General features: G+C 32.2%; 3 protein-coding genes across 3 annotated transcripts in view; all 3 read left to right on the top strand.

Annotated features, from left to right (window-relative positions):
* LOC127737076 (uncharacterized) overlaps window positions 1–15,658 on the top strand; it is a 17,007-nt gene extending 1,349 nt beyond the window's left edge. Inside the window, exons 1-5 of the mRNA XM_052247609.1 lie at window positions 1–312; window positions 5,418–5,622; window positions 13,302–13,414; window positions 13,735–13,742; window positions 15,340–15,658. The exon at window positions 1–312 is cut by the window's left edge and continues 1,349 nt beyond it. Of these exons, the coding sequence (XP_052103569.1) occupies window positions 1–312; window positions 5,418–5,622; window positions 13,302–13,414; window positions 13,735–13,742; window positions 15,340–15,658 (957 nt within the window). The remainder of the gene's footprint in view (window positions 313–5,417; window positions 5,623–13,301; window positions 13,415–13,734; window positions 13,743–15,339) is intronic.
* A 7,845-nt stretch (window positions 15,659–23,503) lies between these two features.
* Window positions 23,504–99,988, top strand: LOC127738533 (SCO-spondin-like). The gene is made up of 60 exons (XM_052249815.1): window positions 23,504–23,567; window positions 24,365–24,606; window positions 26,169–26,321; window positions 35,273–35,385; window positions 35,749–35,816; window positions 36,595–36,836; window positions 38,072–38,224; window positions 41,632–41,744; window positions 42,110–42,177; window positions 43,027–43,268; window positions 43,671–43,820; window positions 44,212–44,382; window positions 44,994–45,164; window positions 45,731–45,901; window positions 46,580–46,750; window positions 47,199–47,369; window positions 49,041–49,211; window positions 49,811–49,975; window positions 50,513–50,683; window positions 50,924–51,094; window positions 51,404–51,574; window positions 54,313–54,483; window positions 55,153–55,323; window positions 56,246–56,416; window positions 56,923–57,093; window positions 59,694–59,864; window positions 60,135–60,305; window positions 61,522–61,692; window positions 66,513–66,683; window positions 68,422–68,592; window positions 69,060–69,230; window positions 69,718–69,888; window positions 70,321–70,491; window positions 72,980–73,150; window positions 73,575–73,745; window positions 74,485–74,655; window positions 76,163–76,333; window positions 77,115–77,285; window positions 77,853–78,023; window positions 78,783–78,953; window positions 79,528–79,698; window positions 80,483–80,653; window positions 81,232–81,402; window positions 82,185–82,355; window positions 82,930–83,100; window positions 83,885–84,055; window positions 84,627–84,797; window positions 86,673–86,843; window positions 87,427–87,597; window positions 88,457–88,627; window positions 89,397–89,567; window positions 90,008–90,178; window positions 91,057–91,227; window positions 92,061–92,231; window positions 92,573–92,743; window positions 94,462–94,635; window positions 95,026–95,331; window positions 96,463–96,777; window positions 98,143–98,304; window positions 99,798–99,988. The coding sequence occupies exons 4-59, from the start codon at window positions 35,299–35,301 to the stop codon at window positions 98,295–98,297; spliced, it is 9,591 nt and encodes a 3,196-aa protein (XP_052105775.1). The 5' UTR covers window positions 23,504–23,567; window positions 24,365–24,606; window positions 26,169–26,321; window positions 35,273–35,298; the 3' UTR covers window positions 98,298–98,304; window positions 99,798–99,988.
* Window positions 99,989–105,615: 5,627 nt separating this feature from the next.
* On the top strand, window positions 105,616–122,051 carry LOC127738532 (uncharacterized). Its single transcript, XM_052249814.1, has 7 exons — window positions 105,616–105,840; window positions 107,888–108,179; window positions 111,420–111,506; window positions 112,529–112,759; window positions 112,992–113,324; window positions 118,590–118,925; window positions 119,751–122,051. The coding sequence occupies exons 1-7, from the start codon at window positions 105,733–105,735 to the stop codon at window positions 119,897–119,899; spliced, it is 1,536 nt and encodes a 511-aa protein (XP_052105774.1). The 5' UTR covers window positions 105,616–105,732; the 3' UTR covers window positions 119,900–122,051.
* Window positions 122,052–144,179: the final 22,128 nt, after the last annotated feature.

Raw genomic sequence — 144,179 nt, 5'->3', positions numbered from 1 at the left:
CCAGAGAACTATATGATAAATACGAATAGCATTGCAAATAGGCTTGGAACAAATACTTTAACAATCCCATCTGCCGAGCAGATATCACAGGGAGACAAATCAACAATAAGTGAACACAGATATGACAACTTCCCGGGTGTGAGTAAAGCAAAATGGATGGAATTATTGGACAGTTGGAAAATAGGTGGCCGTATGCTAAGGCCAACGCAGAACAGCGCGCGAAGCAGTGTATCTCCAATATCAGACTGTTCAACTGAAGGAAGGTGCAGAATAAATGGAACGTTTACATCTTTAGATAGAGGCTGCTTTAGGGTAGGTCAATTTCTCATATACGTTAACAAAGGCAATTGAGAAGATCTTGTTGCTATTTTGCTACTAGATAAATGTATTAAAGACACACAGCATATCATATAATCATATAACAAGTGATCTTTCGATGGAAAGCCTACACATAATGATTTTTGTTATTTTGTTCAGAAAGCAAGGTTATTTAAAAAAGAAACTGTAATTTCTAAAAACTATTATGAACCTGTGTTCATAGGAATATAACTTTATATATGGAATGCAATATGAAATTATGCAAAGGACAGAACTTTATAATATGCAGTGCATTCCTTTGTAAAAGAGAGGTGGAAGATATCAAAGGGAAATCAAGCTCATAAGTCGAAAACAAACGGACAATTACATGGCGAAAAACGACCAAAAGACAAAAACAGCGGACAATTACATGGCGAAAAACGACCAAAAGACAAAAACAGCGGGCAATTACATGGCGAAAAACGACCAAAAGACAAAAACAGCGGACAATTACATGGCGAAAAACGACCAAAAGACAAATACAGCGGGCAATTACATGGCGAAAAACGACCAAAAGACAAAAACAGCGGGCAATTACATGGCGAAAAACGACCAAAAAGACAAAAACAGCGAACAATCACATGGCGAAAAACGACCAAAAGACAAAAACAGCGGGCAATTACATGGCGAAAAACGACCAAAAGACAAAAACAGCAGGCAATTACATGGCGATAAAACGACCAAAAGACAAACAACATTCTACAAAACACAACATAAAAAACTTAAAACTTTTCTATAAACAAACAGTTGATGAGAAGGGTTGTTACCAATTTCATGATGTATAACTATCATTAAGTCAAAAAACAAAACTAAATACTTTTCTCACGTAAATCACTTTTTTGAAAATTACATCTGGACTGATACTTAACATCTCAATGCTTCAACATGATTACAGTATCAATTCACTTAGGTAACTCTTATCCAGGACAAGGGCTACTTCAAGTGATTTGTAAATATTAGTCAGAATTGAAGTATATTCACTTAAGAATATAATGTAACATTGCACATTTTATATAAAGAATTTTAATGAGAGTAAATAAGTATGTATAGCCTTGCGTAAGAGGTACATGTTAATGTAAACAGACTAAAACATTAAAGGTACCAATGTTACTACGCCAGATGCGCATTTTGACACTGAATGACTCTTCAGTGATAATCGGGACCAAATTATTTGAAAATCCAAAAAAACATAATACAAACGTTGAAGAGCTCCTAAAGGAGCAACCATTTAACTTCAAGAGGGAAAAGGGGGGTTATGGTTTTTTGTCTGAGTCAGAAAATTTTTTCGCGCAAAGAGCGAACATTATTATTTAGTTTTTCAACGCTATCAATCAAATTATTTTTTTCAAAATTTAACTATGGGGAAAATCTGGATTCAGAATATTTTTGTTTTGTTATCTGCTTGACCACAATAACTTTTTTCATCAAATTTGGGATCAAAATATTTTTTTAGGAAAAAAAACCATAACCCCCCCCCCCCCCCCCCCCCCCCCCCCCCCCCCCCCCCCTTTGAAGTGTTAAATGGTCGTCCCCTAAAAACCGAAAAAAAACAAAAACTAAAGCCAAACCCGGACAAGGAACCAGAGCTATGAATGAGGCTGATACATTCCGGACAAGGAACCAGAGCTATGGATGAGGGTGATACATACCTTAATTTGAAATGATTAAGAAATTCAATAATACGGATCAACATATAGTTGGTTTTGTTACATACAATCTTATCAAAATATAGATCTCTGAATTCACCATGGTCATATGTGCACTCGAGTCCCGATAGATCTGAATTTTAATCAGATTGTGTTACATGCGAATATGCAAAATGGTTAATTTGAGTTTTTCGCGAACCGATAAAACAGTTGACGTGTGCGTCTGAATTGAACAATTCAATCTTTTTATCAGTTTGCATCAGAACGACAATCAACCATTCAATCGATTAGTACATAGAAATCGCGTCCTTTTCTGTTCGATCGATCGAGAGGAGGACTCAAGAAAGAAATGTAATCAAGAATTACTGCTTTATACAATAATTCTATGATATTTTATGTTCTAATTTTTGCAACTTAATTTGGGAAACTATACATATATACACAATAGATATTTATATTTTTTTTTCTGTATCGTAGTAATTGTGCATATTTTGATTCATGGTAGGTCATTTATATGACAGATGAGGATTAAAAGTTTATGTACACTTTAACGTGATTTATTACCATAACAAATCAATTTTTTACAGTATTTTTATGTCAACGTGATCACCACTTGCATTTGTAATCATTCGAAAACATATGAATTACCAATAACTCTGGTCAAATATTTTTATCATGCGAATTAAAAGAGCATCGAAAAGATTGGTTCAAGGATTTGACTAGTTCGCCTATCCTAGCGTTTACACCTATAAGTATAATGTAATGATCAATCATCTTTTTCCTCAATCCACATCAATCTTCTTTGAAACTACGCCTAAATTTGCTGAAAGCTGAATGATGTAATTTGTTTCATAATAGTTAATTGATACATGGTATATCGTCCTGAATATGTTTGAAATATTTGCCACTGGACGTTACGTAAACAACAATTAATCTGAAGAAAACTAATTGTTCATATCAATATCACATCAACAAGTTAACGTACTGAATATTATGAAATATTTGCCACTGGACGTTAAACAAATAAATGTCCACAGAACTGTCCAGACTTGTCCACTGTACTCTTATAGGATATAAAGATCATACTTCTTTCTCTATTACTTTCAATTTGCAATGAAAAATTGTGACATGAGAAAGTGCTGCTGTTCCGGTAGCTGTTTGTTACATAGTGTCGGTTTCAAATGGAATTTCCGGAAAATCCGCGAACACAATTCATATGGAAATGTCTGACCCAAAACATGGTTACTAAAATCGAGTCTTGGTATCAATTTCATGGGGGGAAACCATAATATCCGGACGAAAAGTGAGATAACTACATGCAGTTTAGCAACAAGACTTGCAAAGATACTCGATAACCAGGTGGAGAATAAGACTAGAATAGAAATGAATTGGAAAAAGGGAATTTGCAATAACAATTGTTAAAAAGAAATGAAAATAGGACAAGAGATATTATCAATACAAACTAAAGGAATGACAATTTGATGTCTTTTATAAATCAAGATATCACAAATAGTAGCTGTTCTTCTTAAATGTTTTAAAAAAAGACGGCAATGGAACTTGAATTCATTATTTGAGAATATGACTCATCGAAAATATTTTGACTTAATGATTTCAATTACAGCATATGGAAATACTACTAAAATGATAAAAAATAAATGTAAGCTTTTATTCTCAAGTTGATTTTTTTCGCTAATGATAAATGACTGCTCGTGCAATAAGATGATACGATATGTTTTTTTTTATAACTAGCGTTTGACAGACATGCATTCGTTTAATTAAATTTTAAATGCATGAACACACAAATTCCTATCGAAATTAGTAAGTAGATGTTAACATTTTCAGAGAAAAAAACTTGTTTGTTCTTTTTGTAATTCCGGTGATATCAGTGACGAATTGCATTATATTTTGGAATATTAGACAATAAATGAAAGTAGACAAACGCTTTAAAAGCATCATTTTGTAAACAGACTAAAATATTTTAAATTTTAGGATCTTATGAATAGCAACAGTTTTGTGCCGTATACAAAAAAAGTTTATATTTTTCTGACATTAGCTCCATATTTTTTTTTATACTGCAACTTAAATTAATACATTGATAGCTATTTAAATTGTAGCGGAAATTGCAAACTTATTTTCATCCCTAAATGAATCCCTGATTGTGGAAAAGTGATCCATGATGAAATTGACATTGCACAAAATATAGCTTTGTTACTATATGTAGGAAATAAACACAGCTAGTTGCAGTATAACAATTCATATACAATATTAGGTCAATGTCAGAAAAATATAAACGTTTTTGTATGAGGCTGAGAAACTGGGGAAGGGCGAGATTTTACCGAGCCCTTTCCCAGTTTTGTGCCGAATACAAAAAAAGTTTATATTTTTATGACATTGACCTAATATTGTTTTTATACTGCAACTTGAGTTAAAACATTGATAGCTATTTAAATTGTTGCACACATTTCAAACTTATTTTCATCCCTTAATGAACCCCTGATTGTGGAAAAAGTGTTCCATGATGAAATCGACATTGCACAAAGTAAAGCTGTGTTACTATAATTAGGAAATAAACACAACTTGTTGCAGTATAAATACGAATATTATTGAACGCCAAGATTCTCATAGGTAACCATTTTATGTCTCTATAATACATTTGTATCTATACTTTATACGATGTACGTTAATTTATTTGTATATGTCTCTATACCATTGTACTTTGGTTTACGAGAATAAAGATATATATATATTCGTTTAATTAAATTTGAAAAGCATGAATGGATAATGTTTATATAATTGATTTCAAATGTTTTTATATATGAAATAGTTGACTTGAAATCAATTAGTATATGCTATGCATAGTGATAAATGCTAAGATTTACATTTGTCATAATACTGAAAACGTAAGACATGTGAACTTTTCACGAAAAGCCTCGTTAATGACACAACTTGACAGTAATTAACCAAAATATTTGAATTATTCATTAACATGTAAGAGTTTTTATATTTTACAGCAACAGATAAACATTATTCAGCATTTGTGTAAATAATAAAAAGTAAAAAAAATAACCCAGTTGTTATAATAAGATAATAGATAAGAAAAAAATATGTGTTTTTATTTTAATTTATCACGAACGAGTTTCTCCGTAAATTAAAGACATTGTTCATATTAGACTCCCTGAGAAAATAATCTCTACAGTGTTGAATGATTTATTGATTTGTATTATGTTTTCTGCATGTGTTTGTGCAGTACACCACCCCTCAATTATTTAGCTTAGAAGACAGTTTAAGCGAAGCGATATGCGAGAGATTAAATCATTGCCATCTTCAAGATAATGTTTTATATATATATATATGTAAAAATAAATGAAAAAAAGTAAGTAACATTGTTCATTTCTTTATATAATTGAATTTCAGCCTGCAATAAGATATCATGGATCCCACTGGATATCTAGTTTGGGAGGATCATCTACTCGACAGTCGTTTTCAACAATTTCACGTAAATCAGAAAAGAAAAAACACCGCAGAAGAAACATCATTGTCATAATCTTAATAGCATTAGCTTTGCTGGCAGCTTTAGCTATGATTGTTGGCATATCAATATTCTTTACCAAAGAAAAAGGTATGTTCCAATCTTTTATATTTTTCACAGCATTGCCTGATGAATATTCATATATGTAAATGTAGTTTTCCCACCAGATTGATCGGCCATAGTGAATCGTTTGAAGAATGAAGAACTAAATACAAAATTGGTGTCTCATTGGTAGGTTTGAAAATAGATACTGTTTAAGAACTCGAATCTGTATCCGAAATTTGGTTTAATAAATAAAACCTTATAGAATAAAGTACATTTCCCTTTTAAAATGTTGTTTGTTTTTAGTATACCACTGTCTATAGATTAGGCACTAAAACATGCACCAATCGTCATGAGACACATTAAAACAAACCAAAGATCGATTATATTTTCAGATGTTAATTCTTTAGGGGTAAAATTTCTTGAAACTGTCCTCATTTAAAAAATAGACGGAATTCAGTCTTATAGGCAACTAAGTAAACGATGATTGATTGATTGATTGTTGGTTGCTAAATGTTCAGTGGTAAACCTTTCATGCATTTTCAGGACGAGAACAAATTAAGAATAAATACAATATGTAATTCCCGTAATAGAGGCTGGGAATAGGTCGGGGAAAATAGGACTCTCACTGGAAAAACAGGTTTGTTAGATAGGGACAGACATTTTGCCTTGCAACAGGTCAATTACGTACGTCTGAAAGCGTTGTTGCAAGGGTTCTTAGCGTGCAGAGAGCGTGGCACTCTCTCTACACAATGCATCGGTTTTAACATCCCCATTCTGACCGGACGTGGTTGCGTACTTGTATTTCCCACACAGCCAAAACAGACACCCAACTTTGGCAATGGTTTTACTGTCGGTCGGAAGACGACCAATGTTACCATATTTCTATTCCCCATTCACCTTTGGGGTCGACTTACAATGATGGTCGATGATAAATATGTTATAACTGATTGTGGGGTGTTCATGATTATATAACTATAGACATTTCTTAAGACACATGATAGGTAATTCAGGGATAGCTTGAGTATACGTAGTCAACGCATCTGATTCCAATCCACTTGAAGCTTGCGACTCCGACGATTTTTATCACAATATTTATCTATGTAACCCAATCCTACGATATTTGAATGCAAATCGGCACACTGCCTGCCTTCATAGTTAATTGGTATATTAGATAACAAGCTTGTTATTTTGAGTTCTAAAGATAGCGTTACAGTCTGATTTATGAAATTTATGACAGTCACGACTTTGGTATCAATTAAGGTCTGTTTTACTAAAATATTTGGTTATTACTGTTTTGCTTCTAAAAAATAAAATAACAAAAATTCCAAACTCCAAGAAAAATTCAAAACGGAAAGTCCCTTATCAAATGGCAAAATCAAAAGCTCAAGTTTACACGTCAAACAATGGAAAACGACTGTCATATTCCTGACTTGGTACAGACATTTCCTTATGTAGAAAACGGTGGATATACAGAATTATTCAAATACATAACATTTTGAATACATTTTCATGTGTATAATAAATAATTTACGTTTTCATCAATTCTTACCAATTCAAGTACATGTACGTACATTTATATATATATATATTTACTGAAAACATGATGTTATGAATGCACAAATAACACTTTCGTCGACAGTTTGTGTAAATATTATTAGTAGTTTAATATGGATTTGCGAGATAACTGATTGATTGACAATTTTTATCACCAACTATCTTTAATATGCAGAACAATAATTATCCCTTTTGAAATAACCAAGGTCGTGCACTTATATGTAAAAAAAAACGTTTTGATGCTTCTTTGTGATATCAAGGGACAAATTTGATCAAAACACTTACTGGAATGGTAAAGAATTGATACATTATGTTAAGACAATCATACAAAAAATGTTTGAGCGTTTCAACAAGCAATATCTTAGAGCATAAAACAGAAAGCTATATCTAATAGTATCAAAAAGAATGCAATATCTAAAAGTATCAAAAAGAAGGCAATATCTAAGAGTATCAAAAGAAGGCAATATCTAAGAGTATCAAAAAGAAGGCAATATCTAAGAGTATCAAAAAGAAGGCAATATCTAAGATTATTCCATATTGATAGAACTTTAGTAGGTTTTTCTATATGAATGGGATTTTGAATAAATAAGCATTTTCACTTGCGGAAAAAGTATATTCACCGCGCAAAAACGTCGCGTGCTTTTACGTGTATAATAACGATACAATGTTTGACGTTTAGTTGGTTTTGGTAAATAACTATTATTTTATACATATTTTTCTCGCTCGGAACATGGAATAAAACAATTACTGTCTTTTGTTTCGGTAAATATGTGGTTTAATTGACTTTTGAAAAACCTAGTGACATTCACTTCGGCCGTTGGCCTCAGTGAATATCAGTTTTTCAAAAGTCAATAAAACCACACATTTACCTCATCAAAAGACAGTAATTGTATAGTGTCAAAAAAGGCAATATCTAATAGTATCATAAACGAAAAAGATCGTAAACAGAACATCCTAAAATCATCTTGTTAAACTTTATTTGACGTAAGAAATATACTGATATTTATCGTAACATTGTTAATTTTAAATGTTTGCAATCATTAGTTCAAATATGAATATTTTAGTCAGAATATGAAAGTTTAACTTACTTTGCTACTTTTATAGTGTTTTTATTAAAAAAAAAATTGGCGAACTTATGTCGCTGGATTCTAGATTAGTTGACATTGGCACCACATCTTTTTATCTTATTAACTTATCAAATGCTAAAGTATTATATCATATTTTTGTCAATACATTAATTATGCGTATAATTCAAATGCTTGCTGAGGACCGTCAAAGTATTTTATGCCAAATCATTTTATAGATATTTTTAAAGGGTGAACATTTTCAATTCACCAATGAAACGTTTAATCAACATTCAGTTTTTGAGTTTGGTACTTTATTTTTAGTGTTTTGTTTTTAATCAAGACAAGTTGTGAGAGAAACAAGTATATCATTATGTATAGTAGATTTTGATGAATTGAATTCAAAATCAAACACTTTTACTTGTACAATATTTTTAACTTGAAAAGTAGAAGGCGAGTCTAAAACTTAGAAGGTGAGGAGGGCAATTTCCATATTTTTTATTTTTTTTTGTCGTCTCAATTTAACCATGCCGATTGACTATCATGAAGGAAGATATAACATGCATTACAAAAGAGAAAAGACCAAGATGCAATAAAATCCACAAGTCGAAGAAAATCATATTATGGCATAAAATACATCGAAAAGCCAGTCAACTGTCTACAAAACGCTACATTTACATGTATGAAAACTAAAGATTGAAACACATAAACCCCATCTAAAACCGGGGTAAACTCAGCTGCTTTAGCAGGTAAAAAATTACTGCTTCACTAATCTGAAAGTAAATATCTTTTCTGCACCGGGTAAACCTCACAGCAAGATATATTTCATCAAAGAAGAAAAACCAACTAAACTTACATACACCTTTACAATATTAATCTTATTATTCGATAACTTGTAGAATTTATAAATTTTAAACTTTGAAATAATATCTCTAAATATTTTCTACAATCTTTTTTTGGAATACCTGTCGGCGTGGTCATGTCATATCAACTGCTTCAAGCTTAAAACTAAGATTGATAACATTGACGGATTGTAATTTATACTTGCATTAAAACACATGTTTGTAAATCAAAGTAATTGATGTTCTTTTAAAGATGATAAGATGCAGTACTTGACATATAAACAGCACAAATCAGTCAAAAATTATCATAATTCACTTTTATGTTATACCCTAGAGGTTTGTTTCCTTGAAATAATAACTTGAATTATCTATAGGCATGAAATTACAATTTAATTTTTGAAAGAAAAAAGTATCAAACGTGTTTTACTATCAACGATAGAAAATTTTCAAAATGTATCATGCAAAGGCAGTTGAAAGTTTGCGATAAACCTAGATGTAACTCGATAGAGATTGTTTCCCAACATCGGTCAGGTCGGTTATTCACTAACATTTGTTTTGTAATTGTCTGTTAGACAGCTGCTCTCAAAAATATTTCCACGACAAGATATTTATTTGTTTAAGATGGCTCGGACATCTGACGGCCTTCTTAGGACTTGTTGGGGTCATGGGACGTTAGAGCGATGGTGTTCAATACCTTGTGGCCTTCAACAATGTACACTAGCCAACAATATATTTTTGTTTTGAAAAAAAACCATCTGAAATCATTCATACAATGTACAATGTAATGTCTAATAAAGACAAGAAACTGTATCTGTGAAAAAAAATAAATGAACCCCGAGACAGTAAAAGTGAACAAACAGCAGGGAAATGGACATGCTATCATTACTGTTTGGTCATAACGTTTAAATTTTGATCAATGTAGGAATCGTAGATACAACAAAACTCCAACAACAAATACACAGAAGTTGATATCATAGATATACTGGACTTTTTGATCGACAACATATTTGTTGAGTTTGGTGGATTGATATTTCAACTGCCAGTCGGTATTCTAATGGGTACTTAATGTGCACCCCTACTGGGCGGCTTGTTGTTGTACTCATATGAAGCAGAATTTATACAGAACCTTCTTAAATACTGAATGAAAAAGCATCGTGCAAAGTTCTTTAATTTCACTTTCAGAAATATTGAGGATGTCCTGTCACTCAATAACCAACAATTCAGCGAGTGCTTGCATTTTATATATCCCAGTGCACTTGGGATAAAGGATGCAAACAAAATTTTAAGGTCTGCTTCATAACTTGATATGTTTCCTGATATTGACACAAATGGACGTCTTAAGAATAGATACCTAAGACAAACGCGATGATTCAATCTTTCCAATTGTTAGCTTCCCATTTCTCAGCGGTAACATACCCTCTGTCGCATCGTATGGCGATTACATATCTCAATTGGCACGTTAAGCTCGTGTATTTCCACAATATACGGACTTCATTAGCAAAATTGTGATTGTACAAATACTGATCCAAAAGAGTTATGAGGAAGAACAACGCAAATCGGCATTTCATAAGTTTTAAAGGTCGCCATCACGAATTAAATGACCAATGAGACGTGTCTGTGTCTAAACTCAATAGCGACGTGTTTTGGCGGTCTTAGATCTGTGGCGGTAATTTACTGTTGCTTCTAATTTACAAAATTAAAGTAGATTTGTTCAGATTCTTATCTTACTAAATTCTTAAAGCTCAAACAATAACGTTTTCGATATACTGAGATGAAAGATAAGACAAATTCACATCTTAAATTCGATCCTATACCTGTTAGCATTTAATTTATAGAGATTAGATAATGTTAAACGTATAATCTTGAAAAGAGAACAAAATCTTATACAATAAATTATGATTAGTGAACAAACACTTTCTTAAACAACAGCGCTAACATACACATATAAATGTCATTGTGTCCTCTATTAGATCTTATGATGATCAGCAACAAATTAACCAGAGCCTTGACTTATGATTATACAATTTTCATTTTTTCTCATCAGTTTATAACATATGCTTCTCCTCTCTGCGTAGAACGTATCATTTTAAAAATTCAGACCATAGTAAAGTACAAATATAACCATTCTGCCCCCGGATATCTGTAATTGTCAGTTTTCATAAACTATATCAAAACCCATTTGCTCATTTAAAACATGTTGTTATTGTCATTACAAAAATAATGATGAAATGATTTATTTTTTAGAGTTTTTAACTGTTATTTCACATATTTCATACGTTTATGAGGTTAGATAGGCCTAGTTTAAAGAAATTTTCATCACATCATATGGAATAAAAATCGCATGCGATTTGATTGTTTATTTTTAATCCTTAATTGTACGAAACCATATCACCAGAGATAGTTTAATTTTAATTACCGAAAAGCCTAATATTTCACATAACAATATTAAGGGCATACGATACAGAAGTTAATTACGTTGCTAACATAAAATGTTATTTTTTTCGCGACGTCAAACTGCGTCATACTGGGAGGGATGCATTTTACGAGTGATTTGAATCATTATCTTGAAAAAGATTACATGGACCCCTCTTTTTTTTAAATGACAATTGATTTGATTATTTTTTCCAATTTTTATGAAAAGAAATCACCGATGATTTATTTTTAATTAGATAAATATACAGCAACAAATGCCGTTTTTTTTCTCTAAAATCATGAGAATTTAATAAAGACGAATTATTTACAAAGGATTGTTACACAAATAAATAGCCTATTTTTGTAACAAAGATAATCTAAAGCTTTTTACAAAAATCTACATGTGTTTATCTTTTGAAAAAAAAAACTTAAGTATATCTGTCCAAAGGATATACATGTCCGAGAAACCTAAATTTTATGTAAATGTCTCAAATTTCGAGCCAATTTATCTTTAAATTTAGCACATGAAGGTATATTTTTTATTACATATTTGATATGATGCAAATTTTCGTATAAAAATCACCTTGGTATCAAACTGTATCGTATGCCCTTAACGTTTGTATAGCTGCATAGAATTAGCAGATACCAAACAAGGGACACAGACATATCTTCCAGGTTTAAAAAGTGCAAAACGTGCCTAACATTTGATTAAAATGTACATGCGTTACATCTAACCTGTTAAAAAATTAGAACATTTGATTGTTTATCCCTCTGTATTTGTTTTACATTTGATTACGCGTAAATACTAAAAAAATCGTGTATATATACAAACAAGGAGATGAGGTTTGATTGCCAATGAGACAACTTTCCAACAGAGACCAAATGACATATAAGGTAACAACTATAGGTCACCGTACGGCCTTCAACAATGAGCAAACTCTTATCGCATAGTCAGCTTTTTAAGGCCCGACATGATCTAATGTATGTGTGATAGTACTAGCTAGAAACTATATCCCAAGACCTGGTAGTTTTGGTATCACTTAGACTAATGGTAAGTCAAGGATATTTCGTAGGCAGTTGTATTTGCATCGACAGATTTTAGTACCGTGAAAGTACATATGTGTAATATTTAATATGGTTTAATTTACTGATAACAAAATCAATATTTATATAAAAACAAAAGTCAAAGATTTAATAACAGTGTTGAATTGTTAACCTTTTAGAATAAGTTTATTTAAAGGATTTATAAGGTTACCCGGATCGTATCTCAATTTCCGTGCTCGGTTAACAATATCACCGTAACATTTAGAATGTGCTACGTACCGTACGGTAACCTATAGTTGTTAATTTCTATGTCATTTAGTCTCTTGTGGAGAGTTGTCTCATTGGGAATCATACCACACCTTTTTTTTGTATATTCCGTTTGAAATAAGTTTTCTACAGGTACAGCCAAACTTGCAAACCAAATCTTTGTATCTATGGAAGAGTTTAAAATTTTAGGTTTTAAGTAATTTGTGGCAACAAAATCCCTGACTTGATAATATACCGATTACGATCATTGAAATCCAAAACGTCACTACAGACACGGGCATAACGAACGAGTTCAGATGTATAAAGTAGTGATTCAATGTTTTCAAATGCTGACATGGTAAAGATAATACCTTTCGCTTAGAAAAACTCATGACTATTATATGAGGTAAAAGAATTATTTTTACTCACATAAATATACATATATATTGGATCATATGAACTAAATGGCCGAATTAAGGAGAAATTTTTAAGAAACATAGAAAATTAGTTTGTGATAAAATAAGTGTAATAATACAATATCAAATAGATATCTATTTTTCAGCCCTCCTGCGAGCACATATCAGTTTGATAATTGACAACAGAGAGTTCCATGATGCTATGAAGGATACTTCATCGGAAGACTTTCTTTCCATTGCAAAGCCACTATGCAATGAGGCAAGTATATTTTAGTACGATAAAATGTAAAATTTATTTGGAATGAAATGGCTTGAAATATTTTCTATCTTAACAGTAGCATTTTCACAAAACCTCGTTTGATAATGATATGATATTGGGTACAATTCATAGGTCTTAGTCTTAATTTTTCTTCCTCAAATAATCACGAAATACTATACTTTTTTGTGTCAATGATAACATCTGCAGCAGCAACTTAAAAAAAAACCAATGCTTATGAATTTGATAAAGATTATTGTCACCAATCTAACGATTGCATTTTAACACTACAGAAATACTGACAAATTTCTTGTTATTTTCAGATGTACAAGTATTTCCTCACAAGTGAACTGGCTTCACATTTCGTAACGTGCAATGTTATTAAAATGGTGTAAGTACTATTGTATATTTGTTTGTTAAATTCAGGTGGTGAGATTTGTTTTGCTCAATCTACAACAAATGATTTGTAAACGTTATAAGATATGTGAAATAACATTATAAAACAAAACAAAAAAAAAATTATTTTATTATTCTTTTTTAATGGCCTATCAATCTCCATGACAATAACAACATGGTTCAAATAAGCAAAATGGGATTTGTTACAGTTAATTACAAAATTGATAATGATGAATATAGAATAAAGAGATGTGGTATGATGACCAATAAGACAACTATGCAGCATAGCCCAAATGAAGAGCAATTAAGCAACTACATGTCACGCTACGTTCTACAGTAATGAGCAAAACTCATACCATTAGGTCAGCTATAAAAGGCCCCAACATGACAAAACTTGAAACTATTCAAACAAACAAAAACCAACGACCTGATTTATTACAGATCAATAAACGAAAAACAAATATGACAGACAGTAAATAACGACAACCACTAAATTACAGGCTCCTGACTTCGGACAGGCACCCGTAGAATGTGGTGGGGTTAAGCATGCTTTCGGCTATATTTTAGTTCCTTTTTGGTTTGATCAGCTCTTCAACGTTATTATTAGGGTTATGATATCAAACATTTTGGTCTCAAGAATCACCAAGGAAACGTTTATTGTAGAAATGCACATCTGAAGCATTGTATTGGAACCGTTAATATTTTCACTACAGACACGTGCATAGAGAACGATTAGGTACATATAAAATATGAAAAGAGAAGCAAACAATAGGGAACGAAAATTTGAATCTTTTATGCTGTATTTGTTTCGAAATTTCTGGGTGAAAATTAAGTATTCAAATTTGGAAAAAACTATTATTGTTGTTAATATCAAATTTATTTAAAGTAAGTTACCGTTTACCATTGTCGTTGTTTAAATTGCAAGCATGATATCTATTGTTTCGAATTATGTGTTTTATAGCTCCCTTTTTATCTTCACTCTTTTGAAAAACACCAATAATTCCGTCGAGAACACTTAAGCATACACAAAGCTTAGCCTCCTCAATTTTCTAAAGTCTGGGTAAACTTAACTTTCATTAATGGTATAAACGGATATTTTTTTTGTAACGGAAATGTCTGTTTGGATATTCAGAACAAAACAAGATATAATCCATATATTTTCTCCCTGCAATTACTGCCGCCTAACTTTCTCTGTGAGATTGATGTCAAAGGTATCTATCCGTGTAATTGATTTAAAGCTACTTTCTATGTGCTATTGATGTCAAGATACTTTTTTTTCTTATTATTTTGATTGTCCCTTTGTTTGTCTTCTGCTTCTGTTGTACTTGTTAAGAATACTCGATTCGCGTTATCCAAAAAAGCTGATCGAATGAACCCCAAAAGTATGAGATTACAGAAAATGTGAGGTTTCAGGAGTCACTATAATACAAAAATATCGACTGGTACAGACATGAATTTTAAATTTAAAGTTTATATAATAACAAGAGTAAGCTGTATTTGTAGTTTGTACAATGAGAAACATTTCTTTTTAGTGATGTTGATGGTAAAGTTGGAGTTTTCTTTGATCTGGATTTTTTGAAAAACTCACATACTAACAGCGACAAAGCAATAGAGGACATCATTATAAAGAAGTCTGGAAGACTTGTTAAGAACGACAAATTATACCTTGTAATTCGAGATTTTTTAGTTTACGTTAAGAGCATAAAAATGACCCTGGAAACGGTTTATGTTCCTGGACCAGTAGAACTTCCGGATAGACATAAATATCTTACAAGTGAGTTTACTGGTACTGAATATGTATTGATAGAATTCTCACTTATAAAATATACACATATCTTTATTGATATTTGATAAAAATAAAATTATTTTTATTTCAAAATGTCCTGAGGAAATTAGCTGAAATATCAAAAAATGGTCAATCACATACGAAGGATCGTTTGTTTTATGAATTTTAAAATAAGAAAAAAAATACAATACTTTTTAAAAATGACGCCGTAAAAATGTTTGTGCTGAAACTGATCTTTTATTTGATTTCATTTTATTCGTGGTTATAATAAAAAAGAAGATGTGGTATGATTGCCAATGAGACAACTCTAACCAAGAGACCAAATGACACAGAAATTAAAAATACAGTAAAAGAAATAGTACAATAATCATGATAATGGAATATGTAGACAGCTCTCTCACAAGCAAAAAACCCCTAACTGTAAAAATATAAGGGCATACACTACAGTCACGGGGACACATTCTACTGCATCTACACAGCACGAGTAACAAACCCTGCAGTAAATATAAAAAAGAAGATGTGGTATGATTGTTTTATTCGAGTTATGGTCTTTGTTATCTTCTTCCTTTCTTTTAATATCCCTGTTGTAAGCTACCACTTTACTTATTTTTCATAATTAAAAATATTTTAAATCAGAAGTGGAATGGTCAATTTAATTTATTAAGCTTGTTACTCGAACCACACTGTATTATACAGTAATTTCATTCACATAATTTGCGTTTTACCATTTTCGAGTCGGCATTTCCTATAAAGTATGACAAAGCCATAGAAGATGGAGCTGGCATATTTTCATGATCTACGCGATATTAAATCAAAGTAAATTAATCAAGTAAAACGTAAAATTTAATCTGTCCACAGTACATGTACGCTTATTATGTTTACTACTTTAGATCTTGCCCCGAGCTGATATAAAAGTTGTCTTTGTGTTAATTAATTTTGTAAAATGGGAGTGTTTTCAAGATGAACAATAGTAATCAATATACTGGACAATTGATCTGTCAAATTAATTAGCAAGACTATCATTTGAAAAATTGATTAATGATTTCAATGCGTATTTATAACAAATCTATTAAAACTGAAAAAAGGTCCGGTTATCGTTTTTGGTATTCGATATTCGATCCTTTTCACGATAAACCGGTTAACCGATTGACCGTTGACAACACTACTTACTATTCATAATTAAAAATATTTTAAATCAGAAGTGGAATGGTCGACCTGGTCTGAGTGTAGTAGATCCTGCGGTGAAGGTATCCAGAAACGTACTAGAAATTGCACGGAGTTTGATATCCAAAATCATTTATGTGATGGGAATGAATATAACGAACAAGCTTGTCAAAACAACCCTTGTCCAGGTAAAAATAAAATAATAAGCAAATATAATTGGGATATTAAAAGTTATAAATAGAGGAAAGGACAGAAAAGAACACGACCTAAAGAAAAAAGAAAAAAAGCACAAATTAATGTCCATCCAAATTCACAGAGAACTTAAAATTGATAAAAAAAGATCTCCACTAAAACCTGAGGTGATTTTAGATGCTCTGGAAAGATTGATTGATTGGCCATTGGTGTGTTATGTCACTGATGTACATAAAGGCTACATCGGGGCAATGAACATATAATGGGTGATATAAAATCAACATCTTATGAAAATGAAGTGGGATGATGGTGAAGTGATGTAAACTGCTCAAAAAGATTTATGGACAGTTGTTTTTTCGGAGAATTAAGTCACCAAACGAGGATGCTCTTCACAAATGATACTAGTGGGATAGTTTGAGAGGTGGAAGCATGACACTCTCAAACACGGACTAGTGGCTTTGATACATCCCATACAACCATGGTCTACTCTTGCGGGGAAGGGATCGTAACCTCCAGACGAAATAAATCGATATAATTTTAAAATCTTAATGTTCCCCCGGACGCTCGAAAAGATGAGCAGTTTCTGCTCTACGAGTTGCTCCTGTGAAGAACAAAACTGGCGATACATTGTTGTCTTTAAACCCAGAACTAGTAACCATGTTTCTGGCTTCTACAAATTGAATATGTCCGTTGCCAATTGTAACACAGTTATTCGATGGTTAATTACGCTAGTTAGCGAATAATAGACCTTTGCATCTTCTGTGTTGTTGTTTGCTGACTTCCAAAATTTACGATAAGAGTTATTTTCGTTAGGTAGTTTCAAGTAAAGAACAGCTGACTTCCAAGAAAATCGATTTTCTGAAATATTTATACAGAGAGATAGCACGCAATGCTTGTGATAACAGGTACTGCTGCAAAGTTTTATAAAATTATGTACTTTTCGTACAAAAAGACACAAGAGAAATTTGGACTACTGAAAATAGAAATATGCATCATGTAAAGCACAGCTTTGCAAATAGCTACCATTACCGATATCTTCATATTTTTTATTTATTAGTATTTGCACTCGAAGACAACGTTACATACTTAGATAATTTTAAGAACACCCGTCGTCCATACTAGACATTGAAGGAAAACATGACCGAACTATCCTTTATATAAAAATTAGAAGATCTGGTATAATTGCTAATAAGACAATTCCCCACCAGAGACCAAATGACATATATGTCTTTCTATAGATAATGAATTTACCTACAACTAATAAAATGGATGCCTGTCAGGACATTACAACATTACAAAGTTACTGAAAAGTCATAACGTTGTTCATCAATGTTGGGAATCGTAGATACAATTTCCCTGTTTTAAGTAATGGAAAATCATATTTTGTGAAGATCCACACTGATTCGAACAACAAAAATACCAAAGATGATAAAAATTACTAACATTTTGATCAACAACATATTTGATGAGTTTTATGGACTAAAATTTCAACAGGCAGTCAAAATTCCAAAGGATACTTAATGTGCACTTCTATTTGTTGATTGGTTTTGTACTAATGTAAAACATAATTCATACATAGCCTTCTCAAAGAATAAAAAAAAAGCATCTGGGAAAGTTGTTAATTCACTTATATATAATTATATTGATTCTGCCCTGTCACTCAAAAATCCACATATTTCATTGGATGCTTACATATGTTTTTGTCAAATGTCTTAACGTCTTTTCTGTTATATTCGTGTGTTATGGTAAAGATAATTAATCACCCCCTTCATTTATTAGATTTTAGTTTGGTTCTACGAAATTTATACGTTATATTTGGTTTACAGTTTGATTCAGAAGAAACACCGACATAGCTAGATAATACAATTAATTATCTAATTACTACCACAATTTGATATTGATAAGTATTGTAATTAGGGCCCCGCCGAATGGCAGCCGCCCTATAGTGATCAGTCTGTCCGTCCGTCTGTCCGTCCGTCCGTCTGTCCGTCTGTCCGTCCGTCCGTCCGTCCATCCGTCCGTAACAAATCGTGTCTGCTCTATATCTAGAGAACAGTTATGATTTCAAAGTTTATACTTGACATGTATATTAACCAACACCAGAGGGTGTGTCATAATGTATGTTCAACTTCCTAGGTCAAAGGTCAAGGTCAAAAACTTTGGTTTTAGTTAACAACCCCATGTCCTATGGTAAAGATCGTGTCCGCTCTATATCTTGAGAACCGTTATGATTTCAAAGTTTATACTTGATATGTATATTAACCAACACCTGAGGGTGTGTCATATTGTATGCACAACTTCCTAGGTCAAAGGTCAAGGTCAAAAACTTTGGTTTTAGTTGACAACCCCATGTCCTATGGTATAGATCGTGTCCGTTCTATATCTTGAGAACCGTTACGATTTCAAAGTTTATACTTGATATGTATATAAACCAACACCAGAGGGTGTGTCATAATTTATGTACAACTTTCTAGGTCAAAGGTCAAGGTCAAAAACTTTGGTTTCATTTGACAACCCCATGTCCAATGATAAAAGATACAAATTTTTTACCACACATTATTCACAGCGGGCCCACAGAGATGGCTCCCATCTCAATGATGTCTAGTTTTCATTTTTATTAATAAATGTAATGTAAGTATTACAAATCTAATCTTGAATAAATCCTAATCCTATCTTATTTTTGGGAAATATTTTTACAAATTAAAATGTGACGTCACTGTGTGTGTTTTTTTTAGAATTTTAAATGTGCCGTCACTTTGTGCGTTGAGGCTTTGGCTAACTCGGCTGTGTATGTTTATGTGTTGGATTAAGTTGTTTTATGTAATGTATCCGTTTTTTATTGTGTAGTCATTTTATAAAATTTATTGTTTGCAAAATTATAAATTATTCTAAATAATAAGGATGTTCTTGTCCCAGGCAGAAAACCCTGGCCGTGTTAGGCGCAACTTTTTGAAGTTTTGGTCCTCGGTGCTCTTCAGCTTTGTACTTGTTTTGGCTTTCAAACTTTTTTCATCTGAGCGTCACTGGTTGGTCTTGTGTGGACGAGACGCACGTCTGGCGTATTGAATTATAAGCCTAGTACCTTTTGTTAGCTATTATTCGTGTGTTTCTTTGTCCTATATGTTCTCCCATTTATTTTTATTGTGGTCCTGTCATGTGATGTTGTCGTTTTAGTGTTGTGAATGACGTTGCCATAAAAGCGGGAGGTTTGGCATGCCACAAAACCAGGTTCAACCTACCATTTTTTTCTTAAAATGTCCTGTACCAAGTCAGGAAAATGGCCATTGTTATATTATAGTTCGTTTCTGTGTGTGTTACATTTTAATGTTGTGTTTTTTTTTGTGTCGTTGTTCTCCTCTTATATTTGATGCGTTTCCCTCAGTTTTAGTTTGTAACCCGGATTTGTTTTTATCTCTATCGATTTATGAGTTTCGAACAGCGGTATACTACTGTTGCCTTTATTTATATATATATATATCTCAGTGAACTTGGAATTACTACCGAAACTAGAGGCTCTGCTACATATTTTGTTTTTCTACTTTGTATCGATCTGATGAGTTAAGCCTTTTTCTACCGATTTTTATAGTTTGTTTTTATGTTGTGGTGTTACACCACTGTCCCAAGATAGAGGTAGGGTTGAGCGCTCACAATCATATTAAAACCCCGCCAAATTCTTTATATGCCTGTCCCAAGTCAGGAGCGCGTAGTTTAGTGGTCGTCGTTGGTTTATGTCGGTCCTATTTGTTTTTCGTTAACTGTTGTATTATAAATAAGGCCGTTTTTCAATTGAACTGTTTTATATTTATCATGTCGAAGCCTTTTATAGCAGACTATACGGTATGGGTTTATCTCATTGTTAAAGGTCGTACGGTTGCCTATAATTGCTTCCATCCACTTTATTAAAACTTCGGTGGATAGCTGTCTCATTGGCAGTCATACCTCATCTCATTATGTTTATACAACGTAAGTTTTTCAGTCAACATCACAAGTCATCATCAGTATCATACGTTGTGTCTATGTTTGAACTCACTAGGGGAAGGTTTTCGCGATCTTAGATCCTTAGATACCAGAATAGCCGTCTGATCTGTATATCAACCGATTGTTTCTTCTCCCAGTTGAGATATTTGGATAAGATGGTAGGTGAACCTTTCATAGCTGAAGACGATTACCCTGTTGACGCACCCGGTCTCGCTTTTTTTTGAGTTCATGCTTTTCCCTCAGTTTCGGTTTTAACCTTGATTTGTATTTTCCTTATATGATTTGTAAGATTTGAACATCGGTAAAGAGAGGCGAAGGATACTAAAGGGACATTCAAACTCATTAGTCAAAAATAAACTGACAACGCCATGGCTAAAAAAGAAAAGACAAACATACAAACAATAGTACACAAAACAACATAGAAAACCATAGACTGAGCAACACGATCCCGACCAAAAACTGGGGATTATCTCAGGTGCCCCGGAAGGGTAAGCAGATCCTGCTCCACATGTGGTACACGTCGTGTGGTCATGTCAGTACAAACCCGGTGGTATGTCCAACTCTGGGGAAGGGGACGAGATTGTAGTTACTACAAATGGAACATATCCGTCGTCATCTGTGAAATAGGTATTCCATAACGGTCAACTAATTCGTGATGGCGTCCGTAAAATTTACGAAGGGATGATTTCAACTTCATGACTAGGAACTCTTGGTTTATTAGCTTCCTTATGAGCAGCAAGAAAATCATGATAGGAAACACAAGCCCTAGAATATCGTTTCAATTGGGATATATATACTCCGTATGCAGGCGCTGCTGGAATGTTGCTACATAGAAATGGAAAATTCACAATTGAGAAGCTAAATCATCTCTTTTGTCGTGAAGTTTTGTTTTCAACCGACCCTCATTCTCAATGTCTAGATGTAGGTCAAGGTACGAGGCATACTTAACTGTATCCTTTATATCAAGTTCGATACGTTCAATAGTCACCCAATTTTGAATTATATAGTGAGAGAACATCATGTATATAGTGGAAGTCAAATTAAAGGATACTGCTCACTTCTTCTCTGAATTCCTAAGACGTTCCTGTATGAAGTCAGCCTCATATGAATAAAGTAACAAGTCGGCAAGAAGAGGAGCACAGTTTATTCCCATAGGAATGCTGACTGTTTGTTGAAAAACACGTCATCCAAACGTAACACATATGTTGTCAATCAAGAAATCAAGCATCTTGATAATGTCAATTTCAGAGAATTTTTTAATTGAATCGGAGTAAAAACTATTTTACGAAGTCAGACAGGCTTCACTTTTTGTACTTTACAACAGAATAAATTCCCTACATCAAATGGAATAATTTTTCTTGTAAAGATTAAATGCGACTCAATTGCATATTTATCTATTCATATACTGCACAAAAACCGAAGACAAGAGAATCATTGTTTTTTAACCATCAAAATCAATTGATTTCACATACAGATGTATTATTTTTTTGGCCAGACATATCTTTTTGTCAACAGTTAAATATTTATATTTCTTTACCTCAATGTCTCCAGCCAAGTTCATAAAATGTTGCACTGTCGGTCTAGCTTTCATACTGACGTTTTCAAAGTTTTGTCTCCCTAACAGTTCGTACTCTGTTCTGTATACAATATAACACTAATTATATTATTGTTTAGCAACGCTTATAAAGGAATATATCTCCTATCGAAAGTCCTCAAATTATTTTTTTAAATGTTAAAGATGGTCCAGGTATATTTAACATTCCTAAATGTTTCATCCGATTTAAACAAAACGGTTTGAAATATTATTCGCTTTACCTGAATATTTTCAAAGACTTAGGCAAGAAGAGAATCATAGAAGGTCCCAATAGAAGCCTTCACACCTCACAGAGTGGATTCCACAGTTTTGTTGAATGCTGTTATAGTAAAGAATAATACATATTGTTTAGAAAAATAATGATTATTTTTCTGAGAGAAAGAACTGTTTTTACTGACTTAGATATTCATGTATAGTTGCTCACGTGAATTAAAGAAATGATTTAGGTAGATATGTTCACGAAACCTATAAAATAGTGATATTATTAGTTAAGCAATATGATATATAATAATGTTTTTCTATTTTAGCCCTCCTTCGAGCACATATCGGTTTAATGATTGACAACATAGAGTTTCACGATGCTTTGAAGGATAATTCATCTGATGACTTTCATTCTATTGCAAAACCTCTGTGCAATGAGGCAAGCATATTTTAGAACAGATTGATAAGATGTGAAAATTATAATGAGATAGCCAGAATTTTTAGAATCATCTTAGGTCTAGAATTTTTACAAAAACTCGACTAATTTTATTGATCATATAAATAGATCTTAGATAAATCAATTTGGATTTTAAAGAACAAGTTTTAATTTTATAACAAAAAATCATGAAATAATAATGCGTTATATTTTTTACAAAATCAATGATAAGAGCAGCAGGAGCAAAAACATAAAAAAAAATGTTTTTAAAGCGGATACTGATTAGTATTGTCAATCTAACCACATTGCAGATATATTGACAAATGTCTTGTTGTTTTCAGATGTTTAAGTATTTCCTCACAAGTGAACTGGCCTCACATTTCGTTTCGTGTGATGCTATTAATATTGTGTAAGTATTATTGTATTATGATTGCTGAAATCACGTTAATAGTGAGGCTTGTGTTGCTCAATATTTAATTTTGATGGAGTGTTATGTGTCTTTTAATATGAAATAAGGAGATGTGGTATGATTTCAAATAGAGTCAGCATAGTTCAAATGAAGTGGTTTAAACAACTACAGATCACCATACGGTCTGTACAATCGGGCCCATGTAAATATGACAAAACATTGAACGAAAAGAAAATATGACAGACAACAACTTACGCCAAACACTGAATTACAAGCTTTCGATTTGGGGCAGGCGTATACATAATGTGGCGGGGTTAAACAATTTTATGAGCTCTCAACCATAACCTAACCTGGAACAGTAATTTAACAGCACAACATAGAAGTTCAAACTGTAATCAGTTGGAAATGGTTTGACTCACCAGATCGACACGATGCACAAAAACAAAGTAATAAATATATTGTTCATACAGTCTAACGTATCAATCAGAGCACATCTAGTGTAAAAACGTGATATAAAGTCTGAGAAGTGTATGACCTTGTGCAATGCCAAATATACAGCATATAAGATAAAGTTTTCATTAAATTACCAAAACAATTTTCAAATATCTTACTACGGTGTTAGATTTATATTATTGAGCAACAAATCCATTCAAAGGATCAATGAGTTAACATGGATCATACCTAAGTTTACGGGCTCTCTAAAAAACCATTACCATAAAAATTAAGATGTGATATCCCGTTTTTGATAGAATTCTACAGGTACAGCGAAACCAAAAAGTTGAATGTTTTCTTTTCAGTGATGTTGATGGTAAAGTTGAAGTTTTCATTGATCTGGATTTCTTGAAGAACTCACAGACTGACATCGAAAAAACAATAGAGGACATCATTATAAAGAAGTCTGGAAGACTGGTTAAGAACGACAAACTATATCTTTTAATTCAAGGCTTTTTAATTGACGTTAAGAACGAAAAAACAACACTGGAAACGGTTGATGTTCCCGGACCCGTTGTACTTCCAGATAGAGATACATATCTTAAAAGTGAGTTAACTATTAATAAATATGTATTGATAGATTTCACATTTATAATGTATACACATATTTTTTTATTAATATTCGATAAAATCAAATTACTTTTATTTCAAAATGTCATGGGGAAATATTAAAAAATGTTCAACCACATACGACGGATCGTTTGTTTTATGAATTTTAAAATACAAAAAAAAAGATACAATACTTTTGAAAAACATTTTTGTTCTGAAACTGATCTTTTATTTGATTTCATTTTATTCGTGGTAATGTCTATTTTATTCGAGTTATGGTTTTTGTTATCTTCTTCCTTTCGTTTAATATCCCTGTTGTAAGCTACCACTTAACTTATTATTAGTGTTGTCAAATTGAACTGTTTTGACTAACTAATTACTCGGATAATCGTTCGACCAATTAACCGGTTAACCGATAGTTAGATTGATTTTTTAAAGGTCTTTAGTACTCTACAATTGCACGGTTTTAATTTAGAATTGAATGCTTCTTTTTGTAAATTTTGTGGGGTGTAAAAGCTTTGACCGAAGTACATATTCATTATAAAAATGTGCGCACGGTCAACGCCTTTACAACCCTATTAAATTACCAAAAAAGCATTCAATACTTATAATTACATTTTTTTGCTAGGATCATGAAAACACTGTTTCTATCAAGTTTTTCTTTTATTTACCTGTGCACTTTATTGTGGAAGCTCGTGTCGTCATGAATGTTACATTTCACTTTGAAATGAAGGTTAATTTCAGAACGCGAGATTGCAATTAGCCAATCAAAATAACGTATTATAATGAAACATACATGTAATGTAATTATGATAAGATAAATTGAAATTGATGGTTTGACATCATAAGGCTTGACTTTGAGCAGTCCTGATAAAGTCTTATTTTTGATTATCCAATACTACTATATCTACTATGGCATTTGTAATAACTTCAGATTGAGAAGATGAAAATCGTCTTAACCGGTGATTGTTTCATTTTCTCTGGTGTCCCAGAAAAATTATGCTGTGGAGTGTTTCAATTTAAGTTAATTAAGCTTGTTACTCGTACCACACTGTATTATACAGTAATTCCATTCACATAATTTGCGTTTGACCATTTTCGAACCGGCATTTCCTATAAAGTATGACAAAGCCATAGAAGATGGAGCTGGCATATTTTCATGATCTACGCGATATTAATTCAAAGTAAAATAATCAAGTAAAACGTAAAATTTAATCTGTTCACAATACATGAACGCTTATTATGTTTACTACTTTTGAACTTGCCTCGAGCTGATGTAAAAGTTGTCTTTGTGTTAATTAATTTTGTAAAATGGGAGTGTTTTCAAGGTTAACAATAGTAATCTATATACTGGACAATTGATCTGTCAAATTAATTAGCAAGACTATCATTTGAAAAATTGATTAATGATTTCAATACGCATTTATAACAAATCTATTAAAATTGAAACGGTTAGCATTTTTGGTATTCGATATTCGGTCCTTTCGACGGTTAACCGGTTAACCGATTAACCGTTGACAACACTACTTATTATTCATAATTAAAAATATTTTAAATCAGAAGTGGAATGGTCGACCTGGTCTGAGTGTAGTAGATCCTGCGGTGAAGGTATCCAGAAACGTACTAGAAATTGCACGGAGTTTGATATCAAAAATCGTTTATGTGATGGTAATGAATATAACGAACAAGCTTGTCAAAACAACCCTTGTCCAGGTAAAAATTAAAAATAAGCAAATATAATGGGATATTAAAAGTTATAAATAGAGGAAAGGACAGAAAAGAACACGATCTAAAGAAGAAAGACAAAAAGCACAACTTAAAGTCCATCCAAATTTACAGAGAACTTAGAATTATTTAAAAAGATCTCCACTAAAACATAAGGTGATTTTGGATGCTCTGGAAAGATTGATTCATTGGTTATTGGCGTTTTATGCCCCTGATGTACTCAACGGCTACATCGGGACGATGAACATACAATGGGTGATATAAAAACAACATGTTATAAAAATGAAGTTGGATGATGGTGAAGTGATTTAAATTTTGAAATTATTAGAAACTAAGGTTTCAGCTCCCTCAGGCAAAGTTGACTTTAGATGGATTTGGCTATGTTTTAGGTCCTTTTTGTTAATATAGCTCTTTAACTGTTTTCGTTCTTATACATCCTTGGCTATCACGAGTTCCGCTTTGAACGTTCTTGATGAAGGTAAATGCAGGAAAGAACTTCGGACGCATGCAATTTATAACGTGTTGTTTTCATTTTTTTAAACTGCTCAAAAATAAGAATGGACAGTTATGTACTTTTGGAGATATAAGCCACCAAACGAGGATGCTCTTACCAAATGATACTAGTGGGGTAGTTTAAGTAGTAGAAGCACGACACTCTCAAAGATGGACTAGTGGCTTTGATACTCCCACACAACCATGGTCTACTCTTATACTCGATATAATTCAAAAATCTGAATTTTTTCCCGGACGCTCGAAAAGATAAGCAGTTTCTGCTCTACGGTATGCTAATGTCAAGTAAAAAAAAAATGACGATACACTGTTGTCTGTAAACCCAGAACTAGTAACCATGTTTCTGGCTTCTACAAATTGAATATGTCCGTTGTCAACTTTAACACAATTATTCGATAATTGTTAACTATGCTAATTGGTAAACAATAGACCTTCAATGAACCCTTGTATCTTCTAAGTTGTTGTTTGCTGATTTCCAAAATTTACGATAAGGGTTTTTTAGGTTCGGTAGTTTCAAATAAGGGACAAACTTCCAGGAAAATCCATGTTCTGAAATATATCTACAGAGAGATATACACGCAATACTTGTGATAACAGGAACTGTTGCAATGTTATATGAAATTATGTACTTTTCGTACAAAAAGACACAATAGGAATCAGGACTACTGAAAATAAAGATATGCATCATGTAAAGCACGGCTAAGCAAAGAGCCACCATAACGGATGTATTCATATTTTAAGTCATTAGTTTTTGCACACAAAGACACCGTTACATGTACTTAAATTCGGAAATTTTAAAAACACCCGTCGTCCATACTAGACAGTGAAGGAAAACATAACCAAACTATCCTTTATATAAGAATAAGAAGATGTGGTATAATTTCCAAAGAGACAACTCTCCACCAGAGACCAAATGACATTTATGTCTTTCTTTAGATAATGAGTTTACCTACAACTAGTAAACTGGATGCATGACAGGACATGTCAACATAACAACATTACTGCAAAGTCATAACGTTTTTCATCAATGTTGGAATACAAATTCCTTGTTATAAGTAATGAAAAATCATACTTTGTGAAGATCCACACTGATTCGAACAACAAAAACACCAAAGATGATAAAAATGATTAACGTTTTGATCAACAACATATTTGTTGAGTTTTATGGACTAATATTTCAACAGGCAGTCGGTATATATTCCAAAGGGTGCTTATTGTACACTTCTATTTATTGACTGGTTTTGTACTCATAATAAACAGAATTTCGAACAGCGGTATACTACTGTTGCCTTTATTCATACATAGCATTCTCAAAGAATTAAAAAAAAAACGCATTTTGCAAAGTTGTTAATTTCACTTTCATATAATTATATTGATTCTACCCTGTCACTCAACAATCCACATATTCTATTGAGTGCTTGCATATATATATATATATATATATATATATATATAGATTGCCTAACAATGTAATTTTAACACACTATTTAGTATGTAAATATAAGAATGTTTAAAATATTTACAAAATGATGAAAATAAACGCAATATTTCGCTAGACTAACTAGCTTTATCAAGCGTGCATCTATCCAGGTGAAATCGGATGTAGATGATAAGAAAGTTTTGCAGCTCAATGTATATGTTGCACTTGAATTTAGCTGCCTTGAAAATAATACATAATTTGGATGAAGTTCAAGATTTTTACAAAATTGGTAGTTGAAGTTAGCAACGTCCATTGGCCAATATTACAGGATAAAAAGGACGATGCTGTATACTAAATTATTCTTTATCTTTCCTGTATCTTTTCTCATCTTTTTCGTTAAGACCATCAGGTTCTAAAGTGTGGAGTTGGTGGATCCAAAAATTTTCTCTTCTCCTTCTCGCCGTGGTGTCCCAATCGGTGTTGACTTCTATGATTTGGAAGGTAACATTATCAAAAGAATGTTTCGTTGAACGAAGATGTCTTGTGAGAGGACAGTTTTTGTTGGTTTTGTACCATGAACGATGGTTATTGAGCCGAATATTAAATTTGTCCATTGTTTCTCCCACATACTGAATGCCACATGTGTCACATGTTAATATATAAATTGAGTTCTCCGTTTTACAGTTGGAATTTGAGTAGATGGTATAATTTTGTTTAGTAACGGAGCTGATGAAAGAACTGCTTGTATTGGCAGCTTTACAACACAAGCAGTTCCTTCGACCACATTGTTTGTAGCAACCGGGAGATGGAGTAGGCTGCTTTGCTAATACAGATGTCACTAATTTGTCACGGATGTTTTTAGGTCTTCTGAAGGCCATGACTGGTGGTGAGGAAAATACTTTTTTAAGATTTGAATCATTTTCTATAATTTTCCAATGCTTCTGAACAGTGGAAGACACATTTTTAAAATCAGGATGGTAAGTGAGTACAAGGGGTGTTCTATTAGCTGCTTTATTCTTATCTTTGTACTCTAGAAGTTCTTGGCGACTAGTTTTGTTTGCTCTTTCGAAAGCGCTATCAATGATGTTGTTATTGTATCCTCGAACAACTAGATGTTTACGTAGTTGTCCAAGTCTAGCATTTCGCGTATTTTCAGTAGAGCATATTCTCTTGATTCGCAATGCCTGGCTGAATGAGATGCCACGGGAGTAGTGTTTAGGATGGCAACTTTTAGGAGAAAGGAATTGATGTTTGTCCGTTTGTTTGGTATGAAGGTCCGTTATAATGGTTCCGTTCTTGATGTAACTCGTAGTGTCGAGGAAGTTTATTTTCTCCATAGATGATTCATATGTAAATTTTATTGAATGGTGGAAAGAGTTACAGTGTCCTAGAAATTCATTAAGATGTTCTTGTGAATCTGTCCATTTGAAATCAATATCGTCAATGAATCGGAACCATGATAAGGGCTGGTATGGAGCACTAGCCAAGAGGCGTTTTTCAAGTTGGCCCATAAATATGTTGGCATATGACGGGGCCATTTTTGTGCCCATACTAGTACCGTCTATCTGGAGATAATGTTTTTCATTGAAAGAGAAGTTGTTGTTCTCTAGCACTAGTTTCAGAAGTGTAACAAGGCACTCAGTTGGAGGATTTTTTCACTACGAGTGTTCCATACCTCTTCACACGCTGCTATTCCTTCGTCTTGTGGAATGTTGGTATATAAAGAAGACACGTCTATGGATGCAAGTATAGTATTGCTTGGTAAAGGATTGAGGCTTTCCATTTTCTTTAGATAATCAGATGAGAAAAGATACAGGAAAGATAAAGAATAATTTAGTATACAGCATCGTCCTTTTTATCCTGTAATATTGGCCAATGGACGTTGCTAACTCCACTACCAATTTTGTAAAAATCTTGAACTTCATCCAAATTATGTATTATTTTCAAGGCAGCTAAATTCAAGTGCAACATATACATTGAGCTGCAAAACTTTCTTACATCTACATCCGATTTCACCTGGATAGATGCACGCTTGATAAAGCTAGTTAGTCTAGCGAGATATTGCGTTTATTTTCATCATTTTGTAAATATTTTAAACATTCTTATATTTACATACTAAATAGTGTGTTAAAATTACATTGTTAGGCAATCTATAATTTTATTTGTGTAATTGAATTAATCTCTGTACTGATTAATCAACACTCCCATAGATTTGTATGTCATGTGCTGCTATTTATAGGCACTTATATTATTATCTTCAGTAGCACGCATTTCACAAATGTTTGTGTAATCCATTCAAATCTACCGCTATCTTTACAACATGGATAGCGCACTGCATTTCAAGAAATTAAGATCTTTAACTAAAAAGAAACTACAAACTGAACATCATTTATCAAACTTTAAAAATTATATTCAAAGTAGAACTGTACCAAAAGGTTTAAACATCAAAGTGAGTCCCCAGGCACCGGGACATAAATCTAAAAGATTCATGAGCCGTTGGAATGAAATTCTGTTTAACTGTTCAATCCAGCTACTTCAACTGTTACTTTCTTTTACAACCACAAATTACAAACAAATTGTAAATGAAATATCAGATATCATCAACAATAGTAACATTTCACGTGACGATTTACCAATAATTAAACGTCGCCTCGCAGATATTGAAAAAATTGAACTATCCAAACATAAAGAAAAACAAAGGAATAAATTTCAAAGAGATAAAATTCACACTGTCTATTTAAATCAGGATATGAATGATATCAATACAACAAACCATAAGGTCCCTAGAAAAAGAAAATTCAAAAGACGGAAACAAAAAACTGAAAGCAATGTTGTAAATTTGTCATCTAAAGAACTTACACGTGCTGAAGAATCTCTTTTAAGTAAAGGTTTAAACTTCTGTCCTATCCCATCAAATGTAAATAACTTTCAGCTAGACGAGGACTTAGACCAATTCGCTAGATGTTTACGCTTGAAAGATTTTTTTTAAAATAGGGGCAAGAAAAACCTTGAAGAAGCTGGATTAACAGATTCAGATACTGACACCAATGAAGAAGTCACGCCCATCCCAAAATTTAAGAAAAAAAGTTTATGGAAACCACCTAAGAGTAAAAATGATAACTTGGAGTCATTCATTAACTACGTGAGGTCTGATATAAAGTCCTGTATAACAAATACAAGAAATTATAATTTATCCAAGTCAGAACGCATTGCTTTGAAAGCGTTAAAAGATCAAGAGGATATCGTATTAAAACCTGCCGACAAAGGGGGCGCTGTGGTTGTCATGAATAAAACAGATTACATAGCAGAGGGAAATCGCCAACTTTCAAACTCCATTTTTTATAAACAATTAACCACAGATCCAACACTAAATAATATTCGAAGGATCAACACCATCCTTCAAGAGATGTTCGACAAAAAGCATATAGACAATGACACCTTTGATTATCTCCGACCTCTTGAGAACGAAGCAAAGGCCGGAAGATTCTATATGTTGCCTAAAATACATAAAACGGGCAATCCAGGTCGACCAATTGTTTCAGCAAATAGTCATCCAACTGAAAAGATATCAGAATTTGTAGACCATCATCTAAGACCTCATGTGAAAGAACTACCCTCTTACATCCAAGATACGACTGATTATCTAAAGAAAATGGAAAGCCTCAATCCTTTACCAAGCAATACTATACTTGCATCCATGGACGTGTCTTCTTTATATACCAACATTCCACAAGACGAAGGAATAGCAGCGTGTGAAGAGGTATGGAACACTCGTAGTGAAAAAAATCCTCCAACTGAGTGCCTTGTTACACGTCTGAAACTAGTGCTAGAGAACAACAACTTCTCTTTCAATGAAAAACATTATCTCCAGATAGACGGTACTAGTATGGGCACAAAAATGGCCCCGTCATATGCCAACATATTTATGGGCCAACTTGAAAAACGCCTCTTGGCTAGTGCTCCATACCAGCCCTTATCATGGTTCCGATTCATTGACGATACTGATTTCAAATAGACAGATTCACAAGAACATCTTAATGAATCTCTAGGACACTGTAACTCTTTCCACCATTCAATAAAATTTACATATGAATCATCTATGGAGAAAATAAACTTCCTCGACACTACGAGTTACATCAAGAACGGAACCATTATAACGGACCTTCATACCAAACAAACGGACAAACATCAATTCCTTTCTCCTAAAAGTTGCCATCCTAAACACTACTCCCGTGGCATCCCATTCAGCCAGGCATTGCGAATCAAGAGAATATGCTCTACTGAAAATACGCGAAATGCTAGACTTGGACAACTACGTAAACATCTAGTTGTTCGAGGATACAATAACAACATCATTGATAGCGCTTTCGAAAGAGCAAACAAAACTAGTCGCCAAGAACTTCTAGAGTACAAAGATAAGAATAAAGCAGCTAATAGAACACCCCTTGTACTCACTTACCATCCTGATTTTAAAAATGTGTCTTCCACTGTTCAGAAGCATTGGAAAATTATAGAAAATGATTCAAATCTTAAAAAAGTATTTTCCTCACCACCAGTCATGGCCTTCAGAAGACCTAAAAACATCCGTGACAAATTAGTGACATCTGTATTAGCAAAGCAGCCTACTCCATCTCCCGGTTGCTACAAACAATGTGGTCGAAGGAACTGCTTGTGTTGTAAAGCTGCCAATACAAGCAGTTCTTTCATCAGCTCCGTTACTAAACAAAATTATACCATCTACTCAAATTCCAACTGTAAAACGGAGAACTCAATTTATATATTAACATGTGACACATGTGGCATTCAGTATGTGGGAGAAACAATGGACAAATTTAATATTCGGCTCAATAACCATCGTTCATGGTACAAAACCAACAAAAACTGTCCTCTCACAAGACATCTTCGTTCAACGAAACATTCTTTTGATAATGTTACCTTCCAAATCATAGAAGTCAACACCGATTGGGACACCACGGCGAGAAGGAGAAGAGAAAATTTTTGGATCCACCAACTCCACACTTTAGAACCTGATGGTCTTAACGAAAAAGATGAGAAAAGATACAGGAAAGATAAAGAATAATTTAGTATACAGCATCGTCCTTTTTATCCTGTAATATTGGCCAATGGACGTTGCTAACTTCAACTACCAATTTTGTAAAAATCTTGAACTTCATCCAAATTATGTATTATTTTCAAGGCAGCTAAATTCAAGTGCAACATATACATTGAGCTGCAAAACTTTCTTATCATCTACATCCGATTTCACCTGGATAGATGCACGCTTGATAAAGCTAGTTAGTCTAGCGAAATATTGCGTTTATTTTCATCATTTTGTAAATATTTTAAACATTCTTATATTTACATACTAAATAGTGTGTTAAAATTACATTGTTAGGCAATCTATAATTTTATTTGTGTAATTGAATTAATCTCTGTACTGATTAATCCACACTCCCATAGATTTGTATGTCATGTGCTGCTATTTATAGGCACTTATATATATATATATATATATATATCTCAGTGAACTTGAAGTTACTACCGGAACGAGAGCGTCATCTTCATATTTTGATCTCTTAATTGATATTGACACAGATGGAAGACTTCAAACGATATATGACAAAAGTGATGTTTTCACTTTCCAATTGTCAACTTCCCGTTGCTCAGCAGTAACATATTATTATCCTTCATCGTATAGTGTATACCTGTTTCAATTGATACTTTATGCTCGTGCTGGTTTACACAACACGGACTTCATTAAAAGGGTGTGCTCTAAACACAAAAACTGTCCGGACAGAGTTATAAGAAAAACAACTGAAATTGACATAACGTAAGTTTTTCAGTCAACATCACAAATCATCATCGCCATCATGCATTGTGCCTGTGTTTGAACTCACTAGGAAAATGTTTTCGCGGTCTTAGATCCTTATAATTTCAGAATAGCCGTCTGATCCCTATATTAACAGATTGAGTCCTTTTCCCGGTTGTGATATTTGGACAAAGATGGTAGGTGAACCTTTCATAGCAGAAGACGATTACCCTGTTGACGCACCAGGTCTCGGTCTTTTTTGGAGTTCATGCTTTTCCCTCAGTTTCGCTTTTTACCTTGATTTGTTAGATTTGAACATCGGTAAAATGCTATTTACGATGTCAAACAAGCTTCACTTTTTGTAGTTTACAAGAGAATAAATTCACTACATCAAATAGTATACTTTTTCATGTAAAAATTAAATGCGACTCAATTGCATATTTATTTATTCATACACTGCACAAAAACCGAAGACCAGAGATAAATTGTTTTTTAACCATCAAAATCAATTGATTTCACATACAGAATTATTATTTGTTTGGCCAGACATATCTCTTTGTCAACAGTTAAATGTTTTTTTTTACCTCAATGTCACCAGCCAAGTTCCTAAATTGTTACAGTGTCGGTCTAGCTTTTATACGTGACGTTTTCAAACTTGTGTCTCCCTAACAGTTCGTCCTTTTTATCTGTATACAATATATCACTTATTATATTATATTGTTTAGCAACGCTTATAAAGGAATATAACTGGCTTTTGGTTAATGAGAGATATTTCCTATCGAAAGGCGTCAAATTTTATTTTTTAAAATGTTAGAAAAGGTCCAGGTATATTTTACATTCCTTTATGCTTCATCCAATTTAAACAAAATGGTTTGAGATATTATTCGCTTTACCTGAACACTTTTCAAGACTCAGGCAAGAAGAGAATCATATATGGTCCCAATAGAAGCTTCAACAACTCTCTGTGTTGATTCCACAGTTTTATTAAATGCTGTTTTTGTAAAAGGAATACTACATTTTGCTTAGAGAAAATGATGAATATTTTCTGAGATGAAGAATTGTTTATTACTGACATAGATATTCATGTATAGAGGCTCACAATAATTAAAGAAATGATTTAGGTAGATATCTTCACGAAACCTATAAAATAGTGGTATCATTAGTTAAATGATATGATATAAAATATTTTTTCTATTTTAGCCCTCCTTCGAGCCCATATCAGTTTAATGATTGACAACATAGAGTTTCACGATGCTTTAAAGGATAATTCATCTGATGACTTTCAGTCCATTGCAAAACCTTTATGCAATGAGGCAAGCATATTTTAGAACAAATTGATAAGATGTGAAAATTATAATAAGATATCCTGAAGTATATGAATTATCTTAGTTGTAGAATTTTCACAAAAGCTCGACTAATAATGATATCTTTATTGATAATATAAATAGATCTTAGATAAATCAATTCGGATTTTAAAGAACAAGTTTTAATTTTCTTACAAATAATCATGAAATAATAATGCGTTAAAAATTTTTTTAAACATCAATGATAAGAGCAGCAGGAGCAAAAAATAAAAACAAAACAATGATTTTGAAGTTGATACTGATTAGTATCGCCAATCTAACGATTAAATATCAACATTTCAGATATATTGACAAATGTCTTGTTGTTTTCAGATGTATAAGTATTTCCTCACAAGTGAACTGGCCTCACATTTCGTTTCGTGTGATGCTATTAATATTGTGTAAGTATTATTGTATTTTGATTGCTGAAATCACATTGATAGGGAGTTTCGTGTTGCTCAATCTTTTATTTAAGTGGAGTGTTATGTGTTTTTTAATATGAAATAAGGAGATGTGGTATGATTTCCAATGAGTCTGCTTAGTTTAAATGAAGTGGTTTAAACAACTACAGATCACCCTACGGTCTTTACAATTGGGCAGATGTAAATAGGACAAAACATTAAACGAAAAGAAAATATGACAGACAACAACTTACACCAACCACTGAATTACAGGCTTCTGACTTGGGGCAGGCACATATATAATGTGGCGGGGTTAAACCATTTTATGAACGCCCAACCATTACCCTAACCTGAGACAGTAATTTAACAGCACAACATAGAAGTTCAAAATGTAATCAGTTGGAAATGGTTTGACTCACCAGATCTACACGATGCACAAAAACAAGTAATAAATAAATCATGTTCATACAGTGGATTAAGTGTAAAACGTGATATACAGTCTGAGGAGTGCATGACCTTGTGCAATGCCAAATAGACAGCATTTAGTATAAAGTTTTCATTAAATTAACAAAGCAATATTCAAATATCTTACTACGGTGTTAGATTTATATTATTGAACAGCAAATCCATTCAAAGGATCAATAAGTTAACATGGATCATACCTAAGTTTACAGGCTCTCTAATAAAACATTACTATAAAAATGAATATGTGGTATCCCGTTTTTAATAGAATTCTACAGGTACAGCCAAACCTGAAAGTTGAATGTTTAATTTTCAGTGATGTTGATGGTAAAGTTGAAGTTTTCATTGATCTGGATTTCTTGAAGAACTCACAGACTGCCATCGAAAAAACAATAGAGGACATCATTATAAAGAAATCTGGAAGACTGGTTAAGAACGACAAATTATATCTTCGAATTCAAAGCTTTTTAGTTGACGTTAAGAGCGAAAAAACAATACTGGAAACGGTTGATGTTCCCGGACCCGTTGTACTTCCAGATAGAGATACATATCTTAAAAGTGAGTTAACTGGTAATAAATATGTATTGATAGAATTCACACTAATAAAGTATACACATATTTTTATTATTATTCGATAAAAATCAAATTACTTTTATTTCAAAATGTCCAGAGGAAATTAGCTGAAATATCAAAAAATGTTCAACCATATACGACGGATCGTTTGTTTTATGAATTTTTAAATACAAAAAAAATACAATACTTTTGAAAAACATTTTTGTTCTGAAACTGATCTTTTATTTGATTTCATTTTATTCGTGGTATTGTCTATTTTATTCGAGTTACTAGTATGGTTTGTGTTAGCTTCTTCCTTTCTGTTAATATCTAAAGCTACCACTTTACTTGTTATTAGTGTTGTCAAATTGAACTGTTTTGACTAACCGGTAACTTGGATAATCGTTCAACCGATTAACCGGTTAACCGATAGTTAAATTGATGTTTTAAAGGTCTTCAGTACTCAACAATAGCACGGTTTTATAATAAGAAAAATTGAAGTTTATGGTTTGACATTATAAGGCTGGGCTTTGAGCAGTCCTGATAAAGTCTTATTTGATAATCAAATACTACCATATCTACTATGGCATTTGTAATAACTTCAGATTGAGAAGATGAAAATCGTCTTAATATCTTCGGATTAACAATGTCTATAACCGGTGATTGTTTCATTTTCTCTGGTGTCCCAAAAAATTATGCTGTGGAGTGTTTCAATTTAAGTTCATTAAGCTTGTAACTCGTACCACACAGTTTTATACATTAATTCCATTCACATAATTTTGAGTCGGCATTTCCTATAAAGTATGACAAAGCCATAGAAGATGGAGCTGGCATATTTTCATGATCTACGCGATATTAAATCAAAATAAAATAATGAAGTAAATCGTAAAATTTAATCTGTTTACAATACATGTACACTAATTATGTTAACTACTTTAGATCTTGCCTCGAGCTGATGTAAAAGTTGTCTTTGTGTTAATTAATTTTGTAAAATTGGAGTGTTTTCAAGGTTAACAATAGTAATCTATAAACTGGACAATTGATCTGTCAAATTAATTAGCAAGACTATCATTTGAAAAATTGATTAATGATTTCAATACGCATTTATAACAAATCTATTAAAATTGAAACGGTAAGCATTTTTGGTATTCGATATTCGGTCCTTTCGACGGTTAACCGGTTAACCGATTAACCGTTGACAACACTACTTATTATTCGTTATTAAAAATATTTTAAATCAGAAGTGGAATGGTCGACCTGGTCTGAGTGTAGTAGATCCTGCGGTGAAGGTATCCAGAAACGTACTAGAAATTGCACGGAGTTTGATATCCAAAATCATTTATGTGATGGTAATGAATATAAAGAACAAGCTTGTCAAAACAACCCTTGTCCAGGTAAAAATAAAAAATAAGCAAATATAATGGGGATATTAAAAGTTATAAATAGAGAAAAGGACAGAAGAGAACACGACCTAAAGAAGAAAGACAAAAAGCACAAATTAAAGTCCATCCAATTTCACAGAGAACTTAGAATTGTTCAAAAAGATCTCAACTAAAACCTGAAGTGATTTTAGATGCTCTGGAAAGTTTGATTGATTGGTTATGGTGTTTTATGTCCCTGATGTACATAACGGCTACATCGGGACGATGAACATACAGTGGGTGATATAAACAAAATCAGGTGGAACCTGATGTTCAGTGGTTGTCGTTTGTTGATGTGGTTCATAAGTGTTTCTCGTTTCTCGTTTTTTAAATAGATTAGACCGTTGGTTTTCCTGTTTGAATGGTTTTACACTTGTCATTTTGGAGCCCTTTATAGCTTGCTGTTCGGTGTGAGCCAAGGCTCCGTGTTGACCTATAATAGTTTACTTTTACATATTGTGACTTTGATGGAGAGTTGTCTCATTGGCACTCATACCACATCTTCTTATATCTATGTTATAAAAATGTAGTTGGATGATGGTGTAGTGATTTCAATTTTGAAATTATTAGAAACTTAGGTGTCAGCTCCCTCAGGCAAAGTTGACCTTAGATGGATTTGGCTATGTTTTAGGTCCTTTTTGTTAATAAAGCTCTTTAACTGTTTAGGTTCTTATACATCCTTAGCTTTCAAGAGTTCAGCTTTGAGCGTTCTTGGTGAAGGTAAATCCAAGAAAGCGCTTCGGACGCATACAATTTATAACGTGTTGTTTTCATTTTTTAAACTGCTCAAAAATATTAATGGACAGTTATAAACTTTTGGAGAAATAAGCCACCAAACGAGGATGCTCTTAACAAATGATACTAGTGGGGTAGTTTAAGGGGTGGAAGCATGACACTTTCAAAGATGGACTAGTGGCTTTGAAACATCCCACACAACCATACTCTTTCGGGGAAGGGATCGTAACCTCTAGACGGAAAAATTCGATTTAATACAAAAATCTGAATTTTTGCCGGACGCTCGAAAAGATAAGCAGTTTCTGCTCTACGCTTTGCTCACGTCAAGTACAAAACTGACGATACATTGTTGTCTATAAACCCAGAACTAGTAGCCATATTTCTGGCTTCTACAAATTGAATATGTCCGTTGTCAACTGTAACACTGTTATTCGATAAACAATGTTGGTAAACAATAGATCTTCAATGAACCCTTGTATCTTCTAAGTTGTTGTTTGCTGATTTCCAAAATTTACGATAAGGGTTCTTTAGGTTCGGTAGTTTCAAATAAGGGACAAACTTCCAAGAAAATCCATGTTCTGAAATATTTCTACAGAGAGATATACACGCAATAACAGGAACTGCTGCAATGTTAAATGAAATTATGTACTTTCCGTACAAAAAGACAAAATAGGAATTTGGACTACTGAAAAAATAAAAATATGCATCATGTACAGCACGGCTTTGCAAAGAGCCACCATTACCGATGTATTCATATTTTTATTCATTAGAATCGTAGATACAAATTCCTTGTTTTAGGTAATGAAAAATCATACTTTGTGAAAATCCACACTGATTCGAACAACAATAACACAAAAGATGATAAAAATTATTAACATTTTGATCAACAACATATTTGTTGAGTTTTATGGACTTATATTTCAACAGACAGTCGGTATTCCAAAGGGTACTTATTGTACACTTCTATTTATTGACTGGTTTTGTACTCATATAAAACAGAATTCATACATAGCATTCTTAAAGAATAAAAAAAAACGCATTTGGCAAAGTTGTTAATTTCACTTTCATTTAATTATATTGATTCTACCTTGTCACTCAATAATCCACATATTCTATTGAGTGCTTGCATATATATATATATAAATATATCTCAGTGAACTTGAAGATACTACCGAAACGAGAGCGTCAGCTTCATATTTTGAGCTCTTAATTGATATTGACACATATTGAAGACTTTAAACTATATATGACAAACGTGATGTTTTCACTTTCCAATTGTCAACTTCCAATTGCTCAGCAGTAACATACCATTTTCCTTCATCGTATATCGTATACATGTTTCAATTGATAATTTATGATTTACACTACACGGAATTCATTAAAAGGGTATGCTCCAAACACAAAAAACTGTCCGGACAGAGTTATAAGAAAAAACGACTGAAATTGACATATCGTAAGTTTTTCGGTCAACATCACAAATCATCATCGCCATCATACATTGTGTCTGTATTTGAACTCACTAGGAAAATGTTTTCGCGGTCTTAAATCCTTAGATACCAGAATAGCCGTCTGATCTGTATATTTATCGATTGTTTCCTATTCCCAGGTGTGATATTTTGACTAAGATGGTAGGTGAACCTTTCATAGCTGAAGACGATTACCCTGTTGACGCACCAGGTCTCGCTCTTTCTGGAGTTCATGCTATTCCCTCAGTTTCGGTTTTAACCTTGATTTGTATTTTCTTAATATGATTTGTAAGATTTGAACATCTGTAAAATACTATTTACGATGTCAAACAAGCTTCACTTTTTCTAGTTTACAAGAGAATAAATTCACTACATCAAATAGTATACTTTTTCATGTAAAAATTAAATGCGACTCAATTGCATATTTATTTATTCATACACTGCACAAAAACCGAAGACCAGAGATAAATTGTTTTTAACCATCAAAATCGATTGATTTCACATACAGAATTATTATTTGTTTGGCCAGACATATCTCTTTGTCAACAGTTAAATGTTTATTTACCTCAATATCACCAGCCAATTTCCTAAATTGTTACAGTGTCGGTCTAGCTTTTATACGTGACGTTTTCAAATTTTTGTCTCCCTAACAGTTCGTACTTTGTTCTGTATACAATATATCACTTATTATAGTATATTGTTTAGCAACGCTTATAAAGGAATACAACTGGCATTTGGTTGATGAGAGATATTTCCTATCGAAAGGCGTCGAATTTTATTTCCTAAAATGTTAGAAAAGGTCCAGGTATATTTTACGTTCCTTTATGCTTCATCCGATTTGAACAAAATGGTTTGAGATGTCATTTGCTTTACCTGAACAGTTTTCAAAACTCAGGCAAGACGAGAAACCTAGATGGTCCCAACAGAAGCTTCAACACCTCATTGTGTTGATTCCATAGTTTTATTAAATGCTGTTTTTGTAAAAAGAATACTACATTTTGTTTAGAGAAAATGATGAATATTTTCTGAGATAAAGAATTGTTTTTTCTGACATAGATATTCATGTATAGTGGCTCACATGAATTAAAGAAATGATTTAGGTAGATATGTTCACGAAACCTATAAAATAGTGATATAATTAGTGAAATAATATGATATAAAATATTTTTTCTATTTTAGCCCTCCTTCGAGCACATATCAGTTTAATGATTGAGAACATAGAGTTTCACGATGCTTTAAAGGATAATTCCTCTGATGACTTTCAGTCCATTGCAAAACCTTTATGCAATGAGGCAAGTATATTTTAGAACAGATTGATAAGATGTGAACATTATAATGAGATGGCCTGAAGTATTAGAATTATCTTAGTTGTAGAATTTTCACAAAAGCTCGACTAATAATGATATCTTTATTGATAATATAAATAGATCTTAGATAAATCAATTCGGATTTTAAAGAACAAGTTTTGATTTTATTACAAATAATCATGAAATAATAATGCGTTATAATTGTTTTAACATCAATGATATGAGCAGCATGCGCAGGAGCAAAAAATAAAAAAAGCAATGATTTTGAAGCTGATTCTTATTAGTATCGCCAATCTAACGATTAAATATCAACATTGCAGATATATTGACAAATGCCTTGTTGATTTCAGATGTATAAGTATTTCCTCACAAGTGAACTGGCCTCACATTTCGTTTCGTGTGATGCTATTAATATTGTGTAAGTATAATTGTATTTTGATTGCTGAAATCACATTGATAGGGAGTTTCGTGTTGCTCAATCTTTTATTTAAGTGGAGTGTTATGTGTTTTTTAATATGAAATAAGGAGATGTGGTATGATTTCTAATAAGTCAGCATAGTTCAAATGAAGTGGTTTAAACAACTACATATCACCCTACGGTCTTTACAATTGGGCAGATGTAAATATGAAAAAACATTAAACGAAAAAACAATATGACAGACAACAACTTACGCCAACTACTGAATTACAGGATTCTGACTTGGGGCAGGCACATATACAATGAGGCGGGGTTAAACCATTTATGAGCTCTCAGCCATTACCCTAACATGGGACAGTAATTTAACAACACACCAAGGAAGTTCCTACTGTAATTAGTTTAAAATGGTTTGTCTCATCAGATCGGTAGGATGCACAAAAACAATAACGTAAAGACAAAAGGTACAAAGTACATACCTAAGAGTACTCGCAGTAACTGAAACAAGTTCAAATCCAATGACAAAGAATCGGTACACATCCAGTGGATTAAGTGCACAAACGTTATATACAGTATGAGAAGTGCATGACCTTGAGCAATGCCAAATAGACAGCATGAAGAATAAAGATTTAATTAGATTACCAAAAACAATATTCAAATATCTTAATATCTTAATATGGTGTTAAATTAATATAATTGAACACGAATCCATTCAAAGGATCAATGAGTTTACATGGATCATAAGTTTACGCTCTCTCAACATATTTCCATAAAAATTAGGATGTGGTTACTCGTTTTTAATAGAATTCTACAGGTACAGCCAAACCTGAAAGTTGAATGTTTAATTTTCAGTGATGTTGATGGTAAAGTTGAAGTTTTCATTGATCTGGATTTCTTGAAGAACTCACAGACTGACATCGAAAAAACAATAGAGGACATCATTATAAAGAAGTCTGGAAGACTGGTTAAGAACGACAAACTATATCTTTTAATTCAAGGCTTTTTAGTTGACGTTAAGAGCAAAAAAACAACACTGGAAACGGTTGATGTTCCCGGAACTGTTGAACTTCCAGATAGAGATACTTATCTTACAGGTGAGTTAACTGGTAAAAAAATATGTTGATAAATTCACACATATACGAATATATAAGTATATCCATAACTATCAATATTCGATAAAAAGTTAAAAAATATTGCAAAATATCCTAAGGAAATTAGCTGGAGCTTTTAAGAAAATACAAAGTATAAGAGTAAACAGAAATAGTCAATCGCATATTTTTTTAGCCATTGCAGTATAACAATAAGATGTAGTCTGATTGTCAATGAGATAACTATCCACCAGAGACAAAATGACGTAGACATTAGCGACTTCACTGTCATTTCAAGTTATGGTTTTTGTTTGTCCTCTTTGTATATTTGTCCCTGTTTTTAATACCATTGTAAGCTGCCACTTAGCGTAGAATCTATAATTTAAAATCAAATATAATTCTTATTAGAAGTGGAATGGTCAACCTGGTCAGAGTGCAGTGAATCCTGTGGTGAAGGTATCCAGAAACGTTTAAGATACTGCTCGGATTTTGATATGCAACATCAGTTATGTGATAGGAATAAAGACGAACAAATTTGTCAGCACAACCCTTGTCCAGGTTTGCTTTATTCTTATCAATTATCTTACACTAAAAGATATCGAGTTGAACAAACTGATTTTAAATGTAAAAAATAAAGGGTAATTGTGACTATGAATTACCTCTTGCAACAAATTTATGAACGAAAAGATCAATATGAATACAATGAAAATGACATAGGGTATACGCCAAGGAGAGAGACCCCAACAAAATAATTACCAGAAAGACATCATCGTGTTTTACGTTTAAGTGTTCAAACATGTACGTTAAAAAAGGACTTTAATTAGAGTTGAAGTATGTATTGACACTATACTATACAAGATCAATTCCCTTTGAATATTGATTACTTGAAAACAAAATAAAAAAGCTAAAATAAAACTCCAATGTTAACTATTGCTATACATTGTTACAGTTGAGGGGAAATGGGCAGAGTGGAATAACTGGGAGAAATGCAGCATATCTTGTGGCAAGGGAGTTAAGACAAGGAGACGGGAATGTAACAATCCGTCTCCATCCTTTGGTGGTCAGAATTGCATTGGTGTCAACATTGATAACGAGAACTGCCAAGAGAGAGATTGTCCCAGTAAAGTACACTTCATTTATAATGAGAAGTTCATAATTTTACAACAAATGAATGTGGCAGACATTCTTGATTTGCAATATTTTGATAGTTATGCGAAAGCATTTTGTTAATAGTTTAAAATACTTTTATCGAGAAGTAAACTGATTACTGATAATTATCTTCAACGCAAAAACATCAAATGAACGTTCAATTAAATGATTGTTCATGGATATAAATATGTATTTGTCTGACATATTTGTTTTTTAGATACTTTTATTGATAGAAAATCAAAATTTAGATACTACAAAAACATTTTGAATAAAAACATATATTTAAATTTGAACTTTTCTTCTGCTCATTATACGATGCCAAGATCAGAAAACACTATATTGTTAATATATCCATGTTAAAATGCCCAACAGAATTCCACAAATTAAGATAACTTTACAGACATAGACAGTAGCAATACTAAGATCATCACCATATGCAGTACAAACATTAATGAAAAAGTTAGTATATGCTCCGGAAGGGTCAGTGTTTCGGTTTAAGAAATTGAAGAAAGCATAACAAAAACGCTAAAAACCAAGGTAAATTCAAAACGGAGAAGTCATTTGTTTAATTATCATTTTCAGTTAATGGTATGTGGTCTGAATGGAGCCCATGGAATGACTGTTCTGGTAGTTGTGGCGGAGGTAGGAAAGAAAGATCTAGATCTTGTTCAAATCCAAGACCTAAATATGGTGGACGGGCATGTGTCGGTGACAAAATTTCATCAAGCATATGTAATGACAAACCTTGTCCAGGTAACATTCAACATTCTGTCATATATTTGTCAGGGCTTTTCCAGAATTAATTGTATGGGGGTTGGAAGGCACTTTTATTAAAATTTGATGGGTGGTGGTTATTTAAGAAAGATTGAATGAACATTTAAAGGAAATATCCAATTAAAAATTTATGCATGGTGGGGTCAAATAAAAAATGCCTTCCGACCGCCCCCCACCCCATACATTTATTTTTGGAAGAGCCCTCAGAATAACGTTTGTGGAAAATTACAAAATATATTCAAGTTTTAGTATTATAACAAACTATGCCATTTCATATGTCGAAACTCCTATTACATCCTTTATTTAAAAAAAAAAGATATAATGTAATTTAACGAACAAGAGCAATGGCATGCATGGGCATGATTTAAAGTGAAGGGATACAAATCATGACGTCGGTATGTATCCATGTATAATTGCAATAGATGACACTTTTTCAAAAGATGATTCTATAAAATCTATTTCTAATTCAGAAATAAATGTTCATTTGCATTCTATATATTTCAAATGGAAGTATTTTTTCTCATCGATTAAGTCAACTATTTCAGTAGATGGAAGTTGGTCAGAATGGAATGTGTGGACTGATTGTTCCTTATCTTGTGATGGTGGAATCAAGACAAGATTAAGAACATGTTCTAACCCAGAGCCTAAGTTTGGAGGAAAGGGATGCAATGGCAATGAAGAGGAATCGAATAAATGTGGAGTCGAATTTTGTCCAGGTATCTAAGTGATTAAAAGTGACTGTGTATGTTATTTGTAGGAGAATGTTTTGGATTCATTCATAAAGAAAAAAAACCTCTCTATAAATGGCGTGCGTTCGAAGAGCCTTTATGAATTAACCTGAATCAGGAACGTTCATACTCAATCATTTGTTACCTAGGGATGTAAAAATACGTAGTAACGTTAGGAACTATTTTACCAAAAGGGACATAACAGATCTAGATTAGCCGATTTGATCTAAATTCAACTCTGCCAGAGGTAGTTGGAACCATAGGTTCTTATACCACATATTTTTTTTCAACGGGTAATTTTAGAAAATATAATTATAAATCGTGTTAGTACTAAACACTGACTACTAACTGATGATATCCTCGGGGACCTATAGCCCAACAGCAGTCCTATCGAAGTAATGCTAGTAAATGACGAAAATAACATTAAATAAATTTTGTGCGTCAGAAGCGCTTTTCGAGATTAACCATGAGCGAAGAAGATAACACTCTGTTAGTGAAACTCTATTTGATAGAGTTAAAAATAACAAATTTCTAAATTTTACTAAAAATCATGATCAGAATGAGGAGATGGACAACTAAAATTCTTTTAAGGCATTTGAATGCAGCAAAGCCGTACATAAAATGTAACATATTTTACATTCATGCTTAAATAATTTGTTAATTTAGTTGATGGTGGGTGGACAGAATGGACCGCATGGTCGGGATGCTCCGTGTCATGTGGAATAGGGACAGAGGACAGAATGAGAATATGTTCTGGCCCTGAACCGAAGTATGGTGGACTAAATTGTACTGGGAATAATTTTGATTACAAAACCTGTGACAGTATTCCTTGTCCTAGTAAGTTTCATATAGGGTTTTTTAGGAATGGATGATATGGTCATTATCCACATTCATTTCAAGACAATTCCTAAGAAACTATAATACGCAATATAATGCTGTGATATAAAAATAATAATGAGATGAACTAGTAAGAACAAATTATACAAAAAAACTAATATCAATTTATCTACATTTTACTGGAAGAGAATATAGAATTTGATATCAGGTGAATGGTGATAATAGAGAAAATCTTTTGGCTGGTACTTTCTCAGATATACTTATATCTTAACGATGAATACAATCATAGTGTTGAAAATTATTGAATTCTAACTAAGGTTTACACGTAACAATGTTATTCCATTTGAAATGTTTGTTTTGTATATACCAGTCTATCTTTTTAAACAAATTCATTTTACAAAGACGATGAGCAATTGACTCTCTAATTACTTTTTTTTAAATTTATTAGTACATGGGGAATGGTCAATATGGAATGAATGGACAGGTTGTTCAGTAACATGTGGTAGTGGAATAAAAGAGAGACAAAGACCCTGTAATAACCCACAGCCTAAGTTCGGCGGAAAAGATTGTTCTGGTGATCGTATAGATCACAAGGAGTGTAATGGAAAGAGTTGCCCAGGTTAGTAGTTGTATGTATGAAAAGGGAGTATTTTATTCTCAAATGAGCTATAATAAAGACAGAGGACAGTTAAATTACTATCTACTCATTCTATGCATGTTTTTCATCTTATGGTGTACTGTAGTTTACTAAGTAATTAAATTCTTTGAAAATTGATGCTCAATCTCTGGTCCTTTCGTTTGCAGTGTTTACGCGTTGCCTCTGGTTTCAATTAAAGACATTAGTCGAAGTATTGTATATCTCATTTGTAATACCCTACATTTTGTGTGGTCTGCAACAAATGTTGCAGAATTCGAGACATAGGGAGGCCAATTTGTAAACGGCGTAAACTATTTTTATAAAGCTTTATATTTCAGAAGGTAAAATACCTGAATATGTCAAAACTTGTATACAGCTACATTATGTGACTAAGTTTCTGTCCGCCATATATTCGTTGTCCTTGGTCTAATTTCTTTAATGGTTCAGCGTAGTTTTTTCATCACTTAATTTTATCATTTATATTGAGTGATAGTAAAAATGAATTTAGTAAGCTTGTTTGTAGAATAGGGTTCACCTCATTAAACAGTGATACAGTTTTTATTTTCTGTATCTTATATGATTTAAGCAGTAAGTGGACTATATTTGGTGTATGGAATTATTGTAAGATATTTACATTAATATTCGTCTGCTGGGGTCATCTGACTTTGAACTAATTTTCGTGGCTTATTTGTAAAAGCTGAATTAATGAGGTTAGAGTCACTTCGAAAATATTTTAAACAATAAGTCAACTATATTTGGAAGTTGTATGTGTCTGTCTAGAAGGGCTTGACGTACCTTGACCTTCGTTTTCATGGTTGGGAAAGGTAAAGCTTCGTGGTAAAATTGTTTCTCAACTGTTGTAAGCAATAGGTAAACGATATGTAATTAATTTAATGATTGTAATGTGTAAAATTCCAAATGCCAGGGCTAATCTTACCTTGACCTTTTTCATGGATCCTTAAATTATTCTGTTAAGTTTATGTGACACCGAAGTAGAACTGTTATCTTTCAACAAGTAATGCAAGCAGGTGATACATTTCAGCGTCAGCACTCTTGTGATGATTTGATACGACGCTATATTTTCCTCCGCAATATTTGCTAATTGGCCTTGCTATTTTTCCAATGTCATTGTTCTGCTTTTTGGTTTAATTTTCTATCTTATAATGTTTATGTGTTAAGCTTGTTATATAATGTTTGTGTCTTGTCCTCAGTATACGTTTTTTTTGTGTATTTCTCTTCCATCAGTTGTTTTGGTGCTCTTCAATGATTCCCTTTAAGTATCAGATTTGTTGTTGTTCTAGTTGATGGAGGATGAGGAGCATTGAGTACTTGGACATCATGTTCTGTAACATGTGGGATGGGAATCCAGGAGCTAAATGGATCATGTTCTAACCCTACACCTTGCTTTGGTTGCAATGAATGTTTTTGGGACGATATTAGTTTTCAGATATGTAACACAAAAGGTTAAAAACCATACAATAAAACGCCTATAGAATGTCCATATTTCTTTAGCAAAGTACAACAAAACCAAAATATAGTACACCTATTCATAGAAACATTTCACTATATTTTGCATAAAAAGCGTATAAGCATAGTATGATATGTGCATTGCACTAATTAAACATAGACAATGAATAACTTGTATGACCGTAGTTGATGGACAATGGTCAGGATGGAGTGGCTGGACAGATTGCTCATTGACTTGTGGAGGTGGAAAAACAGAAAGAAATAGGACATGTAATGATCCGAAGCCACAAAATGGAGGCTCGAATTGCACTGAAAATGACTATGAAGTGAAGGATTGTAACTTCATTTCCTGTCCAAGTATGTATAATTGAACTGTTCAAAATTAGTGTAAAATAGTTTTTAAAGACATAGGCAAGTCGTAGAAAAATCTATATATCTATATTAATTTTTACTACAAGTATATAAGTAGTAATTGATTTGGACTACAAGCAAAAAAGATAAGCATTGATATAGGTTATGACTATAAGCATATTGGACAATTATTGCTTTTGAATATGATGATTATAAATATATAATAAACATCATAACTATATTTCACTGAAAATATTATGGTTCATGATGTTTGGTCAGCCTGGAATTCATGGGATAAGTGTTAGTCACTTGTGGAGGTGGATTATAGGATTGAAACAGCACTATTTGTGCTATAATTTCAAATAATATCAAACGTTTGTCATTTAATTAGCTAGATTAAGAATTTCTACATTTTCTAAATATGAAAAAGAACTTTCCACATGTCATTTAAAAAATTTACAACTTACTGAATTGAAAGATTTTGTCTTTTTCATTACTTTTCAACCATGTACAAACCATGTAATGGATATTAGAAGGACAACATTGTAGTTGTTACATAATTATCAAGGGAATATGTAAATATATGTAAAACGTATGTGTTTAAGTTGATGGCGAATGGACAAATTGGTCAGAATGGAGTACCTGTAGCCAGCTATGTGGAGGTGGAGTTATGTTCAGAAACAGGACATGTACCGAACCTAGATATAATGGAGATAACTGCAGAGGAAATAATACCGAATTTCAGAAATGTGCTCAAATTCCATGTTCTGGTAAATATTCAGAAACAGCAACCAAGGAATATTGTTTTCAAAGTCATTGTATTTTCTAAAGTTATGTTTGCAATATTAAAATAAAGTGTTTGGTTAGAGGGTACAGTTCTGGATTCGTGTGAAATTTCCGCTCACACCAATTCTTTTTACATCTTTCACTATTCCCCATTGCACCACATACCATCATTCTATACACCTTTCTACATTAAAGCATACACCATGTAAAATTTCACATATTACAACTAATTCAGAAAAGATTTACAATGAAAGATATCAATATCGATAAAAAAATAACGAAAGATTTAACCCTAAACACCGTTTCTTACATATATAAATACACCTTTACCCATTACACGATGTCCAATTGAACCATATGTCATTCCTCCCTAGAACTATTTGCCTTTAGACAATACAAGCTTTTACATATCACGTGAAAGCAAACAAACATCCTATAGATATATGTCAAACTAATTTTCATTCTTTTATCTTAAAGCAATAAATAGTAAGTGTTTGAACTTGTAATGATATATGTTGTAGTTAATGGGCAATGGTCAGAATGGAATAAATGGTCTGAATGTACAATTTCCTGTGGCAGAGGTTATAGATTAAGAAATAGGTCATGTACTGAACCCTCACCACAATTTGGTGGAGAACTTTGCCATGGCAATGAAACTGAAACAGATATTTGCAATATAAACGATTGTCCAGGTATGTTATTTTCCATTATGTTATGTAACGGTTATAATTGTACAGATAGTTATGATAATGCCAAGAATGGAAATTGAAGTGAAAAAGCAAATAAACTGCTTTCAAAACTTACAATCAATTGAAGCTTTAAGTTTGTTTTATGTTGTTTGCGGTGAGAAAATTTTGAATTATCTGTTCATATGGAAAGAGCGACTGTATAGGAAATGTAATCATTTTGGAATGTTTTGTTTCTTTCTACAGTAGATGGGAATTGGTCATCCTGGGGTAATTGGCAAGAGTGTAGTACAACATGCGGTGGTGGAACTAAAACCAGAAATAGAACATGCACAGATCCCGTACCACATTTTGGTGGAGAATGTTGCAATGGGAATAATACTGAAGCTGCGATGTGCAATAATATATTATGTCCAAGTAAGACTGCAATATATTTTAGCTGCATATGTAAACTAAAGACAGATAAATGTCAGAGATTGTATGCACTATCGTTAAATCAAATATAAGTAATGATATTAAGAAGCCGTCAAAGTTTTTGATTATTACGCCACAATCGTTTGTAGTTTACACAATAACCAAAAGAGGCGCTCGAATAAAGAAATGGAATTCTTATATTCTTTAAATTTATATTTTAAATAATTCTACGTATTACGAAATAACTTTAAAAAATTGCTCATTAACAGAGCCATGTCTATATTTCATTTGATTAATTTTGGATGTTTTCAGTTGATGGAAATTGGTCCGTCTGGAGTAAATGGCAGGTGTGTAGTGTATCTTGTGGTGGGGGAAATCAAACTAGGAATAGAACATGTAACAACCCGAAGCCACAACTTGGAGGAGAATATTGTGATGGAAATGATTCTGAAGATATTGCGTGTAACAAAATGGCTTGTCCAAGTAAGAATTGATAATATTGAGGGAATAGGTGTATGTACGAATTACTTATTGTTTAAAAAAAATTCGAAAAAAAATTCGAATTTTTTTTGGCTGTATATTTCTATCGTATGCGACAGAGATAAAAGAAAAAAAACAAGTTAAAATCATATATTTAGAAGTTTTAATATGGCGTATACAGTTGGATGCATACCAAGCATTACATAAAGTAAACGCACGTTAACGTCGCGTGCACATATTTCGTTAGCTAACTTCAAATTTCACGTTTACTAGTAAACGCGTGTTTACTATAATTACGTTAACGCGGTCAAAATGGAAATTTCTAATGTCTACCCAAGTTAATGCGCATTTACTCTGTGTCCGTTTAGTCAGTAGTAAACGGGCGTTTACTTCAGATTTCACAAGGTTTTTTTTTGCGTGCACTTAAAAGTAAACGGGCGTTTACCACATATTTCACAAATGTATTTTTACGTGCACTTGAAAGTAAACGCGCGTTTACTTTTCGCTTTCATTAATTGTGTAAATTATAAAATAAACTTCATGTTCTTTTGTACATCTTTTTTATTTTGTTAACATGACTTTTATCTTAATATTTTACGTATATGTGTTTAGATCCGTAACAATTCAAAAACACATTTGATTCGAAATATTAACTTTTACTAATTGCAAAAAATCAGTTCCAATAACTTTAAATACGGATTTTGTAAATTTTCTTTGTCACGTGATATGTTAGGTCATTGTATCCAGGATACAATAACAGTCTGCGATAACGCGCGTTTACTACAGTCAGTAAACGTGCGTTTACTTTTTACAAAAATAGAAAACGCGCCTTATTTCATGTTGACGCGGAAGTAAACGCGAAAGTAAACGGCCGTTTTCTCTTTACAAAATTAGAAGAGGCGCCGTTTTCGCGTTAACGCGGAGGTAAACGCGAAAGTAAACGCCCGTTTACTTTTTATGTCTACTGAAACTTCGGAGTTAACGCAGAGTTAACGCGGCGTTTACATGAAGTGCACGGGAGTAAACGCCGCGTTAACTTTTTCCGCCTGTCTACATGTAATGCTTGGTCTGCACCCAACTGTAAGTTCATGAATGTACATGCACTTAACAAATCACAAAAATATTACACAATGTTTTTCCACATCAAAGTCACAGTTTGGCCTTTCACATAGAACAAAGGTTAATATCTAACTGAACAGCAGCTCCCATTTCCGTTAAGAGAGGAATTAATTACTTGATTCGATAATGCAAAACTTGCACATTGAACCATGACACAGATGCGGTATAATATAAAAAGATAAAACTAATGGGCTAAGGAATATTGTGTTATTTTCACTTTTCTTGTACTTGTTTGATATCGCTGCTGGTGAATTGTTAGTCCCAAGGGTATCACAAGGTCAATAATCAGTGTTTCGGTACTGACATGATTTGTAACATTTTGTTTTTTTTTATTTTTCGTTGATAAATTTTGAATTCATTAAGAAAGCTATGTTCCATAATCCTCAGATGACCTTAGATGAATTTAGCTATCTAAAAGTCTCTTTTGGTCAGAAAGCTACGCGTTTATTTAGACATTTATATAGCCTTTGCTTTAATGTTGGGGATCTGAACGTTCCTGATAAAGTAAATCCAGAAAACCACTTCGGATGCAAAAATTGGAAGTAAATTTAAGGCAAAGTGAAAGTAATTGTGCGATAATTTGTGTTTTGATGAAATTATGGATTCATTTATATCTCTGACAGGAAGATGCATCTGAATACCGAACAAAATGATATATGAAGTATTTCTAATCCCAGAGATGCAATGAATTAACATTTGTTGGAAAAAGTTATAAATATGTAGAAGAGACGTAAAAATCGGCGATTTTTCATCCGTTTAATGTATTTTTTCACTTTAAAATTCACAAGTGTTTCCTTAAACATCCGTCCAGAGAATGTTGATTGAAAATTATATTTTTATTGCTGTAAGCATTTCCGTTGGAATGATATGAAAATATTTAAAGATCACCGGATTAATATTTTTTTAGAAGAAATCAGTAAGTCCTCATGGTTAGAGTAAACAAAGGGTCAAAACGATAACAAAATCTCATCTTGTCATGTTTTTTTTTCATACATCACTCATGCTTAAATGGTCAAGACAGCCAAACCGAATCCGGTGAACCTCTAAAGTTTTGTATAGTAAATGTGGAAATATTTAAAGCAATGAAATATAAATTTTTAATCAAAATTCTGTGGAAGTGCAGATTATCGAGAAATCAACACTTAAAATATGTATTTTTTCCAGCATTTTTCATGCATTCTATACATTTATAGACCTTTTTTTACAAATTTTAATCGACTCTATCTTTGGAAATATAAATGGTATATATATATATATATATATGTTCGATATTCAGATGCAATTAAACGAGTTATAAAGTATACAAAATTTCATCAAAATCCTACATATCACACATTTACCTATTTTTGACCTTATGTTATTACTTAACTTACTCTTTTACATGAAAGTATAGAGAAAATTGGATATTTTGTATTAGTTGATAATATTTTCAAGAGTATACAGTGTAAGTTACAATTTGAAAACATTGTACTTAACGGTGCTTTACCAAAAAATATCTCTTCTTTAACGATACCAAATAATTAAATGTCTATAAAATGTATAAAGATAGACAGGGAGGCAGGAAATAGAACTAAATTCATTGGCTCTATGTCCATAACGTCTGTTGTTTTGTATTTTGCAAGTTGATGGTATTTGGTCTAACTGGAATGAATGGACAGCCTGTAGTTTATCTTGTGGAAGTGGTACACAGTCACGGAATAGAACATGCAACGATCCTGAACCACAGTACGGCGGCACCTACTGTTCAGGAAATAATACCGAAGAGCAGAGATGTAAAGAAGATCCCTGTCCAAGTATGAAGTACATATTACAATGTTTTGAAATAATCCTTTAAATAGGCTTTATTTGCACATTAAAACATTAACTGTGTTTGACATCTTTGTTTCCAAATTCTGTAAAACGGTTAACAGAAAAACAATTCTGAAGTATCATTTTAATGAAATGTTTATATTCGTTCAGTATATGGTTGTAAATATAAATAAGAAGATGTGGTATGAGTGCTAATGAGTAAGACCTTTTCGGGTGAGCTATGTATGTTTTTTGTTTTCTTACCTTGTTTTGTGTCTTATTAAACAATATATGAGAATTAAACATTAGTAAACGACTGTTGCCTAATTTTATACTAATGTTGTTCTTTAAAAAATGCAAGTAATTATAGAAAAAAAGTATTTTTTAAAGTTCAGTAGATTCAACAAGTCAATAGTGCAATGAACCATTCCTTTTAGGACAATATAACAATTATTTCTTTTTTTGAATTCTACATTAAGAAGTTATTTAGCAATAAGCAGTATGACAATTTCCTTGAAGGTATATTTTAGAATTAGTTTTTATTAGAATTTTAAAATAAATATATCTCATTCCATACAGAAAAAGACTGTTCTGCTTTGATAAAAAAAAATCCCCGTCAGTTTTTTCTTTTGCTGTATTGTTTAATTACTTTGGAAAATACATTGAAATTGTAGTTGATGGTAATTGGTCAGATTGGAGTACCTGGGGTATATGTACTGTTTCGTGTGGTGATGGAAGTAAAACTAGAGATAGAACGTGTACTAATCCGATACCACAGAATGGTGGTCTTGATTGTACGGGAAACGAAACAGATATAGGATTTTGTAATTACAGTTCATGTGCAAGTAAGAAGGACGTAGTTATTTATTTTTACTTCAAGTTAAATTCAGTAATTAAGACTATAAACTAGCAATTGTTCCTTTTCATTGGTTTTCGATGTTTACAGTTCATAAACCAAAAGGAAATCTTCAGGCACGAAAGATTTAGAATGTGCCACACTGAAAGATATGAATGACGTAAAATATTGTCAGTCAGTAATATGAATATACGTCAGTAACATAAATATACATCAAAACGGTAATTTGTAGGTACCAGTTTGAGACTATGTAACCAGGTTCGTTTGTATATTTCAATTAATTAGGTTTTGCTTGAATGCTATCATGGAGCATTTTTGGTGCTTGTTTGTGATTTTTTCCTTCGATGATATTTTTCATAAACAAAAGTATTGTTTCGTAGACTAAATCGAAATAAATCATTCGATTTATCATGTGTTGTTTCTGATCAACTTGTTATGGAAGTGGAAAAAGTGGGAGCTGCTTTAAAATAGACCTTATCGCTATTTAGAAATCTGCGACGCTTGACCCGAGAATCTGCGCAACTTGAACTATTGACGTCTGCAACATCACTTTTCCACTGTGGCGTCAAATATTTTCGATTGTCACGTCAAAAATTTACAGGAACCTTTGTGATATACAGTAATGGCGGACAAATAGCGATAAGGTGTATAAGAACTTTGAATTTGTTATCTAATGAAGTTAAATCTCGATATAGGATAACAATGATACAAATTGGAGAGTTATATATTTTCTGTAGATAGCTATATTAATACAATATGAACACTTTTTTAAGCCGGTTTTGATCAAGTGAATTTTACATTTACTGTCCCGTATTGGAGTCACTTATTTGTTAACAGTATCATTAATAAAAATATATATACGATTCTAATTTGTAAACACTAAACAACACAGTTCTGCTTTTTTAATTCAGTAAATGGTAACTGGACTGAGTGGTCTGACTGGAGTGAATGCAGTGTATCATGTGGAGGAGGAATTCAAGAAAAATATAGAAACTGCTCTAATCCCGTACCTGAGTTTGGAGGCGAGGACTGTTTTGGCAATAATACAGAAATAAGCTTCTGTAATAGTAACTACTGTCCAAGTAAGTCTGTATTAAGTTTAAGTTCACTGCATACAATGGATTTAAAAGAAATTAATCAAAATCGTTTTATCATATAAGTGTATGAAAACTGTATCTAAAAACATCATACAATTTGTAATAAACTTTGAGATACTGTCGTGTGTTAAATGTTTATATTGAACAAAAGCGATATATAAAATAACATATGGTGAATTTAAAAATATTCATCGTTGGGTTTTATGATAGGATGCAATATATTGTAAATGGTTTTGATAAGTTACTACATGATAAAAGATAATACTAGTAATGAAAACAAAAACTTAAAGTTTTTTATATGTGACAAACTTTCATAATGTTGATTATATTAACATAAAACACATATTTCTGATTATTTTTATTCATCTTTTATCTCAATTTTGTGTTCTGTTCTCAAGCAACTTCATCAAAATCATTATTTTTTTTTGTCATGAATTCTGAAACACAAGAGTGTAATTGTTATGATAGGCTTAAGTTTAAATACATTTCAGTCAATGGTAACTGGACAGATTGGTCAGTATGGAGCACCTGCAGCCACTCTTGTGGAGAAGGTTTTCAATCTAGAAACAGAACATGTTCGAACCCAGTACCTCAGTTTGGTGGAAATGAATGTCTCGGTAATGGCACCGAAGATGTTATGTGTAACGAACACCATTGCCCAGGTAACAAACATATACCATGTGTTTGCATGCTCAATTAAGAAAAGTCTGAAGCTTACAATCAGTTTATTGTTGTCCGATTATTTGTTTTGTCATGATTTTCACTTCACTTGTCTTCTTAAAATATAAATTAATTTCTCTAATTCTGACATCATCTTCCCTCTGAATTTCTTAATGTGACGTCACGAAAAAAGGCGACCATGCCTGATGACATTCCATAGGAAGAACATATCAATGGAAAAGAAGGATTAAATTTGCCTGCATATCGTCTCAAAATCATCAGAGAAAGAGATTCATCCCCCAAATCTCGTTTAATAAGATATTTCTCTTGACAGTTAAATTTTAAATATCTAAAATGCTAGGCGAGCCTCGCGTTCTAAATTTGACAATATAACTGTCTCGAGTGGAAAAAACATCACACTCGATGCAGTGGTAGAATCTACACAAATCACCTAACAAATATAGATTTATTTCGTCTTCAAGTCATTGTTCCACTACTAAATTGTCTATTCTACTTACTAGTACACTTGGTACAATCAAAAACCTGATAATAAATTGTTCAAATAAGGCCTTTGAAAATAGTGGAATTAACTACTTTTGGAGTGTCAAAACTCGTTGGAAGTACTAGATAAATTGCATGTATATATTGGTGATTTTGAATCTGTTCAAAGTTTTGATTTGTCTACCCTATAAACCACTTTGCCTCATATTCTTATTAAGAAAAAATTCACACACCTAATTAAATGGGCATTTAAAAAGTCGGAATGCGAATACATATGTTCAAACTCTTTTAGGTCATTTTTTAGAAGCAACAAACAAAAGAGCTATGTCAATTGGACATGCTTTGATACTATTTCTCCCCTTGAATTTTTACTTGATAACATTTTTGTTCGCTTTGGAGATTCCGTATATCGTCAAGTTATCGGAATTCCAATGGGGACTAACTGTGCACCACTTATTGCGGACCTGTTTTTGTATTGTTATGAGTTACAATTTATGACTAAAATCAGCAAAGACCCATCGAAACAACATCTGATACAAAAATTTAACAATACGTTTAGATATTTGGATGATATATTGGCTCTCAATAATGACAAGTTCAGTATGTATACTAAAGACATTTATCCTGTTGAACTTACTTTAAATAAAGCTAATACTTACAATGACCACTGTCCTTTCCTCGATCTTGATATCTATATCATTAACGGGAAGCTTAATACAAAAATTTATGTTAAAAGAGATGATTTTTCATTTCCTATCGTTAATTATCCATTTTTAGATGGTGACGTTCCCTTGTCACCATCTTATGGTGTTTATATATCTCAACTTGTACGATTCGCTCGTGTATGTAACAACGTATCAGATTTTAGCGAGAGAAATTTATATATTACTGAAAAATTATTACACCAGGGTTTTCGATATCATAAACTAATCAAAACATTTACTAAATTTTATCATCGGTATAAGGACATCATTCGTAAATATAACTCAACATGCAGACATCTTATACGTTCGGGTATTTCACATCCAATCTTTTATGGTAATATTCTTTACAAAGTACAAAAATGTCAGTATTCACCTCAAAAGCTAACAAAACCTTTAAACAGACTTATTAAGAAGGGATATAGTTACGATACTGTTGTCAGGTCATTAAAGATTGCATATTTTGGCTTTAATATTGATTCACTTATAGGGTCTTTGCATCGGAATTAAACATATTTATTCTAAAACCAGTTGTTGGCATGACACGGGTTATGTTATTCTCATATATTTTATGACGGTATAATACTAAACCCCTAACAGGAGGGATTGTGCCTGATATTCATATGATGAAGACATAATCTTTCAATCAGTTTAATTGATGTCTGGAGCTGGCATGTCAGTAACTGCTAGTAGTCTGTTGTTATTTATGTATTATTGTCATTTTGTTTATTTTCTTTTGTTTCCTATTCTGACATCGGACTCGGACTTCTCTTAAACTGAGTTTTACTGTGCGTACTGTTGTACGTTTGTTTTTTCTACATTGGCTAGAGGTATAGGGGGAGGGTTGAGATCTCAAAAAACCTGTTTAACCCCGCCGCATTTTTGCGCCTGTCCCAAGTCAGGAGCCTCTGGCCTTTATTAGTCTTGTATCATTTTTAATTTTAGTTTCTTGTGTATAATTTGGAGTTTAGTATGACGTCCGTTATCACTGAACTAGTATACAAATGTGTTTAGGGGCCAGCTGAAGGACGCTTCCGGGTGCGGGAGTTTCTCGCTGCATTGAAGACCCATTGGTGGCCTTCGGCTGTTGTCTGCTCTATGGTCGGGTTGTTGTCTCTTTGACACATTCCCCATTTCCATTCTCAATTTTACTATATATAAATGATTGATAAATAATATCTATTTCAAACAACAGAAAGTTGTACCAATACAATTTGATAAATTCACAGTATTTAGATAAAAACAAACATATGATAAAGTAATGATGTTCATATAAAGATGTTATTATATAAGCATTTGCATGAAATTTTAAAAGTGCATACAAAACCTTCTGGAAATGCATTATAACAATACGCTTTATTTCTTTAATTCTTAAAGTTCTTAAACATTAAATCATTTAGTGGATGGCAACTGGACAAAATGGTCAGAATGGGACAATTGTACACAGTCCTGTGGTGGTGGTGTTCGGTCAAGACTAAGAATCTGTTCAGATCCTGAACCAAGCTTTGGAGGAGAAAATTGTCTAGGAAACAGTACAGAAAGAAATATTTGTAATGACCATAATTGCCCAGGTAACAATAATAATAAATTATAAGATAACACATTTTGAACTGAACGGTAATCTACTAAAGAATAAAAAAAGGTAACAATGTTAGAAGATGTATGATTTAGGATCGCATGACCTGAAAAAGAGGGGCGAAAGATACAAAAGGGAAATTCAACAATTGCAAAAGTGTTGATACTGACAGTCATAGCAAAGAATATATCTCAGATTGTGAAAATACATTATCGGCACATTTTAGCATCTGTTGGTTAGTCTATAATCATGATCATGCTTGCAGTTGATGGCAATTGGACTGATTGGTCTGAATGGGGCAGTTGCAGTGATACTTGTGGAAGTGGTCTTAAGCTTCGATATAGAAATTGTTCAAATCCTGAACCTCAGTTTGGTGGAATTGACTGTGTGGGTAACAAAACAGAAATCGATTCCTGCAACGACCAATATTGCCCAGGTTATATATATATACATAACTTATAGCTTCCTTTGTACAGAAACTAAACGGTCGTCAAAAGCAGACGTAAACAATCTTCTGCAGCATTTATATTCGTTTGGAGCAAATGCTGCTGTTTCGGTTAGGTTTGTCAATTGTCAAGACTTCTACAAACGTAAGAGTTCTGAGGTTTGAGGTTGAAGTTCTAATAAATAAAAATATTTTGATACATATTTCAATGTTTTCACGCTTTATTCTGAAATAATGAATTAATCAAGTATTTACTCTTTCAAAAGAGGTAGGTTCAATTTCCTTAAACTTATTTCACAGCGTGGCAAGTTTGAAAAACTCCTTTTAATGTTTATTCACAAGTCACAGAATCATAGAAACATAAGTGTACTTTAATGATTATTTACATTTAACCAAATCATAAATGCCACACAATGGTTCTTAAGTGCTATTTTGACAAGTTTGGGTAAATTTTTGATTGTATCCAAATATTTAAAGTCTTTCATATACAAATATAAACAAATTTATAGATAAATAAATTGCAATGTGAAGCGCTAGATAACTTTTTGATTGTATTGAAATATGTAATATGTTGATAATTGCTTTTAAAGTATACTATATACACTCTTTCATATTCGAATTCCAATCAGTTTGAACTAGTTTCTAATTTTGACCCTGTTTGTGGAACAAATACAGCTACATCTTTATGAAAAACAAATAAAGGAACAATTTTTGAATCCTTTATCCAATCAAATACTTAGATAATTATGTAGCCCAATGATTTGTTCTAATGATATTATAGAATCAAAAGGAGGACATTTTCGAAGCTAAATGCAATTAAACATTCACTTTGTTTTGGTTAGTGTGTCACATATCAAGTACATGTAGTATGATTTATTGTAATAAATATTAAATTTGATCTGTAGATGGACATATAGCTATTCTATTAGAAGAGCTATGTATGAAACAAGTTGAAGATCGGCTCTAGTTTATATTCTTTTTCAATGTCCGTAATCGCATTAAGTGTTGTCAATTTAGCTTATATATTTAGTCAGATAGGAATTTGCTATTGACGTACATTATTGTTGTTCTCTGTTTGATTTATTTATAATTTGTTAACGCTCTTGATTTCAAAATTAATATTTCTTTAGCTAAATATGCTATATATATATACATCCAATGAAAATATAAAGATATAATAATCACCCGTAGTTACTTTAAAATACAGTTGACGGTAGTTGGGCAGAATGGGCAGAATGGAACAATTGTACCTATTCATGTGGTGGAGGGCTTCAGTTTAGAAATAGAACATGTTCAGACCCTGAACCCCAGTTTGGTGGAAAGGAATGTATTGGAAATAGCACAGACAATAATTTATGCAACGAGCATCAATGTCCAGGTAAAACATATCTAATATTTATTACAAATACAGAACGTTTAGAATTACGTCTCTTTCTTTACTTTTCCTTGTTTAAATTCAGTTATATTGATTGATTGATTGATTGATTGATTGATTAACTGGTATTCTAACGCCACTTTCAGTACTATTGTGATATTTCGTGGCGGTAATTTTTTTATGGTGGTGGAAGCCAGAGTAACCGGAGGGAACCACCGACCTTCGGTAGGACTACTATCAATCCTAGTCAATTAAGATTTGAGTGGAACGCACCTGCCACATGCCGTATTCGAACTCACAATCTCAGTGTCGACAGGCTAGTGATACAGTAGTTCAAGTACTAAGACAACTCGGTGACCGAGGCCCCAAGTTCAGGTTAAAGTTAGAACGTTGAAACAATTTTTTCTTTTTGAAGGTGAAGGTTCCAAGATCTCCAATTGTATAAAATTTGTAATCAGATACAAGTATATTATTACCAGTCTCATCACTTGAAAATGAATTAAAGAGACCACCGCCCGTCGACATAAATACCAAAAATATATATCTAGAGGGGAACATACAACCATTTTCAATTTATTCTTACCACTTATTGAATTGCGTATGAATACTTATATGTCCATCGCACAACAGAAAAGAGTTCACCTTGTTATTTGGACAATGTTGACCGCCAAAGAGAAATCTATGATTGTTTTTGGTAAATGTTTTGATAACTTTTATAGACTTTGAACGATTTCATTTCCATCTTGACATATTGTATGGACATCCTGTTTGTTGTTGAAGACCGAATGTTCTCCTCTAGATGTATTTTTAGATTTCAGCTAGAATTAGTAAACTTGATATAAATATAAAAGTAGATTAATACACTTTTTATCTTAAATAATTTCATAAAATGATCTAATGGTTATATCCGTGTCAACAAATACAACAAAGGCGCAGATATAATTAGTTATTCGGTAGACTTATAATGACACTTTTTAATTTTCGAATGCAAGGGGTCACACATGTGTAGCCTTATCAAACTTTCTCCTATTTGGAATGATTCAGAAATGTTAAAACTTTGCCCTAATACGGGATATACTTTTGATCAATTACTTTTATCAAAGAAAGTTTCGTAACTATATTTTCATTCTTATATACAAGGAGTGAGGAAACCGAGTAAGGTTGCCCCATTTATTTTCATAAAATTAATATTTACATATCTGAAAATACTGTCATTTAGTTTTCTGTCTTGTCACAAAATATTGACTTTCTATGTATAATTTATCGGAAAATATTGGAATATTGCATAGGATGTACATCAAAACAAGAAAATAACCTCCACAGCAACGTTAAAATATTTTGGCGGTTTTCGAGGTAAAATTTTTTGGTGATTGCATCTTAATCTCAAAAACCATGATCAACGATTCTGATTGGTCAAAACTGCTGTTTGATGTTGTGAGAAAAAGTACTTGCAAAATTCATATTTCTTTTAATACAAACAGGATTATTTGTTTGATTTTGTTGAAATACGCACCCAGATAAATGAAGTTGTAGTAATAGTTTGTTTGAAATGTTAAAAATAAAGAAAAAATACTTCTGCGGTCATGCCGTTTTTGAGCTTGCAATCGCAAAAACACGTTATTTTTCAACAGATGATCACTGGCACATGTTCGTAGGAAGTTAATGGACAAAGGTGATACTTATCATATATTGAGGTAAGGAATTGTACGAATGATTAGTTTATATAACGCTTTGCACCGGAATGTTCTAGTTTATAATGATTAGAAGAGATAAAAATGCCACTGACTAACTGTAAAACTTTCTATGTAGTCCAGATTATCATGACGTCTGCTGAGGATATTAATCTATTTTGATTTATCAAGACCCCTTATTGACAGGTAGGTGTCAATGCAAAAATTAAAGTAGCCTTCTAAGGCGTCATAATGATTTGGACTCCCTTTTTAGCTCACCTTTTCCAAAAGGGCCAAGTGAGCTTTTCTCATCACTTGGCATCCGTCGTCCGTCGTTGTCGTCGTCGTCCGTCGTCGTCCGTTAACTTTTACAAATATCTTCTCCTCTGAAACTACAGAGTCAAATTAAACCAAACTTGGCCTGACTCATCCTTAAGGTATCTAATTTTAAAAATGTATCTGATGACCCCGGTCATCAACCAAGATGACCACCATGGCCAAAAATAGAACATGGGGGTAAAATACAGTTTTAGGCTTATATCTCTGAAACTAAAGCATTTGGAGCAAATCTGACAAGGATAAACATGTTCATCAGGTCAAGATCTATCTGCCCTGAAATTTTCAGACACATCAGACAACCCGTTGTTGGGTTGCTGTCCTTGAATTGGTTATTTTAAGGAAATTTTGCAGTTTTTGGTTATTATCTTGAATATTGTAATAGATAGAGATAAACTGTAAACAGCAAAATTGTTCAGCAAAGTAAGATCTACAAATAAGTCAACAAAATCAAAATTGTCAATTGACCCCATAAAGAGTTATTGCACTTTAATGTCAATTTTTCACAATTTTTCGTAAATGTTTGCAATCTTTACAAGATCTATCTGCCCCGAAATTTTCAGACGCATCAAACAACACCTCGTTTGGTTGCTGCCCCTGAATTGGTACATTTAAGGAAATTTTGCAGTTTTTAGGTGATTATCTTGAATATTATATTAGATAGAGATAAACTATAAACAGCAAAATTGTTCAGCAAAGTACGCTCTACAATTAGGTCGACATGAACAAAATTGTCAACTAACCCCTTTTGGAGTTATTGCACTTTAAAGTTAATTTTTCACAATTTTTCGTAAATTTTTTTGTACAATTTTGTAAATTTTTACAAAATATTTTCCTCTGAAACTACTGGGTCAAGTTCATTTTAGATAGAGATAATTGTAAACAAAACACAATTTTGTCATGAGTTCTATTCTTGTCTATAATGTGTGTCCTCTGTTTAATATGCACATAGACCAAGATGAGCGATACAGACTCTTTAGAGCCTCTATTTATGTTATTGTTTTTAAAAAGGGGGAACCCGATAGTTTTTAATCTAATATGTTTTGAGAATTGAGATATATTCCGATATCACAGTAAAACATAGATTGTTATGAATGACTTAATTTGATGAGAATAATAACAATTGCGCTCCTTATATAAAGGAATGTCCAAACAATCAAGTGGTGTAACAGTTTAACACATGGTTCCTATTATTTGATTATCAGATCAATATTAATAGAATACACACTCAAATAAATTAATCCTTTTTAAATTATTGTAATGGGAAATAATATGATTGAATTGATGGATTCTTTATTTTCATTCTAATATTATATCATGATCTCTATTTGTCTCCTTCATTTGATATTGAATATATGTTTCATCCTTTATTCTGAAATTGCAGCATTTAGTTTGCCAAAATCATTACTGAATTTAAAATTTTAAAGTTTGAAATGGAATTTATTCTAATACCCCTTCGTATACCTTAATTGTAAATTCATAAATCATTAGAAAATGTATGTAGCTGTTTTGATTATACAATGACAAACGGATAAAGAAATGACCAAATTGTATAAAGTCAGTAAAATGCATAAATCAATATGTATGATTTTATCCTTTAAATTAATTTGAAGTAATGCTACATGAATAGATGTACTCATCTGTGTGTTACATTTCAGATTAAAAGATGATACTTTTCTGCAGAGTGAAAAATCGACCAAATGGTGCACCTATTGAATGTGTCAGGAGTCAGTAAACATAGAAATTTGAAAATCTAAAAAAGATTCATTAAAATGTCGTTGTCATACAATTGAATAAATTATTAAAAAATGACAAAAGATTGGGAGTATACATATTCTGGTTTATCATCATGCATGCATCAAGAAATAACATTTGTGATATTTCAATGATATTAAAATAGTGCATTCAAGAGGATTAGTATTTAGTCTATAAAGGATTACAGACAAACTACCACATAAGGAATATAAGGAAACTGCAACGTACGGACTAGAAAATGTGCAACAGTTTCCAATCGTATTGTAATTCATGAAATAAACAGTGCAGCAAATGTTTTGATTCTCTTTTCTACTCATTGCAATAATAAAGTATTTTTTGAACTCGTATTTTATCATTGAAAAGGAAGGAGAGGGAGGTGTAAGGTGGACGTTCATGAGACAAAAAGAACATTTTTATAAAAATAAGTTATTATTGTAATAAAATGATAGGTAAGGGGATATCGGATTTGATTTCCATGAGACAATATTACATTCATCCATTATATGAAAAATTTACAAATTTAAAGTCTGAATCTGAAATATTAAAAGAAGCAAAATTGGTCTTTGAAAATGAATATTTTGTTGGAAAAAGCAGTAAGTCTTTTTCACTAACATCTTTTTCACTAACAAATGAACACATACTTTACACCAACACTTCAAAGAGCATAACTTATTCCACTACAAACAGAGTAAAAAAAAGGACAAAGGAATGGTAAACAAGCCCGGGAGGTCTGCGCCATGATCATTAAAATCTTTTCTTGTACATTCACAATGTAGCAAACTATCACTGATATTCCCCTTTTGATGTTCATTTGTTACAACCTGCGATTGACCTCACAAGCATGAAATTTTTAAAATGTGACTAACGCTTAATTTGAATTTTCGATTATAGCAATAAAACGGTAATGGCGCGCAAACAAACGTTATGTGTTATCGTCTGATTTTGTCTGAATGAAAAAAAGACATGCCTTCTACAGAAAGAAGTCGACGTCACAATTACGACGTTTGCAACAAGTGGCCTTCGTTTTGAAACTTAACTTTCAATGGTTCATTTTATATACAGTTGACGGTAGTTGGACAGAATGGTCAGAATGGAACAATTGTACTGATGTATGTGGCGGAGGGCTTAAGTCTAGAAATCGAACATGTTCAGATCCTGAACCTCATTTTGGTGGAAAGGATTGTATAGGCAATAACACACAGAATATTTTATGCAACGAACATCATTGCCCAGGTGAGACCAATGAAATTAAGAGTAAATTAAAGTCACAACTGTTTTTATTAAAAGTGTATGTGTGAGTTCAGATGTGTATGGTACATTTATCCTGCTGCAAAGCTATGTTTTCGGAATATGTAATTAGAAGTAAGGAATTCATAGTAGTGAGATAGATAATCGACATCTCATAAATTGTATTTTGTGGTTATTTTATGATCATATATCTAAAAAAAAACATTGGTTACAGTTCATTAGTAGGGGGAATACATTGCTATTAGTGTAGAGAGTGGTTATTAACGTAGGAATATGGGAAGCAGATATTTGATTTTGATAAAAAATAAATGGGAATGAAACAATAATATATCTTCAAATAATTTCTAACTGGATTAAAATTTCCACTGGTTACATACTGACATAGAAACCCATGCTTAACTGCTAAGTAAATAATTTGCATAATTTTATCAATACAAACATAATAATTGACATTGAAAATCTGTTTTCCTTCTATATTTATGTCTAAATAAAAAATAAATGACAATTGGACAACTTCGGTATAGGGTTCTGAATGCAGTTTGGCATGCGCATGGGTAATACAGTGTCGTAACAGATCGTGTGTTAATCCTCAACCCCTTGTTGTGGAAATGATTGTCTTGGTGACAGTACAGCAAGTTTATAATGCAATGGAAATAACTGTGTATAGATATAGGAAGATGTGGTATGAGTGCCAATGAGACAACTCTCCATCCAAGTTACAATTTATAAAAGTAAACCATTATAGGTCAAGGTACGGCCTTCAACACGGAGCATTGGCTCACACCGAACAGTAAGCTATAAAGGGCCCCAAAAAATTACTAGTGTAAAACCATTCAAACGGAAAAACCAAAGGTCTAATCAATATAAAAACGAGAAACACGTATGAACTACATAAACAGACGACAACTACTGTAATCAGATTCTTATGCATGTCAGGACTGATAAAGACTTTGCTAGATAAATTGATGCAATCAATTTTATTATTTCTGAATTCAAAAAGATTGTACTGTAAATTATCTATCTAAATTTAAACAAAAAAACAAAAAGGGAAGGGTGGCTTTATCTGTACTTTTTCTATGTTTGCAGTTTCAAATATTTTGTGAGAAAATAAATTAAGAATAAATTAAAGGCACTAGAAGAGTTTATGGTTTAAAAGAGAAAATGAAAATAGCACTTTATAAATCTGGTGCCTCCGAAACGCATTTCTGGATTTACCTTCACCAGGAACGCTAAAACCGAAATATTTCAATAGCAAGAACGTATTAGTATTTGAATACGTAAAGAACTACAGACCAACAGGGACCTCACAAAACAGCCAAATAAATTTAAGGTAAAATTTATCTGAAGCAGTTGGAACCTTGGTTTTGCATTAATTTCTAAGTTAATCAACGGAGTAGATAACAAAAGTTATGTTTTACTCACCTCAGTATCGTCCGTGGTATCGTCACACTGATTACTTAGTTGATGATACTAAGAGGACAAGCAATTTTCCAGCAGCGGTATCGACTCAGTGCCAGAAATTAAAAATAGAACTATTTTCTCTCCTTATCTACTTAAAACACCTTTTCGACATTTTATCGTCCTATCATTGGTTATAGGCGTATTCAGCAGCGAATCTAGATAATGCTAAATGCTTTCAACTTAAATATGACATTGTATATAGATTGTGAATCTATGATTATAAAAATTTGGGAATTGAGTGCACTGTTATTTTCTTTTTTAGTTGATGGAAACTGGTCTGAATGGAGCGCATGGGAGGAATGTAGCGTAACATGTGGAGGTGGATTGAAGACAAGAAACAGGACTTGCACAAACCCTGCATCACAATATGAAGGCAAAGATTGCTCAGGAAATAGTACCAACATTTCTAATTGTGCACACAATCCTTGTCCAAGTATGTATATTTATGCATAAATCCAATGAAAAGTAAAAGATTAAAAGCACTGATAAAAATTCATTTTGATTAAGATATCGAGTGACGATTGACAATAATTTACAAATCGGCCATTTGTGTTTTTTTTTTATATTTCAGTTATGTACAAAGGCAACCAAGGAAAGAGATATTCTTAAACTTAATTTATTTGTACAACTATATCATTTTGTACACACAAGTAGAATCCTTAAACGACAACCCGAAAATAAAATTTGATTTTCAACAATATTGAGAGAAAATGAACTGAGCTCCAAATCTGAAAAAAAGTATACCCCCAAAATATGTCGGGTTTTCAAACTGTTTATAACTATGTACAATGCCTTTAAAGGGAACACATTTTACAAATCAGAATTTTATGGAATGCTCAGAATATAATTGCTAAAAATGTTGGCCGATTATTTCATTGTATGTATATTTGTCAATTTTAGTCAATGGAAATTGGACAGAGTGGTCATCATGGAATGAATGCAGTGTTATTTGTGGAGGTGGCATTCAAGTCAGAGACAGAAATTGTTCAAATCCTGTCCCACAATATGGTGGTGATCAGTGTTTCGGAAATTCGACAAATTCGGACACATGCAATGAACAGCAATGTCCAAGTAAGAAAACAATCCTTATTACGTTTCTGATCGTGAACATAGTTTTGTCTCATGGATATTTCAATATTAAAGAAATAATAAACCATCTCTCGAACAAATTAAGAAGGCAACCTATCAACTACTAAACAACAAACTTATCATTTTATATGTTATTACGCAAGTTAGATTTAGAGCACCTTCATTTTGGATTTATATCTGAAAATCATTTTCTATCAGATTACACTTTTCTCTTTTATTTTTGATTTTCAATTTGAGGTAGCGTTCTACTTTGTCTGCTAATTAAAAGTTCCAGGTTGTATCAGGCACGATGTGAAGTTTACAATCTAATATATATCCTAAACAATACATATGATTTCTTTACTGCGTCACATTATGATTATTTTATTTTCTGTAGTTTAATAGTTAGATTATTTATTTCTTAATCGAAACATACTAAATTTTTTTTATAGTTTTTCGTCATAAGTGCCCTTTCTCGTTTCTGTTTTAGTTGATGGTAACTGGTCTGGATGGAGCCAATGGGAGGAATGTAGCGTCACTTGTGGTGGTGGACTCAAGACTAGAAATAGAACCTGTTCAAACCCTGCACCCCAATTTAGAGGCAAACACTGCTTAGGAAATGATACACTCATTTCTAATTGTGCAGACAATCCTTGTCCTAGTATGTATTTCACAAACATATCTACATTGAAAAGTACTGGATAATCAGTAATGATACGAAATTCTTTTTGGTAAAGATATCTAGTGACGCTTGACAATAATATATCTCTATAATTATTCAGTTGGCTAATACTTGTTTTATATTTAATTTTTGTTCATATGGAAATAAGGATAAAAATATCCATCAAGTCACTTAATTTTTACAAACGTTACAGTTTTACACACAAGCGGAATCCTTAAATGACAACCTTTAAATGAAACTGTATTGGGGACAATACTGACAGAGAATGTCTCTGAGCTCCTATTCTGAAATAGTATTACCACCATTTTTTAAAGTTGTTCATAATTTTTTATATAGCTGTTAAATGGTTCTATGTTTTAACTGAACACGTTAGCGGATTGTGTCAATGTATGTAACATATGTCAATTTTAGTCAATGGGAATTGGACAGAGTGGTCAATCTGGAATGAATGCAGCGTAACTTGTGGAGGTGGCATTAAAGTCAGAGACAGAAACTGTTCAAATCCTATACCGCAATATGGTGGGGAATCGTGTTTCGGAAATGCCACAAGTACTGAAACATGTAATGAAGACCAATGCCCAAGTAAGAAAAACATTTTGTACAATAGAAAGTTCCTTTTAACAGTAATATTCATTTTCTAAACAAATTAAGAAGGCAACAACCTATCAACTACTGAACCATAAACCTTATGATCAGTCATCATGCAAATTAAATGTGGAGACCTACATTTTAGATTTATTTCTAAAGATCATTACTATCAGATTACTCTTTTCTGTTTAAATTTAGATTTTCAAATTCCCGAAGTGTTCTCTGCTTGATTTTTTTTCTGCTCATTACAATTTAAAGGTTTTATTTGTCAAGATGTTTACAATCTAAAATATGACCTTCACAATTCATTTGACCTCTTTTACACATGATCATATGATTTTGTTTTTGTATTCTGTCGTTGGATACCTAATCATTTTATTTCCTATTCGAACCATAAGAAGTTGTAATAGTTTCGGCATTTGTGCTCTACTCAAGGCTAGGAACAGGACCTGTTCAAACCCTGAACCCCAATTTGGAGGCAAACATTGCACAGGAAATGATACCCTCATTTCTAATTGTAGAGACAATCCTTGTCCAAGTATGTACTTTGTTGCGTGTTATTTTATCGCTTTACTATACTTTCTACAATATATATATTGGCCTTCCAAATACCGTTTTGATTCCTAACATCACTGAAGAGACATAAATTGTCGAAATCCGGATATGGTGTACTAATTTTTGAACCTTTTGTTTGCGGTATACCATCTTTTCCGCAAGTTTATTGTTTTCTGTTTGGTATCAAATTAATAGTTAAGATCCTTTTTGTTACATCTGGTGATCCGTTTATTTGACAATTGCCATTGGCAGTCAGCAGAGTTTAAGAACATCCGTTGTTCGACCTGCTAGTCAAATGCGTTTTGTTAAAATATACTTTTTCACTTTTTTGGTCCTTTGGAAAATGTTGTTTGTGGTGTATTTAGACCCCTTTACCAAGAAATTTGTTTTAGATGCACACGTATAACAATTGCGGTTTTTATCCAACGCACTCATAGGTCTGAACGTTGTTTTCAATTTAGACTTGTATATATTTTTTCGTTTGGGCTTGTTTTATATTTGCCTTCGGGTTTATATGATCCGTTCATCCTATTTTGACTCTTCAAAATTCAAGAGTCTATCCTAAATTGAGGTAAATTGTATGGCTTTCCAAATACCGTTTCGTTTCCTAACATCACTGAAGAGACATTAATTGTCGAAATCCGGATATGGTGTACAAAAACGTTTCCACCTTTTGTTTGCGGTATATCATCTTTTCCGCAAGTTAATTGTTTTCTGTTTAGTATTAAATCAAAATTAAGATCTATTTATTACATCGGTGATCCGTTTATTTGGCAATCGCCAATGGCAGTCAGTAGGGTTTAAGAACATTTGTTGTTCGACCTGTTAGTCAAATGCGTTTTGTTAAAATATACTTTTTCACTTTTTTGGTCTTTTAGAAAATGTTGTTTGTGCTGTATTTAGACCCCTCTAACAAGAAATTTGTTTTGGATGCACACGTATAACAATTGCGGTTTTTATCCAACGCACTCATAGGTTTGAACGTTGTTTTCAATTTAGACTTGTATATATTTTTTTCGTTTGGGCTTGTATTATATTTGCCTTCGGGTTTATATGATCCGTTCATCCTATTTTGACTCTTCAAAATTCAAGAGTCTATCCTAAATTGAGGTAAATTGTATGGCTTTCCAAATACCGTTTCGTTTCCTAACATCACTGAAGAGACATTAATTGTCGAAATCCGGATATGGTGTACAAAAACGTTTGCACCTTTTGTTTGCGGTATATCATCTTTTCCGCTAATTAATTGTTTTCTGTTTAGTATTTAATTAAAATTAAGATCTATTTATTACATCGGTGATTCGTTTATTTGGCAATCGCCAATGGCAGTCAGCAAGGTTTAAGAACATTTGTTGTTCGACCTGTTAGTCAAATGCGTTTTGTTAAAATATACTTTTTCACTTTTTTGGTCTTTTAGAAAATGTTGTTTGTGCTGTATTTAGACCCCTCTAACAAGAAATTTGTTTTGCATGCACACGTATAAAAATTGCGGTTTTTATCCAACGCAATCATAGGTTTGAACGTTGTTTTCAATTTAGACTTGTATATATATATATATATATATAACGTGGAAATTGCAATAGGTATATTAGTCATATATGATAAATGTTCTAGCGTTCTTATCATAAACTTAATTTCTCCATACACAAAGGTTACATATAAGTAATTCACAAGTAAAATTCTAAATCGGCAACCTTAAACTGAATTGTTTTTAGAATAATAGTGACAGATATGTTCCCAAGCTCCAATTCTGCAAAAGTATACAACCGAAATATGATATGTTCTTAACTATTTATTGTTTTGTACATTGTTGTGAAATAAGACGTATTTTACAGATGTCAAATGAGAGTTCCATGGATAGCTCAGTTTGTTTTGAATATTCACGATGGCGGATAGTGTTATTATATATGTTATATTTCAATTTTAGTCAATGGGAATTGGACAGAGTGGTCATCGTGGAATGAATGTAGTGTAACTTGTGGAGGTGGCATGAAAGTCAGAGACAGAAACTGTTCAAGTCCTGTACCGCAATATGGTGGAGATCCGTGTTTCGGAAACTCCACAAATATTGATATATGCAATGAAGACCCATGCTCAAGTAAGAAAAAGATCATAATGCCGTTCCTGAAAGTGAACATACTTTGTGTAATTGAAAGTTCTATATTACAGATATCATAAACCATCTCTGGTTAATTTAAATTTAAATTAATGAGGCAAAAACCTATATACTACGAAACAACAATCTCGATTCTATTGTTCGAAATCGACTTAGGTTTTGTATGTATAAAATTTACCTTCTAAATCAATTTATAAGATTTAATAATCGGTAAAGTACTGTTGCCTTACATCTGACATCATGAGTTCCAGGATGTACTAATCATCAGACACGATGTCATATCATCTCTTTAATGCATGATCATATTAATATTTTGCGTTCTGAAGTTTAATATTTATTTCTTAATGGAACTACAATAAATTGTTATAGTTTACGTGATAAGTGTCATGCTCTTGTCTGTTTGTAGTTGATGGAAACTGGTCTGGATGGAGCGAATGGGAGAAATGTAGCGTCACATGTGGAGGTGGACTCAAGACTAGAAACAGGACCTGTTCAAATCCTGAACCCCAATTTGGAGGCAAATATTGCACAGGAAATGATACCCACATTTCTGATTGTGCAGACAATCCTTGTCCAAGTATGTATTGCAAGTATATCTACATGGAAAAGTATTCTATATCAAATGCAGTGATAACATTTTTCAGTTGAAGATATACAGTGATGTCTTACAATTTGTTTCTGTACTTTCTACTTAATTTAAAGTAAGGAGTATTTTGCGGCGAATTTGATTACGAAGTTTATAGAGTGTTTATTTTTCATTTATAAGCAATGATTGAAATACATTTGTAAAAATATAGTGATAATCTTCAACAATATATGTTTTGTGTTTATACGGTAAGAAAGAAAAAAAAAGTTATTCAAATTTTATATATACGCAATTATTACTTAGGTAAACAATTTTGATGACTTACAAAATAGTAGAAAGTTTTTTTTTCTTAATCATACTTTATACTAAATTTATATACAAGGTAAAGTACAATAGATGCATGAAAGCCAAAATGTATATACCTTATCGTCTATCTCAGCATGAACTTACTGTATTCAAACAAAAATTATTTTTTCACACATTAATAGAATCTACAAATGACAACCCTAACATCAAACTATATTAAAATTAATAATAAAGAAGATGTTCCTGATCTTTAGTTCTGAAATGGTAAATTTATATATCCAGCGAATTATGTAATTTTAAACTGATTATTGTACGTAACTGTTAAAAGGGACCATATATTACAAATGCTACATGGGTAGGTTAGTATGTTTTAGTATCCATGCTGGTGGATTGTGTTATATTAGGTATAATGTGTCAATTTCAGTCAATGGGAATTGGACAGAGTGGTCATCTTGGAATGAATGCAGTGTTACTTGTGGAGGTGGCATGAAAGTTAGAGACAGAAAATGTTCAAATCCTGTACCGCAATACGGTGGCGATCCGTGTTTCGGAAATACTACAAATTTTGAAACATGTAGTGAAGAGCTGTGCCCAAGTAAGAAAACAATCCCAATACTGTACATGATCGTGAAAAAAAATTATTTTGTTCAATAGAAAGTTCTTAATTACAGTAATGATTAATCATCTTGGCGACAAAATAATGTAGCAACAACATATAATCTACTAAACAACAAACTCAATTATGTTATACGCGATCAACTAAGTTAGTCTTGAATTACCGATAGTTTTTTTGTACGCCCGTCAAAATTTTGACGGGACGTATTATGGTATACAAATGTCGTCTGTCCGTCTGTCTGTCCGACGTAAACATGTAGCACCGTAACTAGAGAACGACTTATCCAAATTTCATGAAACTTAACATAGTTGTTTCTTATGATGGCCAAACGATCTGTATACTTTTTGGTGAAAATAAGATTAAAACTTTTTGAGTTACGGGACTTAGTAACTAAAACAGGTGTGTGTTTTTTTCACATGTTGCGCCGTATCTCAAAAACAATTTATGATTATTGCTTAAAACTTTACACACTTCTTAATCTTAAGATCTGTATACTTTTTGGTGATGATTCAAAATTTTATTTTAGAGATATTTATTTTTTTTAAAAAGGGGGGTTTTCACATGTCGCGCCGTATCTCAAAAATGATTTATGATTATTGCTTAAAATTTTACACACTTCTTAGTTATATTAATCTTAAGATCTGTATACTTTTTGTTTTTGATTCAAAATTTTATTTTAGAGATATTGAGTTTTTCGAAAAATGGAGGGTTTTCGCATGTCGCGCCGTATGTCAGAAACTATTTATGATTATTGCATAAAAATACACACCCAAGACGATGGGCGTATCATGCGCTCATGGCGCAGCTGTTTATTTCATATGAAAACATTCTTATAAATTGTCAGTTAATATTAATTAACATTTTGATTTTCACATTAATTTCCTGAATGTTCAAACTCGGTCTTGCTCCTTATTGAGGTCTTCCAATTCCCTCAGTGTTTGTTTGTTATCTTGATTTTTACCTTCTTAATCGATTTAGGAGTTTTAATAGTCGGTAAAGTACTTTTGCCTCACATCTGAAATGATAAGTTCCAGGATGTACCAATCATCAGACAAGATGTCATATCATATAGATATAAGAAGATGTGGTATGAATGCCAATGAGACAACTCTCCATCAAAGTCAAAATTTAAAAAGGTAAACCATTATAGGTCAAAGTACGGTTTTCAACACGGAGCCTTGGCTCACACCGAACAGTAAGCTATAAAAGGCCCCAAAAATTACTAGTGTAAAACCATTCAAACGGGAAAACCAACGGTCTAATCTATATATAAAAAAAGAGAAACGAGAAACACTTATGAACAACATCAACAAACGACAACTACTGAACATCAGATTCCTGACTTAGGACAGGTGCAAACAAATGCAGCGGGTTTAATGCATGTCATATTATTTTGCTCTCTGAAGTTTAATATTTATTTCTTAATGGAACTACAATAAATTGTTATAATTAACGTCATAAGTGACATGCTTTTGTCTGTTTGTAGTTGATGGAAATTGGTCTGGATGGAGCGAATGGGAGGAATGCAGCGTCAAATGTGGAGGTGGACTCAAGACTAGAAACAGGACCTGTTCAAATCCTGAACCCCAATTTGGAGGCAAATATTGCACAGGAAATGATACCCACATTTCTAATTGTGCAGACAATCCTTGTCCAAGTATGTATTGCAAGTATATCTACATGGAAAAGTACTATATTAAATACAGTGATATTTTTTTTTTGGTGAAGATTGAAAGTGATGTATAACAATTTATTTCTATGTGAATATGCAGTTGGCCAATAATGATATACTTTTTACTTAATCTAAAGTAAGGAGTATCTTGCAGTGAGGTTTATTACGAGGTTTATAGAGTGTTTTTTTTTATTATATATAAGCAATGATTATTAATATATTTGTAAAAAATAGTGATAATCTTAACATGCTTAAATAATATTTTTTTGTGTTTATACGGTAACACAGAAGAAAATTGTTGTTCAAATATTATATATACGCAATAATTACTAAGGAAAACAATTTTGATGACTTAGAAAACTTTAGAAAGTATTCTTTTCTTTACCATACTTTCTACTAAATTTATATACAAGGAAAATTGAATAGGTGTATGAAAGTCAAAATTTATATACATTAACGTCTATCAGCATGAACTTACTGTATTCATACAAAAATTATATTTTCACACACTAGTAGAATCTTCAAACGACAGCCGTAACATCAAATTATATTCAAATTAATAATAAATGAAGATGTTTCAGATCTTTAGTTCTGAAATGGTAAATTTATATATCCAGCGAATTATGTCTTTTTTTGAACTGTCCATTACTCTGTACATAACTGTTAAATGGAACCATATATTACAAATGTTACATGGGAAGGTCAGTATGTTTTAGTATCCATGCTGGCGAATTGTGTCATAATAGGTATAATGTGTCAATTTCAGTCAATGGGAATTGGACAGAGTGGTCATCCTGGAATGAATGCAGTGTTACTTGTGGAGGTGGAATGAAAGTCAGAGACAGACATTGTTCAAATCCTGTACCGCAATACGGTGGCGATCCGTGTTTCGGAAATACTACAAATATTGAATCATGTAATGAAGACCCGTGTCCAAGTAAGAAAACATTCCCAATACTGTATCTGATTGTGAAATTTTTTTATTTGTGTAATTGAAAGTACTACCTTACAGTAATGATCAATCATCTCGGCTACAAATTAAGGTAGCAACCACATATAAACTACCAAATAACATAATGAATAATGTTATCCGCAATCAACTAAGTAAGACTTGAACTACAGATAAATTTTTATTTATATCAAAATCATTTATAGACTGTTAGTTATTTTTTATCTCTTAACATTTTAATTTTCACATTACTTGAAAGTGCACACTCGGCCTTGCTCTTATTGAGGATTTGCCATCCTTAGTTTTTGTTTGTCATCTTGATTTATACCTTCTAAATCGATTGATGAGATCTAATAATCAGTAAAGTACTGGTTCCTCACATCGGACATCATGAGTTCAAGGAGGTACCAATCATCGGACACGATGTCATATCATCTCCTGAATGCATGATCATATTATTATTTTGCTTTGTGAAGTTTTATATTTATTTCTTAATGGAACTACATTAGTTGTTATATTTTACGTCATTAGTGTAATGCTGTTGTGTGTTTGTAGTTGATGGCATCTGGTCTGGATGGAGCGAATGGGAGGAATGTAGCGTCACATGTGGAGGTGGACTCAAGACTAGAAACAGGACCTGTTCAAATCCAGAACCCCAATTTGGAGGCAAATACTGCACAGGAAATGATACCAACATTTCTAATTGTGCAGACAATCTTTGTCCAAGTATGTATTTCGAAAGTATATCTACATGAAAAAGTATTGTATTTAATGCAGTGATAAAATTTTCCTTTGATGAAGATATGAAATGATGTATTACAATTTGTTTCTGCATGAATATGCAGTTGGCCAATAATGATATACTTTCTACTCAATCTAAAGTAAGCAGTATTTTTCCGTGATTTGTATTACGAAGTTAATAGAGTGTTTTTTTATTTATAAGCAATGATTATAAATATATTTGTAAAACAATAGTGACAGTCTTACATAATCTTTTTTTTTTGTGTTTATATTGTTAGACAGAAACATTTGTTGTTCAAATTTTATATAAATGCATTGATTACTGAAAAAATCCAATTTTGATGACTAACAAAATAGCAGAAAGTTTTTTTTTTCTTTTACCATACTTTCTACTAAATTCATATACAAGGGAAATTTCAATAGGCAAATGGAAGTCAAAATCTACGTACGTTATCGTCTATCTCAGCTAGAACTTACTGTATTCATACAAAAAGTATATCTTCAAACGACAACCCTAACATCAAATTATATTCAAATTAATAATAACAGAAGATGTTCCTGATCTTTAGTTCTGAAATGGTAAATTTATGTATCCAGCGAATTATGTCATTTTTAACTGTTCATTACTCTGTACGTTACTGTTAAAAGGGACCATATATTACAAATGTTACATGGGTAAGTCAGTATGTTTTAGTATCCATGCTGGTTGATTGTGTCATTATAGGTATAATGTGTCAATTTCAGTCAATGGGAATTGGACAGAGTGGTCATCCTGGAATGAGTGCAGCGTTACTTGTGGAGGTGGCAGGAAAGTCAGAGACAGACAATGTTCAAATCCTGTACCGCAATATGGTGGAGATCCGTGTTTCGGAAATACTACAAATATTGATTCATGTAATGAAGACCCGTGTCCAAGTAAGAAAACATTCCCAATACTGTACCTGATTGTTAAAATATTTTTTTTTGTTTAATGGAAAGTTCTACCTTACAGAAATGATCACTCATCTCGGCTACAAATTTAGGAAGCAACCACATATAAACTGCCAAATAACAAAATCAATAATATTATCTGCAATCAACTTAGTTAGACTTGAATTACCGATAGTGTTTTTATTTATATCAAAAACAATTTATAGACTGTCAGTTAATTCCTAATTCTTAACATTTTGATTTTCACATTCCCTTATAGTGCACACTCGGCCTTGCTACTTATTGAAGACTTGCAATTCCCTTAGTTTTTGTTTGTCATCTTGATTTATACCTTCTAAATCGATTTATGATATTTAATAATCGGTAAAGAACTGGTTCCTCACATCTGACATCATGAGTTCCAGGAGGTATCAATCATCAGACACGATGTCATATCATCTCTTTAATACATGATCATATTATTATTTTGCTTTGTGAAGTTTGATGTTTATTTCTTAATGGAACTACAATGAGATGTTATAGTTTACTTCATTAGTGTCATGCTCTTGTCTGTTTGTAGTTGATGGCAACTGGTCTGGATGGAGCGAATGGGAGGAATGTAGCGTCACATGTGGAGGTGGGCTCAAGACTAGAAACAGGACCTGTTCAAATCCAGAACCCCAATTTGGAGGCAAATATTGCACAGGAAATGATACTCACATTTCTAATTGTGCAGACAATCCTTGTCCAAGTATGTATTTCGCATGTATATCTACAAGGAAAAGTACTATTTTAAATGCAGTGATCAAATTTTCCTTTGGAGAAGATATAAAAGTATTGTATTACAAATTGTTTTTGTTTGAATATGCAGTTGGCAAATACTAGTCATGATTTTTAATCTAAAGTAAGTATTATTTTGTGGTGACTTTCTTATTACGAAGTTTTTAAAGTTCTGTTTTTATTTATAACCAATGATTATGAATATATTTGTAAAAAGAAAGTGACAATCTTAAATAATCTATTTCTTTGTGTTTATACGGTAAACCAGAAAACATTATTGTTCAAATCTTATATATACGCAATGATTATTAAGGAAAACAATTTTGAGGACTTAGAAAATAGTAGAAAGTTTTTTTTTTCTTTACCATACTTTCTCCTAAATCTATATACTAGGGATATTGCAATAGGTGTATGAAAGTCAAAATTTGTATACCTCATCGTCTTTCTCAGCATGACACTACTGTAATCATACAAAAAAAATATATATCCAACACTAGTAAAATCTTTAAACAACAATTCTATCATCAAATTATATTCAAATTAATAATAACAGAAAATGTTTTTGCTCTCCAGTTCTGAGATGGTAAATTTATATATTCACCGAATTATGTCATTTTGAAAACTGTTTATTACTCTGTACGTTACTGTTAAAAGGGACCATATACTACAAATGTTACATGTGTAGGTCAGGTCAGTATGTTTCAGTAGCCATGTTAGCGAATTGTGTCATATTAAGTATTATGTGTCAATTTCAGTCAATGGGAATTGGACAGAGTGGTCATCTTGGAATGAATGCAGTGTTACTTGTGGAGGTGGCAGGAAAGTCAGAGACAGACAATGTTCAAATCCCGTACCGCAATATGGTGGAGATCCGTGTTTCGGAAATACTACAAATATTGAATCATGTAATGAAGACCCGTGTCCAAGTAAGAAAACATTCCCAATACTGTACCTGATTGTTAAAATATTTTTTTTTGTTTAATGGAAAGTTCTACCTTACAGAAATGATCAATCATCTCGGCTACAAATTTAGGAAGCAACCACATATAAACTGCCAAATAACAAAATCAATAATATTATCTGCAATCAACTTAGTTAGACTTGAATTACCGATAGTGTTTTTATTTATATCAAAAACAATTTATAGACTGTCAGTTAATTCTTAATTTTTAACATTTTGATTTTCACATTCCCTTATAGTGCACACTCGGCCTTGCTACTTATTGAGGACTTGCAATTCCCTTAGTTTTTGTTTGTCATCTTGATTTATACCTTCTAAATCGATTTATGATATTTAATAATCGGTAAAGAACTGGTTCCTCACATCTGACATCATGAGTTCCAGGAGTATCAATCATCAGACACGATGTCATATCATCTCTTTATTACATGATCATATTATTATTTTGCTTTGTGAAGTTTGATGTTTATTTCTTAATGGAACTACAATGAGATGTTATGTTATAGTTTACTTCATTAGTGTCATGCTCTTGTCTGTTTGTAGTTGATGGCAACTGGTCTGGATGGAGCGAATGGGAGGAATGTAGCGTCACATGTGGAGGTGGGCTCAAGACTAGAAACAGGACCTGTTCAAATCCAGAACCCCAATTTGGAGGCAAATATTGCACAGGAAATGATACTCACATTTCTAATTGTGCAGACAATCCTTGTCCAAGTATGTATTTCGCATGTATATCTACAAAGAAAAGTACTATTTTAAATGCAGTGATCAAATTTTCCTTTGGAGAAGATATAAAAGTATTGTATTACAAATTGTTTTTGTTTGAATATGCAGTTGGCAAATACTAGTCATGATTTTTAATCTAAAGTAAGTACTATTTTGTGGTGACTTTCTTATTACAAAGTTTTTAAAGTTCTGTTTTTATTTATAACCAATGATTATGAATATATTTGTAAAAAGAACGTGACAATCTTAAATAATCTATGTCTTTGTGTTTATACGGTAAACCAGAAAACATTATTGTTCAAATCTTATATATACGCAATGATTATTAAGGAAAACAATTTTGAGGACTTAGAAAATAGTAGAAAGTTTTTTTTTCTTTACCATACTTTCTCCTAAATCTATATACTAGGGATATTGCAATAGGTGTATGAAAGTCAAAATTTGTATACCTCATCGTCTTTCTCAGCATGACACTACTGTAATCATACAAAAAAATATATATCCAACACTAGTAAAATCTTAAAACAACAAATCTATCATCAAATTATATTCAAATTAATAATAACAGAAAATGTTTTTGCTCTCCAGTTCTGAGATGGTAAATTTATATATTCACCGAATTATGTCATTTTGAAAACTGTTTATTACTCTGTACGTTACTGTTAAAAGGGACCATATACTACAAATGTTACATGTGTAGGTCAGGTCAGTATGTTTCAGTAGCCATGTTAGCGAACTGTGTCATATTAAGTATTATGTGTCAATTTCAGTCAATGGGAATTGGACAGAGTGGTCATCTTGGAATGAATGCAGTGTTACTTGTGGAGGTGGCAGGAAAGTCAGAGACAGACAATGTTCAAATCCCGTACCGCAATATGGTGGAGATCCGTGTTTCGGAAATACTACAAATATTGAATCATGTAATGAAGACCCGTGTCCAAGTAAGAAAACATTCCCAATACTGTACCTGATTGTTAAAATATTTTTTTTTGTTTAATGGAAAGTTCTACCCTACAGAAATGATCAATCATCTCGGCTACAAATTTAGGAAGCAACCACATATAAACTGCCAAATAACAAAATCAATAATATTATCTGCAATCAACTTAGTTAGACTTGAATTACCGATAGTGTTTTTATTTATATCAAAAACAATTTATAGACTGTCAGTTTATTCTTAATTTTTAACATTTTGATTTTCACATTCCCTTATAGTGCACACTCGGCCTTGCTACTTATTGAGGACTTGCAATTCCCTTAGTTTTTGTTTGTCATCTTGATTTATACCTTCTAAATCGATTTATGATATTTAATAATCGGTAAAGAACTGGTTCCTCACATCTGACATCATGAGTTCCAGGAGGTATCAATCATCAGACACGATGTCATATCATCTCTTTAATACATGATCATATTATTATTTTGCTTTGTGAAGTTTGATGTTTATTTCTTAATGGAACTACAATGAGATGTTATAGTTTACTTCATTAGTGTCATGCTCTTGTCTGTTTGTAGTTGATGGCAACTGGTCTGGATGGAGCGAATGGGAGGAATGTAGCGTCACATGTGGAGGTGGGCTCAAGACTAGAAACAGGACCTGTTCAAATCCAGAACCCCAATTTGGAGGCAAATATTGCACAGGAAATGATACTCACATTTCTAATTGTGCAGACAATCCTTGTCCAAGTATGTATTTCGCATGTATATCTACAAGGAAAAGTACTATTTTAAATGCAGTGATCAAATTTTCCTTTGGAGAAGATATTAAAGTATTGTATTACAAATTGTTTTTGTTTGAATATGCAGTTGGCAAATACTAGTCATGATTTTTAATCTAAAGTAAGTATTATTTTGTGGTGACTTTCTTATTACGAAGTTTTTAAAGTTCTGTTTTTATTTATAACCAATGATTATGAATATATTTGTAAAAAGAAAGTGACAATCTTAAATAATCTATTTCTTTGTGTTTATACGGTAAACCAGAAAACATTATTGTTCAAATCTTATATATACGCAATGATTATTAAGGAAAACAATTTTGAGGACTTAGAAAATAGTAGAAAGTTTTTTTTTTCTTTACCATACTTTCTCCTAAATCTATATACTAGGGATATTGCAATAGGTGTATGAAAGTCAAAATTTGTATACCTCATCGTCTTTCTCAGCATGACACTACTGTAATCATACAAAAAAAATATATATCCAACACTAGTAAAATCTTTAAACAACAATTCTATCATCAAATTATATTCAAATTAATAATAACAGAAAATGTTTTTGCCCTCCAGTTCTGAGATGGTAAATTTATATATTCACCGAATTATGTCATTTTGAAAACTGTTTATTACTCTGTACGTTACTGTTAAAAGGGACCATATACTACAAATGTTACATGTGTAGGTCAGGTCAGTATGTTTCAGTAGCCATGTTAGCGAATTGTGTCATATTAAGTATTATGTGTCAATTTCAGTCAATGGGAATTGGACAGAGTGGTCATCTTGGAATGAATGCAGTGTTACTTGTGGAGGTGGCATGAAAGTCAGAGACAGAAAATGTTCAAATCCTGTACCGCAATATGGTGGAGATCCATGTTTCGGAAATATTACAAATATTGAAACATGTAACGAAGACCCGTGCCCAAGTAAGAAAACAATCCCAATACTGTACCTGGTCGTGACATTTATTTTGTCTAATGAAATGTTTTACACTACAGTAATATCAATCATTTCGTTGACAAACTTAGTCAGCAACAAACATATAAACTACTAAACAACAAACTCAATAGTTTTATCTGCTTACAACTTAATTGGACTTGAATTACCGATATTTTTTATTTATATCAGGAAATCCCTATAAACTATCAATTTATTATCATCTCTTAACATTGTATTTTCACATTTCCTTAATGTTCACACTCGGTCTTTCTTCTTATTGAGGACTTGCAAATCCCTTAGTTTTTTGTTTGTCATCTTGATTTTTATCTTTTCAATTGATATATAAGATTTAATTATAAATTTACAATACTGTTGCCTCACATTTGACATTATAAGTTCCAGGATGTACCAATCATCAGACACGATGTCGTATCATTTCTTTAATACATGATCATATTATTATTTTTTCTTTCTGAAGTTTGATATTTATTTCTTAATGGAACCACAACAAGTTGTTATAGTTAACGTCATTAGTGTTTTGCTCTTGTCTGTTTGTAGTTGATGGCAACTGGTCTGGATGGAGCGAATGGGAGGAATGTAGCGTCACATGTGGAGGTGGACTCAAGACTAGAAACAGGACCTGTTCAAATCCTGAACCCCAATTTGGAGGCAAATATTGCACAGGAAATGATACCCACATTTCTAAATGTGCAGACAATCCTTGTCCAAGTATGTATTTCGCAAGTATATCTACGTGGGAAAGTACTAGAAAATAAGCAGCTGGTCGTTCAATGAATTCTTTATAAAATAAGGAGATGTGGTATGATTGCCAATGAGACAACTATCCACCAAAGTTCAAATGAATTATCTATATAATTTCTAAGACAAATGTGAAAGGAAATTTTAACTACTATGAAATAGAATCATATCATTCCTTTTATCTTTTTAACTAATATTTTATAAGAAGTGTAAGCTGTAAAGTATATTAACTGAAAGTCTTATGCAAATTTTATTTGTTTTACATATACGTTAAACATTGAAACGGACGTGTGAATGTACCCCTTAAATACAAAAGGTCTGGAAGATGCCTATCCGAAATTCGTTTTGTATTTTAGCTTCAATTCTGATTTTGTATAATCATCGAAATATAGATTATTTTTTTACCTACTGCATTGCCATATAGGACGTTATAAAATTATATTAACATAAAAACTGCAATGATAGGTAGTATTCATTTTATCCATCTTCGAGCATGTTTTCATTTTATTAAGTTCGTCACCATTTAATTCATTAAGGTCATGTTACAGTAAATGGGCTATTTTGTTGTGGGGATGTATAAGTACCCTGCCACGTCCACTCTGTGTTTTTGTTAGATGTATTTCTATTTGTATCCATCTGATGAGTTAAGCATTTTTCAACTGATTTTTAAAGTTTATTCTTATGTTGAACTGTTACTCCACTGTCTCATGTTAGGGGAGGATTGGGCGCATTGCTGACATGTTTAACCCCGCCATATTATGTTTGTGCCTGTCCCAGGTCAGGGAGCCTGTAGTTTGGTGGTCGTCGTTTGTTTCTGTGTATCATATTTGTTTTGCGTCCATTATTTCGTACATAAATTAGGCCGTTAGTTTTCTCGTTTGAATTGTTTTACATTTATCATTTCGGGGCCTTTTATACCTGACTATGCTGTATGGGTTTTGCTCATTGTTGAAGGCCGTACGGTGACCAATAGTTGTTAATTTCTGTGTCATTTAGTCTCTTGTGGAGTGTTGTCTCATTGGCAATCATACCACATCTTCTTATATTTATATGTCACAGATTTTCTAAAAATTTTGCATACAACTTTGACTGGTTAAATTTTAACTGAAAACTAAAAAAAAAATCATTCCTCTCTTTTTTTGGAAATATTACTGATTAGTTTCTTTCAAAATGTGTAAATATTTGTCTCTGAAGCACACAAAATCGGCGAAAACTTTCTTAAATGTGTCTTTAAATCATCAAATTTCAAATTTTAAATCATAGATTTTTCTTTAAAACTATATATTGTTGGTACAAAAATTTACGTTTTGATGATTTAAAATAATAATAGGGTCATCGACTTCGCTTTAACGGTATACATCTTTCAAAGTTGTGTTCTAGGTAAAAAGAAAATACCACAAAACATCGAAATAATCGTACCATCATCGCGTTGTAGGCCGTAAAACGTCGATTTTTTACTTTTTTTACTACCAACAAGGTAACAGATTGGTCAATACACCAAAAACGAAGTCGGTAACCATATGACTATTTTATATCATTAAAACGGAAATTTATGTATCAACAACATATAGCTTTATAAGAAAAATCTATGTATTTGAAATAAGAGATTTGATAGTTTTTAGACAAATATATGAAAGTTTTTCGCCGATTTTATATGCTTTCTATACAAATCTTCACATATTTTGAAAGAATTCAATTAATAATATTTCAGAAAATAAAAGAGATAAAGGCATTATTTTTTCGATTTCCAGTTATAATCCATGTAGCTAAATGTGTATGCAAATTTTTTCCAAAATCCGTGACATAGCCCATTTACTGTTCAATGATCTTGAATGTTAATTTCAGTTGATGGGCATTGGACTGAGTGGTCATCCTGGAATGAATGTAGTATTACTTGTGGAGGTGGATTGAAAGACAGAGAAAGAACATGTTCAAATCCTTTACCACGGTATGGTGGAAATCCATGTGTTGGAAATGCAACGACTTCGGAAACATGTAATGAAGACCTTTGCCCAAGTAAGAATAAATCTAAAACCCGTTTCTAATCGTGTTAATGATTATCTGAAAATTATCGGATGGTAATTCATGTTTCCAGCCCACATATAAAAACTGTTATCAATATAATACTTTTTCACATGATAACGATGTTTTACTTGAATACATTAAATTTTTCATTTAGTCTATCCATATTTAGTAATATATAGAAATAAGGAGATGTGATATGATTGCCAATGAGACAACTATCCACAAAAGCTCAAATGAAGTATAGTTCTTCATCATCCAGATTAACTTGCTTTCATTTAACTTTCTTAAGGTTCACTTCAGATGTCAAAATGGCCTTTTTTTAAATTTTATTGAAAGATTTTGATTTCAATGTCTATGTCTGGGAATATATTATACATGTAATTGAAATAAGTTCAGTCCTTTTCTTGAAATAAATTGTAAGCATTAATTTGCTGATTTTGGATGGGAAGCTAGATTTCTGCCTCACAACGGCAAATCTTTGTCTTTTTAGACTTTAATCAAAGAATTTTATCACATATCTACTTACCTTTTGATTATGCCTTTGAATTCCCACATTTTTGTTTTCATTTTTCAGTCAATGGCCAGTGGTCACAATGGACCGATTTTACAAGCTGTAGCCAGACTTGTGGTGGAGGATTGCAAAGTAGAAATAGATCATGCACTGATCCCGAACCACAATATGGCGGAGATTATTGTGTTGGAGTGGAAAACGAAACAAACAGTTGCAATAACCAGCCATGTCCCAGTATGTATTTTAAATCTAAATATACACTGATCTAAATCCAAAGTGTTTTCTAATTAGTGGTTGTTACAGCATCCTTCAATCCGGGATCCGTCTCAATTCTTCATATACAATAAAAGGTTAAATGTATGCTGCGTCAAAATACAATGTACTGTTAACAACGGGTTTTACACTCATGATAATAGATATGGCTCTTAAAATTTAAAACAATATAGAAGTGTAGATTGCGCATCATAATGTTAGGTTCTAAAAGTTCCAAGTCAGCAAAAAACTTTGCACAGTAGTTTTATAAACCATAAACTTCAACCAGCCTATCACTTAAAACTATAACTATTAGTTAATTATAAGGTGATTTTATTATTATAATAAACATTGATATTCTTCTACTACATGCTCAAAGATTCAAGATTTATCTATTATAAACAAACACGTTGTACAACACCCCCTACTGTTACTAGGACCTCGTCGACCTTTTAAAATACCTTTATGGTTTTCAGGAGTGCTATGTATATTAAGAGACGCTTCGTATTGATTGAAAATAATTTGTATTGATGTTCCTCACATCTAGTGTCGGAATCTAGCATGTAGTTCATGATCTCGAATTTAGTTTGGCAATAAGTTTCAGTTGACAAATTTGTTCCATAAAGACGCATTTTTTTACTCTTCGTGCCAAAAAAAAAGACATGTAACAAAAATAAATCTCGCGGTTTCGCGAAATAAACTTAATCAGTAGCTCTAGTCAGCGCATTTATATAACTTAATTCGCATAAAAAATATATATAGTCGAGTGATGTGTAGCATATTGCTTAAATTTGTTGATTGTAGTCTTTCAAAATAAGTGGTAAATTCATTATATTTTTAGTAAATGGTAATTGGACGGAATGGAGTAACTGGAGTGCTTGTCCAGTGTCATGTGGAGGGGATAAACACACAAGGATGCGATCATGCACAAACCCAAAGCCTCAGTTTGGTGGTGATTTTTGTGATGGCAACAATAGTGAATCACAGTCTTGTAATTTCCACCATTGTCCAAGTGAGTCTTACTTCGTTTGAAATATTGATTTGGATCGGGACATTTTAACTATTTTGTTTTCTTGATATTGTTCTTTCCCTTGCATAATATTTTGACCGAAAGATTTCGAAAATTAACTCTCCTCCTTTAAACAACCAAAACCTTGTACAAACGTTGAAGAGCTGATAAAACCAAAAAAAAACAACAGTAAAGCCAAATCTGGACAAGAAATGAGAGCTATGCGCAAGGAAGATCCGTCCTTAATTCAAAATAATTTCGAAAATTTAGGTAATAAAATGCAGGTAATAATCACAAAAAAAAACACATTGCCGTTGAAAATTATTTATTTACTTGCCTATATTCTGGAGTCAACAATCATTTCAAATGCAAAACCTACACAAAGACAATGGATTTTCACGAAAATATTAATTGTCATCTTTTCAATACGTCATAACTTCATTTATTGTAACAAAATGGTTCTTCAACTATCTACGTTTAGTTTGGTATCATATCAACTTTACAATGTACATTACTAGGCTTAAGAAGAAGTTCATTAATCGCAATATTTGTTTACTTTTATATACGTTTAGCTTCTTGTGTAAAGAAACTCCAATCAAAAACGCTAGTTGTTAAAATCAAACGATTTCTGAAACGACCGTAGAGTATAACCTAAATAAAATATTGAATTTTGTGAGATGAAATTACCAATTTCTTGTAAAACAAATTGATAGCATATAAACAAGTCAATTGTCATAAATGCTCACGAATTTTACGATTATTTTTTATTCAGTTCATGGACAATGGTCATCATGGAGTGAATTGTCAGATTGCGACCGGTCTTGTGGGGGAGGTATGCAAAACAAAAATAGATCATGCTCTAATCCAAAACCAGAATATGGTGGAAATCAATGCCTTGGGAAAGATAATGAGTCCATTGAATGCAACAAGCATTCATGTCCAGGTAATTTAAAATGGTTTTAAAAGGAACATACATGTAGCTCCAAAACATTTTCTAATGATATGATCAAGAGGCATCAAAGATACCATTTGCATACTTAACGACTACACACGCCTGTTTCGTCTGCCTAAAATTCACCAGTGGTGATTGTATTGAACCAAATAAGATAGAAGCCACAATCTATTACGATCTATTCGGAATTGTTTACTGAACAAGCAAATGTACTGCTGATAATGGTTATGTTTTTCAAGCATACAATTTGTCGAATGTTCAGGAATAATTCAAACATCTGTCTATGTCAGTCAATATGAAATTTGGATAAACCTCTGATAAAATTAAAGTGACACCAATTGTAATTTCCTCTTTTCAGTAATACTGTATAAGTTTTGACAGTTAGTTTGTCGCAATCGTTTTACATTTACCGGAAGATACTACCTTTTCAGTGAATGGTAATTGGACAACATGGAGTGGTTGGGCAGAATGTCCTGTTTCTTGTGGAGGGAGTCGACACACAAGAACGCGTTCATGCACAAAACCAAAGCCACAGTATGGTGGGGATGAGTGTGAAGGAAATAAGACTGAAACACAGATTTGTAATACTCAACATTGTCCTAGTTAGTTTAATATACTCATTAGTTACTTGTTTATTTCTTTATTAACGTAATTGTAAATGGTTGTCAGCTTCCAGTGTAATCATACGCTTCGTACGGTATGCAACACCATTTACATAATACATTTTCATAGAGAGTTTAAGGTACACAATATCCGAGCAGATCATCCTGAAATGCTGAATATGTCATAAAATATATTAACAAGAACGTCAGTTTGCTAACTAGAGCAATTGTATAGCTGAAAAGGTTACAAGTGGGAGATTTACTTCCTGTCAATTAACCAGTCTTTCCTTGCCAAACACATACGAATAAAAGAAGATGTGGGTATATGTCAATTAGACAACAAAAACACAGACAAGAATTTCAGAGATGATATTTGAATAAATAAATCAAATTACTAAAAAGATATTACCGACACCTAATATTCTAAAAGGCAAAGTAAACTATGATGTTACAGTACAATCACTGGTGAGAAATACTATGTGGGTTTGATATAGAGTTTGTCAATCACTTCCATACATTAGCTCTATATAAACCCAACTTTTAAACAAATATTCGTTTTGCTCAAAAATAAAGAAAAGAGAAAATGATCAATAAATAGAGAACAGACAATAATACAAAGCTAAAGTATAAATAATATAGAATAATGATAAAACAAATTAAGTAAAGAGAAAAATGGCATGAAACATTAACGAATTCAGAGATGAAGACCTCTAAGCTAGATCCACACATTGCACTACATTTTGATTTCCAAAAAAAGCAACCATTTCCTTAAAAGAAAAAAATATGTTACATGTATACTGTATTATAAAGTCTCTGACCTTTATGGTAAGACCTTTACGTATTGAGTTGTTTCTTTCATTATTTTGTTTTACTTTCAGTTGATGGACAGTGGTCAAACTGGAGTGATTTTACATCATGCAGTGAGACCTGTGGCGGAGGGGATCATAGTAGAAACAGATCCTGTACGGCACCAGCACCAAAATATGGTGGACAACATTGTCCTGGAGAAGAAAATCAAACTAAAAATTGCAATACTCACCCATGTCCTAGTAAGTAATGCAGTCTGGTGAAATTGAGTCGATGCCTTATCATTTTTCTCAAAAATATATGTTCCTGCAATCAAATATGGTATAAAACGTAATAGTGAATAAACGTCATATGATAAATTTTGGGGTTACGCATCTGCACAAAATATATGCATACATATTACTAATAGAGAGGTTAAGAAACACGGTGATACTCACTAGTGGAGCAGGAACTGCTGGTTCTTACGGAGCCCAAGAGTTCATTGGTAGATTTTGTTATTTGTGTGTTCGTGTTTTTCACTACTTAGCTTTCTGTGTTGTGTTTTGTGGAGATTTGTTTGTCTGTTCGTATCTCTGTCGTTTTTGTTTTGGCCTTTATGTTCTCTGGTTTCATGGAATTTATGATGGTTTTTGATAGCCTCTTGGTAATTTCTTCATCTTATGAAATAACTACATTCTATCAGTTTTACCTAGTTTTTACAGCATATTTATATCTTAACTTATATCAGTTTATTTATCGAAACTATAAATGTTTGGTGAATTCTACAGTTGTTATACCACTAAATGGTACCTATTGTACTGCATCAGATTCACATTTAGACAAAATGCATATTTTAATTTAAGGCAATAGCAGACATTTGTACTTTATTCACATGTATGTTTTTAATTATTATTCATGCAGTCCATTAAAATACATTCTGATTAATGTTGAGCCAAAATGACTTTGGTGTTAACTTAAAGTGTCAATCTTTGTCGCGTGTATTTAAACAAAAACAAATAGTCATGACATCATTCTTTGACTAAAGACAATCATTTTAGTTCTTGATATATATTGATTCTGTGTTTCATTATTTCAGTTAATGGTAACTGGACTTCTTGGAGTGAATGGTCAGTGTGTCCAGTTTCATGTGGAGGTGGTCGTCACTCACGAAGCAGATCATGCACTAATCCTGCACCGATGTATGGTGGTTCGACATGTAAAGGAAACACAACAGATAATCAACTTTGTAATCCACAACACTGTCCAAGTGAGTTTGAAAGAATTATAAAAGAGAGGCGAAAGATACCGAAGGGACATTCAAACTCATAAGTCGAAAATAAACTGACCACGCAATGGCTAAAAAGGAAAAGACAATCAGACAAACAACAGTACACAAAACACAACATAGAAAACTAAAGACTGAGCAAAACGAATTATCATTCATACTTCCCCAATTACAATATGGATGTAAATACAAATATGGTAGCACATGCGAGGAATTTATGGTAATGCAAATGATGATTAAACAAGAAAATAAACTGAATACTAGCATAAATAACATCCTGTGACTTTATCTGTTTATCTACATCTATTTCATATTATAATTAGTTGATGGAGAATGGACTTCATGGACTGCATGGTCAGTATGTTCGGTGACTTGCGGAGGAGGAAAATCAGCAAGAACTAGAAGTTGTTCAGATCCAGCGCCGCAGTATAATGGAAGCAATTGTTCTGGACAAGATAAAGAAAACAGGGTTTGCAACACAATCAATTGTCCAGGTTAGGCTGAAAAAATTACTTGTGTACTGTTTTCTTAATTTAAATACAAGTAAGGGTATATAAATGTTACGAAATATTATTCCTTCAAAGTGTTGAGTAAAGTTTATATTAGTTCTTATGCAACCATAATCAGTGAAATATGAAAAAATAATATATTAGAAATAGTATTAGATTCATAACAATTGCCGATTGATGACTTTTATGTATAAATATGTTACTTCAGAAATTATTGCACGATTTTCAGTTTAATGACTGATCTACAGACTACAATACAGTAATGTAATAGAAGACTTGCTGTCGACCTTTGGTGATTTGAAAGACAATATAACTATACTTATAATTTTGTATAAAAAAAGATATGTGGTATATAAACTCATCATAGATACCAGGACTGAAACTCTGTATTTGCGCCAGACGTGCGTTTCGTCAACAAAAGACTCATCAGTGACGCTCGAATCAAAAGATGTGTCAATAAGACAGCAAACAACAACACAACAAAAAGACATATACAGGTCAGCATAAGATCAAATAAAAGAGTAAACACTGTTTCATATACATGTTCCAGACATTCAAGAAAATAAGCAATTGCTTACACATATTTCCAAAAAAAGACAAAAACATTACGATATGACATAAGACAACAACTGACGAGGCTCATGACTTTGTACAGTCATATGGACATGTTGTCAATTAACTGCTGTTTTAGATTTCAACCTCTCTCTTTTAACCCCGATCAATGTACCATCAAAAGGTACATAAAGAGAAATGCAATATAATACGTTGTAAATACATTTTACAGAGATGACCATAGAAGGCCGTACGGTTGCCTTTCATAACTTACATCGACTTCATTGGATAGTCATACCACATCTCCTTAATTCTCAATTCGATCTATAATCAACACAAAAACAAATGACAAAAACGACAAAAACATGACGAAAAGACAACAGATCTCTTCTTAACCTTGACAGGTGCATGACCATTTGGTGCTATTATTTATAAACTAGTTTTTAAGATCTCAACCCTCCTCCATATAATCACGATTAATGGACCGACATAAGGTACATACAAAATAAATGCAATAAAAACCAGTATAGGAAAAGGAAAAACACGGAACACTATGATAATGGTTTACTTGATACCTATAACTACAACTAAAAAATTCAAATATTTTGACCTGGAGCATCACTGAGGAAACATAATTGTCAGAATGCGCATTTGGGGCTGTAAAATTGGTATCTTAATGTAAAAAACAAACCAATTATAAACATCACCGTTCCAAAAACATGATTGTAATTACTTAAAGCAATTTCATAGTTTTTAACCTGTTGAAAAAACGTGTCTGCTTTGAGATTTGATTCGATCACATTATAATGATTCAAAATGCTGAATTTAAAATATTCCATATTGAAACTCTCAATTTTGATGTATCAACGAAGGATTGAACGGCAAACGGAAAACATAAACCATTGTAAAGGTTTCATAAATCAATTGCATTTAAAATTGAGGTATATATTATAAATATATTGTTTAATGATGATATCCGAATGTTAATGATGATATCCGAATGTTAATGATGATCTCTAATTACCGCTCTATTCATCTTCGCAATTATTAGGAAACAGATTTTGTTAACTCTATTTGGTGAAATGTTTTTGATGATTTCTAATAGTTAAATATAATCAAACTCTATTCATTTGAGTTTAATGTTTATATAGTTGATGGAGAGTGGTCGGAATGGATGCCATGGTCCACTTGTACTGTTAGTTGTGGGGGTGGTGGATTTCAGCAACGAAAACGAGATTGTACTAATCCATCTGCAAAATATGGTGGAAAAGATTGTAATGGAAATGATGCTGAGATCCAGGATTGTGGAGATTTAGGTTGTCCAGGTAGGTAAAAAAAAGCATGTTTAAAAATCAACATTTTCATTATTGATAATATTGAATCAACATGAGAGATTGGTCAAAAGAGAAAAAGTACTCAAAATCAGAAGGGTAGTAATCGTTTCTCTTCCAATATTTTCCAGGAGCTTTTGATTTTAATCTTTTGAATTTTGCTTTTTCAAATTTTAAGTTTCTGGAACATCTACTAATTTCAATAACCTAGTGTGATATCTAAACACAAACATTTGCATTGTTAGACAATCGGGTCACCTAGAAATATTAAAAGACAAGTGAATTTTACAGGAAACGGTTTCGATCGCATGTGTACAATTAACATTTTCATATTCAACCAGAGCAAATGAACTCTTTGTTATATTTTTGAAATGATATTTGCAGGGTTGATATTTACGCCAACTGAAGAATTTGAAGGGGCTTCTGCTGTTCTTGCAAAATGCCGTATTGAAAATTTCACATCATGGCAGGAGCTAGAAATTGCAAAAAATTCGAGAGAAATGGTTATTTTGCAATCAAAGGGAATTGAAACTTCCAACCTTGGGAGCGCTGTGGCTGTTTCAAATGATATTAAAGACATGTATGCGGAGATCCAGCTTTCTTTCAATAAACTTAGCTGCAAGGATGAAGGAACGTATGTTTGTTCTGTGGACAGAGGATATCATAGGTCTGCTGATTTAATTGTTAAAAGTATGTATTCTATACGAAACCCTGTAAATAATTATTGATTGATAGTTTGACCTTTCAAACAGAAAGAAAAAGATGAAATTATGTATTTGACAAAATCTTTCGGAATTTTTAGTCCTCAATGCTCTTCACCTTGGTACTTTATTTGGCGTTCTTTAACTCTTTTATTCGAGTGTCATTTATGAGTCTTTTGTAGACTAAAAGCGTGTCTGTTGTACAAAATTTTTAAGCTTGGTACAATTTATCTATGGTTCGTTTATTTACTATTTTATTTTGTCAAAACAGTTACAGGAAATCTACTGGTGGCGGTATTTCAGTAATGTTATACATGCATGCATATTGTTTATAATCCTATTTTTGACTTTTGATATAGTTTCATTGCAAAATGACAAAAAATCAATATGCGTTTAACATGTATGCTTCACTGTGAGTTTGTGACGAGGAACAACAATACAAGCGATTTTCCTTTGCTTTTTGTGAGGTTTTTGCTGTGCATGTACTGATTTTGTGTCATGGATAAATATCAAATATCCTTTGTATTTCTGTTATGTTATGTTCTGCTTAATAACGTATATTGATGTAACTCCTCTACAGGAAAATAGTTTAGAATACATTATGTATTGCAAAACAATCGTACAATATTGTCTTGGCACAGCCAAAATATGCAAGACCAGCAATAGCGTGCATTCCCAAAGAAGACATTCCAATCATGACTAAAAAATTGTTACAGCATGATTTTCAGAAACACCCAACAACGTCGAAATTACCAGCGTCTGAGCATTCATATAACACGAGAAACACAGGGAAATTACTATATTGGTGGTACCCTCGAAATATTATATTTTTACGTATATATTTACATTTTCTATCACAAAGTTTTTTTCATATTCGTTTCTTTTCTTATACATTGTCCTCACACACGTTGTTTTATGAACTCTGTTTCAATTGACCTGACTTTGCCAATATATATATATATGCCGATACTGGTGATATCTATCAACATAATCTTGAAACTGTCGGAAACAATTTAACCAATGCATTTTATGTTAATTTTTTGAATGAAAATTCTAAAAGGATCAATTTCATGTTTTAAAACTATTAATATTAATAAATATATACATACATATATTCTAGCTCCTCCTGTCGGCAAACCGGTGTTTGATATAAATACTGAAATCTTTGGTGAGAGAAGTGAGCAGTTTTCCTGTACAGGAAATCCAGGCTATCCTAAAGGTCATCTTGAATTTTGGGTAAAATTCAGAAATGAGACAGAGTATCAGGAATATAGGTTTCATAGTGCAGTTAGAACGGTAACAGATAAAAATTGCCGCCGACAAGAAACTGTTCAGGTAGATTACTTCTTTCCCATGCGGTGGAACGGTGCTAAAATCCGTTGTAAAGCCCCGGATTCTGAAGAATATACAGAACGAGAAATCTGGCTGATATCAGGTACAAACGTTTTATAAGATATAGAATACATTATTTCATTATAAAAAAAAGAACAATTAAATATGTATGAATGCTTTTAGTTCCTTCAACTAACATATTAAAATTAGAATTTGAATTGTAAATAAAACACTGATTTTGTAAATGAATAATTGGAAAATAACTATGTCTGTGATATTGACAAGTTTCTTTCTAAACAGAAATAGAATTTAACTGTGCCAGGTGGTCAAGATTGAACTGTCGTCTGCATATTGAAATTGTTGTAAAAAAATATAATAATATAGGAGGCATTCAATCAGAAGTCAGTTAATATGCAGAAAAATATGGTGGGTGATATCCTTATGCTTATAAAAATGCCTTTAATTCGGAAGGCGAAAGCTCCATTACTCTTGAAAAAACAAATCAAACTTCAACATTAAAAGGATGCTTACTTTTACCAATCTCAACCATATGTAAAGTTTGAAGTAAACTGATTTGAGCATTCTTGAATTAGTGCGTGACTTTCACGAATCGCAATAATACTGTAAAATTTGAAAATTTATTTATCTGAGCATACTTGAGTAAAAGTGTAACATGTGAAAAATTGACTTTTATCTGAAAGTTAATGTCCCATAACTCTAGACCGACAAACCAACAAATATTCAAAATGAAAAAAGGAGCTTACTATTACAAATTCCAACCATTCCTTTCGTTTCAAGTAAATCAATCTAAACATATAAGAAAAGTGTTCTTTTTTCCTGAATAACTTTAAAATGACAAAAGTGAAAATAATAAAAATAGAAAGCGAAATTATTTTGATAAATTTTACCCTTGGAGGTAAAATTTTAGGAAAAAGTATCACAGCAAATAAACAGCGTATGAATTAGAGAGACAACATAACGTTTCCAATTAATAAAATCACGTAAATCTAGAATGACAGAATACAAGATCGGTGAAATCGAAAGGAAGCTTTCTTCCATCAATCGTAAAGTTGTGTTACAATATCATCAAAACTTGTTAAAGCATATTTGAATTATCGTAGAAAACAAGTGTTGACATGCGGATGGATTGACGAAGGTATACCTTAATACGCCAGGCTAAGACGGCTGTATAAAAATAAACAAAAAAAAACATGAAATTGCATGGACTGGACAAATATCGGGTGGATATTTATGATTTATCTCCACCCTCCTCGTTTTGAAATAAACCATATGATATGATATGAAATACCACCATCGATGATGCCAGCAACAAATAGTCAAGGAACCTTACATATACGATTCAATAAATGCAAGAACATAAACTGATTCAATTGAATACATTTCACATAAGGAATGTGAATGTGACCTTTTTGCAATAATTGAAAGAAATCAAAATATATTATTTCAGAATATTACTGTGAATCCGTTCCATTGTTTTCGACGGTTCGCCATCCCTACACGTGTAAAAAGTACATGAGATGTTTAGAAGACAAGGTTGATGTGATGGAATGTCCAGAAGGACTATGTTATAACGAGGAATCACAACTGTGTGTTTACCAGTGAGAGGTTGGTACGTAATAATAATTTTGGAAGGTAACAGGTAAATAAAACTGGAGGAATACAAAAATTTAAAGAAAACAGACATCACTCTATTTCATTGGTATAATTGTGATCAACATGGCCCTCAAAAGTTCAATATTTCAGATAAAGAACACAATATAGTTCAAAGAACGCACTGTTTAAGGATAGCTGTTTTTCTTTACCAATTGGGTACATGTATTGATGGTTGGTGTGTTCCGTTGTGTTGTGCGGTGTTTTTGTGGAAACGACTTGTTAATCTTTATCAGAATATCGGATCCTGATGGCTGATGGAGTATTCCACTCACGAATAAACACTCAGTGTTTATCATTATGCATGTTTATCCTTTGATAATAAAAACTTCTTTTTTATGTATCTGTCATATACTATATTATTGATTTATATGCCCAAATTCTGTCCAATTTGTTGATATTCATAAGCAGATTTATATCACCCAGTCTCGCTTACCTTTGTTTTATTTTTGTTTGTTTGTTTGTTTATAGTTGCAAAACCACTTTAAGCACTATTGGCTTTTCGTGGCTGCGAAATTTTATTGATGGAGGAAGCCGGAGAGAACCACCGAGCTTCGGCAGGCGAACTGGCAATCATAGATAATTAAGAGTGCTGCTACGTGTAGGGTTCGAACTAAGAATCTCACTGTTGATACGATCTCCTTAGGAGTTCATGCGACTCCTCAGGTTTTGAGTTTTACCTTGATTTGTATGTTAAGAAAAAAGTTAGAGAAAATAAAAACGAACTCCAGGGAAAATTCAAAACGGAAAGTCCCTTATCAAATAACAAAATCAAAAACCAAACACATCAAACGATTTGAAAACAACTGTCATATTCCTGACTTGGTACAGGCATTTCCTCATGTAGAAAATGGTGGATTAAACCTGGTTTAATAGGTAAAAATGTCAAAAATAGGGGTACAGCAGTCAACATTGTGTTATAATCTTAATCAATATAAAAACAAACAACTTTATCAACAACGAAAAACATATAGATGTACTCTATAGACCAAGCTCATAAGCAAAAATGAAAGACAAGAAAACAAAAATGACCATAGCAAAATGGCGGGATTTTAAAATACCGAACCACGCCAAAAGGATATTACCAAAAGGTTTAAAATATACAAAAACAAATAAAAAGAACACCACTTTAAAACATAATTAAGACGATAAACAACGTCAGAACCTAGAATCTACACTTCAAGACAATCATGTAAGAATTGATTTATGAAATTTGAACATCAGTATACTACTCGTTCCTAGTATTCAAATATTGAAAATGCGTGGTTTTCATTTTTGTCGTTTTTACGAGTTAACAATGGTTTTGCTTTCTAAACACACAAAGCGGCATAACTCGTGAACTCAAAACCATTGGGTGAATGGCTTTATATTCCTTCCACCCATTTGTTTTCACATTGTGATATATTTTGTTGTCAATCAAACATATTTGAATATGTTATTGCCTATTTTCAGACATTACAATAGAACATACGGGTTGTTTGTTGACATATTGAACTAGAGACTTCAACTGGTGCAGAAACATATTGAACAGCCACACGAGTCAAGACGGAACATGTGTGGCCTTTCAAAACATTCATGGCATTGAACTGATATACAATTGGACATTCCTATTTTTATTTTTCAATAAAGGATTCCTTTTTGTATCCATTTTCTTCATTTTCAAACATTCGGAACAAAAATATTTCTCACCAGATACTTAGCGTATATATTAACATTAATTAGATTGTACACACGTGTGGATCTTCGTAAAGTATGTTGAATGAATAGAATATTACTAAAAGAGACAAGATAAAAAACGACTTTCATCACTCTTCGTTCAGAAAGTTTATTCTTATACAGTTGAGTAAACATTTAAAATGTAAATAAACTCATCACAGATACCAGGATTAACTAAATTCCAAAAGGTTTTGCCAAATACAACTAATGTAATCTATTCCTGAACTAGAATATCCTTAGTATTTTAAAAAATTCAAAGTTTTGTAAACAGTTAAATTATGATTATGACCATATCAATGTTAAATCATATCAACACAGAAGTGCTGACTACTGGGATGTTTTACCCTCTGGGAGGAAACATCCATCAGTAAATATACCTGTCGATTTGAGGTTATTTTTAATCAGTAGTGTGAAAAAAATGAAAATGAGCAATAAGAATAAAGTAAAAGAGAAAGCAGATAAAAACAATAGTTATACATGTATATGCAAATACATCGACACCACGTAAATTGTATACTCATTTTCTACAAAAAGATACAAAGAAATGATTCATCATTCCCTTATCCATTATTATATACATGTACAAGCCGATAATCAAATTTCCTTGTTACAACGTGGATTGTTTATACCGATGTCAAAAGAAACTCAAGTCTTGGTACGAAGAGACCAAATATAGCAGAAATAATAACAGGATTACATTAACCCTAAACCGAGTCAGATCAGGTGCGTCGCCAAGGTGAGCGTACTTCATGTACGTCATGGGATTCCAAAGTCTTATTCAGTGAGTGTCAAAGCAATATACGGTGGCTCTTGAAAACATCATGCTCCAAAAATAGCATTTACATAAAGAATTAAGCATTATATGATGGTTGGGCGTAGACAGAATAAACGTGATGTCAACAATACATTGTCAGTGGTTAAAACATAGGTAAACGGATAGTAAATAAGACAAAGACATTTTTATATGACAATGAATCATAAAAATGAGTTAAAGTTTCATTAAAAAACTAACATATCATATTTGGATATAACAGGATGCATATACTGGGTTTGCTAAACATGCTGTGAATTGTCCATTTAGTTAAAGCGTCTTCCTTTTTCAATGATGTTTTTCAATGAATAATTGTTGTATCTTAACATTTGCCTTCCATCGTAGCAATTTATCAACAAATATAGCAATTAGACAAAAATATAAGGAAACAAAATTATATTGAAAATTATTCACGAAAGAATAAAATTTATTAATAGAATTAAAATATTTTCTTATCTAATCTCTAGGATACAAATGTCTTTTGAATAAACCTGTTTCTAGAAATCGTGTTTTTGAGTGACGTCCAGTTGGCGGTATCGGATGTAGGAATATGCCTTGACATCAGATTACTACGGTGTATACTGCAATTTAGAGGTTGCCATATTATGTATACATGTACGCCTATCTATTGGTGAAGACTTTACATTGCCCTCTAGATGTCTTTTAGTCATGATTATCCCCGAGTTGCTGTTTTATTGGGGTATACACAACAACTCCGTCTATTTATATGCTCTGTTTGCAGGGGTGTGTTGCACAACGATCATGCCAAATATTCTGTTTTCTAAAAATCCAAATTGTTCTTCAGTTATTTTTCAACAACTAGACCGCCTTTAATCACAGAGATTTAATCATTCAAAACATAATGACATTTTACTGCAACAGATCCACATTTCTACAATTAATATCTCTTTAGTGATGCACGAGGGGAAAAAATGTAAATCTAAATATAAATTAGATACAAAAGTTGATTAGATGATAAGACAAAAAAAGAAAACAAATCTCGACAGTCTAGGTTAAGGAACCAGAGCTACATGCTTGCATGACGGAGATGCAGTTCTTCATTTAAATGACTACCATAATTTTATAACAGTAAATTTAAAAAACAAAAAAAACAATATTCGTATTTTCATACCAGCATAAAAACATTGGCTACTTGGCTGGTGATACCCTCGGAGACTTACGGTCAACCAGTTAAGGTATCGACCCATTGGTAGTAATAGCATTGATGATACCAATTTGAATGCATTAGAAGCGCATTTAGATATTTTAAAAATATCTCTTCAGTGATGATTGAGGCCAATATTGAATACCCCTTAAAAACCCAAAATTAAAGCCAAACCCGGACAGATAACCAGAGCTATGTTTGGGGGATACATTCCTTAATTTAAATGATTTCCGAAATTTTCAACATCAAATTCCAATAATACAATACTACTTTCTTCTTGTCGTAGCCATAACACTGGCTACTTAGCTGGTACAAGTAGTATCTAGAGGGAGATGACTCGAAATTTATTTCTAGAATTGATTTAATAATGTTACATTTTATTTCATTACTCGCAAAACTGTTAAAAACAGGTTGATAAAAGTTGGTAAAACAAATGTAATTGAGTTGGCTGAACGTTTTGGAATATCTGTTTCACAGATGACGACGGATATGTTGCTATTGTCGTCACCACAATCCCGTAATCTTTTCCTCGAATCTGACCTAATGAATTAAGACTTTTCACCGCTTTAGTACACGACGGGTGCCACACGTGGAGCATGATCTGTTGACCCTTCGAGAGCAGCTGAGAGCACACTCGGTGTATGGTGGGTTCATGTTGCTCAGTTTTCTATGTTATGTATTGTGTACTGATGTTTGTTTTATGGTCGATTTTCTTTTTTTGCATCGGCATTTTCAGTTCGTTTTCGACTAATGAGTTCTCTTTTTGTACAATTTTCATGTGCTGGAAAGAACTGCGATAAGCAATCGTATAAAGGTTTATGTTGAATTAGATGCATGCCATTTATTCATCAGTATTTTATAATCGGTTTTGTCAAATGGAACTTACATTATCACATCAAACCAAACAAATTTATAAGGTTGCTATAGGAACAGGTATTGAAACAGTAAATGTCAAAACATCATAGTAGAACTTGAATTGTATGTTATGTTATGGTCAATGACATCGGGTTCAAATTTTAATAAATTTGTTCGTGTGGTACTTTTTATATGTTAGAATGATACAACAGATTGACGTTGGTTTTTTGTTTAACGAGCCTAAGCCTACCAAGATGTGAGTAAGCTTCACTAGAAATTAAACTCCAGAATCCAGAAAAATCCCAACTTTCAGACAACCAATGTAATGGATAAATCCTAAAAGGTAAATATCAAAACCATCGAACTCGACCTGTATTTTATGGTCCATTACACAAAACATTGTTTCTTCTGTTACCTAATATTCTATCATCGAACTCTGACTTCTTTTAAACTGAGTTGTACTGTGCGTATTGATGTGTGTTAATTTATTCCACATTGGTTAGAGGTATAAGGGAGGAGGCTGAGATCTCACACAACATGTTTTACTCCGCCACATTTTTGCGCCTGTCCCAAGTCAGAAACCTCTAGCCTTTGTTAGTCTTGTGAGCGTTTTTTTTTTAAATTTTGGTTCATTTGTTTAGTGTGGCGTTCATTTCGCTGAACTAGTATATATATATATATTATATGATAAAAACTATAACACAAGTTTTTTATTATACAATCAATCAGAGACTATATGTATATATATACATATATTAAATTAATATTGAGATCCATTTTGTCCATCTTTATTTGGCAATCGCAAATGGCAGTCAGCAGGGTTTAAGAACATCCGTTGTTCGACCTGTCTGTTAGTCAAATGCGTTAAAATATACCTTTTCACTTTTTTGGTCTATTGGAAAATGTTTTTTGTGCTGTATTTAGACCCCTCTTCCAAGAAATTTGTTTTACATGCACACGTATAAAAATTGCGGTTTTTATCCAACGCAATCATAGGTTTGAACGTTGTTTTCAATTTAGATTTATTTATATATATATATATATTATTTATAATTCGTCTAAACAACAGCCCAACAATGTTAGATCTGTAAATTTTCGGAAGCAATTTTTTTGTTCTTCCATGACCGGGTGTTACCTTTCCTCGTCAGTTTTTATCTAGCGTCGTAATACAGTACATGATATATAATGATATATAAAGCATGAAGATGGAATTGTTACAGATCAGCTGAATTATCTATTGTAAAGGATCTTCATGCCTTATATATCATGTACTGTGTTACTGACGAGGAAAGGTAACACCCGGCCACCGAAATCTGTATTAATATAGAGCCAAGGTGGTCGAGTGGTCTAGCGCGTCGGGCATAGTGCAAGGCGATTTGGTGCCACGATATCTCAGTAGCATGAGTTCGAATCCCGGCCAGGGAAGAACAAAAAATTTGCTATATATATACAGAATGTATTTTCAGCCTTGTATCACCATCACTGCTGGTAATCCGATGGATAAAATCTGTTGTAGAGTCGTCACTGGTTCAGACATACTTATATACTGTTTAGGGGCCAGCTGATCATGAAGTCTACCTCCGGGTGCGGGACTTTCTAGCTGCATTGATGGCCTCGAGCTGTTTTCTGCTCTTTTGTCTGGTTTTGTTTCTTTGACACATTCTCCTTTTCCATTCTCTATTTTGTTGTTTACAAATTAGCATTCGAGGTGGGTATATGATAACCTTTTAATTAATCAATTTTAAAACTCGTTTTCCTTGCTCCAAGCAAAAAAAAAAGAAGAAATCAATTTCACTTGAGAAAAAGAAGTCATATACAAAAGTAGACATCCGCTTCCTGTTTCTGTTGTTTCGTGGTGATTTGCTTACACTGAGTGCGGGGGTCGATGGGTCGAACCAACGTAGCAACAACATTAAAATTAGTATTTGCTGTTAACATTATAAAAGCAAAGACATGAAGGCTTGAAATCAGAATGATGATTCCATGCGATAGCCTGTCTATATGCCACTAAACCGTTGAATTAATCGCGTTATCTTATCACAATAAATTATATTGTCATGAAGATGTAAGTAAAATTTGCCACTGAACGTTAAAATGTTTTTCCATTAATCAAAAAATTACAAAATAAATTTCAGCATAAACGGCACTACCGGTGTCTATATGTTCAAACGGACATGACTGAAATTCTGAATTCAGAAGAAAAAAATGCCCGTGATATCAAGCTATTATACATGTCCTACGTGTACTTTAAAAGAAGAGTCGTGTGTGTTTGAAACAGTAAAAGTTAGTTTATACATGATATAAGATAAATATTTCGGCCTACATCTTAATACCTGTATCTTAATCCATTTCCATGTATTTTATTGTCATTGTACTGCATGTATTCGTTAAGAACTAAATACGGAATCATCACGTGAAACACATGATAAATTAGTACAAATTAATAAAACAGTTAAATAAGACGAAACAAACGTTTACATTTTCAAACTCAATCTGTCAATATTAAGGCATTTGTAATGTTTTAGACACATTTATGACTCCGTAAATTCGGAAGCTAACATTTATGATACTATTTTACGTAAAACAACAAAATCCTACGCTTGAGTAGTCTCCGCATGTTTACATACACATCATCTGTAATTTTCATTTGCATAAATTAACATAGTTAATTAATTTTAAAAACACATATTTATCTTTACTTTACGTTAAAGAGTTCCCTTAATTAATTACCTTGTTGCCACGTCCGTCACGCCCAGGAGAGCAATGCATGTCTTTTTTCCTCAAACGTACAGACAAATAAAAATTTAGAAATTTGGATTTAATACTACAAATATTTACTGATGAGTTTTGACGATGAGAAAATCGAAAGACCTGCCTGGACCTTGTTCTTTGAAGGCACACTTTACAGGAGGTATTTGCGCTACTTGAAGCATCATGATTTATCACAGGTATATATAACTATTGTGCATGTATTTTATATAAATTGTGAATGATGCATCTTTTCAAATCATTCATGCTCTAGTTTTACATTTGGAATATGTTTTGGGAACAGATCCACTAAAATTTGCAAGAATTTACCTATTTGTTAAAGTTGAATTTCAAAGTCAACCAAATATCTAACATGAGATTCAATTAATCGAAGTTCTTTGCTTGGCATTGAGCACTTAAACCGTTTACGTTGTCAAAGTTTTGCAAAGATATTAAGTATATTTAAGGAATGAGTTTCTCAAGCTAGAAATATGTCATCTTCTGATTTTTTGTTCTGTAAACACTTCTGATATAATATAGATATATATGTATAATGGCAGTCAGCAGGGTTTAAGAACATTTGTTGTTCGACCTGTTAGTCAAATGCGTTTTGTTAAAATATACTTTTTCACTTTTTGGTCTTTTGGAAAATGTTGTTTGTGCTGTATTTATACCCCTCTAACAAGAAATTTGTTTTGCATGCACACGTATAAAAATTGCGGTTTTTATCCAACGCAATCATAGGTTTGAACGTTGTTTTCAATTTAGACTTGTTTATATTTTTTCGTTTGGGCTTGTATTATATTTGCCTTCGGGTTTATATGATCCGTTCATCCTATTTTGACTCCTCAAAATTCAAGAGTCTATCCCAAATTGAGGTAAATTGTATGGCTTTCCAAATACCGTTTCGATTCCTAACATCACTGAAGAGACATTAATTGTCGAAATCCGGATATGGTGTACAAAAACCTTTGCACCTTTTGTTTGCGGTATACCATCTTTTCCGCAACTTTATTGTTCTCTGTTTAGTATTTAATTTATAATTAAGATCCATTTATTACATCGGTGATCCGTTTATTTGGCAATCGCCAATGGCAGTCAGCAGGGTTTAAGAACATTTGTTGTTCGACCTGTTAGTCAAATGCGTTTTGTTAAAATATACTTTTTCACTTTTCGGTCTTTTGGAAAATGTTGTTTGTGCTGTATTTATACCCCTCTAACAAGAAATTTGTTTTGCATGCACACGTATAATAATTGCGGTTTTTATCCAACGCAATCATAGGTTTGAACATTGTTTTCAATTTAGACTTGCTTATATTTTTTCGCTTGGGCTTGTATTATATTTGCCTTCGGGTTTATATGATCCGTTCATCCTATTTTGACTCCTCAAAATTCAAGAGTCTATCCCAAATTGAGGTAAATTGTATGGCTTTCCAAATACCGTTTCGATTCCTTACATCACTGAAGAGACATTAATTGTCCAAATCCGGATATGGTGTACAAAAACCTTTGCGCCTTTTGTTTGCGGTATACCATCTTTTCCGCAACTTTATTGTTTTCTGTTGAGTATTTAATTTATAATTAAGATCCATTTATTACATCGGTGATCCGTTTATTTGGCAATCGCCAATGGCAGTCAGCAGGGTTTAAGAACATTTGTTGTTCGACCTGTTAGTCAAATGCGTTTTGTTAAGATATACTTTTTCACTTTTTGGTCTTTTGGAAAATGTTGTTTGTGCTGTATTTATACCCCTCTAACAAGAAATTTGTTTTGCATGCACACGTATAAAAATTGCGGTTTTTATCCAACGCAATCATAGGTTTGAACGTTGTTTTCAATTTAGACTTGTTTATATATATATATATATATATATATATATAAGTCTGAAAATTACACCCAACAGTGTTAGAATTAGACTTTTATGCTGACAAATTTTTGTCCCTCAACGGGATTCGAACTCACACCTTTGATACACTACAGCACCAATCGCTTAGCCTCATGTCCAGCGCTCTAGACCACACGACCACATCCGCTATATAAAAATATAACTTCAATAGTCGTAGTGTTACCTTGTCACGTAAGGCGAATCTAGAGATAGACATAAGACATGTGTTTTAAGCGTGTGAAGATGTTATATTATTATATATTTATTAATACATACTGAACAGACATACTCTTTCCAAATAAGTATTACCAATACCAATAATAAAACAGTTAGATAAAGCCACATCTATTGTTTATTGCAGATGCTTAACAATGGAACAACTCTACCTTTTAATTATAAAACTCCTATTCAACCTCCAATTTTGACACATGAGACAAGTTGGTATTCTCCACCAAAATTTCAATCTGAAGAAGACGAGATGCCCCCTCCTTATCACCCTCGATCCGTATCTGCATCTTCTGACCGATCACAGCAAGACACTGACTATAAAAAGATACGAAACAGAACAAGAGTTTTAGTGTGTCTAGGAATAACTTTAATAGCACTGACGGCAGCAATAGTTGCACTTGTTATACATTATTTCTACATTGAAAGTAAGTCACTTTTAATTATTCAGCATACGTAAGAAATAGAGATGTAGGATACATTAATAAGATAGCAACCACACGACATACGCACCCACAAAAACACAGAACCGATAACAATAGTGTGATATTTTTTTCGAATTTTCGTATTGTTCAAAATTACTTAAATGGAAAAGTATTTACCAAAGTTCAAATTGTGTCCTCTTTATATAATATGCATTTATCATGCTTGAACCGCACTTATTATCATATCATGACTATATGTACATGATGTAAGGAATGACAAACGACACAGGCACCCACAAAAACACAGAACCGATATCAATAGTGTGGTAATTTTTTTGAATTGTTCAAAATTACTTTAAAAAGGAATGGTATTTACCAAAGTTCAATTGTGTCCTTTTTATATAAATATACATTCATCATGCTTTCACCACACTTATTATCATATCATGACTATATGTACATCATGTAAAGAATGACAATTTAATATGTAATTCCCATTACAAAAATCGTCAAGTTCTTGGTTAACATATTCAAATGTACATGTAAATGTTTAACTGTATCTATAAATAATTCACTTCAGGATGGTCCAATAAAAGAGATACACATACACATATTTCTTTATGGGTTTGTGTCATTGGGTTTCTGTCTCTAATCTTTAACCTTCAAAATATATACTGTTAGATATAATACAAACTAACAACTACACATTGAGTAAAGTTTTGAAAGAGTTTAGAATGAACTTTTAAACAAACAGAATTGAACTCGGATCTACTGTTCGAGAAGGGTACAAATATATATATATATATATATATATGTTTTATATATGTTTGTTTCCGTAGATAGAACCGTTCGTTGTGTCTGATAATGAAAGTAGGACATTTGTAACACAGTTTCATAAATCAAACGAAACCACAGTAGGAAATCTTTCGTCGGGTTTTAATGAAGTAGGATTAACGTTAACGTCAATCAGACAACAACTATAGAAGACAAAAATAACCAAAAGACATATAGAAACATCATATAAAATATGTCAAGCTCTAATTCATGAAAAATTTATCAGATCTGCCAAGAATACCTACTTTTCTATAAAATGAAAACATTAAATGAAAATAAAACTTAATAAATTTCATGCGTTCGAAGAGCTTATCTGCATTTACTAAACCAGAAACGGCCCTACTCAAACATGTGATGGTCACGGAGAGATAGATACTTAAAACTTTATGAGCTTTAAGACAAATTTAAGGTCAATTTTGCCTACTGGGGTTGGATCCTTGTTTTCTTAATATTTTGTTTAATTTAATAACGAATAATTTAGAAAAGTATGTAATAAACCGTCTCAGTACAAAGCACTGACTAATGAGCTAATGATTCCCTCGGCAAATAATAGTCCTGATGCAGTGTTATCGACCAAGTGCTAGGAAATGAAATATTGATATATAAATTTCACGCGCACGGAGCGCTTTTCTGGATTTAAGTTTATCATGAACGCTGAAACTCACACTTTTGGAAGCCAGAGACGTATAAGTATGTAGAAACTTTATGAGCTTTATGACTTAAAAGAAACTAAAAAGGAATAGCCAAATTCACCAAAGGTCAACTTTTGCCTGAGGGAGTTGGTTAGTTAGTTTCTTAGTATTTTATCAAATATAAATTTAGAAAAGTATTTTATTTATCAAGTTCGTACCTTTGCACTGACTACTAGGCTGATAATACCTTCGGGGACTAACAGTCCACCAGCAGTGTTATCAACCAAGTGGTAGTAAATGAAAATTACTTAGTAAAAGTCATTGGTACGAAGCGCTTTTCTGGATTTACTTTCATCGGGAAGATATGACACACAACTACTGACAATGTTCCTGACTTAGGACAGTCACATGCAAATGTGTCGGGTACAAATACATTTTTTATATCTCAACCCTCTCCCTGTTTTATAGTTGATAAGCAGATTAACAAAGCGTACTTTAATAAAATGTAAATTTTTCATTATCAGACATATGTAAAAAAAATTCTCATCAACAATAATACTAGTACTGTAGCAAGATTGATAATAACATTACGGATATCTGCATATACAGGACAGTTTAACAAAAAATGTTTTTCATCTTCAACGTCATCAGAATAATAACAACATACTCTATTTTCTATATCAATATTTTCGTAACGACCAGTTTCAATTTTAATGGGCGCTACACCACATCAAAATTTTGCTGAAACACCTGTACCTACCAGGTATATAAAAAACAGATAATTTTCTACGCCATATACATTTTTGAACAGTTTATATGTACGTAATTATTACCATTATACTTTGACATAATTTGTCATACCATCCTTCCTTATATTTTTTAACAGATACATGTTCAATATTCTTAATCAAAACCTTGTTTGAAATAGCACCATTACAGAAATATTTAATATCAGGTCTTTTAAATTTATTGTTCATTCTTAAATACATTTTTTACTTTTGTATGTAGCAGACGGAAAATTTAAGCATTGGATTTTATCAAAACAACTTTAAATGAATAAATTAGCAATTTAGAGTTAAATATTTCCTGAAAATTAAATTCAACTTAATCAAATTGAAGTCGACATGTTTCAATGAAACAATTAAACTACAATAATGTTTGATTGAATGCCAGGATATATTTTAATGTAGTTAAATTCAAATATGAATGCATTATCATATATTGTAAAAAAAAAATGAATGTACGGTATACGGTTCATGAGACAGCGTTCCAACGACACAAATAAACAAAACATATCCAGAGGCCAACATTCAGTTTTCAGCAATATGCGGATGTCTTTTCAATATGTCAAGTTTTAAATCATTTATATGATGGCCGTGTCAAACCAAAAACTTGAAAGTTGGTTTATGCTGCTTCTCCGCTAAACACGCGGAAGTTAGGAGTAAGGGAAAGGCGACTCGGAGTCAGAATAGTGTTTTTGGATAGGATGACTTGTCTTTCTGTGAACTGTTACATTGTGAACGGCTCAGCGTGTCGGTCTAGTACAAAGCAGAATTCATATTCATATTACATAGTCATGTTCTCGTCATGAATATGCATTTCATTTGCCACTGGACGTTAAATAGTGATCCATCGTCTTTTTTTTCTTTTATTAGTATACACTATTCTCAATTGTTTGTGACTTTCTTGTTTATTTTTTGGGACGAGAATATAGTGTTTTACATAGAAAACGTTCAAAATTATTTTAAATCTAAATGAACTATAATTTTTATTTTAGCACAAAAAGAAGTAATAGAAAGTGGACAAAATTTTATTCACATTCCTGGAAATTTTACAGCAAATGAAACATTAGCGATACTTCAGGGTAAGAACATTTTAATCACACGGTGACATGATAAATAGATTGAATAAATTCATCAAAATAGTAACATACAAATACATTATCGTTTTATTAGTTAATTGAAGTGTGAAAACATCAATCAAAATTAAGTTTTTCAAATTGACTTTGATTTTAGGGTTACATATTTACGATTACAGTTTACTAGAACAAATGCACTATCTGATTTGTTTATTTCTAAGAAAACGAGTGGATTAATATAGATATAAGAAGATGTGGTACGAGTGCCAATGAGACAACTCTCCATCCAAGTCAAAATTTATAAAAGTAAACCATTAGGTCACACGGAGCATTGGCTCACACCAAACAGTAAGCTATAAAGGGCCCCAAAAATTACTAGTGTAAAACCATTAAAACGGGAAAACCAACGGTCTAATCTATATAAAAAACGAGAAACACTTATGAACCACATCAACAAACGACAACTACTGAACATCAGATTCCTGACTTAGGACAGGTGCAAACAAATGCAGCGGGTTTAAACGTTTTAATGGTACCAAACCTTCACCCTTTTTCTGAAACAATAGTGTAACATCACAACATAGACATGTAAGTATTATTTTGTCAATAAAATACTTGTATGATATGAGCTTGGTCTGATCCATCCGTTGAAAGTCATTTGCAAAATTATTTCCAATTACATTGTTGTGACACCAGCCATGAATGGTGATAAAACTTTAATTTAAACTATTTATCTCCAATCATATAGCCTACGAGGACCAATAGATCTTGTTTTATGTCAAAAGACCACTAATATATAATTTACATATAAAAAGATCAGAGAGTAAATGTTAAGTGCTTTTTAACTTCTTAGAGCACTTTAGATTCGTATATTTAACCTTAACTCCTTTGTACATATTGACCTGAAAAGTGGAGGGGGCTGTTTTGTCCTAAGCTTGCCCTCTTCCCCCCTGTTCGTAGCATATTTCACCATTTTCAAAGCACAAACCTGGAACAATTGCAATGTTTATGTTTTAAAACCATTTCAGATAACAATACGAGAATCATCAAAGAAAAGTATATAACTGATTTAAGAGATGCAGAAAATGAATTAAAGTTTACTTCTCCGGCAAAACCAGTAGGAAAGGGGTCTTTCTGGAGGAACGACGACCCCACTTCTACGACGACAACAAAAAAGCCGAAGTTAGTACTGATTTCACGGACAACAACTGAGGAAACAGAGGAATGGTATCCTTCTTCGTCTTCACCACCAACATTTGGTAGGTCTCAGGACCAATAAACTGATGTGAAAGTCTTTTGTTTTATCTTTAATTTAATCCTAAGTATTGGCAGCAAACATTTGTACTTTTTTTATTTTTTTGAAACTATTTGAAATCATTTAGGAAAAAAATCCGAATTCATTCATTAGATCTATAACTATCAACATGATTCGTTTTGTTTACCTGAAATAATAACTAAAATCAGCCTCTAATTTCTTGAATAATTTTACAGAACCAGTACTTATATCAGACGTTGAAACAGCTATAGGCAAAAAGAAAGCAACATTTTCCTGCACAATACAAACAAATACTGGGGCCTCTGTATACCTCAAAGGAAAAAATATTAAGCTGAATTTTACAAAATCACAAAAAATTATAGCTACTGGAATCCAGCAAAGGCAAACATATGATTATGGTTTCAAAATCATGGATGATTCAAACATGACAAAAATAACGCTAAAAGTTCTGATACAAGATGTCCAATGTGAGGACCAAGAAGATTTTGTTTGCGGATACAAAGATAAATTGACAACAACAGAGAAACATGGAAAGCTTACAGTCCAACGTAAGTCGTAATGAATAAAAACATTAAACTAACCAAGAGCACCTTTGATCACATCCAGTTTTCAGCATGTTTTTATAATGCTTGAGCATGGATCTGCATGTTTGCCCTACTGACCATAATTTATTACATACATTTATATAAACCTTCGGTTATTGATGCTTTAAATTTATTAAAAACCTTATTGTGTAACCTTCTCATGCATACTTTTAACGAAAACGGTAAACCAAAGAAAATGTAGTCATTTTTGACACAAACCATTTGATATGAGTGTAATGTATACGTAATATTATAACAAGTTCAGTGTACACGGCAAGTATTTCTGAAATTTCCTTCATCGAGCACCCTCAAAATAACTTTGCCATAGGTAGTCAAAGGCAAAAAGGACAACAAAACTTGTCCATGAGCAACCACTTGCCTGAGGGAGTTTTAAAACCAAACGAACAGCAAAACTTGTGTACGGGCTATTTTGTCTGAAAGAGTTCAAAACCCAATACGTTCATGGGTAGCTTTGCCTGAGGAATTTCAAGACAAAAAGATCAACAAAACTTGTCAAAAGGCAACTTTGAGTGAGGGCCCTGCAAACTCAAAAGGACAGCCAAATTTGTGCAAGGGCAATTTTGCATGAGGGAGTTCTAACCTTAGTTTACGTACATATAAATATTCTTTAGAATTTAATCAAGTTTTTCTGAAATTTTCTTTCAACAAACAGCCTCAAAACAACTTTGCCCTTAGGTAGTTCCAAAAACCAAAAGGACAGTAAAACTTTTCCATGGACAACTTTGCCTGGTGGAATTCTAAACAAAAAAACAAAATAGGACAGCCAAATTTGTTTATGGGACTTATAACCCGAGGACGTTTCAATACCAATGAGTAGCCACACTTGTGCATGGGCAACTTTGTTTTAGGGAGTTCCAAAATCAAAAGGACAGCCAAACTGGTGCATGTGCAAATTTGCTTTAGGTAGTTCCAAAACCAAAAGAACAGCTAAACTTCTGCATGGGCAACTTTGCTTAAGGAAGTTCCAAAATCGAAAAGACAGCCAAACTTGTACATGGGCAACTTTGCTTTAGGAGCTCCAAAACCAAAAGGGCAGCCAAACTTGTGCATGGGAAAAAATGCCTAAGGGAGTGCCAAACCTAATATGACAGGCAGTGCATGGACAACATTGGCTAAGGGGGTCCAAAATAAGAAAGACGACTAAAATTTCCCAAATGAACCTTTTCGTGAAGGCATTCCAAATTCCAAAAGGTATCCAAACTTGTGCATGGAAAATTTTGCACGAGTGAGTTCTAACCTTACAGAAGAACCGATTCGTGTGCCGATTGTACACTCGGGGAAACACTCCGTCATAGTTTCTAACTTCAAAAGTCATTTGGACTCGGATGGATATTGTCTCATTGGCAATCATTTCATCTCGTCATTTTTATATTTAACATTGTTTACAGTGGACCCTGTTGAAGCAGTAATATAAACATTTGATTTCACTTTGAGTGCTCTCCTATAGAAGTTTCATCAGGATCAGGTATTCAAACCCGATATGATAGGGCCCGATTTCTCTATTCCAATGCTATACATATATGGTTACCACTTTAGTCTTAAGTCCTTGATATTAGATGATGAATGGATAATTGGTTGTTTAACGTTGAGTGGCAAACTATATGCATATTTAGAACGAGAACATATTAATATGATATGATCGTGAAAGCTGCTTTGTTATAGACTGACACGTTATATTCAACTCTTTTTAAGTAAGGACAGGAAACAGATTGATAAAATAAAACCCAAGGCAAACGTGAAGCTTGCATTCAAGCATTTGATTCCATTATATTAAAATATGTTCTTTTTCTGAACAGTAATATATTTATTATATATTTGACGCTGGAAATATTTAATTCATTGTGTTAACCAGAAGCATTGAAAAAATTATATACAATGTAAATTGAAAAAAGGCATTTGAATATGACATTTATATCGTTAACTTATAATTAGATAATTCAGTTACGTTAATTATAAATAATTAATAATTAGACAACCTTTCCATCACATGTCAATTAAATTCTTGTGGCTTTGAAACCACAAAACGACGCCATTTCACTGACTGCAATAGATTTGACTTTATTTTACATTTATATTATCTCTTATCAAAAATGAACTACAAATCAAAGCTATACAATATGAAGCTTGCACCATTCAGGTATTGGAGAGTATATACTGTTACACTAATGTCCCATGATTAGAGTGATTGAGCACTCACTAACATGTTTTACTCAAACACATACTTTATTTGTCAGTCCCAATCTAGAAACATGTAGTCCATTGGTTGTTGTCGCTTGCAGTCAATTTTGATTGGATGGCCTCGAGGGCCGATTGGCTCATTGGTTATCACACCACATATCAATACGGAATTTTTTGGAGTTTTAGTCAGTTGTTTGTCTTTGGTTGTTGTCTGTCATAATTGTTTTATGCCCCGCATTCAACAATAGAGGGAAGTATGATTTCACTCAGTATTATGGTCAAACAGTATTGTTCGTATAATGTTAAAACGCATGTAGTACTATTCATTTGGTTTGTTGTCTATATATGACACGGGTTGGGGCCTTCAAAGCGAAGAAAAACGATCGAGGTAAATTAAAGCGTAGAGGTTTCTTTTTTTATAGAATAGTTATTACCGAACCCTATATTGCACAGAAGGGTGCCGGTCAATTATCAATGTACCTCTTTCAGCAGCAAACGTCCTAAGTGCCCCGTTTGCTCAAAGCATGGGTACGCGTCTAGGTTTGGTCTTTTTTTTTCAATTATTTGTGTTTTTCACATGTATTAAACCATGTCCACTTTTACACAAGAAAGAAAAAAATTGAAGACAATCTCACCATACATATGCAATAAATTATTATTTTCTTTACATGACATATGCATCAATCTTCACTGAATATAAAGGAGTAGGTTGTTGGACTAGTATAGTCGGGTTCTTTTCCTTGGTATACCTTGTACCTTGTAGTTGTTAATTTCTGTGTCATTTGGTCTCTTGTGGAGAGTTGTCTCATTGGCAATCATACCACATCTTCCTTTTTATACTTGTATCGGTGCTATCCAGGTTAAGGTTGCGAAAACATGTTTTTTTGTGTCGGACTTCTAAGATGATATATCGCACAGGGACTCCTTCTGGGATGACGTTGTCTTAAAAAAATAGTTATTGTGAAAAAATATAATTACGTCACAATCTTCGGCCAATATAGGTGTGAATTCAAAAGGAATTAAAATTAGCAATAATTATGTTTAACATGTTTTCGTATATTTAAAAAAAAAATGGAGAATGTGACCATGGGACACAGATGTTGCGCTTGCATATATTTTTTTGAAAGGACATAACTAGAGAACTGTAAAAATGACGCCACCCAAATTCGAACTCGATCTGTGTTTTATGGTAAAATGCATTGTGTATCAGTTCCGTAACATTTGGTTGAGGCAAAAACAAAATGGAGAATGGAAACGAAAAATTCAGCAATTTTTCCATTTATGAAGGGGCGTAACTCTAGAACAGTAAAAGTGACGCCACCAAAATTTGAACTTGATCTTTCTTTTGTGGTAATAAACATTGTATATAAGTTTCATGACATTTGAATAAGGCAAACTAATGTTAGAACGGAAACCAATTTGTGGACGTACGGACGGACGTACAGACGGACAAGGGCAACCCTTAATATCCTCTCCACCACGGCGGGGCAAATGTAGGGTAGGCGGATCAGTTTATTTCAAATGCACTAGAACACACCCGCGAAATCGCGGTCATTTAGAGCTTGGTTGAAAGTATGTAAACTATTGTAGGATGAATTTTTGTGAAAGATTACATGCAGAGGCGGATTTAGAGGGGTTTTCAGGGGGCTCGGACCCCGCACCTCTCCCCTTTTGTGGGAAAAATTTGTTGATTATATAGGGAATCAATGATGCATGACTGGAGCGGGACCCCTCTTAAGCAGTCAATGCACCCCCGCCCCCACCCTTATGAAAATTTCTGGATCCGCCACTGTTATGTCTGGACAATTTCAGAAAAGGTATCAAAAATCATAGGTACTTGGAGACAGGACAATATTTTTAAACCCTCTCTCTTTTTTCCAAAGTCCGTTATTTTTTATTTGTTTTCTGTTGAGTTCCATTATATTCGCGTTTCTGTATTCTATGAACATACGTATATTATAAATAAAGTGTATGTACTATTAACTATCAATTTCAAGTTTCTTCTCCACGCCGATCACTGCTATAATCTATAGAGAGTCTCTATATATTATAGTAGTATAATCATAGTATACATGCAGAAAACGCGAAAATGATTGTCCTGTCCCCAAGGACTTATGAAAATTATTTGTAAGTTTAAAACCGGAAGTCTTGTCTATGACTTAAAAGTCGGTCTGATGACGGAAACAATATTCGGACGTCTTTATTTTCATTTTTCTCCCCAAATAACCCAAACTGAATAATCATAAGAATGGATGACAAATGCGACTATGCAAGGTACATATAGGACACAGAGGCATGATGATGTATTTAGTGTGGAAGGAAGAGAAGCGACACACAAAATGAGGTCTTCTCGTTTAATAGTATAGAAGTTTAGCAAAACACTAGTAGTTCAGGAAAGGCTATTTAAAACGGTCATCGTTGAAGACATTTCAGTTATTGTCAAGATATCGATTGTGTGTATGTGAACAAAAAGCATTATTTTCGTAACTTTTACTATATATTTTACAAATCATTCAATACTAAAAAAAATGTTTTAATTTATTTTAAACTTAAGTGAAAGCTATTTTCAGAATATTTTATATATTGATGATGAAGGATGGCTGTTTAACGTTCAATGGCAAATTAAATGCATATCCAAAACGAGAAGATGTTAGTGCGTTTTTAATATTAACCTTGCTTTGTACTAGACCGACACCCTTAGTCGGATTTTTAACAATATTCTATTATCTATAGGATATTTTATCAAAATTGTGTAAAATGTACGTTGACTTGGTGGTTAATATTATTTTATTGTTTTAAGTGTAAGAATACAGCTATTTGTTTCACGGTATAATTTGCTTTTCTTTTTTTTTTAAAGTTTTGTATATTTTCTTTTATCTTATCTTAATGGGGAGGAAGGGGTATGAAAATAATATCCATCCAATTCCATATTTTATTTTCTTCTCAACAAAAGATAAACAGGTGTATAATAAGAGGTAGAATACTAGAAACAAGTGAATACATACCTTAAAGGATATTTTCTTTACATAGGTAAACCGTCATCAAGCATAAAAATGAAGAGTCCAGTTGGAATAATTGAAGGGCAGGTCGTTGAAATTGAGGCTACATGGAAAGGCGGCTATCCCACTCCGATTGGTAATATTACATGGTTTTATTCGGAAGCAGGGGGTAATTTGTCAGATGCACAGGCGTTTACAGCTGCCGACATCTCATGGCGAATGAAAATAAGGGAAGATAGTTGTAAAACATACATAAATAGTATCGTCAAGTTCAAGCCTACTCTAGAAATGAACAACACTATGTTATACGCAGTATCATCATTCAGTGGTGTCCAAGCTGGAACGGAAAGAATTCTTGTAATTCCAGGTAAAGCTATATATATACTAACAAATATTTTGGTATGAAAGCATCAATTGAACCATCATGAACAATCATACAATTCCACAGCTATATTCCTAACGCTATCTGAGTTAAAATATGCTGCTTTGTTTTATCTATGACTACCTGACTGATGCATTAATGTGGATTTTGTACGTCCCATGCATTCAAAAATTACCCAAGTATTTCACTTCAAACTGTTTCAAGAGCTGCCGTATAAATAGAACAACCAATCATTGTTTGAAAACAATCAATTCATTTGTACTCGACTCGTAAACTGTTTTCTAATAAATTCAGTCGCGTAAGTTTTCTCGTTTGAATTGTTTCACATTTTTCGTGTCGGGGCATTTATAAGCCGACTGTACGGTATATGGTTTTCTCATCGTTGAAGTCCGTATGGTGATTTATAATTGATTATGTCCACTTATTTAAACTCTGGTGGATAGTTGTCTCGTTAGCAATCATACCACATCTACATTTTTTTATAAATCCTCACAGTCTTCCTGTTTCTATACATTGTACACATACATTTTACATTTTAAGACAACGTATTGTTATTCTATCAATTTCAGGCCATGCAACTACAATAATAATGAAGTCCTAAAAATACAGGATCGGAAGAACATAAAACGAAGCGCTGTATAGAAAGTTTAAAATTACAAAATTGTTTGTTGGCACCAGAATGTAAGGCAACATCGCTATCATATAAGTGCACTTAGTTTAAATCATTGGCGTGCCGTATAACACAATTTATATACATAAGTTTAATCTGTACAAAGAAAATGTTAATGGCAAATTCTCATTTATTTTTAGAAAATTACTGCGACGACAAGACTGGAAATGCTTATAAGCCACATCCATATACTTGTAAGAAATTTGTACGATGTAGAACAGATCGGATTGATGTATATGAATGTCCAAAGAACACTTGTTTTACAGAGGATGTGTCACACTGTGTGTGATCTATAATGGTCAATGTGTAACAGGAATGGAAACAAGACTTATTGTGAAAAAAAACGCATGCGCACGGGAAAGAGATTACTCCAATTTCGTCCTGAATATGCATTTAATTTATCACTGGACGTAATATAGCCATCCATCCATCCAATTAGTTATTTTACATAAGTATTAATAAATAAACGTATTTCTGCTTTTATAATACATAAAGCTAGTTTTGTATAAATGGATCAGTTTTTTTTATCTTTATATGGATCAGTATTAAGGCGTTTTAAGTTTTGTTTTATTTAATACAAATTATTTTTGGCCAATCTTTTCTTTTTCGAAATTAAAATATAAAGGTGTTTAAACAAACTTTTATATTGCATTTGGACGCAACTCAATAAATATTGGAGGCGTCTGAAGAACGAAAATAATTTCTAATTTACTTAAGTATCGATTTAAAAGGCATATGCATATTGCATTTGTAATGAACTATGGAATATTTATGTTTTTCTTCTTATAAACGGGAGATAACTCATATGTTAAAAATGAATTGAAAAATTTGATTCTTCGACTCCAAGTAAAACCAGTATTTTTAGGATGCATCTTCTGTTTACAATTATGTTAAAATATATATCAATGTAAGTTGTATGTAGGCATTTATGTATGTTTATACTATTTGATAACATGCATGATTTTGTTTATTTTACTTTTAAAGGCAATTTAAAAAGAGCGTAAACGATATTGAAATGAGATCCTACAATTTTAAATGCTGGATGTTCTATGTATTTGAATTTGAGTTGTTGAAAACAAAGAGATATATCGCATCATATGAGATGAAGTGGTTGGATCTTTCCTTTTCTAAAATGATTTTAAGGAAATGTATAGGCCAGCTTTGACTTTTTTCTCACTTCCATCTGTGTAACATTCATCGTCTTTTTTGTTTGTTGCTGTTCCAATATTTAGAAAATCCGGTGTACATCACGCTAATATGACATAATAATTGAATTTTGGCTGAAATAATTTAAAGTTTATTCTTATTATAGAATTGGAACTAACAAACCACAAGTTAAGTATTAAATACATTAACCAACAAGTTATGGAAAGTATACATGGGCTAAAACTTGATTAGTTGAGAATTTTCAGGATAAACTAAATAAGTTTGCACTACCCATTTACTTTATCGGTATCCAATCTAACGAATTAATGTTTCTTCACATAATGCATCTTTTATAACAAGCCAATAAACTTAGGAGAAGTCAGGTAAACTAAATCACGACTTAAAGATAAGTTTACACAAACATTATCAATATTTATTATCTAATGTCTATGAGAAGTGTGTATGATTGACTTAGGGCTACTGACAAACCAATTTTCTGATTATTAATTCAATTAGCGCGTGCTTAGCAACATGCAAGAAGTCCTTAACAGGTATTTCGATACAAATGTTGTATCATACGTTTTCTGATACATCTTTTGAACGACGTTAATTATGATGCGTTTGAATGATACACTTCCACTAGGACAATACACGTCCCTTGGAAGGTTCATCACTTCATATAAAATAAATAAATAAATAATGATAATAAAATAATACTAATAATCAATATAGCACAAACAACTAAACATTAAGTAACAAGAAACCAGTAAAATGCGGAAATTAATACAGGGAAAGGAAGTTTTGGTGCGACAATAACGTAAATATGGGCACACAAAATGTAAGCCATTAGGCCTTCACTGAAAAGTAAGCATAAGGCAAAATAAAACGTGACTTTAAATTATGCTTTTAATTCTAGTCAGCCTAAAGCTGCCAAAAGCTTGAGTCTGGTTAATCTTTCTATTTCATTTCTGTTTTTAGTTTTCTTTTAAACCCTAATATATAAAGTATATTTTGCTTCCAAGTACCAATTGAAAAAAGCCGTTGGGTCTTAAATTACTGGCTATCCTAGTATGTTAATTTTTAACCTTGCATAGATATAGCTGAAATTAGAATAAGTCATGGCCAATGTCATTTTTTATATTTTTACTTTTATGTATACGTATGTGAGCTTGCAATCATTGTGAACTACGTGTACGCATGTTAGTATTGATGCCATTGTAAAATCTGTGGTTGTTTGTGTCGTCTGTAATGTTCCATGTTGATATTTAATCCAAAGAAATAAATCCATATATCTATCTCTATATTTACCTATCCATATATCAAGTGTGTTTATCTATAACACGATTCTTCCCAATTCGAATTCGACAATGATATCAAGTAAAACCAGGTACTAAGTTCGAGCTGTGGTTATAATACTAATAAAGTCAAGAAGTTATTCCTGAACTCCGAAACAGCAATTGCCTCGTCTTAGCTTCGTGTAAGTCAATCTATACGTTGTTTAGATTGTCTTTTTGAGAATTTATGGCAGACATTTGGAAGTCTCTGGATAATTTATTTATACACCTTTTTATTATATGTCTATTTTTATATCGTTAGGTTAATGCCTCTTGACGAATAAGTCCCATCTTCTTTCGTTTATATTAAAAAGAAACAAAAGTAAAACTTAAAATACAGGTATAGTTTAGATATAATAAGTACCATTCGTGTTACCTTAACAATGTTATGACAGACAGACAGACAGACAGACAGACTATTTTGTCATAGTGTCACATACCAATATAAAACAACAGCATTCATAATATTAACTTAAGTATGAAAACAAAAGCACAATAAAGATTTTAATTTAAGTTAGAATATTGGTATCCAGTCGACTTATGAGACACTTTCAATTAAATACTTAACAATATAATAATCATTAGTGTCCGTGACAACAAATGTGCAAATAAAAAAAAACACAATATCATTGTCGTTTATGGTTATTGCAGTTTTTAAATGGACAACAAATTCAAATGAGAAACCCATGTTTAAATGGTGTTTAATATAATAATTAAATTCCAATACTTTTTACGTTGATCAATTTGAAAAGAAATTCATCTCTGGCAAACTAATAGTACAAACCATTCATCAGCATTTTTCAGTGATAAATTTGTTCCTTAATTGTTTTATTCACAACGGTGTCGACGAGCTATTGTAAAATCTCAACCCTTCATTATTAACTTAATCAACTTATTTGTAAACAAATATTACGTCTCGTTACTGCATAATTCTGTCTTTAAAAATGCGAATTCTGGGTCTGTTTTCTGTTACTAGAAAAGGAGAAGACGGTGATTGGTCATTCTGAGACGAAAATCGGAGTGATCGTCTGCGCCAGGAGGATTGTTGGTTGTCGCAATATGGCAGCAGATCAGTTACACGAACAATATGAAAAATCTTTAGGGAGCTATTGAATAATCGGTGTTTGTGGAAGTGTCCTTAAGCATTATTTTTTTGCCCTCCGTGTATTACATATATTATAACATGTTGTTTCTGTCTGATCACGATATAAGCTGACAAATGGCAAATTATACGAAACCTACACATAAAAGGAGATGGTGGGTTTACTCAGTAGACCAAATTACAGACAAAAACAAAATAATAGAAACATCAATAAAAAGAAATAGAATTATACGAGAAGATAGAACGCTATGAACTGCCATAAGCATTTTAATGTATTTTGTTTGTTTATTTTAATGTGAGATGTATAATGTACCAACGTTAAGGGTACTAAATTCGGTACAATACATTTATATTATTGTTATTAGGGAACATTTCCGGGAGCTTTAATTTTAGTTCCAATAGAAAGTCCTGGTCTTATTTCCAGCAGATAAGTTTTTTTTATCTTCTTTTTTTCAAGACCACCGTGGTAACCATAAAAAAGTTTTAAAATAAATTATATAAACAACGTAAGTTTTAACTCATTTTAATCATTTTTATACGAATTCTACATAGATTCTAAGATTTATTCTATAGAGAGTGGTTATTAATAAGCAAATGTATTAGAATTTCTTCAAATCAGTACACTCTCAAACAGCATTTGAGACACAAGAATGTCCAGCTTTCAATCCAAACGACCAGATTCTCGATCTGTCGGAACGTGTTAAGATGTTTCACTAAAGCATCTTTGTTTCAATAACAGTTAAGTTACACAAGTTGACAGTTTAGCAGATGATATTATATATGTCAATAAATTTAGTGTGTCGCATGATTTTCTGATGGAACCATGTTGGTTTTAGTAAAAATTTACCGAGCGGACGATAATGACAGCTGGACTTAATCTACCTTTTAAAAAGGATGCACCTTTATGTTGTTATTCTTAATAAAGATATCAACTGTCAACAAACTATTCAGAATATGTCAATGACTTTCAATCTCTTAAACATAGTAGCTTGATTGTTAATTTAACCTTACTTTGAGTTGTCATAGTCAAGAATTTCCGCCATTGTCTTGTCTTCATTCGATACTCGTGGAAAGCGAAAGTAGTTTATCAACAATTGATGTCCTCATAGAACCCAACGCCATTCTCTGCCAACACGAATCCTATCGAATTACATGTTACCTGACAGAATAAGTTTTACCAATCAACAAACTTTGTGATAGAACATGTACCTTGTCAGGCGCCATATTACTTTGTGAGTGGTCCTTCCGTAATTAAGTCGTTTGATGTCGCATTCTCACGTGAACTGTCTCTCGTCGGAAGTCTTGAGACTCGTCGTAATATTTTGATACGTGCAAACTGTTCTTAGCCCGAAAAGGTAACCAATTAAATTCAAATGCTCTTAAAACAAAAAGAGATACTTGTATTGGATTACTTGATTCGTGTTTACTTTTCAATTTGTTTTAGCAAATATATATTTTCAAAAAATTGTCCAGATTGCACTACTTTATATCTAATACATATTTCTAGTTATATGCACAATATTCACGGTACACAGTAAACAAAAAAAATCGAACGAATGCTCCAGAATACCAATAATTCGACTGATATGAAACTTATCATACTTTTACTTTTCACTGTTATGTAATGCGTTTGTTTAGAATTTTGTTATCTAAAAATGGTTTAACCAGAACCGTAAACATCGTCAAAGTCAACAATTCATAAAACAGTTTGCAATCTGTTTGTAAGTGCATTCATATAATTTATTAAAAACTGACAATTTGCAATGAAAAGATGTAGCATCGATGCCTATGCTGGTGGACAGTAAGCCACTAAAGATATAACGTGCCTGGTATTCAGTGCCTTTATATTGAAATGCTAGATACTTGTATAATTTTCATGAGACAACGAAAAATGGAAAATTTGTTTTATTTTAAAATCATCCTCTCGACTCATAGGTGTTCCTAAATTCTCTGTAGCTGATCTTTGTTTTGAAGTTAGTTTTGGTGTATTGCTATTCAACATTTTGTTCCTTCTGCTTTCAATGTTTTTGGTATGGTGAACAACTGACGAGAAATGCGCATATAATGCCGCGTCATGACATTTATTTCGATATCTTGTTTATTTTGTATCGAGTAATTTAGTATCGACAATTTTTCGTTGAATGTTTTGGACGACTAAATTTGTTTATAATTTTCTACATAAACAATAACATGCGTCGATATACAATAAAATCACCAATAACATGTACCCGTTTTAGTAATACAAGTACGTTTTCCTCTTTAACAGTATAGGTGTGTGGTATTGTACGCTCTTCAATAAAAAAAGTAATTTATAATATTAACATAAAAAGAGCCACACATATTTTCAATTAAAATAATTACAAAATGAAATCAAATACAGAATCGACAGTGAATAATGTGTAAAATAATGCTGCAATTATTATTGCTAAAAGTCTTGCTGAGAGAAAGGTCGTAAGCTTCTCGTTTTAATCTCATCAATTAAGCCAAATAAGACACGTGATATAATGACGTTACAGTCGTGAAAGGAACAGGTATGAAAATAATTGCTACCTGCTGTGAAGTATTACTAGGACTGCTCTTAAATTTTAACCAGCCTATACAGTTTATTTTACTTTTATCGAGTACTAAATATCACTTACAAGTTATCAAATGTTGGCGTAACTTGGTTCTTATAGGCCGTGGGTTAACTATATTTGCCCTTTTTCTGCTGTTTTTTCCAACAATCGTTCTTAAATCAAATGATATTTGTAAATGTATAATATGTGTGGGATGATGTGAAAAATAAACTATCAAGCAAAATATAATACAAAAAATACAGAGTGAAAAGATAGAAATACAAAAACGAAAAAAGAAGTATTTTCAAAGACACCTATTTTAGACCAAGGAGAACACGGTTATTCATATCAAGTTAAAGGTCGTTGAAATAAATTGAGTACATAATTAAACGATTTTTTACTTTGCGGAAGTTGAACTTTTAGTACCAACCAAATATGTTTTCAATTGTTTAGATGTTATTAGGTTGTAATTTTAACGAAGAAGTATCTGACCTATTTGACATTGGCATCGTGATTTTCCGTCAAAAGTGAAAACATGTCTTTAGTACGAAACAAAGATCTCTCGTCAAACCAATTTATTTAACTCACGAAAAGTAAACATTGTATAATGTCATTACGGTCGTACCAGAAAAGTACTACACGTTATTTGTTGTTTTGTTTTCTTTACTTCCAACAAAAAGTTGATAAAAGTACTTATGATACTACTGTACGTTCCCTATATACAATAAAAAGGTCAACACAGATTTGATGATATTATACTTTGTATATATTATTCTCGAACATACTTTCTCACTTTTGACAGTAAACTAGAGAATCCTTTTATGCTTCAATTTGTTTGCATACTTCAATTATTACGCATAATCTTTATGCTGTTTCCCTTATTATAACGTGTTTGCACTTTTGTTAAGTGTCTCTCTATCCCTCCCAAAGATACATATAGATATGCCCCCCCTTTATATTGATATAAAAAATAAGATGTGGTATGATTGCCAATGAGACAACTCTCCACAAGAGACCACATGACACAGAAATTAACAACTATAGGTCACCGTACGGCCTTCTCTGGTCTTTTGTCATTAGGTGATTCTTCGCCACTCATAGAAATAATAGGATGTGGTGTCGTTGTCAATAAGACAACTATTCTATTTCGGGGGAAACAGATTACATTATAATATGTATAAACAAATAAGAAGATGTGGTATAATTACATGTCAATGAGATAACTCTCCACCAGAGACTAAATGACATAGAAGTTAACAACTATAGGCCACTGTACGGCCTTCAACTATATATATAATAATATATATAAGTCTTAATTGAAAACAACGTTCAAACCTATGATTGCGTTGGATAAAAACCGCAATTTTTATACGTGTGCATGCAAAACAAATTTCTTGGTAGAGGGGTCTAATAATAATATATACATGTATTGCAGTTCTGATTTCCTAATATTCTGATATAAATTAATGATTTTTTTCTGCATTCGACAATTTTAAAAACAACATGAACGCATACGATGCTTTGCTTTATTTGTAAAGTATACACATAAAGTTTCCTGTTATCCTGCTTTTATTTTGAGCGAACGCCGCGGTCGAGTCTCTCAATACGTCCTGTTTCGAAAATTCGTACAAATAAATTTTGCGATAAATATACATATATTGTATTTCTATTTTTTTATTTCTTGCTCTGCATTTTCTTAATATTATTATAATTTGATCTATATATTACTTTAAAACTTAAAACTTTTACAATTAAAATAGTGGTTTATCATAAAAAGTTCCTCATCTTTCAACAGACATTTATTCAGTGAAAGTTACACCTGTGTTCAAACTTGGTAATAAAGGGTCCCTTTAACTTTTCAAAAATTTTCACATTTGTTTTGCCTGCAATAGTGTGTTGTAGGAAAATACATATACTCCGTACACAAAAATATCCGTATTTGTTTTTAAAAGAATTTTCAAATTTAAAACCGAATACAGATTGCTCTTATGCTTTTTATTCCCTTGTTCAATATAAATAGATATTACCAACATACTATATTCTTAAAACCAATCAACCACAATCATTGATAATTATGAAAATAAAGAAACCTATAAAATGTTAAATAACTCCTTATGCAAAAACGCGTGTTGTGTCACAAATGTACTTTACTGTCAAACCGTTCACAGCATGCACGCTATTATTATTACTATAGACTGAATATTAGATGTGATTTCTAGAATTATCCATTGTTTACCTGATTTCTTGACGGTATAATAAGATAATAATTACGGTAATTTTGTTGCGATTACTGATTAATGTGTCAGGTAGAAAATTGTTCACATATTTACGAGATGAAGACACAGAATTAAAACTTACTGGCATGCACAGTGATTTCGATTCTTATATTAGATATCTGTTGTAAATGTATACGTAGAAACTGTTGACAATACAAAAGGCACCGGAACACAGAGCGCACCTCAGGACTTATCGTATCTGATTTTCTACTGTTGAGAGTGTGAAAAAGAGAACAAGACAACAAACTTTAAAATTCATTTTTTCCCATAAAAGTTAGTGTACATTCCTTCATCTTTACCTTGCATCACTTGAAAATATGTTCTGACGCTTGGTAAAAAATGACCCCCAATGGTGACTGTGGAATAGAAATATGGTCACCATTGGTCTTCTTCCAACCGTCAATAAAACCCTCGCCAAAGTGGAGCGTCCGTTGGCTGTGTGGGATGTACAAGTTCGGAGCTATGTCCGGTCAGAATTGAGACGTTAAATCCGATGCCTCGTGTAAAGAGAGTACCACACTCTTTGCAAGTTAAGAGTTTTGAGGGGTCCGTAGGTTGCCTGTTGTAAATTTCTGTCCCTATCCAATATACCCTCATTTTCCCGACCTTCATCACGGACGGCCTCTACTACAGGACCTACCTCTTGTATTTATTGTTAATTTGTTCTCGTCCTAAACATGCATGAAATATTTGCCACTGGACGTTAAGCAACCAACAGTAAATTAATCAATTGTTCAAAAAGGTCTACGAAAGTTCAAGGTGCCTTTATTCATAAAACTGTCGGGTCGAATGAAAGAAACTGTTAGAAACTAAAAATGCATTAAGAATTTACATATATGATTAGATCATGTTTTTTAAACATAATTATTGAGAAAGATTTATACCAGTATTAAAGGAGAAAACAATTATTTAACAATGTTGCTTTATCATCAAAACGAGTAACAAGTTTTAAAATGCAAAATTATGAAATTCAGGTAAAATTCTATTGATAAATTTCATCTACCATAAAATGTCGTGAGCGTCGTACCAAAATAAAAACTATATTTTGTTTTGTCTTAATATACAAATAATTGAGATTGAAAATTTATTACAATATACATGGTATATTAAATGACATTTACAGTTTAAATAAAATTATAGTACAATTAACATTTAAAACCTTGTTTCTAACTAAATCCTACCGATTTCCTATCACAATGAAACATTAACCAGGAACGCATTGAACCAAACCAGCGGATCTATATCAACTAAAACACAAATGATCTTGAAGTATTAAAAAAAGAATCAATATACTACATCAGTGGAATCAAACAAGTTATGCCTGTGTCGATATGCGCCTACCGGTACTTGTTGGCTGGGTTGTCCTCCCTGTTTTTTTGTTTGCCTGTTATTACACATTCTGGTTAGATATAAGTGAAACAGCTATAAACATTCGAATGTAAAGGTTATTGGAGATTAAACGAGAGGCCGAAAATACCAAAGGGATATTCAAACTCCAAACTCAGTAATCGAAGACTGACAACGCCATACCGAAAAACCAAAACCGATCAATTGACAAACAACAGTACAAAACACAACACAGAAAACTTAAGTATGAGCAACACGAACCCAATCAAAAATCGGGATAATCTAAGGTTATCCGGAAGGGTAAGCAGATCCTTATTTACATATAGCACCCGTCATGCTACTTTAAAACAAACTTATCTTCTTTACCTCTGATTCTTTTACAGCTTTTACGTATTGATCAACGGCTGCTTAATACCCAACAGTGATCAATGTCATTTGCGACTTCATCTTGCGTTTCTTTCTTTTTTGGAGGGGTCGTCATCCACTTAGTACTAAATTGTTGACAAAATGGTTTTGATAAATACATGCACATGCATGCATGTATTACAGATTAACGCTATATTACTAAGCTAATTTTTTTTTAAACTTGACTTATTTCACAATTCCTCAAATGTGTGATACTGCTATCAAATAACTGTTTGAAAATTTCAAAAAAAGACATATTTGGATTCAACAATCTAAAATGCTTGCCCAGAACTAAAATATTTCTAAAGAAATAACTACAGTTTTTACATTTTTACCTATATATATCTGTTTATTTTGCTCACCATTGTTATCAATATAAGGGAATTCTATATGACTGTCATACAAATGAGAGGTTAAGCTAGCTATAAAACCCGTTTTAATCCACCATTTTCTACATAAGGAAATGCCTGTACCAAGTCAGGAATATATGACAGTTGTTTTTCCATTCGTTTGATGTGTTTGAGCTTTTGATTTTGTCATTTGATAAAGGTCTTTCCGTTTTGAATTTTCATTGAATTTCGTTATTTTTGTTATTTTACTTTTTATTTATGTAAAAACTGTGATAATTTTTGAAGAAGTACTGACAAAAGTTAAAATGCGTACGTATGACGTCGATTTAACAAACAGTGTCCAAGATTTTTACATAATGTCTTATTTTGGAAGTATGAAAACGTATTCAGACAAATGACCCTTTTTAAAAGATGAACACAATCTACTGAATTTATTTTCAACCCTGACCACGAATAGTCATTGAATGTTCGATAAAAGGAGTCTTTTAAAATTTGTCAGCTTTTTCTAAATATTGTCATTTTAAAATAATCTTCCGCCAAAAAGTTTACAAGCGATTACTTTCAACCTACAAAATAGACCAAATAACCGCATGAATCCCAAAATATTTACAATTTAGTGAACTCCTACAACAACAGCAAAAATCCCCCCCCCCCGAAAGAAGAAAAAAAACAACAACAAAACAACAAAAAACTAAAACAACAATAGCAACAAGAAAGCAAACAAGCAATCACACAATATTGCCGTTGATTTACTCTTTTGAATTGTTTCACATTTTGTAGCTGACTTTACTGTATGGGATTTTCTCATTGTTGAAGACCGGACAGTGCTTTATAGTTGTTCGTATACACGTCCTTCGGTCTCTTGTGAATAGTTGTCTTTTTTGCTCAATTTAAACAGTAATACTAAGTACTAGCATACTAAGAATAAACATTACAAAGATATGCGCACGGGTCAACAAAAAACATTGCTGAAAACGTAGATGTAAAACACAAACTCTATGTCAATCAGGAGTGGTATTAGGTACTCTATGTCAATCAGGAGTGGTATTAGGTACTCTAGGACGTAGCTCAATATGTGCTGTTTGTTTCACATGCTATTCCTCGAAATAATCTATATAAAATATAGATATAAGAATGTATCCTAAATGGGAATTATGACTTCGATTATTGACTGTTTAATGGTTAGGCAACTCGGTATGAGTGATTACAAGTATAACGACCTCATTCAGATATGATACCAATATTATTAAATTAAAGTCTAGCATTATAGGGGGCTCCCTTATGGAGCTTCATATATGTCAAATGCATAGACTTTTTTTTACAAGTATCACTCCAAACTTTGGCGTGGCCAGGCCCTTTTTCAAAATCCTGGAATCGAACATATGTCTTTAATGAAAACATAACTATTTTCCAGGTGCTTTTTTTTAAAGAAGCATTACATTTGGATATATTGAAATTCGCAATTGTGTTCTTTCAATTTTTCGTGTTGGACTGTAGTGTAATCTTTCTAAGGAGTTAGTTTGCCCTAACCTTGTCTGGGAAAGATATATTCTTTTTAGTTTTAAGAAACTTAATCAGATTTAAATATTTGAAAAAAATCTCCATGATTCAGGCAACTATACTTGTTAAGACTATGAAAATCCCTCCATGATGCAGGCCACTGCTTGTGAAGACTATGAAAATCCCTCCATGGTTCAGGGACTATGTTGTTATACCAACTTACAGCCAAACCAAATGTTGCCCGTCTTAGGAAATAGCATTTGAAATAAATCGGGTAATTGTCCTTACAACATTCCATCACTCATAGTTTTAAATTCAAAACTAAAAATATATACATTTCCCCTTAATTAAGAGTCCGTAAAACTGTGCAAGTTGGAATTTGGTTGATAAAGAAAATATTTGAAATAAAACAGAATATGATTCTTATATAAAATACAAAACATCAAGTTTCTATCACTTCAAGATTTGAAAATATCCTCCTTTAAATAATAATAATAATAATAATAATAATAAAAATAATAATAATAATAATAATAATAAATTAATTACACATGCACGCATTCCAGGTCATAATTCTGTAGTTTGTATTTTTATTGTTTCTAGAATAGCGATAGCCATTTCGAATTGATTACAAAAACTTCAAAACTATACACATTACAAGTAACATGTCCATAAAGCTTCATTGAGTTTAATCAAATTATCTTTTTGAAAAGTGCTTCTGTTTCACATGGGGTTCTTAGAATGTGTTTTATTATGACAGTCCTCCCACAATTCAAAATGGAAGAATCTTGTGCAAGTTTCACTCACTGTTCGCATCAGCCAAAGTTAACTACAAGGAACATAAATATAGTTCCTTTCAAATGAATAATAATTGAATAATGATATATTTAATACTCTTTCCATCGTACTGTTCATATATCTTATCATTAGCATGCGATGTGTACACCAATTGGACATCAACCTAACAACAAAAATATAAATAGATCAACATCAACGTCTTCAACAATATATCAGTTTTATGTACTATATGACAAATTCTAAACCGCTCGAATACTAAAAAAGTATAGTATATAAATGTATAGATCGGCCTTTAGTAACGAATTTCTCAAATAACGAGTACTAGTATAATTAATAGATAACAAAAGGCTTCGTTACATACCATGTAAATCAAATAGCCTTTTTTTTTTTTAATCATGGTAACTATAATAACTGCATACAAATTATCGACTTTCAGGACAGTCTATATTTTTTATATAGTTGTTATTTATATATATACATTTTCGGTATCACATTTTTACATACGTATTGTGCTTGATACACGCAATATAACTCTTATTTACACACCTATCATTTGAAATGAAATACCTGATTATGCTAAATATATAAACAAGATTTTATAGGTCTTTTGAGAATTCAAAGAAAATTTGCTTAAAAATTCATTCCGAGAATTGCTGTGACATTTTTCATAATTCATAATTTCATGTCCGCAAAATAGCATTCTAGAGAGACCAATATCTTTTATTTTCTAAAAAGGCAGAGGGGCAGATGTAGGTGGGCGGCTTTAAGTTGAATCCCTGCTGGTTTCGACAACAAGATGAAATTAAGAAAATCTCAGACATGTGTCTGTGAGGAAACCCGAAACATTATTCTTTATTATTTCAGACGCAACTAAACCAATGAAAAATTCATGGTTACGCGCGTGCATATCTCTTAGCAAGCACGCGCTGTGAAGGGGTGGGAAAAAGGATGACTCGATACATTGACAAAGTGACAAGTTTTGTGAAAATTAAGATTTGAAATTAATCTATGTTATTTTTAAGAACCTAGGGAGCAATCAGGATAATTAGAGCATTCGTTGATGAATTCCACTTTTTATTTGAATAATTTTACCATGATACCCTTCTTTGGACGTCGTTCACCTGCGCTGGGGAGATACTTCAATGAATACATGGACAATCATTACCCTACATGGCTGTCGATAGACAGAGTACCATATCACTTCAACGTTTTATTTTCAAATTTGGTAGATAATTATCGCTGTAGGTGCACTTGAATGGGAAGTTGATGCCAACAATTGAAAATTAGAGTCTCGTCAGCATGAATTGACTTTAAATACTCGAACAAAAGGAGGCGAATGGAACAACTAAAGTTGAACTGTATTTATTTAATTTAATAGAATGCCAATTACTTTTCCCCGCTGGGGTCTTGACAATGATACCATATAATATTTCACTTAAAGATGGCTACAAAATATTGTTTATGGAGCTTTACCGTAAATAGAAAATGGTTCTATAAGTAAATGAAAAACAAATTTCGTTTGCTTGTACGTACTTAATAAAGATCACGACTTAAACATTTCGGTTCTAATCTGGAATTTTGGTCCGTCCAAGATGTCTACCTTTGATCAAATTTAGTCTTTGTGTTATAATTGAGTCTGTCAATTTAAATGTTGTTCGAAAATTACTGTAAACAATTTCTTTCTTCAATGTGATATGAGAGCTCTATATAGTCATGAAAACCGAAACCGGTAATTTACAGAAGTGTCTCACAAAAGAACCAATTAGATATCGATAAAAGGATCATGTGATATATTAAGACACTCCCACCACACGATTATATTAATAATATAAAACATCTTTTTATTTAAAAGATTGCAATTGATAATATAATTCATCTAGAACAAGTTTCAGAGAAATTTTATATAAAAATTCTTGTCATTTTTCGAAATGAAAATGATGTTCCCTGGAATTTCCTTAAGGTAAGAGAATTTCACAGACTTTACTTATAAAATAAATTACTGTTTTATAGTATTTTTAGTATATATATTATATAAAATTATAAAGTTGTATACTATAGAAACACTAAATAAATATATTTTAAAACACTTTTTTTCAAAAAAGGGGTAAACCTATATCTATACCAAAATAAAGCTATTTAAAATTATAAAGAAAACAAATGATTGAATATGAGACACTGGGATTGTTCAATTTATGATTCTATTAAATTTTGCATTTGAACAGTTTTAATATAAAGGAGCTAATTTTAGTATTAAAAATAATACATTATAAATTTCCTAAGGCCAAGTTGACCCTAGATGAATTTGTCGATTATTTTTAGGTCCTTTTTGGTTATAAAGCTCTTCAACTGTTTCGGTTCTCTTACATACTTGTTTTTCAAATATTCTGCTTTGAGCGTTTCTAAAGAATGTATATCCAGAAAAGCGCTTCGGACACATGAAATTTGCAATGTGCTTTTTTATGTTTTAAGAATTTAAGAAATGGTTTACTAATAGAATGCATGTATGCGTCAACTATGAGTATATCATCCAAGATACATGCAAAATGTGCATTCCTTCCGCGGAAAACCTTTTGTCACTGAACATTTCATTTGATATAAATAATTTATAGCTACATGTAATTAAAAATTTAATATTTGATTTAATAAAACAGAAATGTGTTAACTTTGTGTAGGCTTGCAATTAGATATTTTTCTCTCTCTCTCGAAAACTGTGAGAAACAATGAAGAAAAAGAATTATTTTTTTTTTAATTTAGTGAAGTAGTAAAATAGTAAATAGTAATAAAAGTTTAGGAAATTTGTAAATAATAAAAATAATATTTTTTACATTTTACTGGAATTTTCTTGCATATATTATTTAGACTAGCAACTTAACAAAGGAGAAAAAAAGCGTAGAACGAATTGTTCCCGCTGCACAAAATTAAATGGTAAAATTAAATAAAAATTAAAAAATCAAATTAAATTGAATTAAAAGTATAGTAGATTTATTGAATATCAGGTACTGGTATATTCGTTGCAAATGAAAATAAATATAGCTTTGAGCTTCTAAAAGATTGATGCTATCGGTAAAGACTATGCAGACAGAATCTGATACTTATACCCTCGGATCTTGAAGGATAATTTTGTTTTTATTTATGAAAGATAGTGCACTGGATATTGTTGAAACCTTAATTATTTGGGAAATTATGAGGAGACATAAGTGACAGCAAACGATTTTTTTTATTATATATATATATGCTTTTCTTCTTGTTGCATTTGTACTGGTATTTATATCACTGTCAAGTGTGTCTAGCTTACCCAAATAATATAATACCTCTGACCTCTTAAATTATTCAATCTTCAACATTAATTCTACCTTCGAGAATAACAGAACGTTTAACAGAAACAAAAAACCATGCTTGAACTTTATAATATCCCTCCGTGAATGCATAGCGATAGGATTCCTCTTGGTTTTCAAGCATTATATTCCGTTTATATTTTGATGCATATCTATATCCTCTTCTTACTCATACATAGAATTCATCATGTCACTCGTAATACAATCGTTTTTCTCTCTTTCTTCTTTCTAATTCTAACCTGTTGTGTAGAGACTTATGAATTTTACTTTGTTACTAATAAGTTAGCACAACCATGAATAAAATAACAGCCTGTTTTGGTCGCATTTTTCCAGTCATCGACATAACAGTGGCATACCTAAAGATTAATTGATTTTAATATGTTTTTACACACCAAGATCATCGTTTAGTCCTTTTCAGAATATTTAAGGGTATTTGTTATTTAGTGATAGTTACTAGCTGCGATGTAATTGAAGTAGCTGGTATGTGCTATACACTACGGCAATTTTAGCCGTCAACTGCGCTGCGTGGAACTTGTCAGCCAGGTGAGCTCATAGAACAGACATCACTCAAACTGGAAACCCAATACCTATTTCTACAAAACCAATTAAATTTCAATACAATAAATAATGGATAAATCTTTCAAAATCGATATAAAATATATATTGATATATGATGTTCATAATTTTACACATATTAATTTTATGTGAACTGAATGATCATTATGTACCGATGAAAAACTGTCCGAGTTTGGAATGGAATAAATGAAACGGGTATTTACAACATGGATCATACTACAGTCATACTATTCACTCTTTTTTTTTAACTGTATTAATTAAAACTTCTATAAATTTGTTAACTATATTATGTATAATAGATACATTCAAAAACATTACATATGAAGGATATCTATAGAAAACTAAATTAGCATATAGTCTTTTGTAATGTGATCCGGTGTGAATTGTATACAACTACTCTAAATTAACTTGTAGTGAAACATACAAAACAATGTATTTGATTTTCTATTAGTTTAAACCTATTCCTAATCTGTAGCATTTATGAATGAGAGCAGACTGGTTGGCCGGGAGTCAGAATTATTTGTCCGGATAGGGTGACATGTCTTCCCTCGGACTGTTACCTTGTGAACTAGTATGTTAAAATCTGACTCAGTGTTAGGGTCAAGTACACACCAGGGTCCATATAGCCCTATCACATCAACATGTTCTCGTCCTGAATATGTATTTAACTTGCCACTAGACGTCAAACAGCCATCCATCTATTTATCATCCCTAAACAACAGCGAATAATTTTACTAAAGTATCATAGAAAGGTTAATTTTTCGCTCTTATAGTTAATGAATACAGGTTACTCCAGGGTCTAATCCGAATTCGTTCAATGCAAATTCAAGAATGCAATCTATATGATATTCCTGCAGACCGGAAGCCATTTTCTGACAATTGATTCGTTATGCTAAAGTATTATGATATTTGATTTAAAAACCCGGTGTAAAGTATCTGTGGAGTTGAGAATTTTCTTTTATTGGTATGTTAAGGATAATAAAGGATTATGAACCCTCATGTCTTCATATTTAATCATAAAAACAAGACCCAATACTATAGTATAAACTTTACCAGTCTATATCAAAACCCGAAATCGGATCGTGTATACCCTATACGCTGATATTTATTATTATACATGAAGGCATGAATAACTACAATATATATAGTATTGCCGATAGCACAGGAAGCATAGTGGACAACGGAATTTATTAATTAATTACATATATGTGTATATATTTATATGATCAATGAAAACCAATAATAAACAATAGCCCAAATTTCAAAATCATGAATATAATATTGAGTACAACTTAGCTAGAATAATGTAATTTAAAACATTATAGAAACAAAACTTGAATACAGTTGAAATGAATGTAAAGTGAATAACTTAGTAACTCAACCACAGACGACCTCACCTGCCAGGAACAACCAAACAAACCCAATATTGGGGTAAGCTGGAAACCAGTGTCCGAACCCAATGAGACAAGTCGTTTCAAGAGATATTCTCGGACGTGTAAAATTTTGAAAATAAATACATTATCATAATATATTCATTTTACCAAATGGAACTTGAATGTTGCCCTGTCTGTTTCGGGCTAGAAAGTGTCAGGGAAAAAATACCGCTGTAAAATTAGTCATGTGTCTTATACTCAGTGACGTAAACTAATAAAATTATATTCTAGTACCGTTAATACAATACTTTCTCCCTATAATAACGAAACGTGAGAAATTATACATGTCTACATTGCCCGTATAGACAGTAAACATAAAAAAGTTGTACAAAAGAAACACTTTATATCAAATATAAAAACGTTTTTCTTAATTCTATGCTTTTATTTGTGAACTACACAAATAAAATCAAAATCAATGTATACATTGATATTTTTTCAACATTTTCGCAGGGAAAAAGCGGGAAATGTTCAGTTATCAATATTTCGATTATTGTCGGTTGTCAGATATATTTTTTTAAGCTGGGTAGTTTTACCTTTTAAGACATTTTTTTCAGACTGATGAAAATTCCACAAATTTATTAATAACACCATTGTAAATAAATATTGAAAATTGTTTCCTGTATTTCTTTCACACAAAGGAAAAAAAATTTCAAATATCAAACCCTTTTGCATGAATTTTGAAGATCTAAGAGTCTAAATCATTTACTTAAAACATATTTCAACATCATTACATATTTACCTAAAGTACAACTGTTATTCAGCTCTGAAACAAAATTGCAAAAGTTTTTGTGAAATTTCGCATCGAAAGACATCTCGAACCAACATGAATTAAATTGAATCAAAAAGACAATGAATAACTTTACTTCCAATGTGTATTTCCTTTTTCGGTTAATGGTGTCCTTCTTTTAAAATTTTTGGATAAACACTCAACATTTGCAAAAATCCGTAAAAATTGCGGATTTTGGACTATATTACGGCGTTTATAATATTGTGGTCTGATAACAAATAAGCCATATTATTGTTAGAACCTAAAAATATACACATGAAACTGTCATACTGTGAATTAACATAAAGATTGAAAGTTTTTTTTTAAAATAGCCCTTGTTAGAAATACATTTACAGTATTTGAATTGATTGTTACTTTTATATAACATCCACAATAGGAACTTAAGAGGAGGGCCGAAATACGGACGCAGTTCGATACAGCCCTTGTTGTTTGCTACGGACACGGACAGCATTTCTGTGTTTCTTGCACATCTGAAATATATTTATTTTTTCAAAATCTATTCAGAAGAATAGTGATCGAGATTAGAGTATATAAGGAGACATGACTTTATCATTAAGTAGCACATTAAGTTTGCTTTCAGTAACCCGAAGTGTTCTTTGATTGGGTATTAAACAGCATTATTCCTTTGTAAGTATAGTCATCCAAGCTAGGAACATCGTAAGTAGTTTTCGCTGGATATTTTTTCCATTGTTTCGATTCTATTGTTGATTTTAACTGTCCCATTTAATTTCTACTGACAAAGGTAAGAACAGTTTTTTACCGCATCATTTTCATGTAAGTATAGTCATCCAAGCTAGGAACATCGTAAGTAGTTTTCGCTGAATATGCTTTCTGCTTACATATTATTTGATGGTGAGGTCAAGATTTTGATTTTAGTTCGACTTCATTTGCAATTTGTTTCCAACATATTTAGAGCTAGACACGATGGGCTCTTCTCCATTGCTAAAAATCGAAATGATTTGACCTTTAACTTTTCTTTGTGTACTCTAATTTTTTGAAAGTGTGCAGTTTAATTGACATAAATACAATATCTCTAGTTATCGGCTCAAACAGGATAACTATTTGCCTCATGTTATATCTTTTCATGTTAGAAATCGCAATTGATATTAAACTTTCAGATGCCCCCAACAGACTTAAGTATTAATTCTCAGATATAATTCTTTTGTTTGGATGTGCGGGATGTATAAATACACAGCCATGTTTTGTACGAATATTGGTATTTTATCCGATGTCTCGTGTAGGTAGAATGTGTTAATCCTTCCAAAAAAAAAATTTAAAGGATTTTTACGTCGCCAGTTGCGAAACAAACTTTCCAGCCCTATCCAACACTTACCAGTAGATGTTCTCCATAAATAAGGCTGAATATTACATAAAAGGAATAACAGGTACCGCCAAAATACCGCACAGTTAAACGAATAAAAAAAAAACAACAAAGACAAACAACAACACACACACACATTGTCCAGCTAGCCTGACTTGGTACAGGCACAAGATGTGAAGGAGTTATACATGCAAATACTCAACCCTCTTTTTTTCTATTTAGACCAAAAGCCGTAAAACGTATACAAATAAGGAAAAAACCTGCTCTTTGCAGCTACAAACAATATAACCGCTAAAATGAAAATAAAATGCGTTAAAAAGTAGGGTCAAAATATGCTCGCTACTACAGGAAGCAAGCTGTAAGGTAGCTACAGCTGTTGGTTGGATAAAGTCACTCAAGAAAATGAATGACTTTTCTGGATAATGTAAAACCACAAAAACCAATGTAGTATAAAGTATATATCACAACACAAATAATATTGATATTTTAAGTGATACGTATTAGATTAAACCGTAGAATTCACTTTAATTTGTTTCAGCGGGGATGCTCAAATCAGAAAACATTCAAATATTGCGACCTTGATATAAATGTTACAGTTATTTATTAATAGACAATGTAGTAAACTCTAAGAGGAGTCGATTGAAAGTTATAACACAGGGTTTGGGGGTATACAAATTAGAGAATAATGGGCAAAAAGTGCAGACTAAAGGACCAAAAAAAATATGGTGTTTAACTATAGATAATAGAGAATAATGGGCAAAATACATAAAGAATAGAGAAAAATGGTCTCAAAATTAAAGAATAAAGAAATAAAAATCCCCATCCAGGCCCAGATGATATCAATTGAGTGATTTAAATGAAATGTTCAAAAAGAACAGACAGTACACGGCCTTAAGATTGGGAAAATGAAATAACACAGAAAACTGAGGACTGGGTACTACTATAAGTAGGGGACTTCGGTGCCCCGAAAAGGTAAGCGGTCTAGGATCTATAGGATAAAACTTGAAAGATGTCGAAAATAAATTTATAAAAGATCATAGTAAAACGATGAAACAAATGAGAAATGAGATGAAATAATATGTATATCAAAATACGCATCTACGTCCAGTACGGACGTGAGCACGAAATCCAATGCAAAACTCTCTGTGGGTTTTCCCGCTTTGATGTTTTGTAGGTGGCCATATGCAACAAAAAGTTCTGTTCCTATCCATTATGCACTCTTTTTCCGGTGGCCGTCGAATATATATATATATATATATATATATATGCTTTACATATTTTTTTTTGTTTATTTGTTGCTGTCTGTCTGACGTATTCCAAACTTTTTTTCTTTATCGTCCCCAGTTAATTTTGATTGAGATATAAGTACATGTAAATATTATCAGGATATATTTTTAGTTTCTAGTATGATCAATCTTTATAAGAAGTCCGATATCATTCTAGAAATTGATGGTACAAGTACCACAAAAAGTAAAAAAAAAACCCAGCATATCTTAATTATTTTCACTTGCTATCAAAGTTGAAATCATGCTCATACACTAATAATCATCGTGACATTTTTGTTTTAGATGAAAAAAAAAAAACAAAAAAAAAAAACACAAATAATAAATTTCATAATTAATATCTTGTGTACTATGACGATTTTATAAGAAAAATACTCATACTTTATATTTTCATATTCCTATTTTTTTTCTTTTTCTCAAAATAACTGTTACTTTTTATGCAAGGTATTTTGTAAAGCTGCGTATTTTTGTTAATTTTCTTATATTTCATAGAGTATGATTTAAAAGTTTATTTACAATATCAACTCTTTCATGTTGTTGATAGGTTTCTGTTTTATTGCTGGTGAATTCACCTAAAATTGATGTTAAAATACTAAAACTGATAAAAGCAATGCCATTCACCAATCGTGTATTCCTTTTGATTTTTCATTTTACAAAATTTATACCAAATCTGTTGCCTTCCTTATTACACTTTTCAATGGAAAATCCAAATCTCCTGGAGTTTTGCTTTATTTATCAAAACCTAACACTACACGGAGATAAAAACACTAAACAGCAAGATGACGTTAAGAGAAAAATTGTTGTAATTACATTAAACTTTATGTCATTTTTATAACTCACAAACGTACTGAGAAATTGTGTTTGATAAATTCTCGATGAAACATTTTACATTGAAGTGAAAATTCAATTTAGTAAACCATCTGTGACAATGTGTATCATAGTCCGTATTATTGAACACCTCAGCAGGGATTCTGTAAATAAAAGGTAGCATTCATATTTTACTTTTCTCTGAACATCATTCTTTTCCACTTTTAATAAATTTACAAAACTATCAAAGAATGGATGTATTCGTTATTAGGTCTGTATTTTATAAAAGTATATAATATATTATTTTTATTTTATATCTTTAAAACATTATTAATTTATTTTAATTTCATTTTATCTTTTTATATGAACCAACAACAACATTTTTAAATGGAAAGTTGTAAAATTTAAATTATTTTAATAGTGATAAAAATAAAGCAGGAGTTGTTGAATTGAAACATTAATGCCGTTTGAAAAAAAAAATCAATAAAGAAAGACAAATTCTTTTAAAGGCTTACTTTATTTAACAGGGTATTTTAATATGATGTCAATCATTTTGAGTATCAGACATTTTGATACCGTATTTTTTTTAATTATTTTCCATTGCTAATTTGACATAAATGGAACAACACCTATTAGACCCGTGGGCTGATTTCAGCTCGCAAGGCAATTGCAAGGTGACAACAGTCCTCAATCCGATATGGGTCTCGGAATGATACCAGGAGCGATATTGAAAAGGCTATTAAATAACCTATAAATTTATCTAGCTTTGCTACGATATAGCACACAAGTATTCGTAATTAAAATAATCAGTAGAACCACTGTTTCGTATTGTTCTAGTTATCCAAAGTTTACGCTTAACGGATGCCGATACCTTGTGCTTTGTTTATAATATCGCATAAGCTCTCTTGAGAAGATGATGGTGCTCGTTTTAAAAACGTTAACAACTAAATTGAATTCTATTGTCAACAATTATCGCAGTGAGAGTGCACCTTTCAACAGAAACAGTTTAAATGTTATTATCTCCTAACTTATAAAGAAAATTAATCGCATAAACAGTATTTTGATCCATTAATTATTTATCAATTTCAAAAGTTGTATTTTCAATAGCCCCAAACAGCAAGATCGTACTGAATTTAACCACTTAACATTAAAACATCATTTGAAAAACTTTTTGCATTGGCATGAACTACCTCATTTCCGATAGCAGGAGACAACAATTAAAGATATTATCCGAACCAAATACGGACCTTTTTGTTATTATGTTACCTGAGCTAATCCGGTCGGAATGGCAAACTAATGTCAGTAAATAAAAAGATATTATAATCATTTAATTTCAACACACGCGATTGCTATCAACGATCTTCCTTCTACTTGCCAAAGTGAAATAATTACATTACTATTCGTATCCGGACTTCAAGCTAGGAAAAGCGCCCTCCTAATATTTCTATTTTCCGTTCAATTATTATCAAACTCATTATGTATAATTTATCTTGATAGATTCTGCTACTTTGAAGGATTACATAAAGTTTCAAGTCTTGTATTTTTTCTTCATCAATGTAATATCGATTATTAACAATAATGGTTTGAAATAGATTTAAATAGAAATATAATTACATTTAATTTAATTTGTTGCCGACTCGATCTTATTTTTTAAGTGAAGCTATTTTCTTCTGACATGAACTTGTTTTTTAGAAATTCTTTTCCTGTTGAATGGAATAATATTTTTATTTGAGCCTTGCGTCGTATTATTACAATTATTGTGGCAGTATGAGATGACATCATTTTGAAGTCATGGAATTTGGAAACTAATGTTTTCTGTTTAAAAATATTTTGCGAATCACTTTTGTTTATTGTATGTTTTGTTTATAAGATTTTTACTTACACGTTTCTTATTTCTTGACATTTATAAGTTAAGGATATAATGCAAATATAATTCAAAGGACTTCTGCAATTTAAAAAAGTCACGGTGCTGTTGCTTCATGCGTGTTTTAATAATTTGATCTTATTGATTTGAGTGTAATATTGAAGATTAGACTTTTTCCCAATAGTGTAAGTGATCTAAAATGATACGTAATTACAACTTACATGTATGTGTGTATTATCTTGATATTTTAAAAAGAGATTGCCAATGAAACCATAATCCACAAAGACCAAAAGACAAAAATGGATACAACCACAGGTCAGCGTTTACCTACGAACAAACCAAACCAGCCG

This window comes from Mytilus californianus, unplaced genomic scaffold (assembly GCF_021869535.1).
Source record: "Mytilus californianus isolate M0D057914Y unplaced genomic scaffold, xbMytCali1.0.p SCAF_4, whole genome shotgun sequence".
NCBI lineage: Eukaryota > Metazoa > Mollusca > Bivalvia > Mytilida > Mytilidae > Mytilus > Mytilus californianus.
The sequence above is the reverse complement of the archived record's forward strand: the minus strand, read 5'-3'. Positions and strand labels throughout refer to the sequence as shown.

Bases quoted from the DNA above. Each gene is read 5' to 3' on its own strand.
- LOC127738533 (XM_052249815.1), top strand. From the start codon at position 35,299: ATGATTGACAACATAGAGTTTCACGATGCTTTAAAGGATAATTCATCT. The intron at 69,231-69,717 runs GTAAGAAAACAA...TTTCTGTTTTAG, and splicing joins CAATGAACAGCAATGTCCAA to TTGATGGTAACTGGTCTGGA. The intron at 92,744-94,461 runs GTTAGGCTGAAA...ATGTTTATATAG, and splicing joins CAACACAATCAATTGTCCAG to TTGATGGAGAGTGGTCGGAA.
- LOC127738532 (XM_052249814.1), top strand. From the start codon at position 105,733: ATGAGTTTTGACGATGAGAAAATCGAAAGACCTGCCTGGACCTTGTTC. The intron at 105,841-107,887 runs GTATATATAACT...TGTTTATTGCAG, and splicing joins AGCATCATGATTTATCACAG to ATGCTTAACAATGGAACAAC. The intron at 118,926-119,750 runs GTAAAGCTATAT...ATTTATTTTTAG, and splicing joins AAGAATTCTTGTAATTCCAG to AAAATTACTGCGACGACAAG.